Here is a 140,689-nt window from a genome sequence, read left to right as displayed (position 1 = left end):
ACAATAATTTTGTGAAAGAAATCCAGTTGCATTCCCCTCTGCCGCCAGATACATAATGCGGCTGGGCTAATATCCTGAATATCCCCATCTAACACCAATGTGAGAGCAGAAGGGTTTTCAGGAGGAGGCCCACAACCCCCTCCTCAGGATAATGAAAAATGGCTAATAAATATGACCTTGCCAGTGTCGATAACATCCTGAGAAACTAAAACATATTTTTTTAGGTTTTATTGGTTTGTGGGAGGAATATTAGTCAGAGCCAATGGGGAAAAGTGTCTCCCGTTTAAAATTCCCATTGCATTGTTTGATGCACACAGAAGTGTGAAGTTGAGGTTACAATCAGGTCAGCCATGATCTTAGTGAATGGCGGAGCAGGCTCGAGGGGCCGAACGGCCTACTCCCGCTCCTAATTTGTTTGTTTGCACGAACTTCGAATTAATATTTAATCAAAGGACGAGATTCGTTCTCGCTGAATGTGCTATCGCTCAACCTGGTCCAATGCTTCAGGCGATAATTACTGAAGCATTTGAAAAACAAAAGTACCTGTTTTATGCTTCTGATCCACGACATTGAACACCATTGACTCCAGGTTTACAGGAATTGACAGGATTGATCCATTTTTGCATTCCACAATTGCTCTCCTTTGTAAGAATAAGCAATGGATCCTAAGAACCTGCAAGAACAAAGAGATACGAGGATGAATCAGTGTGCTGGGCTGTACAAACACTATTACACAGACTTAGTTTGGCACTGTCGGTCAAAAACGTTCCACTGTGGATACTTAAATTATGACTTTCACTCCGAATATTCTTTCAATGAATTGCATTATTTTTAAAAACACATTTCTGAATAAATTAATTCAATTCAGGTTGGCATGGAGACACTGAATGTTCAGGCTCCTTGCACTAGACCACAGTTTGGTAGGAATAGTGTGTATCATTATAAAGAGCTTTCATCCGGAGGATGTGGATGTCGTACCACGATAAACTGTGGCTCCAGCAAGTTGGAATCCATAGAAACCTGGAATGGTTCTAATTTGAATCTGGGTCAGTAGAGAGGCGACAAAACAAAATGAACCTAGATGCTGAAAATCAGAAGCAGAAAACACTCGGCAAGTTAGGCAGCATCTGTGAACGCGAACAGTCAACATTAGGCTTGTAACTTTCACCATTCATTTACCACAAATACTGCCTGGATATATCCAATGGCAAGTAGTCCAGTGAAATGAAGAGGAGGGTACGTAGGACAATAGAGAATCACAGATCACGGAATTGTTACAGCGTAGGAGGCCATTCAGCCCATCATGTCGTCTCCGTCTCCCCAAATGAGCATTATGACTTAGTGCCATTCTCCTACCTTTACCCCATTGTTTCTATCCAAATTGCCAAATGCCACCTAGCTCCACCACATATCCAGGCAGTTCATATGATTTATTGTCGACGCACAATCAGTCTCTTGCAACACGGTCCAACAAGGGCAGCACGGTAGCATTGTGGATAGCACAATTGCTTCACAGCTCCAGGGTTCCAGGTTCGATTCCGGCTTGGGTCACTGTCTGTGCGGAGTCTGCACATCCTCCCCGTGTGTGCGTGGGGTTTCCTCCGGGTGCTCTGGTTTCCTCCCACAGTCCAAAGATGTGCAGGTTAGATGGACTGGCCATGATAAATTGCCCTTAGTGTCCAAAATTGCCCTTAGTGTTGGGTGGGGTTACTGGGTTATGGGGATAGGGGGGGGAGGTGTTGACCTTAGGTAGGGTGCTCTTTCCAAGAGCCGGTGCAGACTCAATGGGCCGAATGGCCTCCTTCTGCACTGTAAATTCTATGATTAATCTATGATGAACACAAGTGTAATCCCACTCCAAGCTCAGCCAAGTGTGCGCCAGGAGGGAATCTAATGGTGCTTCGACTTCAGTTAATCTTTGTTCCAAAGTTAATCGAATTAAAGTTATTTTAAGCGGGTCACATATTTCAGCCACACTTTGTGCTTCACAGTTTCTGCCGGATGAGATGATTGAGCTGCCAAAGTCCTCGGTTCACACTTTGGCCGAAATTCTCCGGCCGTTTTGATTTTCAGTTCCCGCCGGAATTTCCCACGGGTTTCCTGGCAGCGAGGGGGTGGCTTCAATGGAAAATTCCACTGACAAGCGGCGGGCGTGGAGAATCCCACTGCCAGCGAACGGCGCGCCACCGAGATACACGTGGCTGGGGGACCGGAGAATCCGGCTCCTTGTCAATATAAATCTCCTGTTCCTTCCTACAATCAGCAACCACATATCTTTTGGTGCTGAAATGAACACGCATCGGAGAAGCCGCAGTTGTTATGTCCTATCTGAGTAAGAGAGTGTGGAGTAACAGCAACTTGACTGAGAACACCAAACTGCAGGGCTACCAAGCCTGTGTCCTCTGGTCACTTCTTCATAAGTGGTGGGAGCTGGACAACATATAAGATGGGGAGGAGGAAAATAAACAGAACCTTTGCTGTCTCACACATTTCCATGGCAGGATGAGATCAGCGCTTCAGAGGTGCTGGAGAGTGTTAAAGCATGAATAAGCACTGGCTCGTGCATGTCAGTGGATCTCCGTATACCTAAAGACCTTCTGTACGGTCAGCTGGCCTCTGGGTCACAAACTCCTGGGCATCCACATGGGCGCACTGTGGCACAGTGGTCAGTATTGTATGTATGTGTGTATGAGTGTGTATGCCTGTAGAGAGAGTGTGTATGTCTATAGAGATTGGGAACGATCTAACGGAAACGTTTCCAAGTGTCATTTCAGGTGGGTTTGGCCGGGAATTTCTCCCTGGCTCTGTCAGCGAGTCGCAGCTATCTAACCACACTGAGTCACTTTATCCAGCCCTGGTCTCCCTGGTTAAGCCCACACTTAGAATTATTTTCATCACTGGGGAGCTGAACTTGCTGGCCAGACCGGCTCCTCAAAGATTGGGCCACCATTTTGAAAGGGTGTCCCGATCTCTCAGTGAACTTAAGGCTCCGCCACACCCACGGGAAATGTCACCCCCACACACATGGGCATTACCCACCCCCCCCAAGTGAGGACACCCCGCTATGGGGTCGCTGAGGCCCCCCCTATTCCAAGCCTCCCCAAGCCCACTTTTGGGCCTCCCTCCCCCCTTTCAGGATTCCCACCCTTTACCCCCCCCAACCTTCTGGAGGCATCTTCATACCCGCCGTTTACCCCCTACCCTTCATACATCCACTCATCCCTCCTTTCATAGGCCATACCCCCCCGCCCCTCAGGCCCTGACCCTTGGCAGTGCCACCCTGGCACTGGGCACTGCCATACTGAGTGCTCCTGGTAGTGCCGCCATGGCAGTGCCAGGGCGGCAGTGCCAAAGTGCCAGTCTAGCAGTGCCAAAGTGCCTAGGTGCCAGCGGGAGAGCCAGGGGACCACTCAAAGGCCTCCACTGCCCAAAGAGGCCCCTGGTCCACGTTCAAGAGGACTAGTACTATCGATGCCGGTTAGATCCGGCGTCGGCACAGTGAAGTTGGTGCGAAACTGGGTGCAAGTGTGTAGAGTCTGTTGAGAGTGGGTGTCTGTGTGTGTGTCTGTAGAGAGATAGAGTGTGTGCATGTGTGAGAGAGTGTGTGTCTGTAGAGAGAGTGTATGTGTGAGAGAGAGTGTGTGTGCATCTGTAGAGAGAGAGATAGAGTGGGTGTGTGGGTCTGGGACACAAAGTCAGAGTTCGAGGGATGAATTCCAACTGGTGGAACCCTGTATCCAATCCGCAGCCAGCTTTCACATGTGGAGATGCCGGCGTTGGACTGGGGTGCGCCCAGTAAGAAGTCTTACAACACCAAGTTAAAGTCCAACAGATTTGTTTGGAATCACTAGCTTTCGGAGCACTGCTCCTTCCTCAGGTGAATGAAGAGGTGGGTTCCAGAAACACATATATAGACAAAATCAGTGATGCAAGACGATACTTTGAATGCGAGTCTTTGCAGTAATTAAGTCTTTACAGGTCCAAACGGAGCAACTGGAGAGAGGGATAATCACAGGTTAAAGAGGTGTGAATTGTCTCAAGCCAGGACAGTTGGTAGGATTTCGCAAGCTACACCACGAGTTCGGTGGTGGCGGCAACGCTAAAGATCTGGGGCCAGTGGGGACAGCACAGGGGTGCAATGGGAGACTCCCATTGATTTGTCCCAGGGAGGATAGACGGGGGGGGGGGGGGGGGGGGGGTTTCAAAGCTGGCATCGGGCGGGGATTAGAAGAATGGGGGACCTGTTCATTGATGGGACGTTTGCGAGCCTAGGGGCACTGGAGGAGAAGTTTGGGCTACCCCCGGGAAATGCTTTCAGATACATGCAGGTGAGGGCGTTTGTGAGGCGACAGATGAGGGAATTCCCGTTGCTCCCGGCACAGGAGATTCAAGACAGGGTGATCTCGGGTGTATGGGTCGGAGAGGGCAAGGTGTCGGCAATATACCAGGAGATGAAAGAAGAGGGGGAGGCGTTGGTAGAGGAGCTGAAAGGTAAATGGGAGGAGGAGCTGGGGGAGGAGATTGAGGAGGGGCTGTGGACTGATGCCCTAAGTAGGGTTAATTCCTCTTCTTCGTGTGCCAGGCTTAGCCTGATACAATTTAAGGTGGTTCATAGAGCGCACATGACGGGGGCGAGGCTGAGTAGGTTCTTTGGGGTAGAGGACAGATGTGGGAGGTGCTCAGGAAGTCCGGCAAACCATGTCCATATGTTTTGGTCATGCCCGGCACTGGAGGGGTTCTGGAGGGGAGTGGCGGGAACAGTATCTAAGGTGGTGAAAGTCCGGGTCAAGCCAAGCTGGGGTCTAGCACTATTTGGAGTAGTGGACGAGCCGGGAGAGCAGGAGGCGAAAGAGGCCGGCATTCTGGCCTTTGCGTCCCTAGTAGCCCGGCGAAGGATCGTGCTAATGTGGAAGGAGGCAAAGCCCCCCAGCGTGGAGGCCTGGATAAATGATATGGCAGGGTTTATCAAGTTGGAGAGGATAAAGTTTGCCTTGAGAGGGTCTGCACAGGGGTTCTACAGGCGGTGGCAACCGTTCCTAGACTATCTCGCGGAGCGTTAGATGAAGGTCGGTCAGCAGCAGCAGCAACCCGGGGGTGGAGGGGGGGGGGATGTTTTGCGTGGGGGAGGGGGGGAGGAGGGAGAGGGGGGCTTGTTTGGGGGGTATTTGAGCAAGAAAATACATGAAGGATCGGGAAAACTGACATGCACGAGAGGAATCCAATGTACAAAGCTCTGTATAACATCGACTTACCATGTTGATGTCTTGCTATGTGCGCTTTCTTTATTTTTGTTACGGGGTGGGGGGGGGGGGGGGGGGTGGGGGGGGGGGGCTGTTTGTAAGGGTGAAAAACGGTGTTAAAATTTTGAATAAATATATTTTTTTTAAAAAGGATTTCACAAGCCCAGGCCAGATGGTGGGGGGTGAGTATAATGCGACATGAATCCAAGTTCCCGGTTGAGGCCGTACAGCTTTCACATTGAAGGCTTCCTGGCCTCCGGGCAGCTGATCTGAAACACGCACTGAAAATGCTAATCAGGAGCTGGAAGTGAAGTATGGGCTGGAGTAGGGGAAATGATTAGATACACGCAGGTTCGAGATTTTGCCAGAAAGGAGATTCAGAGCTTCCTGGTGGAGCCGGCCTCCACATTGCTGGAGGAGGTGCTGACGGCAGGGGGACTGGAGAAAGGGGTAGTGTCAGCGGTTTATGGAGTTATTTTGGAAGAGGAGAAGGCACCACTGGAAGGGATCAAAGCAAAGTGGGTGGAAGAGTTGGGAGAGGATATGGAGGAGGGGTTCTGGTGTGAGGTGCTCCGGAGAGTGAATGCCTCCACCTCGTGCGCGAGGTTGGGGCTGATACAGCTGAAGGTGATATACAGAGCACACCTCACAAGGGCGAGGATGAGCCGATTCTTTGAAGGAGTAGAAGATGTGTGTGAATGTTGCGGCGGGGGGGGGGGGGGGGGGGGCGCTAATCACGTTCATATGTTTTGGTCCTGTCCAAAGCTAGAGGATTACTGGAAGGAGGTTTTTAGGGTAATTTCTAAAGTGGTGCATGTGAAACTGGACCCGGGCCTCCGGGAGGCCATATTCGGAGTGTCGGACCAGCCAGGGTTGTAAATGGGTGCGGATGTTGTAGCCTTCGCCTTGTTGATCGCCCGAAGGCGGATCCTGATGGGTTGGAGAGCAGCCTCTCCGCCCTGTGCCCTGGCGTGGCGGGGAGACCTGTTGGAATTCTTGACTCTTGAGAAGGTTAAGTTTGAAGTGAGGGGAAGGATGGAGGGGGTCTACAATTCATGGGCATTATTCATCATGCATTTTCAAGAAATGGATAACATCAAACATTAGTTGGGGCGTGTGGGTGAGAGAGTTGCTGTGTGTGTTAATGGCGACTATGGGTGATCCCTAATTCCTTTTTGTCATTTGTTTTGTGTGAACATTCGGGCTAATGTTTGGGATTTGTTGGGAGGATGGGATCGTTATTGATATGGGGATTGACATATTTGTTACTGATAATTGTTTATTGTTGGTGGGTGTAAATTTGGGAGAAAATGTGAAAAAGGAGAATAAAAAATATTTAAAAAAAAAGAAAATGCTAATCAGGGTTCTTAATGCCATTTTAGGATTCTGCTTTCAAACTCAGCAGGTACTGGTTGGAGATTGCGCTCCGCAGACTGCATATTCAATTTTTCTGGGTCTACTGAAGCCTCGCTAGCAACTTCTAAAGGCACCATAGAAGGCCACTGATGAGAAAGTAAATCATTTTTTTCCCAAGTGATCTTGATGTGGAAGCAGGAGGGAAAAGTTTACAGGTTAGAGCCACTCCACAGGTTGCTTTTCACAACATAATAATAATCTTTTTTATTGTCATAGGTAGACTTACATTAACACTGCAATGAAGTTACTGTGAAAAGCCCCTAGTCACCACATTCCGGCACCTGTTCGGGTACATAGATAGAATTTACAGTGCAGAAGGAGGCCATTCAGCCCATCGGGTCTGCACCGGCTCTTGGAAAGAGCACCCTACCCAAGATCAACACCACCACCCTATCCCCATAACCCAGAGGGAGAATTCAGAATTCTTAGCTGGTACGGGAATTGAACCCGTGCTGCTGGCCTTCTTCTGCATTACAAACCAGCTGTCTAGCCCACTGAGCTAAACCAGCCTTGTATGTTCTGTTGCTTAGCAAAGCTTGGCTTAGATCAAGCCCAAGAACATACAGTGCAGAAGGAGGCCATTCGGCCCATCAAGTCTGCACCGACCCACTTAAGCCCTCACCTCCACCCCATCCCCGTAACCCAATAACCCCCCCTAACCTTTTTGGACACTAAGGGTAACTTAGCATGGCCAATCCACCTAACCCGCACATCTTTGGTCTGTGAGAGGAAACCGGAGCACCCAGAGGAAACCCACGCAGACACGGGGAGGACGTGCAGACTCCGCACAGACAGTGACCCAAGCCGGGAATCGAACCTGGGACCCTGGAGCTGTGAAGCTGCAGTGCTAGCCACTGTGCTACCATGCTGCCTGTTCTTGTTAGCTTGGGTCTAGTATATCTCTTATTGGGGAAAAAAAGCAGAAGTTTTGCTTCAGGTTAATTTATTTGTGCTGTAAAATGGTTAATCATTGATTAGCACAGGATCTTATTAATGGAGATTGGATACATGAACAATGACTCAAAGGCAAAATCAAGGCTTGGTGCATTTGCAAAGCTTCCACTCTTTCAAACAATTCACTGAATATTTAATTGTTGGAAGAGCCCATATCCCAATTGGTATATCCACATAATCAGGTTCACTTGTATATGAATACTAACTGAACAATAAACCTAATTATTTTCTCCTCTTGTGGCCAGGTGAAATTGCCAACCCAGAACACACACCAAAACCTCCCCTGTCACCATGACAATTCAAATGCATTTTGTGCACAACTTGCATTGTGTAAACATTTCTTGATTGTTCTCCACTTTACCTCCTCTTTGGATTTCACAGGCATTCATTAATCAGTCTCATCAGTTTCGTAGCTCCTTGGACTGAAATACATTCACATAATGAATGCTGCAAAACTGGTTTTCTGGTTTCAAAGGCAGGATACAGGCTGTACATTTTGTGTAACTTAAAAAAAAATTTAGAGTGCCCAATTCATTTTTTCCAATTAAGGGGCAATTTAGCGTGGCCAATCCGCCTACCCTGCACATCTTTTTGGGTTGTGGGTCTGAGATCCATGCAGACACGGGGAGAATGTGCAAACTCCACATGGACAGTGACCCGGGGCCAGGATCGAACCCGGGTCCTTGGTGGCCAGAGAGACATTTTACTTTTTAACGATAGAGAAGAACATGACCACCGATATGCAAGCCACATCTTCACTGTCCATTGGTCCAATGGCGATGGAGAAGTTGGACCTGGTCCACTCTTCCATTACACCTCACTCACTTCCCACAGCACCTTCCCATGCAATCGCAGAAGGAGCAATACCTGCCCCTTTACCTCCTCCCTGCTCACCATTCATGGGCCCAAATTCTCTTTTCAGGTGAGGCAGCGCTTCACCTGCACCTCCTTCAATCTGGTCTACTGCATTCGCTGCTCCCTACTCTATTCTATTCTATTCTACTCTATTAAACGCAGACTGGGTGACTGCTTTGCAGAACACTTGGGTCCACAAGCAGGACACAGACCATCCTGTCGTTTGCCATTTCAACACACCATCCTGCTCCCATGTCAACATGACCGTCCTTGGCTTGCTGTAATATTCATAGAATCCCTACAGTGCTGAAGGAGGTGTTTCGGCCCATCGAGTCTCATGAGGAGAAAATGCAAACGCCACACAGTCACCCAAGGTCGGATTTGAACCCGGGTCCCTGCCGCTGAGAAAACTGGAGGAACAGCACCTCATCTTCTGATTAAGCATGTTACAGCTCTCCGACTGTACATGGAGTTCAACAACCTCAGGCTCTGAAGTCTCTCCTCGCCTTCACCTTTTTTATTTACGTTTGTCCAATATTCATTTTTCCATCCTCCCTTTCGTCCCGCTTTCCATCTTTTTCCCCTTACTACTGTCTCCCCTTTCCCCACCCCATCCCACTAGGGCCATCTCTTCCCTATTCCAGATTGTCATTTGACATACCACTCACCTTTGTTCTGCTATTAACACATTCTAACCTCTTAATGTTCCAATCTCATAGAACATACAGTGCAGAAGGAGGCCATTCGGCCCATCGAGTCTGCACCGACCCACTTAAACCCTCACTTCCACCCTATCCCCGTAACCCAATAACCCCTCCTAACTTTTTTGGACACTAAGGGGCAATTTAGCATGGCCAATCCACCTAACCTGCACATCTTTGGACTGTGGGAGGAAACCGGAGCACCCGGAGGAAACCCACGCAGACACGGGGAGAACGTGCAGACTCCGCACAGACAGTGACCCAGCGGGGAATCAAACCTGGGACCCTGGCGCTGTGAAGCCATAGTGCTAATCACTTGTGCTACTGTGCTGCCCTATCAACACCCATTTTAGCCTTAATCTACATTCCCTGTCTTTTTTTCCACAACATCTTTGTCAATCTCTCCCTAGCCTCCACCTAACGCTGGCCCTCTCTCCAGCCCTTACTGCTCCAAACCCTCCCCCACTACAGTATAAATCTCGTCCCATTTCCAGTTCTCTCCAGCTCTGACGAATAGTCATCCAGACTCAAAATGTTAGCTCCCTTCTCTCTCCAGACCTGCTGAGATTTTCCAGCATTTTCTGCTTTTCTTTCACTGCCCATTCCTTTGCACACCACACACCATCCTGCCTTTGGCAAGATTCCTTCACTGTCGCTGGGTCTGTGCATAACCATGGAACCTCTGAACCTAGCAACACTGCGGAATGCCTTCACCCAGATGGACTACAGCAGCGCAAGAATTAAAAACAGAAAATGCTGGATAAACCCAGCATGTCTGGCAGCGTCTGTGGAGAGAGAAACACGGTGAATGTTTCCAGTTCTCATGACCCTTCTACAGAACTGAAAAGGGATTGAAATGTATAAACCTGGAGAGGGTGGGGGGGGGGGGGGGGGGGGGGCGGCGGCGAAGAGAGGATGGAATGTCAGTGATAGATCGGAATTAAGGAGAGATTGGCAAATATGTCATGGGCATGGAATTAACCGCTCACCCACAGGGAGTCTAGGGTCATTATTTACATTCCACAAGAAAATCACGTAAAAGAATCACGTAAACTTTGAATAAACCGACGGAGTTGTCTAAAACCCTCGTTAGGCCACAGCTAGAGTACTGTACCGTTCTGGTCACCACACTATAGGAAGGATGTGAGTGCACTGGAGAGGCTGCAGAGGAGATTCACCAGGATATTGCCTGGGCTGGAGCATTACAGCTATGTAGATTGGCTGGTTAGGCTGGGGTTGTTGTCCTTACAGCAGAGAAGGCTGAAGGGAGGATCTGATCGACGTGTTCAAAATTATGAGGGAGACATAGATAGGGTGGGTAGGAAAAAAGCTTTTCCCCTCAGTAGAGGGGTCAATAACCAGGGGGCATAGATTTAAGGTAAGGGGCAGGAGATTGCGAGGACATTTGAGCTTATCCACCCAGCAGGTGATGGGAATCTGGAATTGGCTGCCTGAGAGGGTGGTGGAGGCGGGAACATAAGAACTAGGAGCAGGAGTAGGCCATCTGACCCTCGAGCCTGCTCCGCCGTTCAATGAGATCATGGTTGATCTTTTGTGGACTCAGATCAGCTCCACTTTCCGGCCCGAACACCATAACCCTGAATCCCTTTATTCTTCAAAAAACTATCTATCTTTATCTTAAAAACATTTAATGAAGGAGCCTCAACTGCTTCACTGGGCAAGGAATTTCATAGATTCACAACCCTTTGGGTGAAGAAGTTCCTCCTAAACTCAGTCCTAAATCTACTTCCCCTAATTTTGAGGCTATGCCCCCTAGTTCCCCCTAGGGGAACCCTCACAACATTGTAGAACCACCAAATGCTGGAAAATGGGATTGGAAAACACCGACACAATGGCCCAAATGGCCTCTTTCTGTGCTGGAAAATTCTACATCAGACTTTTATTTCAAGTATGCAAAAATGAAGTTTTCTAGTGAGTGTAAATGATCAGGGTCGAAATTCTCCGGCCCCCCCGCCAGGTCGGAGAATTGCCGGGGGCTGGCGTGAATCCCGCCCCCGCCGATTGCCGAAGTCTCCGGCACCGGAGATTCGGCGGGGGCGGGAATCAGGCCGTGCCGGTTGGCGGGCCCCCCCGCTCGATTCTCCGGCCCGAATGGGCCGAAGTCCCGCCGCTAAAATGCCTGTCCCGCCGGCGTAAATTAGACCACCTACCTTACCGGCGGGACAAGGTGGCGCGGGCGGGCTCCGGGGTCCTGGGGGGCGTCACGGGGCGATCTGGCCCTGGGGGGTGCCCCCACGGTGGCCTGGCCCGTGATCGGGGCCCACCGATCTGCGGGCGGGCCTGTGCCGTGGGGGCACTCTTTCCCTTCCGCCTCCGCCACGGTCTCCACCACGGCGGAGGCAGAAGAGACTCCCTCCACTGCGCATGCGTGGGAAGCTGTCAGCGGCCGCTGACGCTCCCGCGCATGCGCTGCCCGGAGATGTCATTTCCGCGCCAGCTGGCGGGGCACCAAAGGCCTTTTCCATCAGCTGGAGGGGCGGAAATTCGTCCGGCGCCGACCTAGCCCCTTAATGTTGGGGCTCGGCCCCCAAAGATGCGGAGGGCGCGATGCCCGTCTGATTTGCGCCGTTTTGGGCGCCAGTCAGCGGACATCGCGCCGTTTCCGGAGAATTTCGCCCCAGATTCCCACTTCCAGCAGTAACTTGGAAACATTCCAGAGTTAAATAGCTTTCCAACAAGTTATGGAATGCAATATCCCTTCAGCAACTCTTTCCACCTGAGAGGGAGCCCTGTAGATATGAAAATCAGACTGTATTAAAAGTGCACAGAATTACTGTCCTTCATTTCCACTGCTCGAAACAAAAGAAAGCGCCCGACAGATGACTCAAGATGAGGAAATAATCTGCAGCCCACAGGAATCCTTGTTGGTTCCGAGAACAACACGCACTGAGAAACTCAACTAGGGAGAAATTGTTCCCTAGAATCTGCCAGATCATCGCTTCTCAGCCTTTTGGCTAAGATCAAGTCTCTGTAGATTGAGCCTTTGGTTCAGATCTGGTATGTCTCTCTTGTGGGGACCATGAATTTGATTCAATTTGAATGAGTTTTTTGGAGCAGGCGAGGAGCTGGATTAGGGGTTTGCCCCTGACCCACACTCTGAGCCCTGGCTTGGTAACTCAGAAAAGGAAAAAAGATATTTAAAAAAAATAGAATCTGCCAGATCAATCTGTTCATTTCTGTCGAGTTTCTCTGGGTTGAAAGACTGTGGCAATAAGCTGCTTACTGTGCTGGCACTGAGAGTGTCCACTTCTTGGCGACCCAGGAAGCCCTCGGTGACTTTAACAATTTTAGGCAAAGATGTCGGGAATGTTCTCAGGAACTCCTTCAGACTGTACTCCTCCGCCGTCCACTCGATCCCACTCGACTGCATCTTGGGAGGCAAAGGTTTTTACTCCTGTGCCATAGTCCAGAGAGCACAAGGTTACTGCGTCCTGACTGTATCCAGCACTTGTATCCAGGTGTGAGATTTGAATGTGTGCTCACAATCACTGACACGGAGGACAAAATACTAGAAGCAAGTTAGTTTTATTCATCCTTATACAAGTCTGCAGAGTCGGGTGCCTCCTAGACAGGAGCACACCAAATAGCTTGTTTTGTCTGTTTATATACACTTTATTTGTTTATCATTCTCCTGCCCTCTCCTCCTGATTGGATCAGGTTTCACTGAGCTTCACATTCTTCCTTATACGCCTTCATCATACATTATATGTTCACGTTTACGTACTCCTTCTGTCCAGTGGGTGGTTCCCCATGACATTTGCACAGCCTCAGTGGCTTGATTATGTCTTTAAGACTGTCCACTCATCTATTTTGCCAAGCCCTTCCCATCTATCTTGCTCAATATTCAGACCTATTATTATTTCTTCTATTAATGCTATTCCTACTTCTTCATTTTCTCCACTTCCTCATGTACATCTGTTTCCTTGTCCAAGCAGTACTTTTCCACAAGCCTGTATTAGTCTTTTAGTCTGTTTTTCATTTAATACATTTAATAATCCAAATATTCTCTTTCTCTCACAGGCAAAACAAGGAGGTTCCTCAAGTGGTAGTGACGGCAGCAAATTCTGGACAAATTCAACCTAGCTTCAGGAAACACAGTGGAGCTTGATACATTTCCCTCCAAACATAGCCGAAGGTTAACTCTTCAGTGCCTGGTTCAGTCACATGCTGTTTCTTTTTTCATTCATGGGATGTGGGCATTTATTTCCCATCCCTATTTGCCCCTGAGAAGATGGTGCCTTCTTGAACCACTGCAGTCATATTCATAGAATTTACAGTGCAGAAGGAGGCCATTTGGCCCGTGAATCTGCACTAGCCCTTGGAAAGAGCACCCTACCCAAGCCCACACCTCCACCCTATCCCCGCAACCCAGTAACCCCAGCTAACCGTTTTGGACACTAAAGGGCAATCTTATACAAGTCTGCAGAGTCGGGTGCCTCCTAGACAGGAGCACACCAAATAGCTTGTTTTGTCTGTTTATATACACTTTATTTGTTTATCATTCTCCTGCCCTCTCCTCCTGATTGGATCAGGTTTCACTGAGCTTCACATTCTTCCTTATACGCCTTCATCATACATTATATGTTCACGTTTACGTACTCCTTCTGTCCAGTGGGTGGTTCCCCATGACATTTGCACAGCCTCAGTGGCTTGATTATGTCTTTAAGACTGTCCACTCATCTATTTTGCCAAGCCCTTCCCATCTATCTTGCTCAATATTCAGACCTATTATTATTTCTTCTATTAATGCTATTCCTACTTCTTCATTTTCTCCACTTCCTCATGTACATCTGTTTCCTTGTCCAAGCAGTACTTTTCCACAAGCCTGTATTAGTCTTTTAGTCTGTTTTTCATTTAATACATTTAATAATCCAAATATTCTCTTTCTCTCACAGGCAAAACAAGGAGGTTCCTCAAGTGGTAGTGACGGCAGCAAATTCTGGACAAATTCAACCTAGCTTCAGGAAACACAGTGGAGCTTGATACATTTCCCTCCAAACATAGCCGAAGGTTAACTCTTCAGTGCCTGGTTCAGTCACATGCTGTTTCTTTTTTCAATCATGGGATGTGGGCATTTATTTCCCATCCCTATTTGCCCCTGAGAAGATGGTGCCTTCTTGAACCACTGCAGTCATATTCATAGAATTTACAGTGCAGAAGGAGGCCATTTGGCCCGTGAATCTGCACTAGCCCTTGGAAAGAGCACCCTACCCAAGCCCACACCTCCACCATATCCCCGCAACCCAGTAACCCCAGCTAACCGTTTTGGACACTTAAGGGCAATTTATCATGCCCAATCCACCTAACCCGCACATCTTTGGACTGTGGGAGGAAACCGGAGCACCCGGAGGAAACCCACACAGGGAGAACGTGCAGATTCCACACAGACAATGACCCAAGCCAGGAATCAAACCCGGGACCCTGGAGCTGTGAAGCGACAACGCTAACCACTGTGCTACCGTGCCGCCCTGTGGTCCATGTGGTCTATGTGGTGTGGGTAACATCCACAGTGCATGGCTTGCTAGGGCATTTCAGAGGGCATTCTAGATTCAACATCACTACTGTAGATCTGCAGTCACATGTAGGTCAGACCGGGTAAGGACGGCAGATTTTCCTTCCTGAGAGGTTATTAGTGAACCAGATGTTTTTTTATGATGATCGGTGATGATTTCACGGTCATCATTATGGGAACTTGCTGCGTGTAAATTAGCTACTGTGCTTCCTATGTTTCGGCATATGGCTCCACTCAAAATACTTTAAAAGCTCCTGAGAATGCTGAAAGGCACAATATAAATGCTCTGAAGCGTCGTTAACTCTGTTTCTCTCTCCTGCCTGGCAGCATTTTCTGTTCTTATTTTACACGGTAGCACAGTGGTTAGCACGGTTGCTTCACAGCGCCACGGACCCGGATTCTATTCCTGGCTTAGGTCACTGTTTGTACGGAGTCTGCATGTTCTCCCCGTGTCCCCATGGGTTTCCTCCAGGTGCTCCGGTTTCCTCCCACAAGTCCCGAAAGACGTGCTTGTTAGGTGAATTGGACATTCTGAATTCTCCCTCGGTGTACCCGAACAGGCGCCGGAGTGTGGCGACTAGGGGATTTTCACAGTAACTTCATTGTGGAGTTAATGTAAGCCTACTTGAGACACTAATAAAGATTATTCTTATTGTAAAAGTACAAAGCTTTCTCTTATTCTGGATACACTCGGTGATAGAACTTGCAATTATTTCCCCCCATTTTATGTTGAGCATATGCATGAAGTACTTCATACCTATTAATGCAACTTTAACAAGATGGTCTCTTGTTATGGTTTTAACCCACAGGAGGGAGATAGAGAACTTAGTGGCATGGTGCAATGACAACAATCTCTCCCTCAATGTCAGCAAAACTAAGGAGCTAGTCATCGCCTTCAAGAAGCAAAGTGTCGTCCACGCCCATCTGTATCATTGGTGCAGAGATGGAGAGGTTGACAGTTTCAAATTCCTAGGTGTAAACATCACCAACAAACTGTCCTGGTCCACCCACGTTGAAGATATGACCTAGAAAGCACAACAGCGCCTATACGTCCTCAGGAAATTCACATGTCCACAATGACTCGTATGATTTTTATAGATGTACCATAGAAAGTATCTTATCTGGCTGCATCATAGCCAGGTATGGCAACTGCTCGGTCCAAGACCACAAGAAACTACAGAAAGTCGTGAACACAGCCCGATCTATCACGCTGCCTTGGGAGAGTGGACAGCATAATCAAAGACCCCTCCTACCTGGGTTATTTTCTCTTCCAACCTCTTCCATCAGGCAGAAGATACAAAAGTTTGAGAACACGCACCAACAGATTCAAAAACAGCTTCTTCCCCGCTGTTACCAGACTCCTAAATGACCCTCTTATGGACTGACTGATCTTTCTACACATCTTCTCTAGTTGTAGCACTATATTCCGTATACTTCACCCGATGTCATGTATTTACATTGTGTATTTATTGTAAGTCCTATGTATTTTATGTATGGAACAATCTGCCTGAACTGTATACAGAACAATACTTTTCACTGTACCTCGGTACACGTGACAATAAATCTAAATCTAATCAGTGCCTCTATATTCCTTTAGGCGACCAGAACAGCACACAATATTAAGTATGGTCAACAAGGTTTGATACAGATTCAACATAACTTTGCTACTTTTCAATTCTATTTCTCTAGTGATAAAAGCCTATTATCCTTGGTTTCTTTTATGGCTTTTGCTAGCCTGTGGCACAATTTTTAATGATTGATGTATTTGTTCTCAGACATCCCTTTGTTCCTCTACCCCACCTAGACTCTGAGCAATAAGTGACCTACCCATCCTTCTGACCAAATATATTGCCTCACATTTATCAGTGTTGGAACTTCATTTGTCAATTATTTGCCCATTCTGCTAGCTTCTTGATGTCCTATAATTTGTTACAGTTCTCCTCAGTATTGATTATTCCCCTAATTTGCTGTCAACTGCAAATTTAGAAATTATGTTAATTCCAAATTGTTCATGTAAATTGCAAACAGCAGTGTGTGATTCCAGCACTGATTGTGGAACACCACTTCTCAATTTCTGCCACTCGGAATAACTACCCTTTCTTCAAACTCATTTTTTGGCTTGATACCAATTAAGCAATCTATTCTGCCCTTGTCTCCTACTCCACATTCTCTGACCTTAGTCATTCATCTATTATGGGCCACCTAATTGAAGGCCTGTTGAAAATCCAGCTAAATTACATCTACTACTCTACCATTGTCTACCCTCACGGTTACCTCCTCAAAAAATTCAATAAGGTTGGTCAGACAAGATTTCCCCTTTTGAAATCCATGCTATTATTTTTTTTTCTTTTCTCGATGTACTTTCTTCTCTCCACTAATGGAGATTCCATTATTTTTCCTTCCACTGATGTTAAGTTGATGTAGGAATTACATTCACAATCACCAATCTTTGGAAATGAAAAAAATGATCTACACTTTTCTCTAATAAATTATAAAATATGAGCAGTAATATCTCGATCACTTCCTTGGATTCTTTTAAAATGTGCGAATGCAATCTATCTGGGCTAAGGTTTTTTTTAACCCTCTTTGAGCTTGATTAGTATATTACATCTCCCCTTTTTAAAATATTTAAAATGCTCTTTGGCAACCTTTTGACTTGTGAAACAATGTGCCTTGGTGGTCAACAATGTATTAAACATCAGCTGGTGTGACTCAGGTGTCCCACTCATGTATGATGTTCTCTGCCACATTTGCTATAGAGGAAGACAGAGGGCTGAGAAGGAAAGGGTGCATAGCCAGCCTTGGTTTCCGCTGGCCCCTCTTGGCCAATTGACCTTTCCGCTCCTCGCCTTTTCCAAAGCCCTTCCGAAGTCAGCCTCCCAAGATCACGATCATTAGCGATTGTCTGCTAGTTGTCAATGTCAATATCTGCCACCTTCTTATTTTGTCTGCAGGTGTCCTTGTAACAGAGGTTTAGATCCCCAGGAGGTCATGGCCTTGCGGCCAGTTCTCCGGCAGGTTTTTGACCTACATAGATCTGATACATGTGGCCAAGCCAACGCAGATCTCATTGGCTTGGCAATGCCGGTGTGCTGATGAAATTAGCATGCTCCAGCACCTCGTCTTCCCATGTGATGTCGAGGATATGTTTGAGAGAACAAAGATGGAAACTGTTCAGCATTCTCTCCTGCCTATAAGATGTTGTCATGGTCTCTTAACCAAAGTGTGAAGAGGAAACAGGCTTGGGAGTCTTACAGTTTGGTGTTCTCAATCAGGTTGCATTGTTCCACACACTCTTACTCAGCTTTGACAGAACAGCTGCAGCTTTTGCAATGTCTGGGCTCATTTCGGCATCAAGTGACAGATTGCTGATGATTGTGGAGCCTAGATATGTGAAGCTATCAACAACCTCCGGCATCAGGTTGTCAATGCTCATCGATGGCAGTTTGGCAACATCCTGCACCGTGACATTTGCCTTTCTGCTGCTGATAGTCAAACCATATTATTTACAGGCAGGAGAGTCTGTCCTTTTGCAGATGAAGGTGGTCCTCCGTATGTAACTGAAATGTGGCGGTGTGTTGTTGAGCAACTTTCTGGTGGGGATGCATTTTTCCCTTGGATCTCAGGTGGACAAAACTGAACAGCTTTCACCAGTTCCAGGATGTAATTGGACACCCGCTGTAGATGATCCAAAGACTATGACTGGAAATGAAGAATATGCGAAAGAGTTTTGGTGCCAACTGCAACCCTGTTTGGCCCCACTGCGGATGTTACCCTATCATACAGTGCAGAAGGAGGCCATTCGGCCCACTGAGTCTGCACCGAACCACTTAAACCCTCACTTCCAACCTATCCCCGTAACCCAATAACCCCTCCTAACCTTTTGGACACTAAAGGCAATTTAGCATGGCCAATCCACCTAACCTGCACGTCTTTGGACTGTGGGAGGAAACCGGAGTACCCGGAGGAAACCCACACAGACACGGGGGGAACGTGCAGACTCCGCACAGTGACCCAGCGGTGAATCAAACCTGGGACCCTGGCGTTGTGAAGCCACAGTGCTATCCACTTGTGCTACCGTAGCTGACCTTACCTGTTGTTATCAAGGGACATACAAACATATGAACTAGGATCACAAATAAGCCAGAAAGAGATGACATTGAGCAGTTTTGGCAGGCTAACTTTCTCCCGCAGCTTTAGACAACCTTTGCTCACATGGTCAAAGGCCTTGGTGAGATTGATGAATGCTATAGTGGTCTCCTGAGTTCATGGCATTTGTCTTGTTGCTGCTGGACTGAGAGGTTCACATCAGTTGTCGATCTTCCAGTTAGGAAACCACACTGGGATTTGGGATGGATGTGTTCAGCCAGCATCTACAGTCCAACAAAAACAACTTGAATAGGTTTCCCACAATGCTCACCAGGAAGATGCCTCAATAGTTGTTGCAATCTCTGTGGTAGGCCTTGTTCTTGTACAGGGTCACAATCTTTGCATCATACATATCCTGGGGCACTTCCCTCTCCCTCCACAAGGGGCAGAGAAGTTTGCCCAGGAGTGCCAGCTCCCTGTGCTTAATTGCATCATCATCTGGAGCTTTGCCAATAGCAAGTCAATATCGTTGCTAAGCTTCTAATATCCAGCTCTTTCAGGACTGGGTGTCCATGGTAGCTCGAGCTTCCTTAGTGACCGAGTGCAACTCAAAAGTGTTTCTGCCAACTGTTAACTGCAGTCGGTGATGACCTCTCATGTCTTTGTTTTCAATTAACCTGTTTTCTTTGCTGATAGGCCCGTTGCTTTTCTGATCCTTTCATACGTACCCTTCGCATTCCCGGTCTCAAAGGACATCTAGATATTCTCGCAAAGTTGTGACCAGCAGTCATTGGCGCTGCACTGACTAGTCGTTAGACCTTTCTCTCCCTACAGATGCTGCCAGACCTGCTGAGATTTTCCAGCATTTTCTCTTTGGTTGCTGTTAGACTTTACTATAGGCAACTCCAATCCCATTCAGCCTTCTCAGTTGGGTCTCTCAAAAGTTAAAATGAGAGCTCTTACCTTCAAGTTCCATTAACTAACCTTGAACTAGTCAGCATTTACCCCCTGCCCCCTTGCTTCCCAAATGTTGAGCGCACGTTATTGTAAATGGTGTGTGCTCCGCTTCACTTCTGTACTCTGGTGGGAATGATGCAGAATGTCCATTCAGCTGAGTGGATGAACTGTTGATTTTGATGAGTAGGTAGTGTAGATATTTTATTTGAACCATTTTGTGGGGTGTTCTGATCGACGGCAGTGCATTCCTTACACCCTGGCATCACGTTTCCTCTGCACTTCCCCAGCCAGATTAAAGTCCAATCATTTTTTTCCCACCGACCAACTGAGTGAGCTTGATCGCTTTCAGGGGTTCATGTCAATCAAGCCTGTTGAGGTCCGTGCAGAGCTCAGCCATCATGTGTGCATCATTGAGCAGCTGCATGTCATCCATCAGTCAGATGCACACGGATGTGGTGTTTCAGCTTGCTGATCGGAGTGTTGGCATCTTCTCGTTTGCCGGTTGGATTCGGTCCACTCGTTGAGCAGAGACTCTTAAGCTCCAAGGACTCAGTGAATAAGATGGACCGAGGTGGGTCAGCACTGCCTGACTGGTAAGCAAGGGCTGACTAGTGGGACACAATGAGTGTCCCACTAGTCAGAAGCAGCCCATTGTACCTGTTGTTTAATTGAATTGGGCTTATCAAATGTAGCTGCTGTCTCCCATGTTGTGTTAACTGAGCAGCAAAAACTGGAACGTTCTCCCCAGGGTAGAAGTCAGGGGGAATATTATCAATCTGTCCTAATGTCAGGGTGCCACTCTCAACCTCACTGCTCAGGTCCAAAGCAATGCAGAGCACTTCATTCGGGGAAGCCAGTGCCGTAGTGGTATTGCCGCTGGATGAGTAATCCAGGGATGCAGGGCAATGCCCTGATGACCCAGTTTCGAATCCCACCACGGCAGATGGTGAAATTTGAATTTTCATAGAATTTACAGTGCAGAAGGAGGCCATTCGACCCATCGAGTCTGCACCGGCTCTTGGAAAGAGCACCCTACCCAAGGTCAACACCTCCCCCCTATCCCCATAACTTAGGGCAGCACGGTAGCATTGTGGATAGAACAATTGCTTCACAGCTCCAGGGTCCCAGGTTCGATTCCCGGCTTGGGTCACTGTCTGTGCGGAGTCTGCACATCCTCCCCGTGTGCGTGGGTTTCCTCCGGGTGCTCCGGTTTCCTCCCACAGCCCAAAGATGTGCAGGATAGGATGGAGGTGTGGACCTTGGTAGGGTGCTCTTTCCAAGAGCCAGTGCAGACTCGATGGGCCGAATGGCCTCCTTCTGCACTGTAATTTCTATGATAACCCAGTAACCCCACCCAACGCTAAGGGCAATTTTGGACACGAAGGGCAATTTATCATGGCCAATCCACCTAACCTGCACATCTTTGGACTGTAGGAGGAAACCGGAGCACCCGGAGGAAACCCACGCACACGGGGAGGATGTGCAGACTCCGCACAGAATTCATGGAATTAAAAGTCTAATGGTGACCATGAAACCTGTCGAAAACCCCCCCCGTCTGGTTCACTAATGTCCGACATGTGACTTTAGACCCACAGCAATGGGGGTGACACTTAAAAACACCCTCTGAAATGGCCTAGCAATCCACTTAAAATAAATGGGCATTAGTAACCAGCTACAACCGCCCCCGCCTTAGTTAATAAAGAATGCCATTACTTGGGAATTCATTTGCAAAATAATTTTAAAATACAAAGTTAATACGCAAACTCCAATTGCTAACACATCAAAAATGCTCAGGATCCTGTAACAGAACTTCCATCACTCAACTACAGTGCTGCACCTACCACTAGTCAGACCACACCTGGAGTGCAGCATAGCCAACTGCGACCCATATACCGCCAAAAACATTACCCTCCTTGAGGAAGTTCAATGCTGGGAAGCGTTCTGTTACAATTACTGTTGGGATACCAGCATCGGCCATTGTTGGCCTGGTACAGTCTCCAGAACCAAAGAATGGCCCACAAGTTGACATACTGCTAAACGTTCAAATGGTCAGTTAAATATTTCTAAGTAGTGCATCAAGCTCAAACATTTCTGAGTTTGACGAGTTCAGCTCCAACTGTACAATACCGCAATATGTTTCCGTTGCTAATTCCTTCTGAACCCACCTCAAACTCCAAATTTTTCACAAACGTCAATCACTCTTCCCCCAAAGGATTAACTTAAGGTAAATCTGTTAAACCTTTCAAATGTGTGTCACCATCGATTGTACACTTCCTGCGAAAACTCCTGGTGGGTGACCTTGGAGGGGAACTTTACCAAGTACACTTGTGGATGACAGCCCTCGCTCAATCTGCTCCTCAAACTCGGTTTTGATGATCACCACCGCATACCAAATCAGCCACAAACATGTAGAACTGGGCAGCGTTTCAGAGCGCGGTTCTTAAAAACTTACATGACAAAATATTCCTTGCTATATTTAAGAGCGGTAACTTGCTGCATCGCAGCTTTATTAATACAGCTGGAATGGGTTTATGACAAAACAAAGAGCATTTAAAAAAATCCGATTCAGTCCAGCAGGCTCGAGTAATCAATATTAAATAACTGAAAGCGACTTTTTTTAAAAAAGCTATACAGAACACTTTCTACTAGTCCCACTGGTGTACAGCAGTCAGTTTGTTAGTAAATTAAAAAAGTATTTAAAAGCTTTAAAAATGTCACCTTGAGCCGAAGAAAAGCAAGGTGGGCAAGTATGTGTAAGCAGCGGAAACGTGCCATGGTGATGAATTCAGTCAGGCGGGGGTTAGCCAGCTTTGAGGTAAGGGCCAGCTTGTAACGCAAATATGCTTTCTTAGAGCACAAAGTTGGGATGGAAGCTCGATTCGCTGTCCCATCTTTCAACAACAGAATAGAAGCAATGACATTCAAACCAATTTTCAATGAGTTGGCAAAATGGAAGACGGCATTTTGAAATCAATTTTAATTAAAGGGGGTGGCAGTGAACAGCGAGATCTCATGCCCAATCTTACTAGCAGCTTTCAATTGGAAAAAAAAAAACACAATACTCTTGTCGGTCTGAACAAAAATACTCAATAAATAGAAAAATTGGAATACCATTAAAGACAGCAAAAGATAAGATTTCAACCAAACGTTACGATGGAAAGTTGCAGGACAGTGAAATGACAATTTGCAGCAGTTGTTTACATGGCAGCAATGGATTGATTCTTTATGCTGGAGTTGTTTTTTTGGGCCAGACGGTGACTCAATCTTGATCCCGCACCCTCCGACAGATTTCGGCAGTGAACTCGGAGCATTTAGAATTGCCTCCAAGATCTTTGGTCAGCACCTGTAAAAAAGATCGATAATGGATTAGACTGCACAAGATGAACAGAAAGAATCGTTTGGTGGGGGGGGGGGGGGGGGCCTGATGCTGCCAGCCATGTTATCCCACAGTGGAAGGTACCCACTAAACCTGTGGAATCAACATCAGAATCAACAGTGAAAGAGCGCGAGGAGAGCGGCGGGGACACAGTGAAAGAGTGCGAGGAGAGCGGCGGGGACGCAGTGAAAGAGCGCGAGGAGAGCGGCGGGGACGCAGTGAAAGAGCGCGAGGAGAGCGGCGGGGACACAGCTGCCAGAGAAGGGGCCTTCAGATTTTCAGCAGGAGCAGTGGCCAGGGGTCTGTCGGGAAGGTAAGTTTACCTCTTTAAATCTTAAAAAACTTACCTTGAAGAGTGACATCACAGCAAAGCAGTGACCTGATTGACTGGTAAGGAAAGTGCTCCAATTAGCAGTAGCTGGGAGAGATTTAACTCTTCGTGGGTTGGTAAGTATTGTGATTGGTAAGTAAAATCTTTATTCCTTTCACTTATTCATTATTTGATATTATATTTGTAATCAGTTAAGGTCAAGGGTAAAAATGGCAGGAGATCCCATGACCCGTGTTATGCTCCTCGTGCTCAATGTGGGAGTTCAGGGGCGCGGCCGATGCCTGACTCCTTCATGTGCGGGAAGTGTGTCCAGCTGCAGCTCCTGTTAGACCGCATGACGGCTCTGGAGCTGCGGATGGACTCACTTTGGAGCATCCGCGATGCTGAGGAGGTCGTGGATAGCACGTTCAGTGAGCTGGTTACACCGCAGATTAGGACTGGTGAGGGAGACAAGGAAAGGGTGACCAAAAGGCAGAGAAAGAGCAGGAAGGAAGTGCAGGTGTCCCATGCAGTCATCTCCCTCCAAAACAGGTATACCGCTTTGGATACTGTTGGGGGAGATGACTCACCAGGGGAAGGCAGTAGTAGCCAGGCTCATGGCACCGTGGCTGGCTCTGCTGCTCAGAAGGGTGGGAAAAAGACTGGAGGGGCTATAGTCATAGGGGATTCAATCGTAAGGGGAGTAGACAGGCGTTTCTGTGGTCGAAAACGAGACTCCCAAATGGTATGTTGCCTCCCGGGTGCACGGGTCAGGGATGTCTAAGATCGGCTGCAGGACATACTGAAGGGGGAGGGTGAACAGCCAGTTGTCGTGGTGCATATAGGCACCAACGATATAGGTAAACAACAGGATGAGGTCCTACAATCAGAATTTAGGAAGTTAGGAGATAAGTTAAAAAGTAGGACCTCAAAAGGTAGTAATCTCAGGATTGCTACCAGTGCCACAAGACAGTCAGAGTAGAAATTCAAGAATAGTCAGAATGAATACGTGGCTTGAGAGATGGTGCAGGAGGGAGGGGTTCAGATTTTTGGGACATTGGAACCGGTTCTGGGGGCAGTGGGACCATTAAAAATCGGATGGTCTACACCTGGGCAGGACTGGAACCAATGTCCTAGGGGGTGCTTTTGCTAACACTGTTGGGGAGGTTTTAAACTAATGCGGCAGGGGGATGGGAACATAAGAACTAGGAGCAGGAGTAGGCCATCTGGCCCCTCGAGCCTGCTCCACCATTCAATGAGATCATGGCTGATCTTTTGTGGACTCAGCTCCACTTTCCGGCCCGAACACCATAACCCTTAATCCCTTTATTCTTCAAAAAACTATCGATCTTTATCTTAAAAACATTTAATGAGGGGGCCTCTACTGCTTCACTGGGCAAGGAATTCCATAGATTCACAACCCTTTGGGTGAAGAGGTTCCTCCTAAACTCAGTCCTAAATCTACTTCCCCTTATTTTGAGGCTATGCCCCCTAGTTCTGCTTTCACCCGCCAGTGGAAACAACCTGCCCGCATCTATCCTATCTATTCCCTTCATAATCTTATATGTTTCTATAAGATCCCCCCTCATCCTTCTAAATTCCAACGAGTACAGTCCCAGTCTACTCAACCTCTCCTCGTAATCCAACCCCTTCAGCTCTGGGATTAACCTAGTGAATCTCCTCTGCACACCCTCCAGTGCCAGTACGTCCTTTCTCAAGGAGACCAAAACTGAACACAATACTCCAGGTGTGGCCTCACTAACACCTTATACAATTGCAGCAGAACCTCCCTAGTCTTAAACTCCATCCCTCTAGCAATGAAGGACAAAATTCCATTTGCCTTCTTAATCACCTGTTGCACCTGAAAACCAACTTTTTGCGACTCATGCACTAGCACACCCAGGTCTCTCTGCACAGCAGCAGGTTTTAATATTTTATCATTTAAATAATAATCCCTTTTGCTGTTATTCCTACCAAAATGGATAACCTCACATTTGTCAACATTGTATTCCATCTGCCAGACCCTAGCCCATTCACTTAGCCTATCCAAATCCCTCTGCAGACTTCCAGTATCCTCAGCACTTTTTGCTTTACCACTTATCTTAGTGTCATCTGCAAACTTGGACACATTGCCCTTGGTCCCCAACTCCAAATCATCTTTGTAAATTGTGAACAGTTGTGGGCCCAACACTGATCCCTGAGGGACACCACTAGCTACTGATTGCCAACCAGAGAAACACCCATTAATCCCCACTCTTTGCTTTCTATTAATTAACCAATCCTCTATCCATGCTACTACTTTCCCCTTAATGCCATACATCTTTATCTTATGCAACAACCTTTTGTGTGGCACCTTGTCAAAGGCTTTCTGGAAATCCAGATATACCATATCCATTGGCTCCCCATTATCTACCGCACTGTTAATGTCCTCAAGAAATTCCACTAAATTAGTTAGGCACGACCCGCCCTTTATGAACCCATGCTGCGTCTGTCCAATGGGACAATTTCCATCCAGATGCCTCGCTATTTCTTCCTTGATGATAGATTCCAGCATCTTCCTTACTACCAAAGTTAAGCTCACTGGCCTATAATTACCCGCTTTCTGCCTACCTCCTTTTTTAAACAGTGGTGTCACGTTTGCTAATTTCCAATCCGCCGGGACCACCCCAGAGTCTAGTGAATTTTGGTAAATTATCACTAGTGCATTTGCAATTTCCCTAGCCATCTCTTTTAGCACTCTGGGATGCATTCCATCAGGTCCAGGAGACTTGTCTACCTTTAGCCCCATTAGCTTGCCCATCACTACCTCCTTGGTGATAACAATCCTCTCAAGGTCCTCACCTGTCATAGCCTCATTTCCATCAGTCACTGGCATGTTATTTGTGTCTTCCACTGTGAAGACCGACCCAAAAAACCTGTTCAGTTCCTCAGCCATTTCCTCATCTCCCATTACTAAATCTCCCTTCTCATCCTCTAAAGGACCAATATTTACCTTAGCCACTCTTTTAGATTAGGAAGTTAGAGGTCAGTAAAGAGGCAGCAGCTAAAGCCAGTAAGGTATAGATAATAAACTCAATGTGACTAAGGGGAAGAGTAGACAGGGAAGAGACGATGAACGCAAAGGGACAGGTGGTCTGAGGTGCATTTGTTTTAATGCGTGAAGTGTAGCAGGTAAGGCAGATGAACTTCGGGCTTGGATTAGTACCTGGGAATATGATGTTATTGGTATTACTGAGACTTGGTTGAGGGAAGGGCAAGACTGGCAACTAAATATCCCAGGGTATAGATGCTTCAGGAGGGATAGAGAGGGAGGTAAAAGGGGTGGAGGAGTTGCATTACTGGTCAGAGATGATATCACAGCTGTGATTAAGGAGGGCACGATGGAGGATTCGAGCACTGAGGCAACATGGGTAGAGCTAAGAAATAGGAAGGGTGCAGTAACATTGTTAGCAATTTACTACAGGCCTCCCAAAAGCGAGCGTGAAGTAGAGGTACAAATATGTAGACAGGTTATAGAAAAATGTAGGAGCAATAGGGTGGTCGTGATGGGAGATTTTAACTTCCCCAACATTGAATGGGGCTCATGTAGTGTTGGAGGCGTAGATGGAGCAGAATTTGTAAGGAGTTTTTTTTAGAGCAGTATGTAAATAGTCCAACTCGGGAAGGGGCCATACTGGACCTGGTATTGGGGAATGATCCCGGCCTGGTGGTTGATGTTTCAGTCGGTGATTACTTTGTGAATAGCTTTCACAATTCCTTAAGTTTTAGAATCATGGACAAAGACGAGAGTGGTCCTAAAGGAAGGGTGTTAAATTGGGGAAAGGCCAAGTATAACAAAATTCGGCAGGAGCTAGGGAATATGGATTGGGATCAACTGTTTAAGGGTAAATCCACATTTGAAATGTGGGAGTCTTTTAAGGAAAGGTTGATTCGAGTGCAGGATAGACATGTCCCTGTTAAAATGAGGGATAGAAATGGCAAGATTAGGGAACCATGGGTGGAATTGTGAGACTAGCTAAGATGAAAAAGGAAGCATACACAAGATCTAGGCGACTTAAAACTGATGAAGCTTCGGAGGAATATCGGGAATGTAGGACAAATCTCAAACGCGTAATAAAGAGGGCTAAAAGGGGTCATGAAATATCTTTGGCTAACAGGGTTAAGGAAAATCCCAAAGCCTTTATTTGTATATAAGGAACAAGAGGGTAACTAGAGAAAGGATTGGCCCACTCAAAGACAAAAGAGGGAATTTATGCGTGGAGTCAGAGGAAATGGGTGAGATTCTTAATGAGTACTTTGCATCGGTATTCACCAAGGCGAGGGACATGACGGATGTTGAGGCTAAGGATGGATGTTTAAATACTCTAGGTCAAGTCAGCATTAGGAAGGGGGAAGTTTTGGGTATTCTAAAAGGCATTAAAGTGGACAAGTCCCCAGGTCCGGATGGGGTCTATCCCAGGTTACTGAGGGAAGCGAGGGACAAAATAGCTGGGGCCTTAACAGATATCTTTGCAGCATCCTTGAGCACGGGTGAGGTCCCGGAGGACTGGAGAATTGCTAATGTTGTCCCTTTGTTTAAGAAGGGTAGAAGGGATAATCCAGGGAATTATAGACCTGTGAGCTTGACGTCAGTGGTAGGCAAACTGTTGGAGAAGATACTGAGGGATAGGATCTATTCACATTTGGAAGAAAATAGACTTATCAGTGAAAGGCAGCATGGTTTTGTGCAGGGAAGGTTATGTCTTACAAACCTAATAATACAAACCTCATCAATTAACTTTGTCACTTGAGGAAGTGACAAAGTTAATTGATGAGGGAAGGGCTGTCAATGTCATATACATGGACTTCAGTAAGGCGTTTGATAAAGTTTCCCATGGCAGGTTGATGGAAAAAGTGAAGTCGTATGGGGTTCAGGGTGTACTAGCTAGATGGATAAAGAACTGGCTGGGCAACAGGAGACAGAGAGTAGTGGTGGAAGGGAATGTCTCAAAATGGGGAAAAGTGACTAGTGGTGTTCCACAGGGATCTGTGCTCGGACCACTGTTGTTTGTGATATACATAAATGATCTGGACGAAGGTATAGGTGGTCTGATTAGCAAGTTTGCAGATGATACTAAGATTGGTGGAGTTGCAGATAGCGAGGACTGTCAGAGAATACAGCAAAATATAGATAGATTGGAGAGTTGGGCAAAAAAATGGCAGATGGAGTTCAATCCAGGCAAATGCGAGGTGATGCATTTTGGAAGATCTAATTCAAGAACGGACTATACGGTCAATGGAAGAGTCCTGGGGAAAATTGATGTACAGAGAGATTTGGGAGTTCAGGTCCATTGTACCCTGAAGGGGGCAACGCAGGTCGATAGAGTGGTCAAGAAGGCATACAGCATGCTTGCCTTCATCGGACGGGGTATTGAGTACAAGAGTCGGCAGGTCATGTTACAGTTGTATAGGACTTTGGTTAGGCCACATTTGGAATACTGCGTGCAGTTTTGGTCGCCACATTACCAGAAGGATGTGGATGCTTTAGAGAGGGTGCAGAGGAGGTTCACCAGGATGTTGCCTGGTATGGAGGGTGCTTGCTATGAAGAAAGATTGAGTAGATTAGGATTGTTTTCGTTGGAAAGATGGAGGTTGAGGGGGGACCTGATTGAGGTCTACAAAATTATGAGAGGTATGGACAGGGTGGATAGCAACAAGCTTTTTCCAAGAGTGGGGGTGTCAATTACAAGGGGTCACGATTTCAAGGTGAGAGGGGGAAAGTTTAAGGGAGATGCGCTTGGAAAGTTTTTTTTACGCAGAGGGTGGTGGGTGCCTGGAACGCTTTGCCAGCGGAGGTGGTAGAGGCGGGCACGATAGCATCATTTAAGATGCATCTAGACAGATATATGAACGGGCGGGGAACAGAGGGAAGTAGATCCTTGGAAAATAGGCGACAGGTTTATAAGAACTAGGAACAGGAGTAGACCATCTGGCCCCTCGAGCCTGCTCCGCCATTTAATGAGATCATGGCTGATCTTTGTGGACTCAGCTCCACTCTCCGGCCCGTACACCATATCGCCAAATCCCTTTATTCTTTGGAAAGACATCTATCTTTTTCAATAAAGGATCTGGATCGGCGCAGGCTGGGAGGGCCGAAGGGCCTGTTCCTGTGCTGTAATTTTCTTTGTTCTAGATCAAACTTTCGATCGCCAAATCTAACATCCAATTTGGTAAGGAGGACAGTACATCAGCTGATGCCAGACTAAATGATCGAAAACTGCAGTGGTCACTCTGGTTAACCAGGGAAGAGGGGTTAGTCAACCAAAGCTAAAATTCTGCAGCCTTTCATTTGGAAAACAGCTTGTTATTGGGTTTAGTCTGTAACGTAGTACAACGTCCCCAGGCACTTCATAGAACTCCAGGTCAAATAGGATGTAGAGGTTGCAAACAGCTTGAAACAATGGCCCAAGAATCAGATTGGAATCAGTGGCTGGGAAGCAGGTTGTGGTGGGCACCGATGATTAGGGCTTGGGCCTTCCCAATGGTTAACTGAAGGAAATTTCATCTTATCCGAGACCAGATGTCCCAGTGACCTAAGACAGAGGCAGTGGAGGGGTCGAGAGAGGGGTGGTGGGTTGTCCTCAGCGTACATATGGAGCCAGGAGGTTACGTTTAGGATGATGTTGCTGGGAACAGCAATAACTAGACGAGAATTATGATGTGGCAGGAATAGATCGGGGGGGGGGGCTCCAGGAGCAACGGGCAGGAGCAGAAAGAGACGCTGTTGCAGGAGATTCTTACACCACAACTAGTTATGTAAGAGTAGAATCAGGCAAGGTAGTCACACTCAGCTGGACAGTGGAAGAGTGTTTCTGGAGCTTAAGGAGAGGGCAAGGTGGAGGAGGGATCGTTTTTCCCCCCCAATCGCAGTGAATGCCATTTGTAACATCCATGGGAACATTCCAGCAAGGCAGTAATGGAAATCTGAGCAAGCTTCAATTTGTGATGGTTGATTTCTCATTTGGAAAGTGACAGCAGATTCAAGGGCTCTGGGGAGGCAAGAAAGACAGCAATTCACATTTACAAAAGGGGTCGATGTGTGTTTATTTTTGGGCAGGAACTGAAAGGAATAGGAATCCTTTATTGGACCGGTTTCAAGCCGAATGTTCAACCAGAACAGAACATCGAACCCCGTTAACCTGCTGAAAATCAGCAACATCAGATGGTGCTACCAAGAAGCAACACGGGACATTTTCCAGTTAAAAGGAGACGTCCGTGTGCAAGAGGCTTTGATGAGGTTACACAGAACTCAAGGGTCCTGGTTAATAAACTGCCAGGATATTTGCCAGCTAGAAGGTTGAGATTTGATCTATTCAAACGCTACTGTGGTCTCCAATTATTTTGATTGAATCAAATAAACTGAGGGACAAATTAAAAGGGACAGCCCCTTAAAGGGATACTGCCGTAAACAAAAACAATGACATTAACCAAAAGGATGTTTCAGTGAAATCGTGCAGGCTTTAACTTCAAGTTTTAAACAAAACTACAATCTATCATCTGTTAGCATGATCCAAGGCCATCATCAATAGGTCAGTGTGGCCCTGGTGATGTCACACCCTGGCCGCCAACGAATGGAAAGACATCTAAAAGGCTTTAAAAGTAACTTTCTTACGGTGGGCAACATACCTAAACGATATGGAGCAAGACAGGGACTGAGGGAACCGACCGTCAGGAGAGTGGCAGTCAGAGAGAATTCCATTCATCTTCAGAAGAATATCAGCTCAGCGCTCGGAATTAGATCTTTAAATGGAGCAGACTCTTCGTCAGAAGAATATTTAAGGACATTTGTGACATCTGAAGAAGTGATCTTTATTAAATGGTGCATCGTATAGCAAGAACAGGTTATGCTGGATAAATAATTTCTTTTCCGACTGGTACTTTGAGGGGGAGACAAATTTTGTAGGGATGGAGACTGCCTAAGAAGCTCCCTCCATGGAATTTGAGCCAAATGTTGTGCGATTTGCCTCAGATTGCTCACTGCGACAAAGCAAGATCCCATGACCAAGCCCTTTGAAGCCTTCTACAAACATCATACTTATAGAGCATTTAAGTCTGTAAGCATGACATATCTATTGCGTTGTCCATATATGGAAAGTGGTTATGCTGTAATTATAGCCGCTGCCTGTAGGGGTTGCTGCTGCACTTCTTTGTGCCTTGGTCTATTCTGCAGGGAAATATCGAATGATGTTCCAACTTTGCCGTTCAAACTGCCCTAAGTTTTAGTATTTAACTGTACTCACCAACTTAAACAAAGGACAGGATATGCATTCTTATTATTGCAGCACTGCATCATAGTCCAATTATATCACTTTCACTCAGCAAGTGATTTCATAGAATTTACAGTGCAGGAGGCCATTCGGCCCATCGAGTCTGCACCGGCTGTAGGAAAGAGCACCCTACCACCACCTTATCTAAGCCCACACCTCCACCCTATCCCCATAACCCAGTAACCCCACCTAAACTTTTTGGACACTAAGGGAAATTTAGCATGACCAATCCACCTAACCTGCACACCTTTGGACTGTGGGAGGAAACAAGAGCACCTGGAGGAAACCCACGCAGACACGGGGAGAACGTGCAAACTCCACACAGACAGTGACCCAAGCCGGGAATCGAACCTGGGACCCTGGAGCTGTGAAACAGCTGTGCTAACCACTGTGCTAGTGACCCCCACAACAACCAAACATGGGGTGCCATTTCATTACAGACCCACTTTTATTCCAAACCCAAGTGGGTGTAAAAGTTAAATGCACCGTGGCCTATCTCAGCCATGATGTGAGTGTTGCAGGCGATTCCTGGCTTTAGGTTGCTGGGGAAAACATATTTTAAGCTCAGCGGCGATTCCCCGACATGGACTATCCCAACAACCTTTTCTACTCGAGGTTGACACGCAAAGGAATGGCCAGTTGGTGAGGTCCCAGAAAATGTTTCCAGTCCTTTGGGAAGTGCTCCCCAATATAAAACAGGGAGTGGGAAGAAAGTAATGAGTAGGTTGGGGTGGAGGGAAAAATCCCTCACAATATCGAGGGACACGATATTATCCATCCCAAATGAGCACAAGCAAGCCAACAAGGTTTGAATTTCCAAACTAAAGATATATTTGAGGGAACCAGGTCTCAGTTTGACACCAGTGCAGGTCTGTCTTATTGGGCCTCCAAGCAAGATTGCCCCAAAGTCAGCAGAGACATTCATCCCCATCACGGGGCAAATCTCCTCAGCTGAAAAACCCTACACAGCCAGTTGTCAGGTATCAGTGTGCCCGACAGTGAGGGGTCTGGTAATGCTTCCTGTGGGAGGAGAATCGGTAACCAGAGGCCACAGATACAAGTCGATTAACTAAGGAACCAGTGGTAGTACGAGGAAGAATATTATTACGCAGCCAGTTGCTGAGGGCGCGATGGGAGAAATCCATTTAACTTGCAAAAGGGAATTGGATAAATTCTTGAAGGGCTCTGGGGAAAGAGCAGGGGAGCGGGACTAATTGGGCAGCCCTCTCAAAGAGCTGGCACCATAAGACATAGGAGCAGAATTAGGCCACTCGGCCCATTGAGTCTGCTCCGCCATTCAATCATGGCTGATGTGTTTCTCATCCCCAGCCTTCTCCCCATAACCCCTGATCCCCATATTAATCGAGAACCTATCTATCTGTCTTAAAGACACTCAGTGATTTGGCCTCCACAGCCTTCTGCGGCAAAGAGTTCCACAGATTCACCACTCTCTGGCTGAAGAAATTCCTTCTCATCTGTTCTAAAGGATTGCCCCTTCAGTCTGAGATTGTGTCCTCTGCTGCTAGGTTTTCTTACGTGGAAACATCCTCGCCATGTCCACTCTATCCAGGCCTCGCAGTATCCTGTAAGTTTCAATAATATCTCCCCTCATCCTTCTAAACTCCAATCAGTACACACCCAGAGTCCTCAACCGTTCCTCATACGACAGGCTCTTCATTCCGGGGATCATTCTTGTGAACCTCCTCTGGAGAGATATGCATTTATATAGCACTTTTCACAACCTTAAAACATTCTGAAGTGCTGGACAGCCAATGGAGCAGTTCTGAAGTGCATTCGCCGATGTAACATAGGAAAGTCAGCAGCCAATTTACAGACAGAAGGCTCCCGCAAACCACAATGCGACCATGACCAGATTATCTGTTTTAAGCGATTTTAAACAGGGGATAGATTTTTTGCCAAGAGACCGGACAGAATTGCTGCACTCCTTTGAACTAGCGCCACGGGGTCTTTTACATTCACCTGAAAGAGCTGACGGCATCTCAGACAATGCAGAACTCATTCAGTACTGTACCGACAACAAACACCAAAATGCTGAACTCAAGTGTGGCTTTCCGATTTGGGAATGTGGAGGTGCTATCGAGAAAGGAGCAAGATCGGCCGAAACACTTATCTCTTTCTGAAATATACTCTTACTGTGCCTACCTTTCCATCCTTAATTGTTTCAAAGCAGGCGATTTCTATCTTTTTAGCTGGTTTGTGGAGCTCCATGTGTCGCAGCATCATTACAGCACTTAACAGGAGGGCAGTGGGATTTGCCAAATCCAAGCCAGCAATGTCCGGCGCGGTACCATGAACCTGAGAAAAGGGGCAAGGTGGAAAAGAGCATTGGGCAATGAGCGAGCGACATGCAATTCTGATGCAGACAATTCAAAATGTTTACACCAGCTTCTTGAATTCAATACAAACTGGAGGAAAATTATCTAATCACACGGAATAGATCCAAGCCACACAAATCTGATTTTTCCAGAGGGGCTGTGGGGAGATGGTGGTGTTGGGGTATTGTCATTAGACTAGTAAACAAGAGGCTCAAGTTAACACACTGGGGGCAGGAGACCAAATCCCACCACGGCGAATGGTTAAATTCAACCAATTAATCAAAATGCCACTGAAAGCCAGTCGCAGCATTGGTGACCATGAAACCATTATCGATTGTTGTAAAGATCCATCTGGCTCAATGTCCTTTAGGGAAGGAAATCTGCCGTCCTTACCTGGTCCACATGCGATTGACCCTGAGCTGCCCTCGAGCAAGAAATGCTGACCTTGGTAGTGACACCCACATCTCATGAAAGGATAAAGAGAGCCAAGCACAGTTCTCTTTATGGTTGGGGAGATAAATACCAAGCAGTCGCAGCAGTGCCAGCTAGAAGATCAAAGGTTCCTGGGGCAGCACGGTGTTGCAATGGTTAGCACTGCTGCCTCACGGCGCCGAGGCCCAGGTTCGATCCCAGCCCCTGGTCACTGTCCGTGTGGAGTTTGCACATTCTCCCCGTGTCTGCGTGGGTCTCAGCCCCACAACCCAAAGATGTGCATAGTGGGTGGATTGGCCACGCTAAAGGATTGCCTTCATTTTGACACCCTCTCCTTTCCCACCCCACTGTACCAGGTAGCCAGGGCAGAGGTTTATTTTGACTGTGGTTTATGGCAGTAGCCAGGAGGCCCTGGAATCTCTCTGGCCTGTAGCAGCAATAGGATCCCAATCCAGGTGCCAGTCCCAGTCAAGGGCTGTGTACACTTGGGACTACATTTGCCCAATTAGAAACATTTGCCCAATTAGATGGATCTAAACCTGGAAATTAAGGTGGGTGCAGGTTAAGTCTGAGGGTGGTCCACCCGAACATGACCAAGAGTGGCGGAGAGAAAAATAAAAACAAGCCCTGAAGAGACCTCCAAGTACAGAATCCCCACGGGAGATTCATTGGATCTCAGCTCAATTTTGCGAATTCAAAATGCACACTTGTGCAAAATGAGACTTGATCATTTTAATTTTGCTGTGTGACACTGAAAATCTTACAGACTCAAAGATTGCGACTCCATTCGCGCCAATATTCCCACTTGGTGTAACTCCCAGTCCGCCAATCAGTCCAGCACAAAGATCGCTGAAACACAGCAAAGAAACACAAAGTGATATTTAGCAAAGTCACAGCACCCCCTCCCCCACCCACCACACGCAGCGCCCGACCCCCACAGCCCAGCTATCTAGTCATTATTTCACTGCTGTTTGAGCGATCCTGCAATGCACAAGTTGGCCACTACATGTCCTACTGTATTTGACTAAGTTGCTTTGGGACATTTGAGGCTGTGAAAGATAAATCAGTTATTTGTTTAAGCTGTGATAGTGAACGTATTTTTTCTCCTTTCCCAAAACTTTCAATTGAGATTCAAATGATAAATGGTGCTAAAGATGGTGCTTTAGTAAGCTCAGAGAAGGAGGCAAAAGAGGGGGAGGTGTGGCGCTGCTAGTCTAAAACAGTATTACGGTGGCAGAGAGGATGCTAGATGGGGACTCTTCTTCCGAGGTAGTATGGGCTGAGGTTAGAAACAGGAAAGGAGAGGTCACCCTGTTGGGAGTTTTCTATAGGCCTCCAAATAGTTCTAGGGATGTAGAGGAAAGGATGGCAAAGATGATTCTGGATAAGAGCGAAAGTAACAGGGTAGTTATTATGGGAGACTTTAACTTTCCAAATATTGACTGGAAAAGATATAGTTCGAGTACATTAGATGGGTCGTTTTTTGTACAATGTGTGCAGGAGGGTTTCCTGACACAATATGTTGACAGGCCAACAAGAGGAGAGGCCACATTGGATTTGGTTTTGGGTAATGAACCAGGCCAGGTGTTAGATTTGGAGGTAGGTGAGCACTTTGGGGACAGTGACCACAATTCGGTGACGTTTACGTTAGTGATGGAAAGGGATAAGTATACACCGCAGGGCAAGAGTTATAGCTGGGGGAAAGGCAATTATGATGCCATTAGACATGACTTGGGGGGGGGGGGGGGGGATAGGTTGGAGAAGTAGGCTGCAAGTGTTGGGCACACTGGATATGTGGAGCTTGTTTAAGGAACAGCTACTGCATGTTCTTGATAAGTACGTACCGGTCAGGCAGGGAGGAAGGCGTAGAGCGAGGGAACCGTGGTTTACCAAAGAAGTGGAATCTCTTGTTAAGAGGAAGAAGGATGCCTATGTGAAGATGAGGTGTGAAGTTTCAGTTGGGGCGCTTGATAGTTACAAGGTAGCGAGGAAGGATCTAAAGAGAGAGCTAAGACGAGCAAGGAGGGACATGAGAAGTATTTGGCAGGTAGGATCAAGGAAAACCCAAAAACTTTCTATAGGTATGTCAGGAATAAAAGAATGACTAGGGTAAGAGTAGGGCCAGTCAAGGACAGGAAGTTGTGTGTGGAGTCTAAAGAGATAGGCGAGATACTAAATGAATATTTTTCGTCAGCAGTCACTCAGGAAAAAGAGAATGTTGTGGAGGAGAATGCTGAGACCCAGGCTATTAGAATAGATGGCATTGAGGTACGTAGGGAAGAAGTGTTGGCAATTCTGGACAGGCTGAAAATAGATAAGTCCCCGGGGCCTGATGGAATTTATCCTAGGATTCTCTGGGAAGCCAGGGAAGAGATTGCTGAGCCTTTGGCTTTGATTTTTATGTCATCATTGGCTACAGGAATAGTGCCAGAGGACTGGAGGATAGCAAATGTGGTTCCTTTGTTCAAGAAAGGGAGTAGAGACAACCCCGGCAACTATAGACCGGTGAGCCTCACGTCTGTTGTGGGTAAAGTCTTGGAGGGGATTATAAGAGACAAGATTTATAATCATCTAGATAGTAATAATATGATTAGGGATAGTCAGCATGGCTTTGTGAAGGGTAGGTCATGCCTCACAAACCTTATCGAGTTCTTTGAGAAGGTGACTGAACAAGTAGACGAGGGTAGAGCAGTTGATGTGGTGTATATGGATTTCAGTAAAGCGTTTGATAAGGTTCCCCACACGTAGGTTATTGCAGAAAATACGGAGGCTGGGGATTGAGGGTGATTTAGAGATGTGGATCAGAAATTGGCTAGCTGAAAGAAGACAGAGGGTGGTGGTTGATGGGAAATGTTCAGAATGGAGTTCAGTTACAAGTGGCGTACCACAAGGATCTGTTCTGGGGCCGTTGCTGTTTGTCATTTTTATAAATGACCTAGAGGAGGGCGCAGAAGGGTGGGTGAGTAAATTTGCAGACGACACTAAAGTCGGTGGTGTTGTCGACAGTGCGGAAGGATGTTGCAGGTTACAGAGGGACATAGATAAGCTGCAGAGCTGGGCTGAGAGGTGGCAAATGGAGTTTAATGTAGAGAAGTGTGAGGTGATTCACTTTGGAAGGAATAACAGGAATGTGGAATATTTGGCTAATGGTAAAGTTCTTGGAAGTGTGGATGAGCAGAGGGATCTCGGTGTCCATGTACAGAGATCCCTGAAAGTTGCCACCCAGGTTGATAGGGTTGTGAAGAAGGCCTATGGAGTGTTGGCCTTTATTGGTAGAGGGATTGAGTTCCGGAGTCATGAGGTCATGTTGCAGCTGTACAAAACTCTGGTATGGCCGCATTTGGAGTATTGCGTACAGTTCTGGTCACCTCATTATAGGAAGGACGTGGAAGCTTTGGAGCGGGTGCAGAGGAGATTTACCAGGATGTTGTCTGGTATAGAGGGAAAATCTTATGAGGAAAGGCTGATGGACTTGAGGTTGTTTTCGTTAGAGAGAAGAAGGTTAAGAGGAGACATAATAGAGGCATACAAAATGATCAGGGGGTTAGATAGGGTGGACAGTGAGAGCCTTCTCCCGCGGATGGAAATGGCTAGCACGAGGGGGACATAGCCTTAAACTGAGGGGTAATAGATATAGGACAGAGGTAGGTTCTTTACGCAAAGAGTGGGGAGGCCGTGGAATGCCCTACCTGCAACAGTAGTGAACTCGCCAACATTGAGGGCATTTAAAGTTTATTGGATAAGCATATGGATGATAATGGCATAGTGTAGGTTAGATGGCTTTTGTTTTTTGACTTCCCATGTCGGTGCAACATCGTGGGCCGAAGGGCCTGTACTGCGCTGTATCGTTCTATGTTCTATGTTCTAAACTAGAATTTTCTCGTGACAATGTTCTGGAATGGGAGCCTGGTACAGGCAAAGCTCCAGATAACGATGCGGCAGGGTCCCAGGTTCAATTCCTGGCTTGGGTCACTGTCTGTGCGGAGTCTGTACGCTCTCCCCAGGTCTGCGTGGGTTTCCTCTGGGTGCTCCGGTTTCCTCCCACAGTCCAAAGATGTGCAGGTTAGGTGGATTGGCCATGAGAGTCCAAAAAGGTTAGTTGGGGTTACTGGATTACGGGGATAGATTAGAAGTGTGGGTTTAAATGGGGTGCTCTTTCCAAGAGCCGGTGCAGACTCGATGGGCCTAATGGCCTCCTTCTGCACTGTAAATTCTATGAATCTATGATAAGCATGCCTCAGAATCTCCATAATCCTCTCTGTCTTTGTTGAGAGGGGGCAGTGTCTCAGGCCAAGTGTGGGATAAAGATTGCCACCTTGTACAAGAACAAGGGCAACCACGGTGAATAATAGCAACCTGACTGAGGTCACCAAACTGCGAGTCTGTCACGTTCTCAGTGTACTCCTCTACAGTAGCGGGACAGAGCAACATATGCTCGGCAGGAGAAAAAGCTGAACAGTTTTGTCCTTCATTGTCCCAGAGGTATTCTCTGGGTCACTTGGCAGGACAAGATCACCAACCCAGAGGTCTTGGCGCGTGTTAATTCCACCAGCATATACTCATTGCTAAGCCAATCAAGTTGTGCGTTGGACCAACACCCATTAATATATCCAAAGACCTTCTGTACAGTGAACCTGCCAGTAGGTCACGACCTCCTGGGTATCCATACCGCCACTACAAATACACCAGTAAACAAGACATGAAGATGGCAGATATTGACACTAAATACTGAGAGGCAGTTACTGATGGCCATGGCTTCTTGAGGCTGACTACTAGGAAGGGCATTGGGAGAGGCGGAGGAGGAATGGAAAGCTCAGCTGGTCCAGAGTTCAGCAAAAACTGTTTTTTATTCTGCCAAGCGTATGTTGCTCTTCCCGCCACTGTCGAGGAGTACACGGAGCACGTGGCAGACTCGCAGTTTGGTGTCCTCAGTTAGGTTGCTGTTATTCTCAGCCCCGGTCTTCCTCTACAGAAAATGCAGCACAGATGTCAGACGCTAAACATAGTTAAATTTAGCGTACCCAATTCATTTTTTCCAATTAAGGGGCAATTTAGCGTGGCCAATCCACCTAGCCTGCACATCTTTGGGTTGTGGGGGCGAAACCCACGCAAACACAGGGAGAATGTGCAAACTCCACACAGACAGTGACCCAGAGTTGAGATCAAACCTGGGACCTCGGCGCCGTCAGGCTGCAGGGCTAACCCACTGCGCCACCGTGCTGCCGACGCTAAACATAGTTGACCACCACGGTGCAAATCATCATCTCACGAGATGGAAGGCTGCTACAATGGTGATAATGTGGACATAGCCCAGTGCAACCACAGCTATCTACCTCAGGAAACATCCACAGACATCCACAATCCCAATCTCAGGGACAAAGCATTGAGCCGAGGCCAGGAACTACCAGGTGGGAGGGGGAAGAGCATGCACAAACTTTGCAGGACAACCAGCCTCCATCGGGTATACTAACCTCAGAATATCGCCATAGAGGTTCGGCATCACAAGGACATCAAACTGCGTCGGGTCCTGCACCATCTGACGGAAGGAACAGTTTTGTTAAACAGTTTAAACGACAATATGGTTCCATTTTATGAAAAAGCAAGTCGACAAGCTATAAAATGGATAATTTCATAGTTCTGAGACTTACATTAAGACAGACTGTATCCAAGTACATTTCTGTAAACTTGATATCTTTACAATTTTCTGCTGCCTCTCTACATTTTCTCAGGAAAAGTCCATCTGACATTCGCCTGAAACACACATTCACAAGGTCAGGTGCAGGATCACCTATAGAGCGAATACGTTTGTTGTATCAGAGCCGAATAGAAGAGGCTACGTTGGATAAGTGTTAGCAGTGTCAGAATGCAGCTCCGCACACGATGTCGAGTGACTCTGTCATGCTCACATTCACCTGCTTTTGGCAAGAGATGAAGGTCAAATAGGAGAGTTCACCTAAACTTCAACATATTAATTCGACAAACACCATCCGAATTTTAAAAAAAATTCATATTAATGTCTCTTGATTTACAATACACTAGTGGAAGTGAACTTCCAGGCTGCGAGTGTCGCTAGCAAGGTCAGCTTGTTGCTCATCCTTAATTGCCCTTAATCATAGAATCCCTACAGAATCAGAATCCCTACAGTGCTGGAGGCCATTTGGCCCACCAAGTCTTCACCGAGCCTCTGAAAGAGCACTCTATCTAGCCTGCCACCCCCCCCCCCCCCCCCCCCCCCCTCCCCACATTTCCATACCTAACCTTTTGGACACCATGGGGCAATTTGGTATGGCCAATCCACCTAACCTAAGAAGTAGCGATGAAGGGTCAGCGAGGTTAGGAAGATTTTGACCAAATGGCAATGAAGGAACGGTTGAAATATTCCAATTCAAGATGGTGTGTGGCCTGGAGGGGAACTAGTGGTCAGGTTCCCATGCCCCTGCTACCCTGATCTTTTGCGTGGTCGAGGTTCGAAAGATGCTAGCGAAGAAGCACTAGCAAGTTGCTGCAGCGCATCTTGTATTTGATACACATTGCTGCCACTGTGCACCATGGTGGAGGGTGTGCATGTTTAAGGAGAAAGCTGCATGCTACAGATGCAGGAGGCCCGAAATAAAAACAAAATCCTGGAAAACCTCAGCAGGTCAGACAGCATCTGTGGAGAAAGGAACAGAGTTTATTGTTCGAGTCCAATCTAACTCCACTGTGAAACATGCTTAAAACGCTGAATGGGTACAGATCAAGCAAGTTTCAAGCTTCAAGTGTTGTTGGAGCTGCATTGATCCAGACAGGCAGAGTGGATTCCATCACACTCCTGATTAATGTCTTGTAGATAATGGACAGGCTGTGGGGGAGTCAGGAGGTGAGTTACTCTCTGCAGAATTCCCTGCCTCATGTAGAGCCAGTATTTGTGGGACTGGTTAATTATGGTAACACCCAGGTTGTTAACAGGGAGGGGGACTTGGCACTCCACCCACACAACTGACACTTAATGGTGGGACTTTATGGAACAGAGACCGTGCCTCCCTCACTGTCCTCTTCCACATCACTATCGCCTGTGCTATTGTACAAGACAGTACCAGCTGGAATATCAGACATGGCAGCCATTTTAAGGAAGCTGGATTCACGACTAGTAAAAGTGTGTGTTTCAATCCCACTTACATGATGTTGGCTTTATGCACGGCTGTAACTGTGCTCCTCTGATTGTTCCTCGCATACTCAAACGCAAACTCTGCGATGCGCCTGCTGGCGTTCTCTGTGATCAGCTTTATACTTTGTACCACCCCTTCAACAATCTGCAACACAGTCAGAGTCAGGCAAAGTTTACACAAATCGCCCACATTAACAGGACAACACTGTCACATTGAGCATATCAGAAAAAGATAAAATAGCAGCTGCACCAACAGGAACATCCGAACATCCACATGAAACATCTCCAACTTCCTCCAACCAGGCTTAATAAATATTTATCCAGAAGGTTGTTCGACTCGAGGGGACTCGATGCCTGGAGATTTAATCCTGTATGCCCCTGCTACTCACACACAAACAGGGTACATCGATAGCCTAAAAGGTGCTGAGACCAACGTCAATAGCATCTTTTTTTCCAAGGTTTGCAAACTCAGCATTGTCCAGACGCAGTAGCACAGTGGTTAGCACTGTTGCTTCACAGCGCCAAGGTCCCAGGTTCAATTCCAGTTTTGGTCACTGTCTGTGCAGACTCTGCACGTTCTCCCAGTATCTGCGTGGGTTTCCTCCGGGTGCTCCGGTTTCCTTCCACAGGTCCCAAAAGAAGTGTTGTAATTCTCCCCCAGTGTACCTGAACATGCGCCGGAATGTGGTGACTAGGGGATTTGCACGGTATCTTCATTGCAGTGTTAATGTGAGCCTAATGTGACACTGATAAAAGATAATTATTATTATAAGAAAATTAAATCCTCTTCTCGATGTGGTTTTGGAAGATACCATTATCTTCACATACCCCCAGATACTCCAGGAGCTACGTTCAGTTCAGGAATATAACATTCAATATTCAGTATCTAATATGTCCTTCAGCACCCAGCGAGGATAACCAGCAGTGGGCGCTATTGAGAGCAGAAACTCTGAACAGGTTCCTTGTTGGGAACACGGGAAAGGTGTGCTAGCTTCAGGCTAGGGTTAAACTGACTTTAACATCGGTCTTGTCAACTGGATCTCCTTGCCCCTCCTACCAGCAACCAGAGAGCTGAACACTTTCCCCTGCTTCACCAATGCCATTCTAAGATGGAATGTACTGAGGCAACTCGCCCATTTCCCCTCTGCCTCGCTGGCCAAGCAACTGAGCCCCAACGCCACATTCCCCAGAGACAGCAGTGACGCCGTGCTCCAACAATCTGCCCCGCCATTCACTGGCGAGTATTTGATTAAATATGTAACCCTCCCGCCCGAACAGCACTGTGGGTGTACCTACACAACATGGACTGCAGCGGTTCAAGAAGGCAGCTTCCCACCACCTTCTCAAGGCAATTAGGGATGGGCAATAAATGCTGGCCCAGCCAGAGACGCCCACATCCCTCGAATGAATAAAAATGACCTTACAAGTGGTTTTACACCACACATAAAAAAAGAACATTATACCATATTTGAATCAAGGAATATAGTCCCAGGCTAGTCAAACTATGAGGAAAGGAATAGCAGAGGCTCCTGTAATGTTCTTACCTTGCTGTTGAGCAAAAGGTGGCATGAGTGAGAGCGAAGGAACCATTGTGTCCTGCTTATATCTACTCCTAGCAGGAGATCTGTTGTCATGGTATATCAATGACTTTCCATGATTGATTTGGGCCTCATACTGGGTAAATGAATGGCCAATCCTCTCCCTAAGTGCCATGGCAGTGTCCTGGGTGTGTCACATACCTTGCTGGTCTCTGCTTTCTGAGGCATTGTCCCTTTCTTTTAAAGTAATCTTTATTGTCACAAGTAGGCTTACATTAACACTGCAATGAAGTTACTGTGAAAAGCCCCTAGTCGCCACTTTGGTCTTCTACCATCGAGTCTTCAAGCACATCCCCACAGCGTGTCAGCGGGTTTGAAGGTCCCTCACATAGTTTTGCACGATTGCTGAGCTGTGATCCCGGGGCTACGGCCACTGGTTTGCACAACCAACTACCTGGGAGTGATCACTGAGACTGGAGAGTTGAGGCTCACCGCTCGGTTTGTTCTCACTGGAACGACGGAGGTTGAGGGACGACCTGATAGAGGTCTACAAAATTATGAGGGGCATAGACAGAGTGGATACTCAGAGGCTTTTCCCCAGGGTAGAGAGGTCAACTACTAGGGGGCATAGGTTTAAGGTGCGAGGGGCAAGGTTTAGAGTAGATGTAGGAGGCAAGTTTTTTTTTTTTTTTAATACACAGAGGGTAGTGGGTGCCTGGAACTCGCTGCTGGAGGAGGTGATGGAAGCCAGGACGATAGGGACATTTAAGGGGCATCTTGACAAATACATGAATAGGATGGGAATAGAGGGATACGGACCCAGGAAGTGTAGAAGATTGTAGTTTAGTCGGGCAGCATGGTCGGCATGGGCTTGGAGGGCCGAAGGGCCTGTTCCTGTGCTGTACTTTTCTTTGTTCTTTGCCCTACCCATAGCCCTTTTGACACGCGTGTGCAGTTTGGCAGGGGATTATCGGTTCTAGCCTTCACACACATCTCCAGTGTACCCCAGTGAGAGGGAGCGGAGTAGCGGTGAGACGGAGCCGGATTAGTTCCAAGAGCTCGAGCAGGCATTTATACTTTATGTCTTCCAACTGACATATCCTGTAGCTAGCTCATCCTGTTTACGGAGAGGAATGTGTTGTGGCCTTGCGGTGGCCGAAAGGCCTACCCGGTGACTCACTGAGGAAGGCACGTCCTCACTGCTTGCAGGGATTGTGGTGGCACTGTGCCAGTTTCCATTTTGCTGGACAGCAATAATCAACAGCACATTTAGCAATAATTCTGGGCACTTGCTCACAAATGGGATCAGTGATTAAGGCTTGGACAGAGCTGAAAGGACACCCAGCACAGAGGAAGATGGCTGTTCGAGATCAATTTGATCAGCCCCAGGACATCACTGCAGGAGTTCCTCTGGGATGTTTCCTAGGCCCAACCATCTTCAGCTGCTTCAATGACCCCGCCCCTACCCCCCCACCCCACCATAAGGACAGAAGTGGGGATGGTCGCTGATAACTGCACAAAGTTCAGCACCGTTCTTGACTCCTCAGTCCATGTCCAAATGCAGCAATGCCTGAACAATAGCCAGGCTTGGGCTGATGGCTGGCAGATAACATTCACACCTCAGAAGTGCCAGCCAATGACCAAGAGGGAATTTAACCATCTCCACTTGATATCCGATGGCATTACCATTGCTAAATCCCCCCTCTATAAACAGCCTGGGTGTTACCTTTGACCAGAACAGGAACTGGACCCACCATATAAATCCCGCAGTTCAAGTGCAGGTTAACAGCTAGGAATCCTGCGGCGAGTAACTCACCTGCTGACTCCCCAAAACCTGTCCACCATCTACAAGACACAAGTCAGGAGTGTGATGGAATACTCACCACTTGCCTGGATGAGTGCAGCTCCAGCAACACTCAAGAAGCTCGACACCATCCAGGACAAAGCAGCCCATGTGATCGGCACTCGATTTGCCATCTTAAACAATCACCTTCTCCACCACTGACGCACAGGGACAGCCATATGTATCACCTACAACATGCACTACAACAGCTCAACAAGGCTCCTTCGAAAGTACATTCCAAACCCGTGACCTCTACCCCATCTAGGACAGGGGCAGCAGACACCTGGGAACACCACCATCTACACGTTGTCCTCTAAGCCACTCACTATCGTGACTTGGAAACATAACTCCGTTCCTTTGCTGTCGCTGGGTCAAAATCCTGAAACTACTTGACTGCACTGTGGGTGTACCTACACCACATGTACTGCAGCGGTTCAAAAAGGCAGCTCACCAGCACTTCTCAAAGGAATTAGGGATAGGCAATAAATGCTGGCCAGGCCAGCGATGCCCATATCTCACGATCGAATAAGTGAAAAAAAAGGTCACTGACCACCTCAGACAAAAGAATATACATCTCTCTGTCACATTCAATACCATGAAATGAAATGAAAATCGCTTATTGTCACAAGTAGGCTTTAAATGAAGTTACTGTGAAAAGCCCCTAGTCGCCACATTCCGGCGCCTGTTCGGGGAGGCTGGTACGGGAATTGAACCCTCGCTGCTGGCCTGCCTTGGTCTGCTTTAAAAGCCAGCTATTTAGCTCTGTGCTAAACCAGCCCCTTTATCCCTGACCATTACCGAGTCCTCAACCACCAACATCTTGGTGAGGAAAGGAAAAGTGCAAGGTGTCGAATGTTAACTGGACCAGTCACATCAATACAATTGCAGCAAAAGTAGGATAGAAGCCGGGAGTTCAAAGGCGAGTAGATTAACCTCCTAATCTCTCAAGGCCTCTGCACCTTCCGAAAAGCTCAAGTTCGGAAGGGGTGGGCACGGGAGCAATAGGTCAGAAGGTGAGAGCATTGAGGGAGAACTAGGGAATAGGGACAGTGGGGCTCTGAGGCAGGGCTGACAGGGAGAAGTTGCTGAACACAGCGGGTCTGGTGGCCTGAAGTGCATATGTTTTAATGCAAGAAGTATTACGGGTAGGGCAGATGAACTTAGAGCTTGGATTAGTACTTGGAACTATGATGTTGTTGCCATTACAGAGACCTGGTTGAGGGAAGGGCAGGATTGGCAGCTAAACGTTCCAGGATTTAGATGTTTCAGGCAGGATAGAGGGGGGATGTAAAAGGGGAGGCGGAGTTGCGCTACTGGTTCGGGAGAATATCACAGCTGTACTGCGGGAGGACACCTCAGAGGGCAGTGAGGCTATATGGGTAGAGATCAGGAATAAGAAGGGTGCAGTCACAATGTTGGGGGTTTACTACAGGCCTCCCAACAGCCAGTGGAGATAGAGGAGCAGATAGGTAGACAGATTTTGGAAAAGAGTAAAAACAACAGGGTTGTGGTGATGGGAGACTTCAACTTCCCCAATATTGACTGGGACTCACTTAGTGCCAGGGGCTTAGACGGGGCGGAGTTTGTAAGGAGCATCCAGGAGGGCTTCTTAAAACAATATGTAGACAGTCCAACTAGGGAAGGGGCGGTACTGGACCTGGTATTGGGGAATGAGCCCGGCCAGGTGGGAGATGTTTCAGTAGGGGAGCATTTTGGTAACAGTGACCACAATTCAGTAAGTTTTAAAGTACTGGTGGACAAGGATAAGAGTGGTCCTAGGATGAATGTGCTAAATTGGGGGAAGGCTAATTATAACAATATTAGGCGGGAACTGAAGAACATAGATTGGGGGCGGATGTTTGAGGGCAAATCAACATCTGACATGTGGGAGGCTTTCAAGTGTCAGTTGAAAGGAATTCAGGACCGGCATGTTCCTGTGAGGAAGAAGGATAAATACGGCAATTTTCGGGAACCTTGGCTAACGAGAGATATTGTAGGCCTCATCAAAAAGAAAAAGGAGGCATTTGTCAGGGCTAAAAGGCTGGGAACAGACGAAGCCTGCGTGGAATATAAGGAAAGTAGGAAGGAACTTAAGCAAGGAGTCAGGAGGGCTAGAAGGGGTCACGAAAAGTCATTGGCAAATAGGGTTAAGGAGAATCCCAAGGCTTTTTACACGTACATAAAAAGCAAGAGGGTAGCCAGGGAAAGGGTTGGCCCACTGAAGGATAGGCAAGGGAATCTATGTGTGGAGCCAGAGGAAATGGGCGAGGTACTAAATGAATACTTTGCATCAGTATTCACCAAAGAGAAGAAATTGGTAGATGTTGAGTCTGGAGAAGGGTGTGTAGATAGCCTGGGTCACATTGAGATCCAAAAAGACGAGGTGTTGGGTGTCTTAAAAAATATTAAGGTAGATAAGTCCCCAGGGCCTGATGGGATCTACCCCAGAATACTGAAGGAGGCTGGAGAGGAAATTGCTGAGGCCTTGACAGAAATCTTTGGATCCTCACTGTCTTCAGGGGATGTCACGGAGGACTGGAGAATAGCCAATGTTGTTCCTCTGTTTAAGAAGGGTAGCAAGGATAATCCAGGGAACTACAGGCTGGTGAGCCTTACTTCAGTGGTAGGGAAATTACTGGAGAGAATTCTTCGAGACAGGATCTACTCCCATTTGGAAGCAAATGGACGTATTAGTGAGAGGCAGCATGGTTTTGTGAAGGGGAGGTCGTGTCTCACTAACTTGATAGAGTTTTTCAAGGAGGTCACTAAGATGATTGATGCAGGTAGGGCAGTGGATGTTGTCTATATGGACTTCAGTAAGGCCTTTGACAAGGTCCCTCATGGTAGACTAGTACAAAAGGTGAAGTCACACAGGATCAGGGGTGAGCTGGCAAGGTGGATACAGAACTGGCTAGCTCATAGAAGGCAGAGAGTAGCAATGGAAGGATGCTTTTCTAATTGGAGGGCTGTGACCAGTGGTGTTCCACAGGGATCAGTGCTGGGACCTTTGCTCTTTGTCGTATATATAAATGATTTGGAGGAAAATGTAACTGGTCTGATTAGTAAGTTTGCAGACGACACAAAGGTTGGTGGAATTGCGGATAGCGATGAGGACTGTCAGAGGATACAGCAGGATTTAGATTGTTTGGAGACTTGGGCGGAGAGATGGCAGATGGAGTTTAATCCGGACAACTGTGAGGTAATGCATTTTGGAAGGTCTAATGCAGGTAGGGAATATACAGTGAATGGTAGAACCCTCAAGAGTATTGAAAGTCAAAGAGATCTAGGAGTACAGGTCCACAGGTCACTGAAAGGGGCAACACAGGTGGAGAAGGTAGTCAAGAAGGCATACGGCATGCTTGCCTTCATTGGCCGGGGCATTGAGTATAAGAATTGGCAAGTCATGTTGCAGCTGTATAGAACCTTAGTTAGGCCACACTAGGAGTATAGTGTTCAATTCTGGTCGCCACACTACCAGAAGGATGTGGAGGCTTTAGAGAGGGTGCAGAAGAGGTTTACCAGAATGTTGCCTGGTATGGAGGGCATTAGCTATGAGGAGCGGTTGAATAAACTCGGTTTGTTCTCACTGGAACGAAGGAGGTTGAGGGGAGACCTGATAGAGGTCTACAAAATTATGAGGGGCATAGACAGAGTGGATAGTCAGAGGCTTTTCCCAAGGGTAGAGGGGTCAATTACTAGGGGGCATAGGTTTAAGGTGAGAGGGGCAAGGTTTAGAGTAGATGTACGAGGCAAGTTTTTTACGCAGAGGGTAGTGGGTGCCTGGAACTCGCTACCGGAGGAGGCGGTGGAAGCAGGGACGATAGTGACATTTAAGGGGCATCTTGACAAATACATGAATAGGATGGGAATAGAGGGATACGGACCCAGGTAGTGTAGAAGATTGTAGTTTAGTCGGGCAGCATGGTCGGCACGGGCTTGGAGGGCCGAAGGGCCTGTTCCTGTGCTGTACATTTCTTTGTTCTTTTTTCTTTGTTCGACATAGGAAGGGATTCACACCGTTTGCCTGGACGGAGCAAGCCACACAGTTGAGAAGCTTTTCCCATATCAAAACAGATCGATAGATTGGTTGGTGCCTATCACTAGTTTCAATACCCACTCCCTGCACTAGCAGTCTGCAAGATCCACGCAATAGATTTCATAGAATTTACAGTGCAGAAGGAGGCCATTCGGCCCATCGAGTCTGCACCGGCTCTTGGAAAGAGCACCCTACCCAAGGCCAACACCTCCACCCTATCCCCATAACCCAGTAATCCCACTCAACACTAAGGGCAATTTTGGACACTAAGGGCAATTTAGCACGGCCAATCCACCTAACCTGCACATCTTTGGACTGTGGGAGGAAACCGGAGCACCCGGAGGAAACCCACGCACACACGGGGAGGATGTGCAGACTCCGCACAGACAGTGACCTAATCCGGAATCAAACCTGGGACCCTGGAGCCGTGAAGCAATTGTGCTATCCACAATGCTACCGTGCTGCCCTGAGATGTTCTCCAACTCATTAAAATAACTGACTGCATCGCTCTTTTTATACTTACTATGTTCAAACGTAGCGATGTCATGAGAAAACTATCACCTCCAAGATTCCCTCACCTCCGCATCCTGACTTGGGCCACATATCACCATTCCTGCTGGATCGATAGCGTTGTAATTCTCTCCAGAACGCCACTCTGGGAGCACCAGCAGCAAAAAGGAGAGAGCGGTTGGAGCTGCTGGCTCTCATTTCTCAGGGCAAGCCCAGACGGACAAGGAATCTGACCATGGCAGCACGGACCACGTCCCCCCAAAAAACAAGGAAAAATAAAATCACTCCATCATTCACTACAAATGGAAACTCACCACGTGTTCTATGCCACTGTATTCCCCTTCTGTGTTTTCTCGAATTGTAACAAGGTCCACACCGCTATACGGAGTCTTAAAGCCTTCGATAGATACACAGGGACGCACATTTGCATAAAGGTCAAAGGTCTTGCGAAGTAGCAAGTTCATCGAAGGATGTCCTGCTGCAATAGGAGTTTTTAAGGGCCCTGAAAAATTCAAACATTTGTCAGTGAGTCATCTCTGCAGTGATTAATTAGATACCACGGGGAAGCCACACACTCGACACAGAATTTTAAACAAAGATAAACACACATGTTTATTCAACTGCCTTTTTGATTCAAGTTCAGAGCGAAAGGAAACATGGGGACGGGTTAACTAACAATACATCAGCAGCTCAGGGCATCCTGGTGGAACGTGTTGCCAGGTGGTAAGCAGCCATTTTAAAACAGCACATGGAACCAGTGCTCACAAACCTCACTACAGAGGAAATGAGTACAGACGCAGCCCACGTTGAATCAAGGAAAGTGCTAGTCATTTTCTGACAGAAATGATTCTTTTCTAGTTCCTAAATGATTATGATCTCAATTAAAAGCTTCAACATAATTCAAACAAGTTTAATTGTTTTTCTGAAACCATTTTCAGGACGTGTATTTATTGCCTGCCCGTCCCTAATCGGAGTGGGTTGCTGGGCCATTTCAGAGGGCAGTGGAGAATCAAACATGTTGCCGCTCGGTCTGGGGGTCACACCGAGGACAGAATGGTTAAAGAGAGCGGATTCTATTTCCCGAATACTGAATTTAAATCACCTGGCTGCTGCGATGGGATTTAAACTTATTTGTTCCAGTCTCTGGATTACTCGTCCAGAAACATTAGCACTGCTACATTCCTTAAAAATTCATTTCTGGTATCGCTAGTTGCCCTTCAGAAGGTGGTGGTGAACTGCCTTCTTGAATCTCTGCAGTCCTCGAGGTGTAGGTACATCCAGAGTGGTTAGGGAGGGAGGTCCAGGATGTTGCCCCAGCGACAATGAAGGAAAGGCAATATATTTCCAAGTCAGGGGGGTGGTGAGTGACTGTTATATCAATTGGGTGGTTAAAAAAAAGCCTTTAATTTCAGCAAGTTGTGGTTATGGGCAAACACCTCAGAATTCAACCCTGTCACACATAATTAGAAGCTAATAAAACCTTAACCTGCTTTTCTTGATTTTGAACACTTATATCAGTTCTCCCCTTAGTCATTTCTTAAGACTTAGTTAGATAGATTCTTGATTGGCAAACAATATCGGGAGTAAAGTGGAGTTGAGTCCTCAATCAGATCAGCCATGATCTTATTGAAAGGGCGAGCAGGCTCGAAGGGCCGAATGGCCTACTCCTGCTCCTATTTTATGTTCTCTAATCTATCCACATAACTGGAGTTCCTCACCCTCTGGAACCGTTTGCGTGAATCTTTTCTGCACTCATTCTAATGCTTCCACGTCCTTCCTAAAGCGCGGTGTCGGAACTGGACACACTGCACAAGTTGAGGCCGAGCCAGCGTTTATCATAACCTCGGAACTCCATGCCCTTATTTATAAAGTCCAGGATCCCTTAAGTATTATTAGCCGTGCTCTCATCCTGTCCTGCCACCTTCAATCACTCACCCACATCTACACCCGGGTCCCCTCTGCTCCTGCACCCCCTTTAGAACTGTACCCTTTATTTTATATTGCATCTCTTCATACTTCTTACCAAAATTAATCACTTCACATTCTCTGCATTAAACTTTCATCTGCCAATCGTCCGCCCATTCCATCAACCTGTCCGTGGCCTCTTGAGCCTTATCACCACCCCTCTTGGTTCACATTACTTCGTAGTTTTGTGCAATTGGCAAATTTTGAAATTGTGCCCTGTACACCCGAGTCTCAGTCATTAAATTATATGAAGTAGAGGTTCCAACACTGACCCTTAGCGAATTCAAATTCTTGTGGGTCTGGAGTCATATGTAGGCCAGGCCAGGCAAGGTTGGCCGATTTCTTTCCCTTCAAGGACATTGGATGGGTTTTATGACAATCCAGTAGATTCACCTTCCTGGTATAAATCTGGAATATAAAGATTCTTTCTCAACTGAATTTCAGTTCTCCGGCTGGGATTGGAACTCCGGTGCAGGCCTCTGGGTTACTAGTCCAGAAACAGAATCACTACTCAGTGATATCATACCCCACTCTCTTTTGATTTCATACCCCACTCGTTGGATAAAGTAACGTCTTCTTTGAAGCTGTAATTATGGCAAAGCCCTCGGGACTAAACTAATTTAATTCCCTTTGCACATAATTTGAAGCTGTTAGAATCTTAACTTACGAGACAATGACTCAATAAATCAGACTGAATATTCAAAATACACAATGGCAGCCAGACCGGAACAGAAGCACGTACATTTGTAGGGAGGTTATTTATGGGGTGGATGGTCACAGTACGTGTAGCGATCAATATAATCAAGGACTGCTGGAGAGGTGAGCTGAAGGCCCAAAGCACAGCCCAGATTGATAGAGGTCATGTTACCACCCCCCCAATCCCTCCTGTTCGGCTAAACTAGTGCTCTCCCTGACAATGTGGGTGGGACTGAGAGTGAGAAGTTTCAGCACTGAGAGAGGGGGTTAGGCAGGGAGGGTAAGGAATGGAGAGATGCCTCAGCCTGCCAGCTGCTGGTTCGTGGTGATATAGATACAAGCTTAATGAGGGCATTATTTTCCCAAGAGGGAAATGGGGCTTCCTCCTCCCCCATCCTGCCACCAACCATACCTGTGAAACCAAAGCATTCCAAATGGTTACCCAATCGACACAATCACCGAACATGGTTTAGCTCCAGCACCTTTCAATCCAATCTTGTTCGCGTCCATGGATTCTTTAGCCTCTGGAGGAATGATCCATTTTCCACTGGGGGCTTGGATAGCTGTTACAGTTCTCTCCTCCCAACAAATGGGAACCTTCCAAAAAAGGCAAGGAAATTGTGAGAGCAAGTTGTTTTCATCCCTCAGTCTACTTCTGCAGCTGGAACTTCTTAATAGTTTTTTGTCAGCTCATTCACTTGGGGCAACTTGCCACGAGCTAGCTGCTGCTACAGAAGTTACAACACTGAATATTGCACCACAAGCATTCGCATCGCCCACCACTTTGAAAATGCAATAATGGAGATGCCATAGCAATCAGCAAACGGACACTGTTGTAAAACATCAGAGTGCTATCAATCCCCTTTATCACTGGAGTTCCTATTAAAATTTGCACTAACTTCATTACCAACTTACAGAAAGACTATGAGAAGCAGCTGTGGTCATTATTGATAGCCCAGGGATCTGTTCAATTCCAGGATACAAACTGCTTGTTATAGGAGAATGGTTGAAATTGTAGAATCTGAATGCAGTGCAGGCCAATTAATTGCAAGAGTGCGCTCCCCGCTGGCAACAGGATACTGTGCCGAATCAACGTAAAAAGGCTCAACTTTAGTCACTGGAGGGAAAGTAGATGAAACAATCCCAAACTGGGAGGTCCCTACCGGGGAGAGACCATGCGTTGAGACACAGAAAACGTCCTTGCGCTACGGGGAAAATCACACCTCTGCAAGACGAGAGGGAGAGGACCAGAAATCCGAATTAAAACAGAAAATATCAGGCAGGTCAGTCAGCAAGTGTACAGAGTGCTCATAGAACCATTATCAGCTCTATATACACATTTCCACAAGTTCACTTTGAATTGCTCCGGGATCGGGAGTTTTAGTGACACTGCTAGGTTGTGGGATTTTAGCAACTGGAACGATATGTAGTGAACCGAATTGGTTGGAACAGGTGCTGCGGACCTCAGGAGAAAGCAGAGGTGGACAAACCACTCAGCCTTCTGAAAAGTGCTATAATTAACGCAATTCTTTTTCCCAATTTGAACACAGCAAGCTCCCACAGACAGTAAAGTGGTCAGATATACTGCCTTATTGAGGAATAAACATTGGCCAGGACGCCTGTCCAGCTCTTTTCGAACTGTGCCATGCATTTTTTTTTCTAAATGCATCCACCTAATAGGTTGGGGAGTGGAGCCTTGGTTTAAAGTCTCAATGGGAAGTCTGCAGCGCATCCCAGACAGTGCTGCGTTCCGGCAGCGCCGCATTGGAGGGTAATCCTGGATTATGCACTCAAGACCCTGGAGTGGATCTGGCACGCACAATCTTTTGACTCAGGGGGCAAACGCTTGCACTGAGCCATGATTGATATCTTAATGGCTCCACTGCAGACGTCAACATAAAATTTGAACCTCCCAAGTAAAAACACAAGCCAGGAACATCCCTAAAGCTTTCCCTTCTGTGCCAAGTTCCTCAGTGCATTCCACAGAGGAAAACTATGACTAATACTATAAAGTAAAGTGATGAGAAGGAAGGAAATTAAAAACCCATTGAGATCACGGAGAAAAATATAAAGTTATAACCTTAAACACCTTCATAGAAATTACAGTGCAGAGGAGGTCATTCGGCCCATCGGGTCTGCACCGGCCCTTTGAAGGAGCACCCTACTTGAGCCCACAACCCCGCCTCACCTTTTTGTACACCAAGGACAATTTAGCATGGACAATCCACCTAACCTACACATCTTTGAACTGTGAACCGGAGCACCCGGAGGAAACCCACGCAGACACGGGGAGAATGTGCAAACTCCGCACAGACAGTTACCCAAGCCGGGAATCAAAGCTAGGTCCCTGCCGCTGAGAAGCAACTGGGCTAACCACGGGTGCTACCCTGCCACCCAGACACAAATCATTCAAAATCCACATTATATAATCATCCCATTAGAACTTAAAAGGCATTTACTTCAGCAACTTCAAAGATCTTCACGATAGCTTCAGATATCTCTGGGCCAATACCATCACCTGGGATTAATGTTACTGTCCGAGCCTGAACAGAAATAGAAATATACAGGTCAACAGAAACTCAAAATGTAAAATCTAAAGTTACATTTATTGCACTGCTTTGCGTAATGATTCAGCCGTATCAGCTGATGGTCCAAATGCTATTTATTGTTGGTAGTTTAAACACTCCATTGGAAACAGGAATGTTTCTAACTGCACGGAACGTAAGGATGGTACAGAGAAACAAGTTACAACTAGTCTTGCAAGCAGACTTAGTGTCAATTAATTCTTGGCAATGTTTCAAAGTGCAAGTAGCGTAGATAACTGTTCAAGCCCATGTATAGAAATACATGAAGGACATTACAGGCATCTAGTAACAGCACCACAGCTGTGCTTTTTTTTTGTTAAAATACATCCAACAGTGATCAGGTTTGTTCAGTCCTTCACTATATGAAGGGAGTTTTTAGGCCTGTCCGCATCCATTTTTATAACTATTTAACTTTATTACCCAGTCATTCAGTCACTCGCTGATTCCAAGATACTTGTAACGACCTTGAGATCTGTACAGTCTACCAAACACCAACTGTTTTGTGATTCGCCACGGATCACAGTCATTCAATATTTTTGTGTTCCTTAAAATGATGTGGACAAATCACAATCAAAGATCTAAAACCTACATTATCTGAACACATCAGCCATTGCCAAGTGTCATTTGTCCTTCAAACGTCACCTTCAGACCAGCAAGAGAATCTTATTCCCAGAGCAATTTACAATGCCTGATTAATGTCACTGACAAGTGCCGCCCACAGCCACCAATACACACACGCACACAGCGCTTGTAGCATGGCAGGTCCACAAGCCGAGACTCATCCTCTACAGCAGGTGGCTTGTTTATTCAGGTAGCCAAAGAGCAAAAACGCTAACGCTTCAGACAACAGATTAAGTAGCACAGCAGGATTAGTGATGACACTGCAGTGCAGCAACCATTAGAGGCGAACAGAATCAGTGCTCAATAACATTCAGTCCCATGTTGCACACACCTGACACACTCTTGGTATATAACACCAGTGTTTTCAAACTTTCAAAATACACATGAACGTTTACAATTTTTAAAAAAAGGTTTCCTATTTGCCCCACACATTTATCACCCTGTTGCTAAATATATTTTGGCAGAATCATGAATAAACTCTCAACACAGCAGAGAAGCAGTGACCGATTAATCAAAATGCAGTTTAAAACTGCATCAAATTCCCCATTTGCTCGTCAGTGCTCACACTGAACTTGTACCTGTGCTAATCTTTTTCCATTAACACCATACCCCTGTTGGAGTAAAATGGTGAAAAATAGACTGCCTCCAGCTGTCGTCACACCAAAGCTTGATCTAGTGGTAGCGAGAAAGTCAACAGCCTCACTCATCAAGGAATACTTCAGATCCAAATTCAAATTTAGCTAGCAGCAATCTCACTGCTCAAGTCGCCTCATCTGTCCATTGTTGCAGAGTCAAAACCCTGGAACCACACACAGCAACACTGGGGGAGTTCTTTCACTATATTTCAGCAGAGCATAGTGATTAAGGGCAACTGTGCCTGCCATGCCCACATACCAATAATGAATTAAAAAAGACCCAAAAGTTGCCACAGTGCTCAAGGACATTGGCCGCCCCCTTTTTTTGAGAGCGCGGACTGATTTAACCCAAGGGTCATTACAGCTCAGTAAAAGGAGCAAGGCTGAACAGGAAGGACCTTCATGAATAGCCTCATCTGGTACGGGAATTGAAACAACGCTGTGGGCATCGCTCTCTATCATGGCCAGCCGTCCAGCCAACTGAGCTAACCGACCCCTGTGCAGGCAGAACATGCTGGCACACTGCCTTGAAACACTTGCCAAGATTTTTTCAAATAACATAGTCTGGTCTGTGAGGCAGGAAGCATCTGGACTATATTGGCATGGTAGCTGAGGGTCAGGCGAGTGAAATTTGCTCCTGGATAGATCATCATTTAATTGAGGCATTCACCAGGGCATTAGATAACTATTTGATCATCTGCAGGTGTGCAGGAAAGGTGGGAAATGGTCCCAAATCAATGCTCGTTTGGAGAGCCGGTACAGACACGATGGGCCAAATGGCACAATTCTGTTAGAGAAAATTTCAGAACTTGAGACCACAGAGCAGCCTGAGGAGCAGTGGATCTGTGTGCTTGTGTGTGAGGAGGTTACCCTGAGCTGGGATACTAACATCAGACAGGCGCCTGGAGACAGGGCCGGGACTCTTCGCTGCTCCCAACACACGACAAACCTGAGGGAACAGAAAGGGCGAAAGGTCAGCACATCTTCCCGGGCTCCACCAATGTCCTCCCTCACCCATCAAACAAGCACTACCCCCATCAAACAAACCCCCCCCCCCATCAAACAAACACCCCCCCCCCATCAAACAAACACCCCCCCATCAAACAAACACCCCCCCCATCAAACAAACACCCCCCCCATCAAACAAACACCCCCCCCCCATCAAACAAACACCCCCCCCCCATCAAACAAACACCCCCCCCCCATCAAACAAACACCCCCCCCATCAAACAAACACCCCCCCCATCAAACAAACACCCCCCCCCATCAAACAAACACCCCCCCCGTCAAACAAACACCCCCCCCGTCAAACAAACACCCCCCCCGTCAAACAAACACCCCCCCATCAAACAAACACCCCCCCCATCAAACAAACACCCCCCCCAATCAAACAAACACCCCCCCCAATCAAACAAACACCCCCCCCCATCAAACAAACACCCCCCCCATCAAACAAACACCCCCCCCATCAAACAAACACCCCCCCCATCAAACAAACACCCCCCCCATCAAACAAACACCCCCCCCCAATCAAACAAACACCCCCCCCCCAATCAAACAAACACCCCCCCCCCAATCAAACAAACACCCCCCCCCAATCAAACAAACACCCCCCCACTTTCCTCCGCTCTCACCCATATACCCCCTTTCCCCTCCATGCTCCAAACACCTCCCTCCCTCCTTCCTTCACACTCACACCCGGCCCGGATACTGGGATCTGGGCCCGGGCTCGCTGCCACTCCGCGTCCATCTCCCTCAGCCACCAGCTCCCCTTCCGTCCGCCCGGGTCCATGTGGAGCCGGCCGGCGGCTCCCGGCCTCTCCCGCCCACCGCGGAGCTGAAGCCCGAGGCTCCCCGGGCCCGGCCGCCCCCTCCTCGGGCTCGGGCCACTGCCGGCCTCCCCACTCTCACTGCCCCCGGTCCTCCTCACCGCCCCCGGTCCTCCTCACCGCTCTCCTCCACAAACCCGCTGCCATCTTCCCGCTGCAAGACCTTGGCCCGCAGCTCCACGCCCTCCACCGGTTACCATAGAACCCGCCTTCTCACCAATCAAAACCACCCGTCAGCCCAGGGCCCGCCCACACTGAAACCATTGGTCCCGATCCCTGCCAATCACAGACCCCTCAAGTAAGCCCCGCCCTCTGGATCCCTACAGATCCCGGCGCATGTCAGTCATCCTAACGGACATCAGCAAATACTACCCCAAACCCCGCCCCCTGTCACTCAGACATTGACCCCGCTCCCTTTCACTCGAAACAAACCTGTTGGACTTTAACCTGGTGTAAGACTTCTTACTGTGCTCACCCCGGTCCAACGCCGATCTCCACATCGTGCCTTTCACTCAGGCGTTGACTCCGCCCCTGTCACTCAGAGATGTTGCCCCCACCCCCTGTCACTGAACGGTTGACTCCGCCCCTCTCACTGAGCCATTGACTCCGCCCCCTGTCACTCAGAGACATTGACCCAGCCCTCTGTCACTGAGGCACTGACTCCGCCCCCTGTCACTGAGGCATTCACCCCGCCCCCTGTCACTCAGAGACATTGACCCCGCCCCCTGTCACTCAGAGACATTGACCCAGCCCTCTGTCACTGAGGCGCTGACTCCGCCCCCTGTCACTGAGGCATTCACCCCGCCCCCTGTCACTCAGAGACATTGACCCCGCCCCCTGTCACTCAGAGACATTGACCCAGCCCTCTGTCACTGAGGCACTGACTCCGCCCCCTGTCACTGAGGCATTGACCCCACCCCCTGTCACTGAGGCATTCACCCCGCCCCCTGTCACTCAGAGACATTGACCCCGCCCCCTGTCACTCAGAGACTTTGACCCCGCCCCATCACTGAGGCATTGACCCTGCCCCCTATCACTCAGACGTTGACCCCACCGCCTGTCACTCAGAGAGATTGAGCCCGCCTCCTGTCACTCAAAGCCATTGACCCCGCCCCATCACTCAGTGACATCGAACCCACCCCCTGTCACTCAGAGACATTGAGCCCGCCCCCTGTCACTCAGACACATTGAGCCCGCCCCCTGTCACTCAGAGACATTGAGCCCACCCCCTGTCACTCAGACATTGACCCCGCCCCCTGTCACTCAGAGACATTGACCCAGCCTTCTGTCACTGAGGCACTGACTCCGCCCCCTGTCACTGAGGCATTGACCCCACCCCCTGTCACTGATGCATTCACCCCGCCCCCTGTCACTCAGAGACATTGACCCCGCCCCCTGTCACTCAGAGACTTTGACCCCGCCCCATCACTGAGGCATTGACCCCACCCCCTATCACTCAGACGTTGACCCCACCGCCTGTCACTCAGAGAGATTGAGCCCGCCTCCTGTCACTCAGAGCCATTGACCCCGCCCCATCACTCAGTGACATCAAACCCACCCCTGTCACTCAGAGACATTGAGCCCGCCCCCTGTCACTCAGGCACATTGAGCCCGCCCCCTGTCACTCAGAGACATTGAGCCCACCCCCTGTCACTCAGACATTGACCCCGCCCCCTGTCACTCAGACACATTGAGCCCGCCCCCTGTCACTCAGAGACATTGAGCCCACCCCCTGTCACTGAGACGTTGACCCCACCCCTGTCACTCAAGAGACATTGAGCTCCTGTTTGTGATGCACCCTGGGGAACAGGGCAGGGGAATAGATGATTTGCCGTTGAGGAGAGTAACAAGGGATTTTGGGTACCTAGGGATCCAGATGGCCAGGAACTGGGGAACCTTGCATAAGCTTAATTTAGTAAGATTGGTGGAGCAGATGGAAGAGGATTTTAGGAGATGGGACATGGTGCCCCTGTCACTGGCGGGTAGGGTGCAGGCGGTTAAAATGGTGGTCCTTCCGCGGTTTCTTTTTGTGTTCCAGTGCCTCCCTGTACTGATTACAAAGGCCTTTTTCAAGAAAGTGGATAAGAGCATTATGAGTTTTGTGTGGGCTGGGAAGACCCCAAGAGTGAAGAGGGGGTTCCTGCAGCGTAGTAGGGATAGGGGGGGACTGGCACTGCCGAGTTTAAGTGACTATTATTGGGCCGCCAACATATCAATGGTATGCAAGTGGATGGGGGAAGGGGAGGGAGCGGCGTGGAAAAGACTAGAGATGGCGTCCTGTAGGGGAACCTGCCTGCAAGCATTAGCGACGGCGCCTTTACCGTTCTCCCCGAAGAAATACACCACAAGTCCAGTGGTGGTGGCAACACTGAAAATTTGGGGGCAGTGGAGACGACATAAGGGAGTGACGGGTGCCTCGGTGAGGTCCCCGATAAGGAACAACCACAGGTTCGTCCCGGGGAAGATAGATGGGGGATTTAAAGCTTGGCAGAGAGCAGGGATTGTGAAATTGAAGGATTTGTTCCTAGGCGGGACGTTTGCGAGTCTGGGAGCACTGACAGAAAAATATGGGTTGCCACCGGGGAATGCATTTCGATATATGCAACTGAGGGCTTTTGCGAGGCAACAGGTGAGGGAATTTCCGCGGCTCCCGGCGCAAGAGATTCAGGACAGAGTGATTTCGGGGGCATGGGTGGGGGGTGGTAGGGTGTCAGATATATACAGAGAAATGAGAGATGAGGGGGAGACGACGGTGGAGGAGCTGAAGGGAAAATGGAAAGAGGAGGAGCTGGGGGAAGAGATTGAGGAGGGGATGTGGGCAGATGCCTTAAGTAGGGTAAACTCTTCGTCCTCATGCGGCAGGCTCAGCCTGATACAATTCAAGGTTCTACATAGGGCGCACATGACTGGAGCAAGGTTAAGTAGATTTTTTGGAGTGGAGGATAGGTGCGGGAGATGCGCGGGAAGCCCAGCGAACCACACCCACATGTTTTGGTCATGCCCGGTACTGCATGGGTTCTGGGTGGGGGTGGTGGGGGTCCGGGTCGAGCCAGGCTGGGGGTTGGCGATATTTGGGGTTGCGGACAAGCCGGGAGTGCAGGAGGCGAGAGAGGCCGATGTTTTAGCCTTTGCGTCCCTAGTAGCCCGGCGAAGGATATTACTTATGTGGAAAGAAGCTAAACCCCCAGGCGTGGAGGCCTGGATAAACGACATGGCGGGGTTTATAAAAGTGGAGCAGATAAAATATGCACTAAGAGGTTCGGCTCAAGGGTTCAACAGGCGGTGGCAACCGTTCCTCGACTATCTCGCAGAACGATAAGGGAAATGGGAAAGGTAGCAGCAGCAACCCAGGGGGGGAGGGGGGGAGGGGAGGGCCCATCCGGGCCCTCAGCGGTTTTGTACAGGTGTTTGTATATGAGTTTTTATATTGGTTTTTGTGACTTTATTATTTTGGTATTGGCTAGTTTTTATTTTTGTTGCTGGCAGTTGCCGTCTAGTTAATATATTATTTATTCTTAAAAAAAACGGTCATCATTGTTTTAAAGTTGCAAAAGGGAAAATTTTGTACTGTCTTTGTTTGACCGAAAAATTTGAATGAAAAATATTTTTTAAAAAAAGAGACATTGAGCTCGCCCCGTCATTCAGAGATGTTGAGCCCGCCCCCTGTCACTCAGAGACATTGAACCCGCCCCCTGTCACTCAGTGACATTGACCCCGCCCCCTGTCACTCAATGACATTGAGTCCGCCCCCTGTCATTCAGAGATGTTGAGCCCGCCCCCTGTGACTCAGAGACATTGAACCCGCCCCCTGTCACTTAGTGACATTGAACCCGCCCCCTGTCACTCAGTGACATTGAACCCGCCCCCTGTCACTCAGTGACATTGACCCCACCCCTGTCAGAGACATTGAGTCCGCCCCCTGTCACTCAGAGACATTGAGTCCGCCCCCTGTCACTCAGAGACATTGAACCCGCCCCCTGTCACTCAGTGACATTGACCCCACCCCTGTCACTCAATGACATTGAGTCCGCCCCGTCACTCAGAGACATTGACCCCACCCCTGTCACTCAATGACATTGAGTCCGCCCCCTGTCACTCAGAGACATTGACCCCACCCGCTGTCACTCAGAGACATTGAGCCCACCCCTATCTCTCGAGTCACCTGACCCCATCCCCACTAGGCGGCACGGTAGCACAGTGGTTAGCACAGTGGCTTCACAGCGCCAGGGACCCGGGTTCGATTCCCGGCTTGGGTCACTGTCTGAATGGAGTCTGCACATTCTCCCCGTGTCTGCGTGGGTTTCCTCCGGCTGCTCCGGTTTCCTCCCACAAGTCCCGAAATCCGTGCTTGTTTGGTGAATTGGACATTTTGAATTCTCCCTCTGTGTACCCGAACAGGCGCCGGAGTGTGGCAACTAGGAGATTTTCACAGTAACTTAATTTTCAGTGTTAATTTAAGCCTACTTGTGACAATAAAGATTATCATACTTTATACTGTCACTGACATTGGCCCTGCCCCTGCCACTCAGACATTGACACTGCCCTGTCACTCAGAGACACCTGACCCCACCCCTGTCACTGAGACATTGGCCCCACACCTGTCACTCATGGACATTGACCCGCCCCCTGTCACTCATATACATTGACCCCGCCTCTCTCTGGTGGTGTGGCCTGCACGTAACCTGTTCCCATATATGGTAGCCATGATGTGGAGATGCCGGCGTTGGACTGGGGTGAGCACAGTAAGAAGTCTTACAACACCAGGTTAAAGTCCAACATGTTTGTTTCAAACACTAGCTTTCGGAGCGCTGCTCCTTCCTCAGGTGAATCACCTGAGGAAGGAGCAGCGCTCCGAAAGCTAGTGATTCGAAACAAACCTGTTGGATTTTAACCTGGTGTTGTAAGACTTCCCATATATGGTAACAGCAGAAACTCTGGCTGACAGAAAGTCTGGCCCGATCTGGGCTACTGACAGTAGACCTGTGCATATCGATAGGATTGATTATCTCTTGATGGCCAATTGACCGGACATGTCTTGGCAGCCTGTCTGACCTTTAGTATATTCGAACTTCGCCAGTACGTCTTCCCATGGGGCAGTGTGCTAGAATGACTGTGGCTTGTTTCAAAAGTGCCCAATTCTTTAATTTAGAATGCCCAATTTTAACCGGGACTAAAAGCTAGGTCATCATATGCTGCTCTTGTTCTTCAAGATACTAGTGGTCGTGGGTTTAGAAGGTGCTGTCGAAGGAACCTTGATGATATTCAACAGTGCATCTTATAGATGATGCACATGGCTGCCACTGTGCATGGAGGGATTGAATGTTTGTGGAAGGGGGAGCAATCAAATCGACTGCGTTGACCTGGATGGTGTTGAGCTTCTTGAGGGTTGTTCCTGGAGCTGCACACATCCAGGCAAGTGAAAAGTATTCCATCACACTCCTGGCTTGTGCCTTGTAGACAGGTTTTGGGGAGTCGGAAGGTGAGTTATTCATTGCAGGATTCCTAGCCTTTGACCTGCTCTGGTAGCCACAGTATTAATCTGGCTAGTCTAGTTCAGTTTCTGGTCAATGGTAACCCCCAGGATGTGAAAGTGGGGGATTCAACGATGGTAATGCCATTGAATGTTAAGGGGCAATGGTTAGATCCTCTCTTGTTGGAGATGGTCATTGCCTGGCACTTGCGTGGCGTGCCAAAACCTGCATATTGTCCAGGTCTTGCTGCATTTGGACATGGACTGTTCAGTATCTGAAGAATTTCTGTTTCTATTAATGGCAGCTGAATTAATACATTTAAGTTAACGGCAATACAGGTTGTGCAGATGTGTGTGTGAAGTTAGTCATAGAGTCATACAGTACAAAAGGGACCGTTCGGCCAATCGAATCGGCACCGACAAAATTACATTAAATCTACACTAATCCCACTTTCTAGCACATGGCCCATAAAATTGAATTAATCATAGAATGATCTGTTATGCCATTTCAAGTGCTCACCACATACAGCTTACAAGTTGTGAGGTTTCCCGCTGTTATGGGCCAGGGTTTAGAGAACCCCAAAGTGTATCATGGAGTTCACCTGACCCACAACAGTGAATAGATTGTGGTATGGGGAGCACACGGACCTACCTTGCAGGTGTGATGCACCAGAGATCCACAGTACTTTTAAATTAAAATAATGTTTATTTATGAAACCAGTTAACACTTTATAAGCCCACAGTAAACATCTTAACAACTGTCAACACCAATAAATCCCCAAAGAATACAGTACTCTCGGAGTAACTCTTAATCTTTCCTTGCAACATCCATAAGACAAAAAGAACCCTCTTTACAAAAAGATATCAGGCGGGATTCTCCGACCCCCCGCCGGGCCGGAGAATCGCTGAGGGGCGGCGTCAATCCCACCCCGCCGCCCCGCCGGCGGCTGCTGGATTCTCTGGCGCCGGTTTTTCGGCGGGAATCGCGCCGTTCGCGGGCCGTTGGCAGCAGCCCCGCCCGGCGATTCCCCGGCCCGCGATGGGTCGAGTGGCCGCCCGTTTACGGTGGGTCCCGCCGGCGTAAAATACACCAGGTCCGTACCGGCAGGATCTGGTTCTGCGGGCGGCCTCCAGAGTCGCCAGGGGGGAGGGGGGTATGCGGGGGGGGATCTGGCCCCGGGGGGGGGGGGGTGCACGGTGGCCTGGCCCGCGATCGGGGCCCACCGATCCGCGGGCGGGCCTGTGCCGTGGGGCCACTCTTTCCATACACTCCAGCCGGTGTAACGGTCCGCCATGGCCGGCGTGGAGAAGAACACCCCTGTGCATGCGCCAACTCGCGCCGCCCGCCGGCGCCGGCCTAGCCCCTGAAGGTGCGGAGGATTCCGCACCTTCCGGGCAGCCCGAGGCCGGAGTGGTTGACGCCCCGCCCGCTGGGTAGGGGAGAATCCCACCCCGCAGGTTTAACTTCACTACTGAGAACAGTAACCACTTTGAAATCACCAAAAGAACATTCTTTAGCTTGCAGAGACTCATACACATCCTGCTGTGATTGCAGCTTCTCCAAATCTAAAACAAAACTAAAACACACCCTGTAGCTGCAAGCCCAAAGTGAAAGTAAAAGCACACAGACAGCCCAGCTCCACCCACACTCTGACATCACTGATAAACACCCATTTCTTAAAGGTACATCCACTACAGCTATTTAATAAACCGCCATTTCTTAAAGGTACTCTCACATGACACCTGCCTCTGCAACCGTCAGGCAGTGCATTCTTGATTCCCACCACCCTTTGGGTGAAAAAGGTTTTCCTTCTCTAAACCTTCTTTGATTTGATTTATTATTGTCACATACATTAGTATACAGTGAAAAGCATTGTTTCTTGCATGCTGTACAAACAATGTATATCGTACATAGGGAAGGAGAGACTACAGAATATAATGTTACAGTTATAGCAAGGTGTAGAGAAAAGATCAACTTAATACGAGGTAGGTCCATTCAAAAGTCTGATGGCAGTAGGGAAGAAGCTGTTCTTGAGTCGGTTGGTACGTGACCTCAAACTTTGGTATCTTTTTCCTGATGGAAGGAGGTGGAAGAGAGTATGTCTGGGGTGCTTGGGGTCCTTAATTATGCTGCCTGCCTTTCTGATGCACCGGGAATTATAGATAGAGTCAACGGATGGGAGGCTGGTTTGCGTGATGGACTGAGCTACATTCACAACCTTTTGTAGTTTCCTGCGGTCTTGGGCAGAGCAGGCTCCATACCAAGCTGTGATACAACCAGAAATAATGCTTTCTATGCTGCATCTGTAGAAGTTGGTGAGGGTCATAGCTGACATGCCAAATTTCCTTAGTCTTCTGAGAAAGTAGTCGTTGGTGGGCTTTCTTAACTATAGTGTCGGCATGGGGTGGGGATGGGGGGACCAGGACAGGCTGTTGGTGATCTGTACACCTAAAAACTTGAAGCTCTCGACCCTTTCTACTTCGTTCCCATTGATGTAGACAGGGGCGTGTTCTCCATTACGCTTCCTGAAGTCGATGACAATCTCCTTCGTTTTGTTGACATTGAGGGAGAGATTATTGTCGTCGCACCAGTTCACCAGATTCTCTATTTCATTCCTGTACTCTGCCTTTCATCTTAAATTATGCCCCTCATTAAACTAAGGGGTACAGCTGCTTCCTATCCACCCTGTCCATACCCCTCATAATCTTATACACCTTAATCAGGTCCCCTCTAAACCGTCTCTGCTCCAAAGAAAACAACCCAAGCTTATCCAGCCTCTCTTTATAGCTAAAATAATATAATAATCTTTAATAGTGTCGCAAGTAGGCTTACATTAACACTGCAATGAAGTTACTGTGAAAATCCCTAGTCACCACAACTTTGGCGCCTATTTGGGTACACTGAGGGAGATATCAGAATGTCCAATTCACCGAACAAGCACGTCTTTGGGTACTTTGTGGGAGGAAACCGGAGTATTCAGAGGAAACCCACGCAAACACGGGGAGAACGTGAAGACTCCGCTATCATTGTCCCAATCCAGGAATCGAACCCGGATCCCACGCTGTGAAGCAACAGTGCTAACGGCTGTGCTAGAGTGCCATCCAAATGCTCTATCCTAGGCAACATCCTGGTGAATCTCCTCTGCATCCTCTCCAGTGAAATCTCATCCTTCCTATAGTGAGGTGACCAGAACTGCACACTACCCTGTTAACCTGACTTGCCACCTTCAAGGATCCGGGGATGAGCACCCAAGATCCAAGATCCCTCTGAGCTTCCTCGTGTCCTGCCATTCATCGAGTACTCCCTTGTCATGTTACTCCTTCCAAAGTGAATCATTTGCACTTTTCAGGGTTAAATTCCCCGCGGGGTCGCTGTCTGTGCGGAGTCTGCACGTTCTCCCCGCGTCTGCGTGGGTTTCCTCCGGGTGCTCCGGTTTCCTCCCACAGTCCAAAGATGTGCAGGTTAGGTGGATTGGCCACGCTAAATTGCCCTTAGTGTCCAAAAAAGGTTAGGAGGGGTTATTGGGTTACGGGGTTAGGGTGGAAGTGAGGGCTTCAGTGGGTCGGTGCAGACTCGATGGGCTGAATGGTCTCCTTCTGCACTGCAGGTTCTATGTTGTAAATTCCAAAGGCCATGATCTGCCCATCTGTCCAGCCCATCTGTAGCTTCCTGCTTCCCAAGACCTTCGTCCTCAGTATTAACCATCTGCCAATCTTCGTGTCATCCGTAAACTTACTTATCACTCTCCCCCCCACATATTCTAATCTATATACAAAGGGACGGAAAAGGTTTAATGAGTGGGTTAAACTGTGACGGGTGGAGCTCGATGTGGGGAAAGTGTGAAGTCATCCATTTTGTCTTCAAGACAACAAAACCAGAATATTTTCAGAATGAGAGGAGAAAATGGGACTTGGCTGTTCAAGCAGACAGGTTACTTAAAAGTAATAGACAAAGAGTAATCAGGAAGGTTAATGAAATGTCTGCCTTTAACTCAAGCAAGCCAGATACAAAGGAGAGGAAGTGGCGTGTCAGTTTGTACAGAACCTTTGTTTAAAATGATAAGATTCGGGTTGAGAAGCCAGTTTGTAAAGAATCAATGCTTTGAAAGGTCTGTAATGTTCTTTTGACTGTATCGAAACACCTCAAAGTGCAAAATGATCAATGTAGAAAACCTGAATATTATTGCACTTTGTGTGACGGCCATTTTGAAATGTTTGTAATGTTCTTTCAGATATTTTATGAATTAAGTATATTTTTGCAAAGCAAAAAATGCTTTGAAACATTATGAACTTCAGGAAACAATCTAACCACACTCTGACGGTGGTTAAAAACAGGGTTGATGAAGCATTTCACAAGTTTTAGATAAAGCGCTCTACCCAAATCGAAGGGTTAGGTTGTGTACTCTCTCTTATGAGCTGTGCCCTTGTTCGCCTTTTGTTAAATACTCACAGAAGCATCTTAAACCTCAAACACACCCAGACATGAAGCTCCACTGCTCTCAAAGACTGTATTTTGCAAGGGTGCACTTTAAATAGTTAAAAGCAGTTTGTCATTTACTTCACACACCGTCTCCCCCCTACCCCACAGAACAGAATGTGTGTGTGGACCAGTGTGCACGTGCAGACGGATACCGGCGGCCATCTTGTGCGGCCATTTTGCGATGGCAGGAAACACAGTGTAGTTCAAAATGGATCTTGTATTTCAAAATATATCACAAGAGGCTGACATGCTACAAATCATTGTTTATTTAATCACAACAGGTATAAACGTGAATGATTCATTCCAGCTAAATTAATTGCCAAACCTCAAAATATCGAGAGAGAGAAAACATTCTTTGGACTAAATGGCTTGGAATAAATAGTGAAGTTACAGTGAGAGGGTCTAGATAGTGTGAAACTCAAACAGACAATCCCGTCTGCAGCAAGTGAGGTAGACAAACAGATTTCATTCCGTGCAGGTTGGACGTATTTCCTGGTTCACATGGTTCTGCTACTTTGATGTCTTTTTTACAAGCAAATATCCCGCCCATTGGTAATCAACCATAGTCCACAAAGGACCATAGGCAGCCCTCTGCATTAGAGAGAGACCACTCCACAAGTGTGGGGCATGGTGAGGAGACAGGCGTCCGTGAACTACCACACCTAAAGATTTGTACAGAAAACGACCCACATCCCCTTCTTCGGTTTCGATAGGGATTCCTGAATTTTAAAAAGAAAATCCGGTTTTGTTGAGAAGACGACAGTATTATCAGTTAGAACCATAGAATTTTGTTTCAGTATTCCTTGAGTTTCTGTAAGTAACTGTGCCTATTGTCCGTGGTTACCCAGTTACTTTATACTGCTGATGGTCCTTTCTGTTTTTGCTATGATATCAGCAGCCTTATTGTTGAGCTCCCTGCATTCTTTCAAAATATCTGTGTGACAAAAATAAGGAAAGGTTCAGTCAGAATCAGTCCACAAAATAATTGAACTTTTAAGAAGGATACTGTGCTGAACGACATTTAAAATGGAGTCAGGTGCTCCAACACCAAATTGCACAGCAGCAAAAACAGTAACTCTTACTATAAAACCGCTCCACAGCTTTGCCGGACTGAGTTTTCCACGTTGGTTTGAGGTTCCAGTAACTGTCCTCAACCCACTTCTCAGGGCCGGGTCGTTCACCAACAGGGCCCCTGCTGCACATGTCTGAAAATAAAAAACAAACCTTAATTTAAATAGCGCCCTTCACAAACTCCTCGGCCGGGATTCTCCCGCAATTGGCGGGGCGGCCTGACGCCGGCGCCAAGAGCGGCGCGAACCACTCCGGCGTCGGGCCGCCCGGAAGTTGAGGAATCCTCCTCACTTCCAGGGGCTAGGCCGGCGGCGTGCCAACTGGCGCCAAAGGGCCGCCATGCGCCGGCATGAGTTGGCGCATGCGCAGAACCGTCGGTGTGTTCTGGCGCATGCACAGAACCCCCGCCGTGCTTCCTGCGCTTGCGCAGGGGGTTTCCTCTCCACGCCGGCCATGGCGGAGCCTCACAGAGGCCGGTACGGAGCGAAAGAGTGCCCCCACAGCACCCTGACAGGCGTGCCGTGATTCCCGCCCCTGCCCGAAAACCGGCGCCGGAGAATTCGGCAGCCGGTGTCGGAGCGGGATTCACGCCGCCGCCCCCCAGTGATTCTCCGACCCGGCGGGGGGTCGGTGAATCCCGCCCCTCATGTCCTAAACTAGTTCACACCGTGTGCGGTCCAGAGGAAGTTCACAAGAATGATCCCTGGAATGAAGAGTTTGTCACATGAGGAACGGTTGAGGACTCTGGGTCTGCACTTGTTGGAGTTTAGAAGGATGAGGGGATTTTATTGAAACTTACAGGATACTGCGAGGCCTGGATAGAGTGGACATGGAGAGGATGTCTCCACTTGTATGATAAACTAGAACCAGAGGGCACCATCTCAGACTGAAGGGACGATCCTTTAAAACAGAGATGAGGAGGACTCTCTTCAGCCAGAGGGGGGTGAATCTGTGGAACTCTTTGCCACAGAAGGCTGTGGAGGCCAAATCACTGAGTGTCTTTAAGACAGAGATAGATAGGTTCTTGATTAATAAGGGGATCAGGGGTTATGGGGAAAAGGCAGGAGAATGGGGATGGGGGAAAAGGCAGGAGAATGGGGATGAGAAAAATATCAGCCATGGTTGAATGGCGGAGCAGATTCGATGGGCCGAATGGCCTAATTCTGCTCCTGTGTCTTGTGTGTGATAGAACATAGAATTTACAGTGCAGAAGGAGGCCATTTGACCCTTCGAGCCTGCACCGGCCCTTGGAAAGAGCACCCTACTTAAGCCCACACCTCAACCCTATCCCTGTAACCCAGTAAACCCACCTAACCTTTTGGACACTAAGGGGCAATTTAGCACAGCCACTCCACCTAACCTGCACATCTTTAGATGTGAGGAAACTGGAGCACCCGGAGGAAACCCACGCAGACATGGGGAGAACGTGCAAATTCCACACAGACAGTAACCCGAGGCCGGAATTGAACCCGGGTCCCTGGAGATGTGAGGTAGCAGTGCTAACCACTGTGCCACCCCACGGAAACACAGCAGCCAATTTGCGCACAGCAAACCCCCACAAACATCCAGTTCCGATAATGACCAGTTTTAGCAATGTTGGTTGAGGGATTAATATTGGCCCTGGGACCAGGTAAACCTATCCTGCTCTTCCTGGGATGGCGACGTGAGAATTTTAACACCGCTTGCGAGGGCAGATGGGGCTCGATGGCACCCAACACTGCGCTGAAGCGTCAGCCTGGATCTGGTGATTGAAACTCTTGCCATTTGTGATTCAGAAATGAGAGAGCTGCCACTCACTGAGCCACAGCAGATAATGCAAATTATTTTGGTGTATTATACCATTTTATTTGGTTAATCCTATGGAATTGCTCAAACATTCACTCCCCCCACCACCGGCACACAGTAGCAGCAGAGGGTACCATCTACAAGATGCACTGCAGCAACTCTCCAAAAGAACCTTCAAAACCGTCCAAACCTGCAACCTCTACCTAGAGGGACAAGTGCAACACCACCACTTGCAAGTTCCGTCCAAGTGACGCACCAACATGTATTAGGCCTATATCGCCGTTCCTTCGCTGTAGCTGGGTCAAAATCCTGGAACTCCCTTCCTAACCGTACTGTGGGTGTTCCTGCACCACATGGGCTGCAGCTGTTCAGGAAGGGTAGCACAGTGGTAAGCACTGGTACCTTACAGCACAAGGGACCCAGGTTCGATTCCGGCCTTGGGTAACTGTATGGAGTTTGCACATTCTCCCCGTGTCCGCGTGGGATTTCTCTGGGTGCTCCGGCTTCCTCCCACGGCCTAAAGGTGTGCAGGTTAGGTGGGTTGGCCATGATCAATGCGTGGGGTTGCGGAGACAATCGTGCTCGGCGCGGGGGAGGAGAATGGGTCGGCGGACCCCCGATCGGGTCCGACGCAGGGACACGATTCTCTGGCGACTGAGAATCGCCCGCCAGCCATGCGTGGTCGACGCAGCGCCGGTCGGGGGCCGTTGAAAGAGGCCCCCGCGGTGATTCTCCGCGGTCGACCGGCTGAGTTCCCGCCGAGTTCCGCCGGCATGGTTCCCGTATGGTTTCACCCGGCGGAAGCTCGGCGGTCCGGCTGCAGTGGCTGTCCTGGTGGTGGGGCGGGGGGAATCAGACTCCAGGGCGGGGGGGGCCTCCACGATGGCAAGGCCCGCGGTTGGGGGCTACCGATCAGCAGGCGCACATAATCCGGGGGAGGCCTATCTTCTTCTGCGCCGGCCCGCTGTGTGGCTCCGCCATGTTGCGCAGGGGCCTGCGCGGAAATGACCGCCGCACGGACCCGCGGCCAGAAGTGCAGGGAGAATCACTCCGGACTTTTTGAAAAAAGTCTGGAGTGATTTGCGGCCATTTTCCGGCGGGCGTGGGGGACATAGCCCCATTTTCGGAGAATCCCGGCCAGGGTGGGGGAGTGGGCCTAAGTGGAGTGCTTTTTCGGCGGGTCGGTGAGGGCTTGATGGACAGTTTGGCCTCCTTCTGCACTGATTCTATGGAAGGCAGCTCACCACCACCTTAGGGCAATTAGAGTTGGGCAATAAATGCTGACACAAACGAATAAAGAAACAGTCACAACCCAGATATAGTATTCAGGTGAAACAGGGTTACAAGTTGGAGGGCAAGTGAACCAGAATGTGTAGACATAATTCAGTCATCATTTCTATCAGTTATATATTTCCATTATAAATTCCTATATTGTAATCACACCACTTGCTGTTTCATCAAGAAATTACACTGTGGGAATTTAAGAGTAGATTGAAGAGTTTTCACTCTTACAGAGAGAACTACAGTTCGCACATCTACCCGTTTGTATCGTGCCTCCTTCAAAACTAGTTCCATCCGTTCTCCCAAAATCCTGTGCGATTAACTTTGGTTATTGTAGAATTCCTAAACGTAGGGTTTCGGCATCACTCTGTAAACCCTAATCACCAAAACCTGGGGTCTCTGACCACAGGAAAGGTGTTCTACTGTAATCCAAATTCAACCGAACTTTCAGTTCATCAGAGATGCGTGCGGTTTGTGGAAACGATAATTAATTTGATGAAAAGTGTTGCATGGCGGGGAGGCTCAAACTGAAATCAGTATTGGAAGCAGAAGGGGCAAATATCACTTGCAGACCAAACGGAAGAATTAACAAGGAGTTCAACATGAAAATAAATAAGAGGCATGAGGCAGGTTGCTGGACTTGTGCTGGCAGTGTTGGTGTTGTAACTGTCTCGATGTGTTTTGGTGCAGTATTGGAGGAGAGTAAGTGTCTCGGTGTGTTTTGGTGCAGTGTTGGAGGGCTGTAAATGTCTCGGTGTGTTTTGGTGCAGTGTTGGAGGGGTGTAAGTGTCTCGGTGTGTTTTGGTGCAGTGTTGGAGGGGTGCAAATGTCTCGGTATGTTTTGGTGCAGTATTGGAGGGGTCTAAGTGTCTCGGTGTGTTTTGGTGCAGTGTTGGAGGGGTGTAAGTGTCTCGGTGACCTACCCAAGGTCAACACCTCCACCCTATCCCCATAACCCAGTAACCCCACCCAACACTAAGGGCAATTTTGGACATGAAGGGCAATTTAGCACGGCCAATCCACCTAACCTGCACATCTTTGGACTGTGGGAGGAAACCGGAGCACCCGGAGGAAACCCAAGCACACACTGGGAAGATGTGTAGACTCCGCACAGACAGTGACCCAAGCCGGAATCGAACCTGGGACCCTGGAGCTGTGAAGCAATTGTGCTATCCACAATGCTACCGTGCTGCCCTAATACTACTAATTGGAGGGGTGTAAGTGTCTGGTGTATTTTGATGTAGTATTGGAGGGGTGTAAATGTCTCGGTGTGTTTTGGTGTAGTATTGGAGGGGTGTAAGTGTCTCAGTGTGTATTGGTGCAGTATTGGAGGGGTGCAAGTGTCTCGGTGTGTATTGGTGCAGTATTGGAGGGGTGTAAGTGACTCGGTGTGTTTTGGTGTAGTATTGGAGGGGTGTAAATGTCTCGGTGTGTTTTGGTGTAGTATTGAAGGGGTGTAAATGTCTCGGTGTGTTTTGGTGCAGTATTGGAGGGGTGTAAATGTCTCGGTGTGTATTGGTGCAGTAGTGGAGGGGTGTAAATGTCTCGGTGTGTATTGGTGCAGTACTGGAGGGGTGTAAGTGTCTCGGTGTGTTTTGGTGTAGTATTGGAGGGGTGTAAATGTCTCGGTGTGTATTGGTGTAGTATTGGAGGGGTGTAAATGTCTCGGTGTGTATTGGTGTAGTATTGGAGGGGTGTAAGTGTCTCGGTGTGTTTTGGTGTAGTATTGGAGGGGTGTAAGTGTCTCGGTGTGTTTTGGTGTAGTATTTGAGGGGTGTAAATGTCTCGGTGTGTATTGGTGCAGTATTGGAGGGGTGTAAGTGTCTCGGTGTGTTTTGGTGCAGTGTTGGAGGGGTATAAATGTCTCGGTGTGTTTTGGTGCAGTATTAGAACATAGAACATAGAACAATACAGCGCAGTACAGGCCCTTCGGCCCACGATGTTGCACCGAAACAAAAGCCATCCAACCTACACTATGCCATTATCATCCATATGTTTATCCAATAAACTTTTAAATGCCCTCAATGTTGGCGAGTTCACTACTGTAGCAGGTAGGGCATTCCACGGCCTCATTACTCTTTGCATAAAGAACCTACCTCTGACCTCTGTCCTATATCTATTACCCCTCAGTTTAAAGTTATGTCCCCTCGTGCCAGCCATATCCATCCGCGGGAGAAGGCTCTCACTGTCCACCCTATCCAACCCCCTGATCATTTTGTATGCCTCTATTAAGTCTCCTCTTAACCTTCTTCTCTCCAACGAAAACAACCTCAAGTCCATCAGCCTTTCCTCGTAAGATTTTCCCTCCATACCAGGCAACATCCTGGTAAATCTCCTCTGCACCCGCTCCAAAGCCTCCACGTCCTTCCTATAATGCGGTGACCAGAACTGTACGCAATACTCTAAATGCGGCCGTACCAGAGTTCTGTACAGCTGCAACATGACCTCATGACTCCGGAACTCAATCCCTCTACCAATAAAGGCCAACACTCCATAGGCCTTCTTCACAACCCTATCAACCTGGGTGGCAACTTTCAGGGATCTATGTACATGGACACCTAGATCCCTCTGCTCATCCACACTTTCAAGAACTTTACCATTAGCCAAATATTCCGCATTCCTGTTATTCCTTCCAAAGTGAATCACCTCACACTTCTCTACATTAAACTCCATTTGCCACCTCTCGGCCCAGCTCTGCAGCTTATCTATATCCCTCTGTAATCTGCTACATCCTTCCACACTATCGACAACACCACCGACTTTAGTATCGTCTGCAAATTTACTCACCCACCCTTCTGCGCCTTCCTCTAGGTCATTGATAAAAATGACAAACAGCAACAGCCCCAGAACAGATCCTTGTGGTACTCCACTTGTGACTGTACTCCATTCTGAACATTTCCCATCAACCACCACCCTCTGTCTTCTTTCAGCTAGCCAATTTCTGATCCACATCTCTAAATCACCCTCAATCCCCAGCCTCCGTATTTTTTGCAATAGCCTACCGTGGGGAACCTTATCAAACGCTTTGCTGAAATCCATATACACCACATCAACTGCTCTACCCTCGTCTACCTGTTCAGTCACCTTCTCAAAGAACTCAATAAGGTTTGTGAGGCATGACCTACCCTTCACAAAGCCATGCTGACTATCCCTGATCATATTATTCCTATCTAGATGATTATAAATCTTGTCTCTTATAATCCCCTCCAAGACTTTACCCACTACAGACGTGAGGCTCACCGGCCTATAGTTGCCGGGGTTGTCTCTGCTCCCCTTTTTGAACAAAGGGACCACATTTGCTGTCCTCCAGTCCTCTGGCACTATTCCTGTAGCCAATGATGACATAAAAATCAAAGCCAAAGGTCCAGCAATCTCTTCCCTGGCCTCCCATATAATCCTAGGATAAATCCCATCAGGTCCCGGGGACTTATCTATTTTCAGCCTGTCCAGAATTGCCAACACCTCTTCCCTACGTACCTCAATGCCATCTATTCTATTAGCCTGGGGCTCAGCATTCTCATCCACAACATTATCTTTTTCCTGAGTGAATACTGACGAAAAATATTCATTTAGTATCTCGCCTATCTCTTCAGACTCCACACACAATTTCCCATCCCTGTCCTTGACTGGTCCTACTCTTTCCCTAGTCATTCGCTTATTCCTGACATACCTATAGAAAGCTTTTGGGTTTTCCTTGATCCTTCCTGCCAAATACTTCTCATGTCCCCTCCTTGCTCGTCTTAGCTCTCTCTTTAGATCCTTCCTCGCTACCTTGTAACTATCCATCGCCCCAACCGAAACTTCACACTTCATCTTCACATAGGCCTCCTTCTTCCTCTTAACAAGAGATTCCACTTCCTTGGTAAACCACGGTTCCCTCGCTCGACGCCTTCCTCCCTGTCTGACCGGTACATACTTATCAAGAACACGCAGTAGCTGATCCTTGAACAAGCCCCACTTATCCAGTGTGCCCAACACTTGCAGCCTACTTCTCCACCTTATCCCCCCCAAGTCACGTCTAATGGCATCATAATTGCCCTTCCCCCAGCTATAACTCTTGCCCTGCGGTGTATACTTATCCCTTTCCATCATTAACGTAAACGTCACCGAATTGTGGTCACTGTCCCCAAAGTGCTCTCCTACCTCCAAATCCAACACCTGGCCTGGTTCATTACCCAAAACCAAATCCAACGTGGCCTCGCCTCTTGTTGGCCTGTCAACATATTGTTTCAGGAAACCCTCCTGCACACACTGTACAAAAAACGACCCATCTATTGTACTCGAACTATATCTTTTCCAGTCAATATTTGGAAAGTTAAAGTCTCCCATAATAACTACCCTGTTACTTTCGCTCATATCCAGAATCATCTTCGCCATCCTTTCCTCTACATCCCTAGAACTATTAGGAGGCCTATAAAAAACTCCCAACAGGGTGACCTCTCCTTTCCTGTTTCTAACTTCAGCCCATACTACCTCGGAAGAAGAGTCCCCATCTAGCATCCTCTCCGCCACCGTAATACTGCTCTTGACTAGCAGCGCCACACCTCCCCCTCTTTTGCCTCCTTCTCTGAGCTTACTAAAACACCTAAACCCGGGAACCTGCAACATCCATTCCTGTCCCTGCTCTATCCATGTCTCCGAAATGGCCACAACATCGAAGTCCCAGGTACCAACCCACGCTGCCAGTTCCCCTACCTTGTTTCGTATACTCCTGGCATTGAAGTAGACACACTTCAAACCACCTACCTGAACACTGGCCCCCTCCTGCGATGTCAAATCTGTGCTCCTGACCACTATACTCTCATTCTCCCTTACCCTAAAACTACAATCCAGGTTCCCATGCCCCTGCTGCATTAGTTTAAACCCCCCCAAAGAGCACTAACAAATCTCCCCCCCAGGATATTTGTGCCCCTCAGGTTCAGATGTAGACCATCCTGTCTGTAGAGGTCCCACCTTCCCCAGAAAGAGCCCCAGTTATCCAAAAATCTGAATCCCTCCCGCCTGCACCATCCCTGTAGCCACGTGTTTAAATGCTCTCTCTCCTTATTCCTCATCTCACTATCACGTGGCACGGGCAACAACCCAGAGATAACAACTCTGTTTGTTCTAGTTCTGAGCTTCCATCCTAGCTCCCTGAAAGCCTGCCTGACATCCTTGTCCCCTTTCCTACCTATGTCGTTGGTGCCAATGTGGACCACGACTTGGGGCTGCTCCCCCTCCCCCCTAAGGACCCGGAAAACACGATCCGAGACATCACGTACCCTTGCACCTGGGAGGCAACATACCAAACGTGAGTCTCTCATGCTCCCACAAAATCTCCTATCTGTGCCCCTGACTATAGAGTCCCCAATTACTAATGCTCTGCTCCTCTCCCCCCTTCCCTTCTGAGCAACAGGGACAGACTCCGTGCCAGAGGCCCGTACCCCATGGCTTACCCCTGGTAAGTCCCCCCCCCCACAAGTATCCAAAGCGGTATACTTGTTTCTCAGGGGTACGACCGCAGGGGATCCCTGCACTGACTGTTTTTTCCCAGTCCCTCTTACAGTTACCCACCTATCTCCAATCTTTGGTGTAACTAATTCCCTGAAGCTGCTATCTATGACCCCTTCTGCCTCCCGAATGATCCGAAGTTCTTCCAACTCCAGCTCCAGTTCCCTAACTCGGTCTTGGAGGAGCTGGAGATGGCAGCACTTCCTGCAGGTAAAATCAGCAGGGACACTAACTGCATCCCTCACCTCAAACATCCTGCAGGAGGAACATTGCACTCCCTTCCCTGCCATTCCTCTAACTTTCTACCAAGATCTGGCTAAAAAATAATAATAATATAATAAAATATGGTACTTACCTCAGACCAATGGGTTTTATTATTAGGTTAGAGGAGGAGGGCGGGTGGGAGACACTACACGTGTAGTGTCTCGGGTTTCCTCTCCACCAGAATTTATTGGGGAGGGTCTTCCCAGACGTCCGCGGGTCGACTTCCTGTTCCCGCCTAAAAAATTAATTTAAAATAAAATAAAAAAAAAAATAAAAATTCTCAGCTCCTGCTGAAATTGACTAACCAGCCAGCTGTTCTCACGCCGCCGAAATCGACTGGCCTGCCCCTGCAAAGACAAGTGCTTTTAAAGGTTGACTTACCTCCCAGCAACCTCCTTCCGCAATGCTCCCGCTGAAACTGACTCACCACTCACCAGCTGTTCTCACGCCGCCGAAATCGACTGGCCTGCCCCTGCAAAGACAAGTGCTTTTAAAGGTTGACTTACCCCCAGCAACCTCCTTCCGCAATGCTCCCGCTGAAACTGACTCACCACTTACCAGCTGTTCTCACGCCGCCGAAATCGACTGGCCTGCCCCTGCAGAGACAAGTGCTTTTAAAGGTTGACTTACCTCCCAGCAACCTCCTTCCGCAATGCTCCCGCTGAAACTGACTCACCACTCACCAGCTGTTCTCACGCCTCCGAAATCGACTGGCCTGCCCCTGCAAAGACAAGTGCTTTTAAAGGTTGACTTACCTCCCAGCAGCCTCCTTCCGCAATGCTCCCGCTGAAACTGACTCACCACTCACCAGCTGTTCTCACGCCGCCGAAATCGACTGGCCTGCCCCTGCAAAGACAAGTGCTTTTAAAGGTTGACTTACCTCCCAGCAGCCTCCTTCCGCAATGCTCCCGCTGAAACTGACTCACCACTCACCAGCTGTTCTCACGCCGCCGAAATCGACTGGCCTGCCCCTGCAAAGACAAGTGCTTTTAAAGGTTGACTTACCTCCCAGCAACCTCCTTCCGCAATGCTCCCGCTGAAACTGACTCACCACTCACCAGCTGTTCTCACGCCGCCGAAATCGACTGGCCTGCCCCTGCAAAGACAAGTGCTTTTAAAGGTTGACTTACCTCCCAGCAACCTCCTTCCGCAATGCTCCCGCTGAAACTGACTCACCACTCACCAGCTGTTCTCACGCCGCCGAAATAGACTGGCCTGCCCCTGCAAAGACAAGTGCTTTTAAAGGTTGACTTACCTCCCAGCAACCTCCTTCCGCAATGCTCCCGCTGAAACTGACTCACCACTCACCAGCTGTTCTCACGCCGCCGAAATCGACTTGGAGGGGTGTAAATGTCTCGGTGTGTTTTGGTGCAGTATTGGAGGGGTGTAAGCGTCTCGGTGTGTTTTGGTGCAGTATTGGAGGGGTGTAAATGTCTCGGTGTGTTTTGGTGCAGTATTGGAGGGGTGTAAGTGTCTCGGTGTGTTTTGGTGCAGTATTGGAGGGGTGTAAGTGTCTCGGTGACCTACCCAAGGTCAACGCCTCCACCCTATCGCCATAACCCAGTAACCCCACCCAACACTAAGGGCAATTTTGGACACACTAAGGGCAATTTATCATGGCCAATCCACCTAACCTGCACATCTTTGAACTGTGGGAGGAAACCGGAGCACCCGGAGGAAACCCACGCACACACGGGGAGGATGTGCAGACTCCGCACAGACAGTGACCCAAGCCGGAATCGAACCTGGGACCCTGGAGCTGTGAAGCAATTGTGCTATCCACAATGCTACCGTGCTGCCCAAATACTACTAATTGGAGGGGTGTAAGTGTCTGGTGTATTTTGGTGTAGTATTGGAGGCGTGTAAATGTCTCGGTGTGTTTTGGTGTAGTATTGGAGGGGTGTAAATGTCTCGGTGTGTATTGGTGCAGTATTGGAGGGGTGTAAATGTCTCGGTGTGTTTTGGTGTAGTATTGGAGGGGTGTAAATGTCTCGGTGTGTATTGGTGTAGTATTGGAGGGGTGTAAATGTCTCTGTGTGTTTTGGTGCAGTATTGGAGGGGTGTAAATGTCTCGGTGTGTATTGGTGCAGTATTGGAGGGGTGTAAGTGTCTCGGTGTGTTTTGGTGTCGTATTGGAGGGGTGTAAATGTCTCGGTGTGTATTGGTGCAGCATTGGAGGGGTGTAAGTGTCTCGGTGTGTTTTGGTGTCGTATTGGCGGGGTGTAAATGTCTCGGTGTGTATTGGTGCAGTATTGGAGGGGTGTAAGTGTCTGGTGTATTTTGGTGTAGTATTGGAGGCGTGTAAATGTCTCGGTGTGTTTTGGTGTAGTATTGGAGGGGTGTAAATGTCTCGGTGTGTATTGGTGCAGTATTGGAGGGGTGTAAGTGTCTCGGTGTGTTTTGGTGTAGTATTGGAGGGGTGTAAATGTCTCGGTGTGTATTGGTGTAGTATTGGAGGGGTGTAAATGTCTCGGTGTGTTTTGGTGCAGTATTGGAGGGGTGTAAATGTCTCGGTGTGTATTGGTGCAGTATTGGAGGGGTGTAAGTGTCTCGGTGTGTTTTGGTGCAGTATTGGAGGGGTGTAAATGTCTCGGTGTGTATTGGTGCAGCATTGGAGGGGTGTAAGTGTCTCGGTGTGTTTTGGTGTAGTATTGGAGCGGTGTAAATGTCTCGGTGTGTTTTGGTGCAGTACAGGATGGGTGTAAATGTCTCGGTGTGTTTTGGTGCAGTATTGGAGGGTTGTAAATGTCTCGGTGTGTTTTGGTGCAGTTTTGGAGGGGTGTCAGTGTCTCGGTGTGTTTTAGTGTAGTATTGGAGGGGTGTAAATGTCTCGGTGAGTTTTGGTGCAGTCTTCGAGGGGTGTAAGTGTCTCGGTGTGTTTTGGTGCAGTGTTGGAGGGGTGTAAGTGTCTCGGTGTGTTTTGGTGGAGTATTGGAGGGTGTAAGTGTCTCGGTGTGTTTTGGTGCAGTATTGGAGGGGTGTAACTGTCTCGGTGTGTATTGGTGCAGTATTGGAAGGGTGTAACTGTCTCAGTGTGTATTGGTGCAGTATTGGAGGGGTGTAACTGTCTCGGTGTGTTTTGGTGCAGTATTGGAGGGTGTAAGTGTCTCGGTGTGTTTTGGTGCAGTATTGGAGGGGTGTAAATGTCTCGGTGTGTTTTGGTGTAGTATTGGAGGGGTGTAAGTGCCTCGGTGTGTTTTGGTGCAGTGTTGGAGGGTGTAAATGTCTCGGTGTGTTTTGGTGCAGTATTGGAGGGGTGTAAGCGTCTCGGTGTGTTTTGGTGCAGTATTGGAGGGGTGTAAGTGTCTCGGTGTGTTTTGGTGCAGTATTGGGGGGTGTAAGTGTCTCGGTGTGTTTTGGTGCACTGTTGGAGGGGTGTAAGTGTCTTGGTGTGTTTTGGTGCAGTATGGGAGGTGTGTAAATGTCTCGGTGATGTTTTGGTGCAGTATTGGAGGGGTGTAAGTGTCTCGGTGTGTTTTGGTGCAGTGTTGGAGGGGTGTAAGTGTCTCGGTGACCTACCCAAGGTCAACACCTCCACCCTATCCCCATAACCCAGTAACCCCACCCAACACTAAGGGCAATTTTGGACACACTAAGGGCAATTTATCATGGACAATCCACCTAACCTGCACATCTTTGAACTGTGGGAGGAAACCGGAGCACCCGGAGGAAACCCACGCACACACGGGGAGGATGTGCAGACTCCGCACAGACAGTGACCCAAGCCGGAATCGAACCTGGGACCCTGGAGCTGTGAAGCAATTGTGCTATCCACAATGCTACCGTGCTGCCCTAATACTACTAATTGGAGGGGTGTAAGTGTCTGGTGTATTTTGGTGTAGTATTGGAGGGGTGTAAATGTCTCGGTGTGTATTGGTGCAGTATTGGAGGGGTGTAAATGTCTCGGTGTGTTTTGGTGCAGTATTGGAGGGGTGTAAATGTCTCGGTGTGTTTTGGTGCAGTATTGGAGGGGTGTAAGTGTCTCGGTGTGTATTGGTGCAGTATTGGAGGGGTGTAAATGTCTTGGTGTGTTTCGGTGCAGTGTTGGATGGGTGTAAGTGTCTCAGTGTGTTTTGGTGCAGTGTTGGAGGGGTGTAAGTGTGTTGGTGTGTTTTGGTGCAGTATTGGAGGGGTGTAAGTGTCTCGGTGTGTTTTGGTGCAGTATTGGAGGGGTGTAAGTGTTTCGGTGAGTTTTGGTGCAGTGTTGGAGGGGTGTAAGTGTCTCGGTGTGTTTTGGTGCAGTGTTGGAGGGGTGTACGTGTCTCGGTGTGTTTTGGTGCAGTGTTGGAGGGGTGTAAATGTCTCGGTGTGTTTTTGTGCAGTTTTGGAGGGGTGCAAATGTCTTGGTGTGTTTTGGTGCAGTGTTGGAGGGGTGTAAATGTCTTGGTGTGTTTTGGTGCAGTTTTGGAGGGGTGTAAATGTCTCGGTGTGTTTTGGTGCAGTGTTGGAGGGGTCTAAGTGTCTCGGTGTGTTTTGGTGCAGTATTGGAGGGGTGTAAATGTCTCGGTGTGTTTTGGTGCAGTGTTGGAGGGGTGTAAATGTCTTGGTGTGTTTTGGTGCAGTGTTGGAGGGGTGTAAGTGTCTTGGTGTGTTTTGGTGCAGTGTTGGAGGGGTGTAAGTGTCTCGGTGTGTTTTGGTGCAGTATTGGAGGGGTGTAAGTGTCGCGATGTGTTTTGGTGTAGTATTGGAGGGGTGTAACTGTCTCGGTGTGTTTTGGTGCAGTATTGGAGGGGTGTAAATGTCTCGGTGTGTTTTGGTGCAGTATTGGAGGGGTGTAAGTGTTTCGGTGTGTATTGGTGCAGTGTTGGAGGGGTATAAATGTCTCGGTGTGTTTTGGTGCAGTATTGGAGGGGTGTAAATGTCTCGGTGTGTATTGGTGCAGTATTGGAGGGGTGTAAGTGTCTCGGTGTGTATTGGTGCAGTGTTGGAGGGGTGTAAATGTCTCGGTGTGTTTTGGTGCAGTGTTGGAGGGGTGTAAGTGTCTCGGTGTGTTTTGGTGCAGTATTGGAGTGGTGTAAATGTCTCGGTGTCTATTGGTGCAGCATTGGAGGGGTGTAAGTGTCTCGGTGTGTTTTGGTGTAGTATTGGAGCGGTGTAAATGTCTCGGTGTGTTTGGTGCAGTAATGGAGGGGTGTAAATGTCTCGGTGTGTTTTGGTGTAGTATTGGAGGGGTGTAAGTGTCTCGGTGTGTTTTGGTGCAGTATTGGAGGGGTGTAAGTGTCTCGGTGAGTTTTGGTGCAGTATTCGAGGGGTGTAAGTGTCTCGGTGTGTTTTGGTGCAGTGTTGGAGGGGTGTAAGTGTCTCGGTGTGTTTTGGAGTAGTGTTGGAGGGTGTAAGTGTCTCGGTGTGTTTTGGTGCAGTATTGGAGGGGTGTAACTGTCTCGGTGTGTTTTGGTGCAGTATTGGAGGGTGTAAGTGTCTCGGTGTGTTTTGATGCAGTATTGGAGGGGTGTAAATGTCTCGGTGTGTTTTGGTGTAGTATTGGAGGGGTGTAAGTGTCTCGGTGTGTTTTGGTGTAGTATTGGAGGGGTGTAAATGTCTCGGTGTGTTTTGGTGCAGTATTGGAGGGGTGCAAGCGTCTCGGTGTGTTTTGGTACAGTATTGGAGGGGTGTAAATGTCTTGGTGTGTTTTGGTGCAGTGTTGGAGGGGTGTAAGTGTCTCGGTGTGTTTTGGTGCAGTGTTGGAGGGGTGTAAATGTCTCGGTGTGTTTTGGTGCAGTGTTGGAGGGGTGTAAATGTCTCGGTGTGTTTTGGTGTAGTATTGGAGGGGTGTAAGTGTCTCGGTGCGTTTTGGTGCAGAGTTGGAGGGGTGTAAGTGTCTCGGTGAGTTTTGGTGCAGTATTCGAGGGGTGTAAGTGTCTCGGTGTGTTTTGGTGCAGTGTTGGAGGGGTGTAAGTGTCTCGGTGTGTTTTGGTGTAGTATTGGAGGGTGTAAGTGTCTCGGTGTGTTTTGGTGCAGTATTGGAGGGGTGTAACTGTCTCGGTGTGTATTGGTGCAGTATTGGAGGGGTGTAACTGTCTCGGTGTGTATTGGTGCAGTATTGGAGGGTGTAAGTTTCTCGGTGTGTTTTGGTGCAGTATTGGAGGGGTGTAAATGTCTCGGTGTGTTTTGGTGTAGTATTGGAGGGGTGTAAGTGTCTCGGTGTGTTTTGGTGCAGTGTTGGAGGGTGTAAATGTCTCGGTGTGTTTTGGTGCAGTATTGGAGGGGTGTAAGCGTCTCGGTGAGTTTTGGTGCAGTATTGGGGGGGTGTAAGTGTCTCGGTGTGTTTTGGTGCAGTGTTGGAGGGGTGTAAGTGTCTTGGTGTGTTTTGGTGCAGTATTGGAGGGGTGTAAATGTCTCGGTGTGTTTTGGTGCAGTATTGGAGGGGTTTAAATGTCTCGGTGTGTTTTGGTGCAGTGTTGGAGGGGTGTAAGTGTCTCGGTGTGTATTGGTGCAGTATTGGAGGGGTGTAAATGTCTCGGTGTGTTATGGTGCAGTATTCGAGGGGTGTAACTGTCACGGTGTGTTTTGGTGCAGTATTGGAGGGGTGTGAATGTCTCTGTGTGTTTTGGTGCAGTATTGGAGGGCTGAAAATGTCTCGGTGTGTTTTGGTGCAGTATTGGAGGGGTGTAAGTGCCTCGGTGTGTATTGGTGCAGTATTGCAGGGGTGTAAATGTCTTGGTGTGTTTTGGTGCAGTGTTGGAGGGGTGTAAGTGTGTTGGTGTGTTTTGGTGCAGTGTTGGAGGGGTGTAAGTGTGTTGGTGTGTTTTGGTGCAGTATTGGAGGGGTGTAAGTCTCTCGGTGTGTTTTGGTGCAGTATTGGAGGGGTGTAAGTGTCTCGGTGTGTTTTGGTGCAGTGTTGGAGGGGTGTAAGTGTCTCGGTGTGTTTTGGTGCAGTGTTGGAGGGGTGTACGTGTCTCGGTATGTTTTGGTGTAGTGTTGGAGGGGTGTAAATGTCTCGGTGTGTTTTTGTGCAGTTTTGGAGGGGTGCAAATGTCTTGGTGTGTTTTGGTGCAGTGTTGGAGGGGTGTAAATGTCTCGGTGTGTTTTGGTGCAGTGTTGGAGGGGTGTAAGTGTCTCGGTGTGTTTTGGTGTAGTATTGGCGGGTTGTAAGTGTCTCGGTGTGTTTTGGTGCAGTATTGGAGGGGTGTAAATGTCGCGGTGTGTTTTGGTGCAGTGTTGGAGGGGTGTAAATGTCTCGGTGTGTTTTGGTGTAGTATTGGAGGGGTGTAAGTGTCTCAGTGTGTTTTGGTGCAGTGTTGGAGGGGTGTAAGTGTCTCGGTGTGTTTTGGTGCAGTGTTGGAGGGGTGTAAGTGTCTCGGTGTGTTTTGGTGCAGTGTTGGAGGGGTGTAAGTGTCTCGGTGTGTTTTGGTGCAGTATTGGAGGGGTGTAACTGTCTCGGTGTGTTTTGGTGCAGTGTTGGAGGGGTGTAAATGTCTCGGCGTGTTTTGGTGCAGTGTTGGAGGGGTGTAAATGTCTCGGTGTGTTTTGGTCAGTATTGGTGGATTATCAATGTCCTGGTGTCTTTTGGTGCAGTATTGAAATATTGTAAGTGTCTCAGTGTGTTTTGGTGCAGTATTGGAGGGGTGTAAGTGTCTCGGTGTGTATTGGTGCAGTATTGGAGGGGTGTAACTGTCTCGGTGTGTATTGGTGCAGTATTGGAGGGTGTAAGTTTCTCGGTGTGTTTTGGTGCAGTATTGGAGGGGTGTAAATGTCTCGGTGTGTTTTGGTGTAGTATTGGAGGGGTGTAAGTGTCTCGGTGTGTTTTGGTGCAGTGTTGGAGGGTGTAAATGTCTCGGTGTGTTTTGGTGCAGTATTGGAGGGGTGTAAGCGTCTCGGTGAGTTTTGGTGCAGTATTGGGGGGGTGTAAGTGTCTCGGTGTGTTTTGGTGCAGTGTTGGAGGGGTGTAAGTGTCTTGGTGTGTTTTGGTGCAGTATTGGAGGGGTGTAAATGTCTCGGTGTGTTTTGGTGCAGTATTGGAGGGGTTTAAATGTCTCGGTGTGTTTTGGTGCAGTGTTGGAGGGGTGTAAGTGTCTCGGTGTGTATTGGTGCAGTATTGGAGGGGTGTAAATGTCTCGGTGTGTTATGGTGCAGTATTCGAGGGGTGTAACTGTCACGGTGTGTTTTGGTGCAGTATTGGAGGGGTGTGAATGTCTCTGTGTGTTTTGGTGCAGTATTGGAGGGCTGAAAATGTCTCGGTGTGTTTTGGTGCAGTATTGGAGGGGTGTAAGTGCCTCGGTGTGTATTGGTGCAGTATTGCAGGGGTGTAAATGTCTTGGTGTGTTTTGGTGCAGTGTTGGAGGGGTGTAAGTGTGTTGGTGTGTTTTGGTGCAGTGTTGGAGGGGTGTAAGTGTGTTGGTGTGTTTTGGTGCAGTATTGGAGGGGTGTAAGTCTCTCGGTGTGTTTTGGTGCAGTATTGGAGGGGTGTAAGTGTCTCGGTGTGTTTTGGTGCAGTGTTGGAGGGGTGTAAGTGTCTCGGTGTGTTTTGGTGCAGTGTTGGAGGGGTGTACGTGTCTCGGTATGTTTTGGTGTAGTGTTGGAGGGGTGTAAATGTCTCGGTGTGTTTTTGTGCAGTTTTGGAGGGGTGCAAATGTCTTGGTGTGTTTTGGTGCAGTGTTGGAGGGGTGTAAATGTCTCGGTGTGTTTTGGTGCAGTGTTGGAGGGGTGTAAGTGTCTCGGTGTGTTTTGGTGTAGTATTGGCGGGTTGTAAGTGTCTCGGTGTGTTTTGGTGCAGTATTGGAGGGGTGTAAATGTCGCGGTGTGTTTTGGTGCAGTGTTGGAGGGGTGTAAATGTCTCGGTGTGTTTTGGTGTAGTATTGGAGGGGTGTAAGTGTCTCAGTGTGTTTTGGTGCAGTGTTGGAGGGGTGTAAGTGTCTCGGTGTGTTTTGGTGCAGTGTTGGAGGGGTGTAAGTGTCTCGGTGTGTTTTGGTGCAGTGTTGGAGGGGTGTAAGTGTCTCGGTGTGTTTTGGTGCAGTATTGGAGGGGTGTAACTGTCTCGGTGTGTTTTGGTGCAGTGTTGGAGGGGTGTAAATGTCTCGGCGTGTTTTGGTGCAGTGTTGGAGGGGTGTAAATGTCTCGGTGTGTTTTGGTCAGTATTGGTGGATTATCAATGTCCTGGTGTCTTTTGGTGCAGTATTGAAATATTGTAAGTGTCTCAGTGTGTTTTGGTGCAGTATTGGAGGGGTGTAAGTGTCTCGATGTGTTTTGGTGCAGTATTGGAGGGGTGTAAGTGTCTCGGTGTGTTTTGGTGCAGTATTGGAGGGGTGTAAATGGCTCGGTGTGTTTTGGTGCAGTATTGGAGGGGTGTAAGTGTCTTGGTGTGTATTGGTGCAGTATTGGAGGGGTGTAAGTGTCTCGGTGTGTATTGGTGCCGTGTTGGAGGGGTGTAAATGTCTCGGTGTGTTATGGTGCAGTGTTGGAGGGGTGTAAGTGTCTCGGTGTGTTTTGGTGCAGTATTGGAGGGGTGTAAGTGTCTCGGTGTGTATTGGTGCAGTGTTGGAGGGGTGTAAGAGTCTCGGTGTGTATTGGTGCAGTGTTGGAGGGGTGTAAATGTCTCGGTGTGTTTTGGTGCAGTGTTGGAGGGGTGTAAGTGTCTCGGTGTGTTTTGGTGCATTATTAGAGGGGTGTAAATGTCTCGGTGTGGTTTGGTGCAGTGTTGGAGGGGTGTAAGTGTTTTGGTGTAGTATTAGAGGGGTGTAAATGTCTCGGTGTGTTTTGGTGCAGTATTGGAGGGGTGTAAATGTCTCGATGTGTTTTGGTGCAGTATTGGAGGAGTGTAAATGTCTCGATGTGTTTTGGTGCAGTATTGGAGGGGTGTAAATGTCTCGGTGTGTTTTGGTGCAGTGTTGGAGGAGTGTAAATGTCTCGGTGTGTTTTGGTGCAGTATTGGAGGGGTGTAAATGTCTCGATGTGAATTGGTGCAGTATTGGAGGAGTGTAAATGTCTCGATGTGTTTTGGTGTCGTATTGGAGGGGTGTAAATGTCTCGGTGTGTATTGGTGCAGCATTGGAGGGGTGTAAGTGTCTCGGTGTGTTTTGGTGTCGTATTGGCGGGGTGTAAATGTCTCGGTGTGTATTGGTGCAGTATTGGAGGGGTGTAAGTGTCTGGTGTATTTTGGTGTAGTATTGGAGGCGTGTAAATGTCTCGGTGTGTTTTGGTGTAGTATTGGAGGGGTGTAAATGTCTCGGTGTGTATTGGTGCAGTATTGGAGGGGTGTAAGTGTCTCGGTGTGTTTTGGTGCAGTGTTGGAGGGGTGTAAGTGTCTCGGTGTGTTTTGGTGGAGTATTGGAGGGTGTAAGTGTCTCGGTGTGTTTTGGTGCAGTTTTGGAGGGGTGTCAGTGTCTCGGTGTGTTTTAGTGTAGTATTGGAGGGGTGTAAATGTCTCGGTGAGTTTTGGTGCAGTCTTCGAGGGGTGTAAGTGTCTCGGTGTGTTTTGGTGCAGTGTTGGAGGGGTGTAAGTGTCTCGGTGTGTTTTGGTGGAGTATTGGAGGGTGTAAGTGTCTCGGTGTGTTTTGGTGCAGTATTGGAGGGGTGTAACTGTCTCGGTGTGTATTGGTGCAGTATTGGAGGGGTGTAAGTGTCTCGGTGTGTTTTGGTGCAGTATTGGAGGGGTGTAAATGTCTCGGTGTGTATTGGTGCAGCATTGGAGGGGTGTAAGTGTCTCGGTGTGTTTTGGTGTAGTATTGGAGCGGTGTAAATGTCTCGGTGTGTTTTGGTGCAGTACAGGATGGGTGTAAATGTCTCGGTGTGTTTTGGTGCAGTATTGGAGGGTTGTAAATGTCTCGGTGTGTTTTGGTGCAGTTTTGGAGGGGTGTCAGTGTCTCGGTGTGTTTTAGTGTAGTATTGGAGGGGTGTAAATGTCTCGGTGAGTTTTGGTGCAGTCTTCGAGGGGTGTAAGTGTCTCGGTGTGTTTTGGTGCAGTGTTGGAGGGGTGTAAGTGTCTCGGTGTGTTTTGGTGGAGTATTGGAGGGTGTAAGTGTCTCGGTGTGTTTTGGTGCAGTATTGGAGGGGTGTAACTGTCTCGGTGTGTATTGGTGCAGTATTGGAAGGGTGTAACTGTCTCAGTGTGTATTGGTGCAGTATTGGAGGGGTGTAACTGTCTCGGTGTGTTTTGGTGCAGTATTGGAGGGTGTAAGTGTCTCGGTGTGTTTTGGTGCAGTATTGGAGGGGTGTAAATGTCTCGGTGTGTTTTGGTGTAGTATTGGAGGGGTGTAAGTGCCTCGGTGTGTTTTGGTGCAGTGTTGGAGGGTGTAAATGTCTCGGTGTGTTTTGGTGCAGTATTGGAGGGGTGTAAGCGTCTCGGTGTGTTTTGGTGCAGTATTGGAGGGGTGTAAGTGTCTCGGTGTGTTTTGGTGCAGTATTGGGGGGTGTAAGTGTCTCGGTGTGTTTTGGTGCACTGTTGGAGGGGTGTAAGTGTCTTGGTGTGTTTTGGTGCAGTATGGGAGGTGTGTAAATGTCTCGGTGTGTTTTGGTGCAGTATTGGAGGGGTGTAAGTGTCTCGGTGTGTTTTGGTGCAGTGTTGGAGGGGTGTAAGTGTCTCGGTGACCTACCCAAGGTCAACACCTCCACCCTATCCCCATAAACCAGTAACCCCACCCAACACTAAGGGCAATTTATCATGGACAATCCACCTAACCTGCACATCTTTGAACTGTGGGAGGAAACCGGAGCACCCGGAGGAAACCCACGCACACACGGGGAGGATGTGCAGACTCCGCACAGACAGTGACCCAAGCCGGAATCGAACCTGGGACCCTGGAGCTGTGAAGCAATTGTGCTATCCACAATGCTACCGTGCTGCCCTAATACTACTAATTGGAGGGGTGTAAGTGTCTGGTGTATTTTGGTGTAGTATTGGAGGGGTGTAAATGTCTCGGTGTGTATTGGTGCAGTATTGGAGGGGTGTAAATGTCTCGGTGTGTTTTGGTGCAGTATTGGAGGGGTGTAAATGTCTCGGTGTGTTTTGGTGCAGTATTGGAGGGGTGTAAGTGTCTCGGTGTGTATTGGTGCAGTATTGGAGGGGTGGAAATGTCTTGGTGTGTTTTGGTGCAGTGTTGGATGGGTGTAAGTGTCTCAGTGTGTTTTGGTGCAGTGTTGGAGGGGTGTAAGTGTGTTGGTGTGTTTTGGTGCAGTATTGGAGGGGTGTAAGTGTCTCGGTGTGTTTTGGTGCAGTATTGGAGGGGTGTAAGTGTTTCGGTGAGTTTTGGTGCAGTGTTGGAGGGGTGTAAGTGTCTCGGTGTGTTTTGGTGCAGTGTTGGAGGGGTGTACGTGTCTCGGTGTGTTTTGGTGCAGTGTTGGAGGGGTGTAAATGTCTCGGTGTGTTTTTGTGCAGTTTTGGAGGGGTGCAAATGTCTTGGTGTGTTTTGGTGCAGTGTTGGAGGGGTGTAAATGTCTTGGTGTGTTTTGGTGCAGTTTTGGAGGGGTGTAAATGTCCCGGTGTGTTTTGGTGCAGTGTTGGAGGGGTCTAAGTGTCTCGGTGTGTTTTGGTGCAGTATTGGAGGGGTGTAAATGTCTCGGTGTGTTTTGGTGCAGTGTTGGAGGGGTGTAAATGTCTTGGTGTGTTTTGGTGCAGTGTTGGAGGGGTGTAAGTGTCTTGGTGTGTTTTGGTGCAGTGTTGGAGGGGTGTAAGTGTCTCGGTGTGTTTTGGTGCAGTATTGGAGGGGTGTAAGTGTCGCGATGTGTTTTGGTGTAGTATTGGAGGGGTGTAACTGTCTCGGTGTGTTTTGGTGCAGTATTGGAGGGGTGTAAATGTCTCGGTGTGTTTTGGTGCAGTATTGGAGGGGTGTAAGTGTTTCGGTGTGTATTGGTGCAGTGTTGGAGGGGTGTAAATGTCTCGGTGTGTTTTGGTGCAGTATTGGAGGGGTGTAAATGTCTCGGTGTGTATTGGTGCAGTATTGGAGGGGTGTAAGTGTCTCGGTGTGTATTGGTGCAGTGTTGGAGGGGTGTAAATGTCTCGGTGTGTTTTGGTGCAGTATTGGAGGGGTGTAAGTGTCTCGGTGTGTATTGGTGCAGTATTGGAGGGGTGTAAATGTCTTGGTGTGTTTTGGTGCAGTGTTGGATGGGTGTAAGTGTCTCAGTGTGTTTTGGTGCAGTGTTGGAGGGGTGTAAGTGTGTTGGTGTGTTTTGGTGCAGTATTGGAGGGGTGTAAGTGTCTCGGTGTGTTTTGGTGCAGTATTGGAGGGGTGTAAGTGTTTCGGTGAGTTTTGGTGCAGTGTTGGAGGGGTGTAAGTGTCTCGGTGTGTTTTGGTGCAGTTTTGGAGGGGTGCAAATGTCTTGGTGTGTTTTGGTGCAGTGTTGGAGGGGTGTAAATGTCTTGGTGTGTTTTGGTGCAGTTTTGGAGGGGTGTAAATGTCTCGGTGTGTTTTGGTGCAGTGTTGGAGGGGTCTAAGTGTCTCGGTGTGTTTTGGTGCAGTATTGGAGGGGTGTAAATGTCTCGGTGTGTTTTGGTGCAGTGTTGGAGGGGTGTAATTGTCTTGGTGTGTTTTGGTGCAGTGTTGGAGGGGTGTAAGTGTCTTGGTGTGTTTTGGTGCAGTGTTGGAGGGGTGTAAGTGTCTCGGTGTGTTTTGGTGCAGTATTGGAGGGGTGTAAGTGTCGCGATGTGTTTTGGTGTAGTATTGGAGGGGTGTAACTGTCTCGGTGTGTTTTGGTGCAGTATTGGAGGGGTGTAAATGTCTCGGTGTGTTTTGGTGCAGTATTGGAGGGGTGTAAGTGTTTCGGTGTGTATTGGTGCAGTGTTGGAGGGGTGTAAATGTCTCGGTGTGTTTTGGTGCAGTATTGGAGGGGTGTAAATGTCTCGGTGTGTATTGGTGCAGTATTGGAGGGGTGTAAGTGTCTCGGTGTGTATTGGTGCAGTGTTGGAGGGGTGTAAATGTCTCGGTGTGTTTTGGTGCAGTGTTGGAGGGGTGTAAGTGTCTCGGTGTGTTTTGGTGCAGTATTGGAGTGGTGTAAATGTCTCGGTGTGTATTGGTGCAGCATTGGAGGGGTGTAAGTGTCTCGGTGTGTTTTGGTGTAGTATTGGAGCGGTGTAAATGTCTCGGTGTGTTTGGTGCAGTAATGGAGGGGTGTAAATGTCTCGGTGTGTATTGGTGCAGTATTGGAGGGGTGTAAGTGTCTCGGTGTGTTTTGGTGTGGTATTGGAGGGGTGTAAGTGTCTCGGTGTGTTTTGGTGCAGTATTGGAGGGGTGTAAGTGTCTCGGTGAGTTTTGGTGCAGTATTCGAGGGGTGTAAGTGTCTCGGTGTGTTTTGGTGCAGTGTTGGAGGGGTGTAAGTGTCTCGGTGTGTTTTGGAGTAGTGTTGGAGGGTGTAAGTGTCTCGGTGTGTTTTGGTGTAGTATTGGAGGGTGTAAGTGTCTCGGTGTGTTTTGGTGCAGTATTGGAGGGGTGTAACTGTCTCGGTGTGTATTGGTGCAGTATTGGAGGGGTGTAACTGTCTCGGTGTGTATTGGTGCAGTATTGGAGGGGTGTAACTGTCTTGGTGTGTTTTGGTGCAGTATTGGAGGGTGTAAGTTTCTCGGTGTGTTTTGGTGCAGTATTGGAGGGGTGTAAATGTCTCGGTGTGTTTTGGTGTAGTATTGGAGGGGTGTTAGTGTCTCGGTGTGTTTTGGTGCAGTGTTGGAGGGTGTAAATGTCTCGGTGTGTTTTGGTGCAGTATTGGAGGGGTGTAAGCGTCTCGTTGAGTTTTGGTGCAGTATTGGAGGGGTGTAAGTGTCTCGGTGTGTTTTGGTGCAGTGTTGGAGGGGTGTAAGTGTATTGGTGTGTTTTGGTGCAGTATTGGAGGGGTGTAAATGTCTCGGTGTGTTTTGGTGCAGTATTGGAGGGGTTTAAATGTCTCGGTGTGTTTTGGTGCAGTGTTGGAGGGGTGTAAGTGTCTCGGTGTGTATTGGTGCAGTATTGGAGGGGTGTAAATGTCTCGGTGTGTTATGGTGCAGTATTCGAGGGGTGTAACTGTCACGGTGTGTTTTGGTGCAGTATTGGAGGGGTGTGAATGTCTCGGTGTGTTTTGGTGCAGTATTGGAGGGCTGAAAATGTCTCGGTGTGTTTTGGTGCAGTATTGGAGGGGTGTAAGTGCCTCGGTGTGTATTGGTGCAGTATTGGAGGGGTGTAAATGTCTTGGTGTGTTTTGGTGCAGTGTTGGAGGGGTGTAAGTGTGTTGGTGTGTTTTGGTGCAGTGTTGGAGGGGTGTAAGTGTGTTGGTGTGTTTTGGTGCAGTATTGGAGGGGTGTAAGTGTCTCGGTGTGTTTTGGTGCAGTATTGGAGGGGTGTAAGTGTCTCGGTGTGTTTTGGTGCAGTGTTGGAGGGGTGTAAGTGTCTTGGTGTGTTTTGGTGCAGTGTTGGAGGGGTGTACGTGTCTCGGTATGTTTTGGTGTAGTGTTGGAGGGGTGTAAATGTCTCGGTGTGTTTTTGTGCAGTTTTGGAGGGGTGCAAATGTCTTGGTGTGTTTTGGTGCAGTGTTGGAGGGGTGTAAATATCTCGGTGTGTTTTGGTGCAGTGTTGGAGGGGTGTAAGTGTCTCGGTGTGTTTTGGTGTAGTATTGGCGGGGTGTAAGTGTCTCGGTGTGTTTTGGTGCAGTATTGGAGGGGTGTAAATGTCGCGGTGTGTTTTGGTGCAGTGTTGGAGGGGTGTAAATGTCTCGGTGTGTTTTGGTGTAGTATTGGAGGGGTGTAAGTGTCTCAGTGTGTTTTGGTGCAGTGTTGGAGGGGTGTAAGTGTCTCGGTGTGTTTTGGTGCAGTGTTGGAGGGGTGTAAGTGTCTCGGTGTGTTTTGGTGCAGTGTTGGAGGGGTGTAAGTGTCTCGGTGTGTTTTGGTGCAGTATTGGAGGGGTGTAACTGTCTCGGTGTGTTTTGGTGCAGTGTTGGAGGGGTGTAAATGTCTCGGCGTGTTTTGGTGCAGTGTTGGAGGGGTGTAAATGTCTCGGTGTGTTTTGGTCAGTATTGGTGGATTATCAATGTCCTGGTGTCTTTTGGTGCAGTATTGAAATATTGTAAGTGTCTCAGTGTGTTTTGGTGCAGTATTGGAGGGGTGTAAGTGTCTCGATGTGTTTTGGTGCAGTATTGGAGGGGTGTAAGTGTCTCGGTGTGTTTTGGTGCAGTATTGGAGGGGTGTAAATGGCTCGGTGTGTTTTGGTGCAGTATTGGAGGGGTGTAAGTGTCTTGGTGTGTATTGGTGCAGTATTGGAGGGGTGTAAGTGTCTCGGTGTGTATTGGTGCCGTGTTGGAGGGGTGTAAATGTCTCGGTGTGTTATAGTGCAGTGTTGGAGGGGTGTAAGTGTCTCGGTGTGTTTTGGTGCAGTATTGGAGGGGTGTAAGTGTCTCGGTGTGTATTGGTGCAGTGTTGGAGGGGTGTAAGTGTCTCGGTGTGTATTGGTGCAGTGTTGGAGGGGTGTAAATGTCTCGGTGTGTTTTGGTGCAGTGTTGGAGGGGTGTAAGTGTCTCAGTGTGTTTTGGTGCAGTGTTGGAGGGGTGTAAGTGTCTCGGTGTGTTTTGGTGCAGTGTTGGAGGGGTGTAAGTGTCTCGGTGTGTTTTGGTGCAGTGTTGGAGGGGTGTAAGTGTCTCGGTGTGTTTTGGTGCAGTATTGGAGGGGTGTAACTGTCTCGGTGTGTTTTGGTGCAGTGTTGGAGGGGTGTAAATGTCTCGGCGTGTTTTGGTGCAGTGTTGGAGGGGTGTAAATGTCTCGGTGTGTTTTGGTCAGTATTGGTGGATTATCAATGTCCTGGTGTCTTTTGGTGCAGTATTGAAATATTGTAAGTGTCTCAGTGTGTTTTGGTGCAGTATTGGAGGGGTGTAAGTGTCTCGATGTGTTTTGGTGCAGTATTGGAGGGGTGTAAGTGTCTCGGTGTGTTTTGGTGCAGTATTGGAGGGGTGTAAATGGCTCGGTGTGTTTTGGTGCAGTATTGGAGGGGTGTAAGTGTCTTGGTGTGTATTGGTGCAGTATTGGAGGGGTGTAAGTGTCTCGGTGTGTATTGGTGCCGTGTTGGAGGGGTGTAAATGTCTCGGTGTGTTATAGTGCAGTGTTGGAGGGGTGTAAGTGTCTCGGTGTGTTTTGGTGCAGTATTGGAGGGGTGTAAGTGTCTCGGTGTGTATTGGTGCAGTGTTGGAGGGGTGTAAGTGTCTCGGTGTGTATTGGTGCAGTGTTGGAGGGGTGTAAATGTCTCGGTGTGTTTTGGTGCAGTGTTGGAGGGGTGTAAGTGTCTCGGTGTGTTTTGGTGCATTATTAGAGGGGTGTAAATGTCTCGGTGTGGTTTGGTGCAGTGTTGGAGGGGTGTAAGTGTTTTGGTGTAGTATTAGAGGGGTGTAAATGTCTCGGTGTGTTTTGGTGCAGTATTGGAGGGGTGTAAATGTCTCGATGTGTTTTGGTGCAGTATTGGAGGAGTGTAAATGTCTTGATGTGTTTTGGTGCAGTATTGGAGGGGTGTAAATGTCTCGGTGTGTTTTGGTGCAGTGTTGGAGGAGTGTAAATGTCTCGGTGTGTTTTCGTGCAGTATTGGAGGGGTGTAAATGTCTAGATGTGAATTGGTGCACTATTGGAGGGGTGTAAATGTCTCGGTGTGTTTTGGTGCAGTATTGGAGGGGTGTAACTGTCACGGTGTGTATTGGTGCAGTATTGGAGGGGTGTAAATGTCTCGGTGTGTTTTGGTGCAGTATTGGAGGGGTGTAAATGTCTCGGTGTGTTTTGGTGCAGTATTGGAGGGGTGTAAATGTCTCGGTGTGTTTTGGTGCAGTATTGGAGGGGTGTAAATGTCTCGGTGTGTTTTGGTGCAGTGTTGGAGGGGTGTAAATGTCTCGGTCTGTTTTGGTGTAGTATAGGAGGGGTGTAAGTGTCTCGGTGTGTTTTGGTGCAGTATTGGAGGGATGTAAGCGTCTTGGTGAGTTTTGGTGCAGTATTGGAGGGGTGTAAGTGTCTCGGTGTGTTTTGGTGCAGTGTTGGAGGGGTGTAAGTGTCTTGGTGTGTTTTGGTGCAGTATTGGAGGGGTGTAAATGTCTCGGTGTGTTTTGGTGCAGTATTGGAGGGGTTTAAATGTCTCGGTGTGTTTTGGTGCAGTGTTGGAGGGGTGTAAGTGTCTCGGTGTGTATTGGTGCAGTATTGGAGGGGTGTAAATGTCTCGGTGTGTTATGGTGCAGTATTCGAGGGGTGTAACTGTCACGGTGTGTTTTGGTGCAGTATTGGAGGGGTGTAAATGTCTCGGTGTGTTTTGGTGCAGTATTGGAGGGCTGAAAATGTCTCGGTGTGTTTTGGTGCAGTATTGGAGGGGTGTAAGTGCCTCGGTGTGTATTGGTGCAGTATTGGAGGGGTGTAAATGTCTTTGTGTGTTTTGGTGCAGTGTTGGAGGGGTGTAAGTGTGTTGGTGGGTTTTGGTGCAGTATTGGAGGGGTGTAAGTGTCTCGGTGTGTTTTGGTGCAGTATTGGAGGGGTGTAAGTGTCTCGGTCTGTTTTGGTGCAGTGTTGGAGGGGTGTAAGTGTCTCGGTGTGTTTTGGTGCAGTGTTGGAGGGGTGTACGTGTCTCGGTGTGTTTTGGTGCAGTGTTGGAGGGGTGTAAATGTCCCGGTGTGTTTTGGTGCAGTGTTGGAGGGGTGTAAGTGTCTCGGTGTGTTTTGGTGTAGTATTGGCGGGGTGTAAGTGTCTCGGTGTGTTTTGGTGCAGTATTGGAGGGGTGTAAATGTCGCGGTGTGTTTTGGTGCAGTGTTGGAGGGGTGTAAATGTCTCAGTGTGTTTTGGTGCAGTGTTGGAGGGGTGTAAGTGTCTCGGTGTGTTTTGGTGCAGTGTTGGAGGGGTGTAAGTGTCTCGGTGTGTTTTGGTGCAGTGTTGGAGGGGTGTAAGTGTCTCGGTGTGTTTTGGTGCAGTATTGGAGGGGTGTAACTGTCTCGGTGTGTTTTGGTGCAGTGTTGGAGGGGTGTAAATGTCTCGGCGTGTTTTGGTGCAGTGTTGGAGGGGTGTAAATGTCTCGGTGTGTTTTGGTCAGTATTGGTGGATTATCAATGTCCTGGTGTCTTTTGGTGCAGTATTGAAATATTGTAAGTGTCTCAGTGTGTTTTGGTGCAGTATTGGAGGGGTGTAAGTGCCTCGATGTGTTTTGGTGCAGTATTGGAGGGGTGTAAGTGTCTCGGTGTGTTTTGGTGCAGCATTGGAGGGGTGTAAATGGCTCGGTGTGTTTTGGTGCAGTATTGGAGGGGTGTAAGTGTCTTGGTGTGTATTGGTGCAGTATTGGAGGGGTGTAAGTGTCTCGGTGTGTATTGGTGCCGTGTTGGAGGGGTGTAAATGTCTCGGTGTGTTTTGGTGCAGTGTTGGAGGGGTGTAAGTGTCTCGGTGTGTTTTGGTGCAGTATTGGAGGGGTGTAAGTGTCTCAGTGTGTATTGGTGCAGTGTTGGAGGCGTGTAAGTGTCTCGGTGTGTATTGGTGCAGTGTTGGAGGTGTGTAAATGTCTCGGTGTGTTTTGGTGCAGTGTTGGAGGGGTGTACGTGTCTCGGTGTGTTTTGGTGCAGTGTTGGAGGGGTGTAAATGTCTTGGTGTGTTTTGGTGCAGTTTTGGAGGGGTGTAAATGTCCCGGTGTGTTTTGGTGCAGTGTTGGAGGGGTCTAAGTGTCTCGGTGTGTTTTGGTGCAGTATTGGAGGGGTGTAAATGTCTCGGTGTGTTTTGGTGCAGTGTTGGAGGGGTGTAAATGTCTTGGTGTGTTTTGGTGCAGTGTTGGAGGGGTGTAAGTGTCTTGGTGTGTTTTGGTGCAGTGTTGGAGGGGTGTAAGTGTCTCGGTGTGTTTTGGTGCAGTATTGGAGGGGTGTAAGTGTCGCGATGTGTTTTGGTGTAGTATTGGAGGGGTGTAACTGTCTCGGTGTGTTTTGGTGCAGTATTGGAGGGGTGTAAATGTCTCGGTGTGTTTTGGTGCAGTATTGGAGGGGTGTAAGTGTTTCGGTGTGTATTGGTGCAGTGTTGGAGGGGTGTAAATGTCTCGGTGTGTTTTGGTGCAGTATTGGAGGGGTGTAAATGTCTCGGTGTGTATTGGTGCAGTATTGGAGGGGTGTAAGTGTCTCGGTGTGTATTGGTGCAGTGTTGGAGGGGTGTAAATGTCTCGGTGTGTTTTGGTGCAGTATTGGAGGGGTGTAAGTGTCTCGGTGTGTATTGGTGCAGTATTGGAGGGGTGTAAATGTCTTGGTGTGTTTTGGTGCAGTGTTGGATGGGTGTAAGTGTCTCAGTGTGTTTTGGTGCAGTGTTGGAGGGGTGTAAGTGTGTTGGTGTGTTTTGGTGCAGTATTGGAGGGGTGTAAGTGTCTCGGTGTGTTTTGGTGCAGTATTGGAGGGGTGTAAGTGTTTCGGTGAGTTTTGGTGCAGTGTTGGAGGGGTGTAAGTGTCTCGGTGTGTTTTGGTGCAGTGTTGGAGGGGTGTACGTGTCTCGGTGTGTTTTGGTGCAGTGTTGGAGGGGTGTAAATGTCTCGGTGTGTTTTTGTGCAGTTTTGGAGGGGTGTACGTGTCTCGGTGTGTATTGGTGCAGTATTGGAGGGGTGCAAATGTCTTGGTGTGTTTTGGTGCAGTGTTGGAGGGGTGTAAATGTCTTGGTGTGTTTTGGTGCAGTATTGGAGGGGTGTAAGTGTCGCGATGTGTTTTGGTGTAGTATTGGAGGGGTGTAACTGTCTCGGTGTGTTTTTGTGCAGTTGTGGAGGGGTGTAAGTGTTTCGGTGAGTTTTGGTGCAGTTTTGGAGGGGTGTAAATGTCTCGGTGTGTTTTGGTGCAGTGTTGGAGGGGTGTAAGTGTGTTGGTGTGTTTTGGTGCACTGTTGGAGGGGTGTAAGTGTCTTGGTGTGTTTTGGTGCAGTATTGGAGGAGTGTAAATGTCTTGATGTGTTTTGGTGCAGTATTGGAGGGGTGTAAATGTCTCGGTGTGTTTTGGTGCAGTGTTGGAGGAGTGTAAATGTCTCGGTGTGTTTTCGTGCAGTATTGGAGGGGTGTAAATGTCTAGATGTGAATTGGTGCACTATTGGAGGGGTGTAAATGTCTCGGTGTGTTTTGGTGCAGTATTGGAGGGGTGTAACTGTCACGGTGTGTATTGGTGCAGTATTGGAGGGGTGTAAATGTCTCGGTGTGTTTTGGTGCAGTATTGGAGGGGTGTAAATGTCTCGGTGTGTTTTGGTGCAGTATTGGAGGGGTGTAAATGTCTCGGTGTGTTTTGGTGCAGTATTGGAGGGGTGTAAATGTCTCGGTGTGTTTTGGTGCAGTGTTGGAGGGGTGTAAATGTCTCGGTCTGTTTTGGTGTAGTATAGGAGGGGTGTAAGTGTCTCGGTGTGTTTTGGTGCAGTATTGGAGGGATGTAAGCGTCTTGGTGAGTTTTGGTGCAGTATTGGAGGGGTGTAAGTGTCTCGGTGTGTTTTGGTGCAGTGTTGGAGGGGTGTAAGTGTCTTGGTGTGTTTTGGTGCAGTATTGGAGGGGTGTAAATGTCTCGGTGTGTTTTGGTGCAGTATTGGAGGGGTTTAAATGTCTCGGTGTGTTTTGGTGCAGTGTTGGAGGGGTGTAAGTGTCTCGGTGTGTATTAGTGCAGTATTGGAGGGGTGTAAATGTCTCGGTGTGTTATGGTGCAGTATTCGAGGGGTGTAACTGTCACGGTGTGTTTTGGTGCAGTATTGGAGGGGTGTAAATGTCTCGGTGTGTTTTGGTGCAGTATTGGAGGGCTGAAAATGTCTCGGTGTGTTTTGGTGCAGTATTGGAGGGGTGTAAGTGCCTCGGTGTGTATTGGTGCAGTATTGGAGGGGTGTAAATGTCTTTGTGTGTTTTGGTGCAGTGTTGGAGGGGTGTAAGTGTGTTGGTGGGTTTTGGTGCAGTATTGGAGGGGTGTAAGTGTCTCGGTGTGTTTTGGTGCAGTATTGGAGGGGTGTAAGTGTCTCGGTCTGTTTTGGTGCAGTGTTGGAGGGGTGTAAGTGTCTCGGTGTGTTTTGGTGCAGTGTTGGAGGGGTGTACGTGTCTCGGTGTGTTTTGGTGCAGTGTTGGAGGGGTGTAAATGTCCCGGTGTGTTTTGGTGCAGTGTTGGAGGGGTGTAAGTGTCTCGGTGTGTTTTGGTGTAGTATTGGCGGGGTGTAAGTGTCTCGGTGTGTTTTGGTGCAGTATTGGAGGGGTGTAAATGTCGCGGTGTGTTTTGGTGCAGTGTTGGAGGGGTGTAAATGTCTCAGTGTGTTTTGGTGCAGTGTTGGAGGGGTGTAAGTGTCTCGGTGTGTTTTGGTGCAGTGTTGGAGGGGTGTAAGTGTCTCGGTGTGTTTTGGTGCAGTGTTGGAGGGGTGTAAGTGTCTCGGTGTGTTTTGGTGCAGTATTGGAGGGGTGTAACTGTCTCGGTGTGTTTTGGTGCAGTGTTGGAGGGGTGTAAATGTCTCGGCGTGTTTTGGTGCAGTGTTGGAGGGGTGTAAATGTCTCGGTGTGTTTTGGTCAGTATTGGTGGATTATCAATGTCCTGGTGTCTTTTGGTGCAGCATTGAAATATTGTAAGTGTCTCAGTGTGTTTTGGTGCAGTATTGGAGGGGTGTAAGTGCCTCGATGTGTTTTGGTGCAGTATTGGAGGGGTGTAAGTGTCTCGGTGTGTTTTGGTGCAGCATTGGAGGGGTGTAAATGGCTCGGTGTGTTTTGGTGCAGTATTGGAGGGGTGTAAGTGTCTTGGTGTGTATTGGTGCAGTATTGGAGGGGTGTAAGTGTCTCGGTGTGTATTGGTGCCGTGTTGGAGGGGTGTAAATGTCTCGGTGTGTTTTGGTGCAGTGTTGGAGGGGTGTAAGTGTCTCGGTGTGTTTTGGTGCAGTATTGGAGGGGTGTAAGTGTCTCAGTGTGTATTGGTGCAGTGTTGGAGGCGTGTAAGTGTCTCGGTGTGTATTGGTGCAGTGTTGGAGGTGTGTAAATGTCTCGGTGTGTTTTGGTGCAGTGTTGGAGGGGTGTACGTGTCTCGGTGTGTTTTGGTGCAGTGTTGGAGGGGTGTAAATGTCTTGGTGTGTTTTGGTGCAGTTTTGGAGGGGTGTAAATGTCCCGGTGTGTTTTGGTGCAGTGTTGGAGGGGTCTAAGTGTCTCGGTGTGTTTTGGTGCAGTATTGGAGGGGTGTAAATGTCTCAGTGTGTTTTGGTGCAGTGTTGGAGGGGTGTAAATGTCTTGGTGTGTTTTGGTGCAGTGTTGGAGGGGTGTAAGTGTCTTGGTGTGTTTTGGTGCAGTGTTGGAGGGGTGTAAGTGTCTCGGTGTGTTTTGGAGCAGTATTGGAGGGGTGTAAGTGTCGCGATGTGTTTTGGTGTAGTATTGGAGGGGTGTAACTGTCTCGGTGTGTTTTGGTGCAGTATTGGAGGGGTGTAAATGTCTCGGTGTGTTTTGGTGCAGTATTGGAGGGGTGTAAGTGTTTCGGTGTGTATTGGTGCAGTGTTGGAGGGGTGTAAATGTCTCGGTGTGTTTTGGTGCAGTATTGGAGGGGTGTAAATGTCTCGGTGTGTATTGGTGCAGTATTGGAGGGGTGTAAGTGTCTCGGTGTGTATTGGTGCAGTGTTGGAGGGGTGTAAATGTCTCGGTGTGTTTTGGTGCAGTATTGGAGGGGTGTAAGTGTCTCGGTGTGTATTGGTGCAGTATTGGAGGGGTGTAAATGTCTTGGTGTGTTTTGGTGCAGTGTTGGATGGGTGTAAGTGTCTCAGTGTGTTTTGGTGCAGTGTTGGAGGGGTGTAAGTGTGTTGGTGTGTTTTGGTGCAGTATTGGAGGGGTGTAAGTGTCTCGGTGTGTTTTGGTGCAGTATTGGAGGGGTGTAAGTGTTTCGGTGAGTTTTGGTGCAGTGTTGGAGGGGTGTAAGTGTCTCGGTGTGTTTTGGTGCAGTGTTGGAGGGGTGTACGTGTCTCGGTGTGTTTTGGTGCAGTGTTGGAGGGGTGTAAATGTCTCGGTGTGTTTTTGTGCAGTTTTGGAGGGGTGTACGTGTCTCGGTGTGTATTGGTGCAGTATTGGAGGGGTGCAAATGTCTTGGTGTGTTTTGGTGCAGTGTTGGAGGGGTGTAAATGTCTTGGTGTGTTTTGGTGCAGTATTGGAGGGGTGTAAGTGTCGCGATGTGTTTTGGTGTAGTATTGGAGGGGTGTAACTGTCTCGGTGTGTTTTTGTGCAGTTTTGGAGGGGTGTAAGTGTTTCGGTGAGTTTTGGTGCAGTTTTGGAGGGGTGTAAATGTCTCGGTGTGTTTTGGTGCAGTGTTGGAGGGGTGTAAGTGTGTTGGTGTGTTTTGGTGCAGTATTGGAGGGGTGTAAGTGTCTCGGTGTGTTTTGGTGCAGTATTGGAGGGGTGTAAGTGTTTCGGTGAGTTTTGGTGCAGTTTTGGAGGGGTGTAAATGTCTCGGTGTGTTTTGGTGCAGTGTTGGAGGGGTCTAAGTGTCTCGGTGTGTTTTGGTGCAGTATTGGAGGGGTGTAAATGTCTCGGTGTGTTTTGGTGCAGTGTTGGAGGGGTGTAATTGTCTTGGTGTGTTTTGGTGCAGTGTTGGAGGGGTGTAAGTGTCTTGGTGTGTTTTGGTGCAGTGTTGGAGGGGTGTAAGTGTCTCGGTGTGTTTTGGTGCAGTATTGGAGGGGTGTAAGTGTCGCGATGTGTTTTGGTGTAGTATTGGAGGGGTGTAACTGTCTCGGTGTGTTTTGGTGCAGTATTGGAGGGGTGTAAATGTCTCGGTGTGTTTTGGTGCAGTATTGGAGGGGTGTAAGTGTTTCGGTGTGTATTGGTGCAGTGTTGGAGGGGTGTAAATGTCTCGGTGTGTTTTGGTGCAGTATTGGAGGGGTGTAAATGTCTCGGTGTGTATTGGTGCAGTATTGGAGGGGTGTAAGTGTCTCGGTGTGTATTGGTGCAGTGTTGGAGGGGTGTAAATGTCTCGGTGTGTTTTGGTGCAGTGTTGGAGGGGTGTAAGTGTCTCGGTGTGTTTTGGTGCAGTATTGGAGTGGTGTAAATGTCTCGGTGTGTATTGGTGCAGCATTGGAGGGGTGTAAGTGTCTCGGTGTTTTTTGGTGTAGTATTGGAGCGGTGTAAATGTCTCGGTGTGTTTGGTGCAGTAATGGAGGGGTGTAAATGTCTCGGTGTGTATTGGTGCAGTATTGGAGGGGTGTAAGTGTCTCGGTGTGTTTTGGTGTAGTATTGGAGGGGTGTAAGTGTCTCGGTGTGTTTTGGTGCAGTATTGGAGGGGTGTAAGTGTCTCGGTGAGTTTTGGTGCAGTATTCGAGGGGTGTAAGTGTCTCGGTGTGTTTTGGTGCAGTGTTGGAGGGGTGTAAGTGTCTCAGTGTGTTTTGGAGTAGTGTTGGAGGGTGTAAGTGTCTCGGTGTGTTTTGGTGTAGTATTGGAGGGGTGTAAGTGTCTCGGTGTGTTTTGATGCAGTATTGGAGGGGTGTAAATGTCTCGGTGTGTTTTGGTGTAGTATTGGAGGGGTGTAAGTGTCTCGGTGAGTTTTGGTGCAGTGTTGGAGGGTGTAAATGTCTCGGTGTGTTTTGGTGCAGTATTGGAGGGGTGCAAGCGTCTCGGTGTGTTTTGGTACAGTATTGGAGGGGTGTAAATGTCTTGGTGTGTTTTGGTGCAGTGTTGGAGGGGTGTAAGTGTCTCGGTGTGTTTTGGTGCAGTGTTGGAGGGGTGTAAATGTCTCGGTGTGTTTTGGTGCAGTGTTGGAGGGGTGTAAATGTCTCGGTGTGTTTTGGTGTAGTATTGGAGGGGTGTAAGTGTCTCGGTGTGTTTTGGTGCAGAGTTGGAGGGGTGTAAGTGTCTCGGTGAGTTTTGGTGCAGTATTCGAGGGGTGTAAGTGTCTCGGTGTGTTTTGGTGCAGTGTTGGAGGGGTGTAAGTGTCTCGGTGTGTTTTGGTGTAGTATTGGAGGGTGTAAGTGTCTCGGTGTGTTTTGGTGCAGTATTGGAGGGGTGTAACTGTCTCGGTGTGTATTGGTGCAGTATTGGAGGGGTGTAACTGTCTCGGTGTGTTTTGGTGTAGTATTGGAGGGGTGTTAGTGTCTCGGTGTGTTTTGGTGCAGTATTGGAGGGGTGTAACTGTCTTGGTGTGTTTTGGTGCAGTATTGGAGGGTGTAAGTTTCTCGGTGTGTTTTAGTGCAGTATTGGAGGGGTGTAAATGTCTCGGTGTGTTTTGGTGTAGTATTGGAGGGGTGTTAGTGTCTCGGTGTGTTTTGGTGCAGTGTTGGAGGGTGTAAATGTCTCGGTGTGTTTTGGTGCAGTATTGGAGGGGTGTAAGTGTCTCGGTGTGTATTGGTGCAGTATTGGAGGGGTGTAACTGTCTTGGTGTGTTTTGGTGCAGTATTGGAGGGTGTAAGTTTCTCGGTGTGTTTTGGTGCAGTATTGGAGGGGTGTAAATGTCTCGGTGTGTTTTGGTGTAGTATTGGAGGGGTGTTAGTGTCTCGGTGTGTTTTGGTGCAGTGTTGGAGGGTGTAAATGTCTCGGTGTGTTTTGGTGCAGTATTGGAGGGGTGTAAGCGTCTCGGTGAGTTTTGGTGCAGTATTGGAGGGGTGTAAGTGTCTCGGTGTGTTTTGGTGCAGTGTTGGAGGGGTGTAAGTGTCTTGGTGTGTTTTGGTGCAGTATTGGAGGGGTGTAAATGTCTCGGTGTGTTTTGGTGCAGTATTGGAGGGGTTTAAATGTCTCGGTGTGTTTTGGTGCAGTGTTGGAGGGGTGTAAGTGTCTCGGTGTGTATTGGTGCAGTATTGGAGGGGTGTAAATGTCTCGGTGTGTTATGGTGCAGTATTCGAGGGGTGTAACTGTCACGGTGTGTTTTGGTGCAGTATTGGAGGGGTGTGAATGTCTCGGTGTGTTTTGGTGCAGTATTGGAGGGCTGAAAATGTCTCGGTGTGTTTTGGTGCAGTATTGGAGGGGTGTAAGTGCCTTGGTGTGTATTGGTGCAGTATTGGAGGGGTGTAAATGTCTTGGTGTGTTTTGGTGCAGTGTTGGAGGGGTGTAAGTGTGTTGGTGTGTTTTGGTGCAGTGTTGGAGGGGTGTAAGTGTGTTGGTGTGTTTTGGTGCAGTATTGGAGGGGTGTAAGTGTCTCGGTGTGTTTTGGTGCAGTATTGGAGGGGTGTAAGTGTCTCGGTGTGTTTTGGTGCAGTGTTGGAGGGGTGTAAGTGTCTCGGTGTGTTTTGGTGCAGTGTTGGAGGGGTGTACGTGTCTCGGTATGTTTTGGTGTAGTGTTGGAGGGGTGTAAATGTGTCGGTGTGTTTTTGTGCAGTTTTGGAGGGGTGCAAATGTCTTGGTGTGTTTTGGTGCAGTGTTGGAGGGGTGTAAATGTCTCGGTGTGTTTTGGTGCAGTGTTGGAGGGGTGTAAGTGTCTCGGTGTGTTTTGGTGTAGTATTGGCGGGGTGTAAGTGTCTCGGTGTGTTTTGGTGCAGTATTGGAGGGGTGTAAATGTCGCGGTGTGTTTTGGTGCAGTGTTGGAGGGGTGTAAATGTCTCGGTGTGTTTTGGTGTAGTATTGGAGGGGTGTAAGTGTCTCAGTGTGTTTTGGTGCAGTGTTGGAGGGGTGTAAGTGTCTCGGTGTGTTTTGGTGCAGTGTTGGAGGGGTGTAAGTGTCTCGGTGTGTTTTGGTGCAGTGTTGGAGGGGTGTAAGTGTCTCGGTGTGTTTTGGTGCAGTATTGGAGGGGTGTAACTGTCTCGGTGTGTTTTGGTGCAGTGTTGGAGGGGTGTAAATGTCTCGGCGTGTTTTGGTGCAGTGTTGGAGGGGTGTAAATGTCTCGGTGTGTTTTGGTCAGTATTGGTGGATTATCAATGTCCTGGTGTCTTTTGGTGCAGTATTGAAATATTGTAAGTGTCTCAGTGTGTTTTGGTGCAGTATTGGAGGGGTGTAAGTGTCTCGATGTGTTTTGGTGCAGTATTGGAGGGGTGTAAGTGTCTCGGTGTGTTTTGGTGCAGTATTGGAGGGGTGTAAATGGCTCGGTGTGTTTTGGTGCAGTATTGGAGGGGTGTAAGTGTCTTGGTGTGTATTGGTGCAGTATTGGAGGGGTGTAAGTGTCTCGGTGTGTATTGGTGCCGTGTTGGAGGGGTGTAAATGTCTCGGTGTGTTATAGTGCAGTGTTGGAGGGGTGTAAGTGTCTCGGTGTGTTTTGGTGCAGTATTGGAGGGGTGTAAGTGTCTCGGTGTGTATTGGTGCAGTGTTGGAGGGGTGTAAGTGTCTCGGTGTGTATTGGTGCAGTGTTGGAGGGGTGTAAATGTCTCGGTGTGTTTTGGTGCAGTGTTGGAGGGGTGTAAGTGTCTCGGTGTGTTTTGGTGCATTATTAGAGGGGTGTAAATGTCTCGGTGTGGTTTGGTGCAGTGTTGGAGGGGTGTAAGTGTTTTGGTGTAGTATTAGAGGGGTGTAAATGTCTCGGTGTGTTTTGGTGCAGTATTGGAGGGGTGTAAATGTCTCGATGTGTTTTGGTGCAGTATTGGAGGAGTGTAAATGTCTTGATGTGTTTTGGTGCAGTATTGGAGGGGTGTAAATGTATCGGTGTGTTTTGGTGCAGTGTTGGAGGAGTGTAAATGTCTCGGTGTGTTTTGGTGCAGTATTGGAGGGGTGTAAATGTCTCGATGTGAATTGGTGCAGTATTGGAGGGGTGTAAATGTCTCGGTGTGTTTTGGTGCAGTATTGGAGGGGTGTAACTGTCACGGTGTGTATTGGTGCAGTATTGGAGGGGTGTAAATGTCTCGGTGTGTTTTGTTGCAGTATTGGAGGGGTGTAAATGTCTCGGTGTGTTTTGGTGCAGTATTGGAGGGGTGTAAGTGTCTCGATGTGTTTTGGTGCAGTATTGGAGGGGTGTAAATGTCTCGGTGTGTTTTGGTGCAGTGTTGGAGGGGTGTAAATGTCTCGGTCTGTTTTGGTGTAGTATAGGAGGGGTGTAAGTGTCTCGGTGTGTTTTGGTGCAGTATTGGAGGGATGTAAGCGTCTCGGTGAGTTTTGGTGCAGTATTGGAGGGGTGTAAGTGTCTCGGTGTGTTTTGGTGCAGTGTTGGAGGGGTGTAAGTGTCTTGGTGTGTTTTGGTGCAGTATTGGAGGGGTGTAAATGTCTCGGTGTGTTTTGGTGCAGTATTGGAGGGGTTTAAATGTCTCGGTGTGTTTTGGTGCAGTGTTGGAGGGGTGTAAGTGTCTCGGTGTGTATTGGTGCAGTATTGGAGGGGTGTAAATGTCTCGGTGTGTTATGGTGCAGTATTCGAGGGGTGTAACTGTCACGGTGTGTTTTGGTGCAGTATTGGAGGGGTGTAAATGTCTCGGTGTGTTTTGGTGCAGTATTGGAGGGCTGAAAATGTCTCGGTGTGTTTTGGTGCAGTATTGGAGGGGTGTAAGTGCCTCGGTGTGTATTGGTGCAGTATTGGAGGGGTGTAAATGTCTTGGTGTGTTTTGGTGCAGTGTTGGAGGGGTGTAAGTGTGTTGGTGTGTTTTGGTGCAGTGTTGGAGGGGTGTAAGTGTGTTGGTGTGTTTTGGTGCAGTATTGGAGGGGTGTAAGTGTCTCGGTGTGTTTTGGTGCAGTATTGGAGGGGTGTAAGTGTCTCGGTCTGTTTTGGTGCAGTGTTGGAGGGGTGTAAGTGTCTCGGTGTGTTTTGGTGCAGTGTTGGAGGGGTGTACGTGTCTCGGTGTGTTTTGGTGCAGTGTTGGAGGGGTGTAAATGTCCCGGTGTGTTTTGGTGCAGTGTTGGAGGGGTGTAAGTGTCTCGGTGTGTTTTGGTGTAGTATTGGCGGGGTGTAAGTGTCTCGGTGTGTTTTGGTGCAGTATTGGAGGGGTGTAAATGTCGCGGTGTGTTTTGGTGCAGTGTTGGAGGGGTGTAAATGTCTCAGTGTGTTTTGGTGCAGTGTTGGAGGGGTTTAAGTGTCTCGGTGTGTTTTGGTGCAGTGTTGGAGGGGTGTAAGTGTCTCGGTGTGTTTTGGTGCAGTGTTGGAGGGGTGTAAGTGTCTCGGTGTGTTTTGGTGCAGTATTGGAGGGGTGTAACTGTCTCGGTGTGTTTTGGTGCAGTGTTGGAGGGGTGTAAATGTCTCGGCGTGTTTTGGTGCAGTGTTGGAGGGGTGTAAATGTCTCGGTGTGTTTTGGTCAGTATTGGTGGATTATCAATGTCCTGGTGTCTTTTGGTGCAGTATTGAAATATTGTAAGTGTCTCAGTGTGTTTTGGTGCAGTATTGGAGGGGTGTAAGTGCCTCGATGTGTTTTGGTGCAGTATTGGAGGGGTGTAAGTGTCTCGGTGTGTTTTGGTGCAGCATTGGAGGGGTGTAAATGGCTCGGTGTGTTTTGGTGCAGTATTGGAGGGGTGTAAGTGTCTTGGTGTGTATTGGTGCAGTATTGGAGGGGTGTAAGTGTCTCGGTGTGTATTGGTGCCGTGTTGGAGGGGTGTAAATGTCTCGGTGTGTTTTGGTGCAGTGTTGGAGGGGTGTAAGTGTCTCGGTGTGTTTTGGTGCAGTATTGGAGGGGTGTAAGTGTCTCAGTGTGTATTGGTGCAGTGTTGGAGGCGTGTAAGTGTCTCGGTGTGTATTGGTGCAGTGTTGGAGGTGTGTAAATGTCTCGGTGTGTTTTGGTGCAGTGTTGGAGGGGTGTAAGTGTCTCGGTGTGTTTTGGTGCATTATTAGAGGGGTGTAAATGTCTCGGTGTGGTTTGGTGCAGTGTTGGAGGGGTGTAAGTGTTTTGGTGTAGTATTAGAGGGGTGTAAATGTCTCGGTGTGTTTTGGTGCAGTATTGGAGGGGTGTAAATGTCTCGATGTGTTTTGGTGCAGTATTGGAGGAGTGTAAATGTCTCGATGTGTTTTGGTGCAGTATTGGAGGGGTGTAAATGTCTCGGTGTGTTTTGGTGCAGTGTTGGAGGAGTGTAAATGTCTCGGTGTGTTTTGGTGTAGTATTGGAGGGGTGTAAATGTCTCGATGTGAATTGGTGCAGTATTGGAGGGGTGTAAATGTCTCGGTGTGTTTTGGTGCAGTATTGGAGGGGTGTAACTGTCACGGTGTGTATTGGTGCAGTATTGGAGGGGTGTAAATGTCTCGGTGTGTTTTGGTGCAGTATTGGAGGGGTGTAAATGTCTCGGTGTGTTTTGGTGCAGTATTGGAGGGGTGTAAGTGTCTCGATGTGTTTTGGTGCAGTATTGGAGGGGTGTAAATGTCTCGGTGTGTTTTGGTGCAGTATTGGAGGGGTGTAAATGTCTCGGTCTGTTTTGGTGTAGTATAGGAGGGGTGTAAGTGTCTCGGTGTGTTTTGGTGTAGTATTGGAGGGGTGTAAAAGTCTCGGTGTGTTTTGGTGCAGTATTGGAGGGGTGTAAGTGTCTCGGTGTGTATTGGTGCAGTATTGGAGGGGTGTAAATGTCTCGGTGTGTTTTGGTGCAGTATTCGAGGGGTGTAACTGTCACGGTGTGTATTGGTGCAGTATTGGAGGGGTGTAAATGTCTCGGTGTGTTTTGGTGCAGTATTGGAGGGGTGTAAATGTCTTGGTGTGTTTTGGTGCAGTGTTGGAGGGGTGTAAGTGTCTCGGTGTGTTTTGGTGCAGTGTTGGAGGGGTGTAAGTGTGTTGGTGTGTTTTGGTGCAGTATTGGAGGGGTGTAAATGTCTTGGTGTGTTTTGGTGCAGTGTTGGAGGGGTGTAAGTGTCTCGGTGTGTTTTGGTGCAGTGTTGGAGGGGTGTAAGTGTGTTGGTGTGTTTTGGTGCAGTATTGGAGGGGTGTAAGTGTCTCGGTGTGTTTTGGTGCAGTATTGGAGGGGTGTAAGTGTCTCGGTGTGTTTTGGTGCAGTGTTGGAGGGGTGTACGTGTCTCGGTGTGTTTTTGTGCAGTTTTGGAGGGGTGCAAATGTCTTGGTGTGTTTTGGTGCAGTGTTGGAGGGGTGTAAATGTCTTGGTGTGTTTTGGTGCAGTTTTGGAGGGGTGTAAATGTCTCGGTGTGTTTTGGTGCAGTTTTGGAGGGGTGTAAGTGTCTCAGTGTGTTTTGGTGCAGTATTGGAGGGGTGTAAATGTCTCGGTGTGTTTTGGTGCAGTGTTGGAGGCGTGTAAGTGTCTCGGTGTGTTTTGGTGTAGTATTGGCGGGGTGTAAGTGTCTCGGTGTGTTTTGGTGCAGTATTGGAGGGGTGTAAATGTCTCGGTGTGTTTTGGTGCAGTGTTGGAGGGGTGTAAATGTCTCGGTGTGTTGTGGTGTAGTATTGGAGGGGTGTAAGTGTCTCGGTGTGTTTTGGTGCAGTGTTGGAGGGGTGTAAGTGTCTCGGTGTGTTTTGGTGCAGTGTTGGAGGGGTGTAAGTGTCTCGGTGTGTTTTGGTGCAGTGTTGGAGGGGTGTAAGTGTCTCGGTGTGTTTTAATGCAGTATTGGAGGGGTGTAACTGTCTCGGTGTGTTTTGGTGCAGTGTTGGAGGGGTGTAAATGTCTCGGCGTGTTTTGGTGCAGTGTTGGAGGGGTGTAAATGTCTCGGTGTGTTTTGGTCAGTATTGGTGGATTATCAATGTCCTGGTGTCTTTTGGTGCAGTATTGAAATATTGTAAGTTTCTCAGTGTGTTTTGGTGTAGTATTGGAGGGGTGTAAGTGTCTCGGTGTGTTTTGGTGCAGTATTGGAGGGGTGTAAATGGCTCGGTGTGTTTTGGTGCAGTATTGGAGGGGTGTAAGTGTCTCGGTGTGTTGGTGCCGTCTTGGAGGGGTGTAAATGTCTCGGTGTGTTTTGGTGCAGTGTTGGAGGGGTGTAAGTGTCTCGGTGTGTTTTGGTGCAGTATTGGAGGGGTGTAAGTGTCTCGGTGTGTATTGGTGCAGTGTTGGAGGGGTGTAAGTGTCTCGGTGTGTTTTGGTGCATTATTAGAGGGGTGTAAATGTCTCGGTGTGGTTTGGTGCAGTGTTGGAGGGGTGTAAGTGTTTCGGTGTGTTTTGGTGTAGTATTAGAGGGGTGTAAATGTCTCGGTGTGTTTTGGTGCAGTATTGGAGGGGTGTAAATGTCTCGATGTGTTTTGGTGCAGTATTGGAGGAGTGTAAATGTCTCGATGTGTTTTGGTGCCGTATTGGAGGGGTGTAAATGTCTCGGTGTGTTTTGGTGCAGTGTTGGAGGGGTGTAAATGTCTCGGTGTGTTTTGGTGTAGTATTGGAGGGGTGTAAGTGTCTCGGTGTGTTTTGGTGTAGTATTGGAGGGGTGTAAATGTCTCGGTGTGAATTGGTGCAGTATTGGAGGGGTGTAAATGTCTCGGTGTGTTTTGGTGCAGTATTGGAGGAGTGTAACTGTCACGGTGTGTATTGGTGCAGTATTCGAGGGGTGTAAATGTCTCGGTGTGTTTTGGTGCAGTATTGGAGGGGTGTAAATGTCTTGGTGTGTTTTGGTGCAGTATTGGAGGGGTGTAAGTGTCTCGGTGTGTATTGGTGCAGTATTGGAGGGGTGTAAATGTCTTGGTGTGTTTTGGTGCAGTGTTGGGTGGGTGTAAGTGTCTCAGTGTGTTTTGGTGCAGTGTTGGAGGGGTGTAAGTGTGTTGGTGTGTTTTGGTGCAGTATTGGAGGGGTGTAAGTGTCTCGGTGTGTTTTGGTGCAGTATTGGAGGGGTGTAAGTGTTTCGGTGAGTTTTGGTGCAGTGTTGGAGGGGTGTAAGTCTCTCCGTGTGTTTTGGTGCAGTGTTGGAGGGTATGTACGTGTCTCGGTGTGTTTTGGTGCAGTGTTGGAGGGGTGTAAATGTCTCGGTGTGTTTTTGTGCAGTTTTGGAGGGGTGCAAATGTCTTGGTGTGTTTTGGTGCAGTATTGGAGGGGTGTAAATGTCTCGGTGTGAATTGGTGCAGTATTGGAGGGGTGTAAATGTCTCGGTGTGTTTTGGTGCAGTATTGGAGGAGTGTAACTGTCACGGTGTGTATTGGTGCAGTATTGGAGGGGTGTAAATGTCTCGGTGTGTTTTGGTGCAGTATTGGAGGGGTGTAAATGTCTCGGTGTGTTTTGGTGCAGTATTGGAGGGGTGTAAGTGTCTCGGTGTGTATTGGTGCAGTATTGGAGGGGTGTAAATGTCTTGGTGTGTTTTGGTGCAGTGTTGGATGGGTGTAAGTGTCTCAGTGTGTTTTGGTGCAGTGTTGGAGGGGTGTAAGTGTGCTGGTGTGTTTTGGTGCAGTATTGGAGGGGTGTAAGTGTCTCGGTGTGTTTTGGTGCAGTATTGGAGGGGTGTCAGTGTTTCGGTGAGTTTTGGTGCAGTGTTGGAGGGGTGTAAGTCTCTCGGTGTGTTTTGGTGCAGTGTTGGAGGGTATGTACGTGTCTCGGTGTGTTTTGGTGCAGTGTTTGAGGGGTGTAAATGTCTCGGTGTGTTTTTGTGCAGTTTTGGAGGGGTGCAAATGTCTTGGTGTGTTTTGGTGCAGTGTTGGAGGGGTGTAAATGTCTCGGTGTGTTTTGGTGCAGTTTTGGAGGGGTGTAAATGTCTCGGTGTGTTTTGGTGCAGTGTTGGAGGGGTCTAAGTGTCTCGGTGTGTTTTGGTGCATTATTAGAGGGGTGTAAATGTCTCGGTGTGTTTTGCTGCAGTGTTGGAGGGGTGTAAGTGTTTCGGTGTGTTTTGGTGTAGTATTAGAGGGGTGTAAATGTCTCGGTGTGTTTTGGTGCAGTATTGGAGGGGTGTAAATGTCTCGATGTGTTTTGGTGCAGTATTGGAGGAGTGTAAATGTCTCGATGTGTTTTGGTGCAGTATTGGAGGGGTGTAAATGTCTCGGTGTGTTTTGGTGCAGTGTTGGAGGGGTGTAAATGTCTCGGTGTGTTTTGATGTAGTATTGGAGGGGTGTAAGTGTCTCGGTGTGTTTTGGTGTAGTATTGGAGGGGTGTAAATGTCTCGGTGTGTATTGGTGCAGTATTGGAGGGGTGTAAATGTCTCGGTGTGTTTTGGTGCAGTATTGGACGGGTGTAAATGTCTCGGTGTGTTTTGGTGCAGTATTGGAGGGGTGTAAGTGTCTCGGTGTGTTTTGGTGCAGTGTTGGAGGGGTGTAAGTGTCTCGGTGTGTTTTGGTGCAGTGTTGGAGGGGTGTAAGTGTCTCGGTGTGTTTTGGTGCAGTGTTGGAGGGGTGTACGTGTCTCGGTGTGTTTTGGTGCAGTGTTGGAGGGGTGTAAATGTCTCGGTGTGTTTCTGTGCAGTTTTGGAGGGGTGCAAATGTCTTGGTGTGTTTTGGTGCAGTGTTGGAGGGGTGTAAATGTCTCGGTGTGTTTTGGTGCAGTATTGGAGGAGTGTAACTGTCACGGTGTGTATTGGTGCAGTATTCGAGGGGTGTAAATGTCTCGGTGTGTTTTGGTGCAGTATTGGAGGGGTGTAAATGTCTTGGTGTGTTTTGGTGCAGTATTGGAGGGGTGTAAGTGTCTCGGTGTGTATTGGTGCAGTATTGGAGGGGTGTAAATGTCTTGGTGTGTTTTGGTGCAGTGTTGGGTGGGTGTAAGTGTCTCAGTGTGTTTTGGTGCAGTGTTGGAGGGGTGTAAGTGTGTTGGTGTGTTTTGGTGCAGTATTGGAGGGGTGTAAGTGTCTCGGTGTGTTTTGGTGCAGTATTGGAGGGGTGTAAGTGTTTCGGTGAGTTTTGGTGCAGTGTTGGAGGGGTGTAAGTCTCTCCGTGTGTTTTGGTGCAGTGTTGGAGGGTATGTACGTGTCTCGGTGTGTTTTGGTGCAGTGTTGGAGGGGTGTAAATGTCTCGGTGTGTTTTTGTGCAGTTTTGGAGGGGTGCAAATGTCTTGGTGTGTTTTGGTGCAGTATTGGAGGGGTGTAAATGTCTCGGTGTGAATTGGTGCAGTATTGGAGGGGTGTAAATGTCTCGGTGTGTTTTGGTGCAGTATTGGAGGAGTGTAACTGTCACGGTGTGTATTGGTGCAGTATTGGAGGGGTGTAAATGTCTCGGTGTGTTTTGGTGCAGTATTGGAGGGGTGTAAATGTCTCGGTGTGTTTTGGTGCAGTATTGGAGGGGTGTAAGTGTCTCGGTGTGTATTGGTGCAGTATTGGAGGGGTGTAAATGTCTTGGTGTGTTTTGGTGCAGTGTTGGATGGGTGTAAGTGTCTCAGTGTGTTTTGGTGCAGTGTTGGAGGGGTGTAAGTGTGCTGGTGTGTTTTGGTGCAGTATTGGAGGGGTGTAAGTGTCTCGGTGTGTTTTGGTGCAGTATTGGAGGGGTGTCAGTGTTTCGGTGAGTTTTGGTGCAGTGTTGGAGGGGTGTAAGTCTCTCGGTGTGTTTTGGTGCAGTGTTGGAGGGTATGTACGTGTCTCGGTGTGTTTTGGTGCAGTGTTTGAGGGGTGTAAATGTCTCGGTGTGTTTTTGTGCAGTTTTGGAGGGGTGCAAATGTCTTGGTGTGTTTTGGTGCAGTGTTGGAGGGGTGTAAATGTCTCGGTGTGTTTTGGTGCAGTTTTGGAGGGGTGTAAATGTCTCGGTGTGTTTTGGTGCAGTGTTGGAGGGGTCTAAGTGTCTCGGTGTGTTTTGGTGCATTATTAGAGGGGTGTAAATGTCTCGGTGTGTTTTGCTGCAGTGTTGGAGGGGTGTAAGTGTTTCGGTGTGTTTTGGTGTAGTATTAGAGGGGTGTAAATGTCTCGGTGTGTTTTGGTGCAGTATTGGAGGGGTGTAAATGTCTCGATGTGTTTTGGTGCAGTATTGGAGGAGTGTAAATGTCTCGATGTGTTTTGGTGCAGTATTGGAGGGGTGTAAATGTCTCGGTGTGTTTTGGTGCAGTGTTGGAGGGGTGTAAATGTCTCGGTGTGTTTTGATGTAGTATTGGAGGGGTGTAAGTGTCTCGGTGTGTTTTGGTGTAGTATTGGAGGGGTGTAAATGTCTCGGTGTGTATTGGTGCAGTATTGGAGGGGTGTAAATGTCTCGGTGTGTTTTGGTGCAGTATTGGACGGGTGTAAATGTCTCGGTGTGTTTTGGTGCAGTATTGGAGGGGTGTAAGTGTCTCGGTGTGTTTTGGTGCAGTGTTGGAGGGGTGTAAGTGTCTCGGTGTGTTTTGGTGCAGTGTTGGAGGGGTGTAAGTGTCTCGGTGTGTTTTGGTGCAGTGTTGGAGGGGTGTACGTGTCTCGGTGTGTTTTGGTGCAGTGTTGGAGGGGTGTAAATGTCTCGGTGTGTTTCTGTGCAGTTTTGGAGGGGTGCAAATGTCTTGGTGTGTTTTGGTGCAGTGTTGGAGGGGTGTAAATGTCTCGGTGTGTTTTGGTGCAGTTTTGGAGGGGTGTAAATGTCTCGGTGTGTTTTGGTGCAGTTTTGGAGGGGTGTAAGTGTCTCGGTGTGTTTTGGTGCAGTATTGGAGGGGTGTAAATGTCTCGGTGTGTTTTGGTGCAGTGTTGGAGGGGTGTAAGTGTCTCGGTGTGTTTTGGTGTAGTATTGGCGGGGTGTAAGTGTCTCGGTGTGTTTTAGTGCAGTATTGGAGGGGTGTAAATGTCTCGGTGTGTTTTGGTGTAGTATTGGAGGTGTGTAAGTGTCTCGGTGTGTTTTGGTGCAGTATTGGAGGGGTGTAAGTGTCTCGGTGTGTTTTGGTGCAGTGTTGGAGGGGTGTAAGTGTCTCGGTGTGTTTTGGTGCAGTATTGGAGGGGTGTAACTGTCTCGGTGTGTTTTGGTGTAGTGTTGGAGGGGTGTAAATGTCTCGGCGTGTTTTGGTGCAGTGTTGGAGGGGTGTAAATGTCTCGGTGTGTTTTGGTGCAGTGTTGGAGGGGTGTAAATGTCTCGGTGTGTTTTGGTGCAGTGTTGGAGGGGTGTAAATGTCTCGGTGTGTTTTGGTCAGTATTGGTGGATTATCAATGTCCTGGTGTGTTTTGGTGCAGTATTGGAGGGGTGTAACTGTCTCGGTGTGTTTTGGTGCAGTGTTGGAGGGGTGTAAATGTCTCGGCGTGTTTTGGTGCAGTGTTGGAGGGGTGTAAATGTCTCGGTGTGTTTTGGTGCAGTGTTGGAGGGGTGTAAATGTCTCGGTGTGTTTTGGTGCAGTGTTGGAGGGGTGTAAATGTCTCGGTGTGTTTTGGTCAGTATTGGTGGATTATCAATGTCCTGGTGTCTTTTGGTGCAGTATTGGAATATTGTAAGTGTCTCAGTGTGATTTGGTGCAGTGCTGCTTCTGCAGTGTTGTCAAAACACTGAAAGTGTTGTCAGTGCAGGCGAAGGAGCAGAATCAATAACACTGGAGAAAACCTGCCCAAAAACATGAACAACAGAGGATTGCGAGGAAGATAGCAATCCCGGGAAATTTGCCCTCAATTTCAAAAGCACCAGAACAAACAATTAAATCTAACAAAAAACATCCGATGCTCAGTTAGATTTGGAGCGATAGACAACAGCACCACAAAAACACCTGGGAACAGAGTCCAGTGTGGTGAAGAGACTTTAATACTCGGACGATACAAAGTTACAAGCAAAGCCTATGAGCTGAATGGCCACAATCGGTGCTGTATCACTCTGAATGAAGGTTTTCCTCGATCAAGTTGATTAATTAGACAGCCTCACATGGTGCAAGGGCTCTTTGTCCGTTTGTTGACTTGCTGGGAACGCCATAGAACCTGGAAATTTGGAATTGTGGAAGATGAGAGAGAAAAAAAAAAATCTAAATATTGGTTGGAACGATATGAGAGAGGACGGCGCGGTGGTTAGCACTGCTGCCTCATGGCGCGGAGGACCCGGGTTTGATCCCGGCTCCGGGTCACTGTCCGCGTGGAGTTTGCACATTCTCCCCGTGTCTGCGTGGGTCTCACCCCCACAACCCAAAGATGTGCAGGGTTGGTGGACTGGCCACGCTAAATTGTCCCTTAATTGGGAAAACTCAAAAAAAAAAGGGGGAAAAATTCAGAAACAGTAGTTTATCCTGCGAAGGATTAAAATAAAACGTTTCTTCAGTGGGCGATGATGCTGTTTTAATCACGAAACAAAAATCACGGGTGGAATTCTCTGGTCAGAGGTCGGTTCTTTACACAGAGAGTGGTGGGTGTGTGGAATGCACTGCCAGTGGAGGTGGTGGAGTCAGAGTCATTAGGGACATTTAAGCGACTCTTAGACAGGCACATGGACAGCAGTAAATTGAAGGGGTGTAGGTTAGGTTGATCTTAGGTTAGGATAAATGGTTGGCACAACATCGTGGGCTGAAGGGCCTGTACTTTGCTGTAATGTTCTATGTTCTATAATGGGGCTATGTCCCCACGCTCACGAGAAAACGGGCACGATTCACTCTGGACTTACCTGGAGAAAATCCAGAGTGATTCTCCTACCTGAAGGGGCTAGCGGGGCCCCCGCGTAGTCCTCGCAGCTCCGGCTGTCGATACAGGGCCCTGCATTTCCGGCCGGAGGTCCGCGCATGCGCACAGCGGCCCCGCGCAACATGGCGGACCCACGCAGCGGACCGGCCCCGAGAATATAGGCTGAGATCGCGCGCGCCCGCCGATCGGTGTCCCCGATCGCGTGTCTGGCCGTCCTGGAGCCCCCCCCCCACCCTCCCCACTGATGGATTCCCCCCGCCCCCCCACTCAGTCCGCAGCCGCCACTCCGAGTGCCCGCTGGGTGGAACCATGAGTGAACCACGCCGGTGGGAACTTAGCCGGTTGCCGGTGGAGAATCGCCGCGTGGGCCTCTTTCACTGGCCCCCGATCGGCGCCATGTCGACTGCGCACGATTGCCGCCGATTCTCCAGTCCCCGGAGAATCACGGGAGCGGCGTCGGACCCGATTGCGCGTCAGACGCCCATTCTCTGCCCCCACGCCGAGCGCGATTTCGGCATGGAGGCTCGGAGAATCCCGGCCCACATTTCTGAAAATGTAGAATAAGTGTGACAGCAGGGCCACTGGAGATATAAACTTGATTGGGATGACGGGAAACCCACTCAGCACACCAGCGTCAAAAGACACTTCAGAGTTCGGTCATGTCTCTGCGAGCACCTACAGGGAAACGGCTGTTCATTTACACATCGCAACAATATTATAACGAAAAGGCTCCAAACCTCTCAGAGAAGAATCCATATCTTTGCAGAGCTGGTACAAATCTCTGCCACTGCCTGACATCCTCTCCCCTGCGGACAAAACAGAAGAGAAGCTGCACTTTCCAAGCCACAGTTGCCGAGTATCCCGATATTTTAATTTTTAATTAAATGGGAAGAAACAAAATAATTCAATACACAGCTTGAATTATTTTAGATCAAGAATAGAAAGACGTAGCTCTGAACAGCACCGTAACAACTGATGACTGTGACGGCACAGAGAGGAATGAGGAGTTTGATCACAAATGGCTCTCTGATTTAAGATGGAACTTCTCGGTTTCATTTGCTTTCTGTGCGATTACTTTTGAGAAAAATAATCACTCCCTGACTTTAGGTAAAATGTAAAGTCGCCATAATCCCAGATGCTCTCTCTTTTGCGAGGGAGAGCTGACTGGTGGTGATATAACTGAGGATTAGCACACGTCTGGCGAGGGGCAAAGTTGAGAAGGTTAATAACCTCAGCCGATACGGGAATTGAACCCGCGCTGCTGGCCTCGCTCTGCATCATGAAACCAGCTGCCCAGACAACTGAGCTAAACCAGCCCCCTAACTTTACAGATTCAATCAAAGGTAAAGGTAGGTTCACACTGTTCGCCTTCTGCAGAGACCTGGGCATCACAGATGTCAGCATTGTATTGTGTAAGCATCCGAGAAACGATGGCATTTGCAGAGCAGTCACTGTTTTGATTGTCCATCAACGTGCACACGTTCCACAAACAGAAATTCACGTGTTTTATCGCCTGTGTGTGTTTTTTCGACCACACGGGTGAGGATCCCACTGGGTGTAGTTTTATTGGTCAGAGCAGTTTGGGATCGCCCATGTTTGGGACACCCTTTCCTCGAGCGAGGGGAGCAGAGGGGGCCCTAGAAAGGTCTGTTCGGTGGGCCCTGGTGCCAGGGAGTCACTTCTGTCTGAAAGCAAGGGCTCAGCGACCATCAGGAATTCACCGTCTACACACGTGTGCTGAGGGACCTCCAGGTTCACAGCCTGAGGCCATTCGTCCATCGCCTCAGGGCGTTTCGGTGTCTCAAATAGAGGCCCGTCAGTGTCATCTTTCAACGCGAGGAAGCCATGTGCAACCGACAACCACACAATCCTGACGGGTTGGCAATCTTGACAAAGGGCATGGCAAGTCAGGGTGGTTCAGAGAGTCGCAATCCCACTGTGGCCTTTATTGTCTTCTCTTCCGTTGATGTGCACCTGACTGTTTCATCCTCTGTTGAGGGCTTGAAAACACAGGTTATTTTTTTATTTTAAAAAAAATTGGTGGGGGGGAGAGAGAGAGAGAGACAGAGAGAGAGACAGACAGAGAGAGAGAGAGACAGACAGACAGACAGACAGAGAGAGAGACAGACAGACAGACAGAGAGAGAGACAGACAGACAGAGAGAGAGAGAGAGAGAGACAGAGAGGGAGAGAATCTACAGCTGTACCCCTGGGAGCAATCTGGAAACAAATGCTCTTAACGGATCAGGGAATGACGGAGGGCACCGACAACTTGAAAACAACCACCCTAAAGAAAGGAATCTTTGAAACATTCTCCTTTTGCCCTGGAATGTGGCCGATTCCCTTCAGGGGGCAGCAAGAGTCACTCACATAGTCACGGACAGGCTGATGTGGGGAGAAAAGGGTTGGGCTCTGGACATTTCACGAGTTGTGTCCTTAACAATTTAATCTGTCTTTCTGAATTTAAGTTCAGCAGCAATGACCTCCAGCATCATAGCCACGGCAGTACCACTGCCCTATATCTGTGCGTGCAAAATAACGGGAGGCCCAATCCCTGTGAAGATCGATAAAGCTGTTTCATTGCAAGTCCAAAATGAATACCCTCAGATAAAGCAAAAACATTTAGCTGGTAATCCAGTGGCTTAATTACTCACCATCTAATACGTTGATTTTTGGAAAGATTTCCAGCATGGCACTCCGATATGACGTATTCATACAAACTGAAAACAAAAGACTTCACTCAGTTACATCTTTCCATAAAAAACAGCATCTAAGACATTCGCATTTCATTCGAGCACGCAGAGCTTTACAGCGGAACATGGGAGCAGCAATTATTTTATCCTTTAAAAGCTATTTAATATCTCACATAAAGTATGTGCCGCATCACATTGCTACAGGCACCATTACATGGTGACTAACTAGCTTCAAATGAGTCACCCTTTCTTTAACCTTGCTTCATTACTTGCAGTCAAGGTACCATAAATAACGGAAGGCCGAGGATTTATCTCCTGCTGCAATCCTGCCACTTACACAGGCGAGAAAACATAACAGGAAAGGAATCAACCGGATTCTTGTCCAATTATTTTATTGCTTTCAAAGATAAGACATTTATCTGGAGCCTTTCATGGCTTCAGGGAAGGGTTTTTATCGCCAATGAAGCACTTTCTGTCAGTGTCGGCACTGTTGGAATGGCTGAAAACGCGGCAGGCAATTTACGCAGAGCAAGCTCCCACAGACAGAAATCTGTTTGAGTGGTTTTAGTTCAGGGGTAAGTCAGGACACTGGGGAAAACTCCCTAGTGCTGGCCCAGATTTTCTGCTCAGGAAGCGCAACTCGAGCCCACAGTCTTCTGACTCAAAGGCCGGAGTGCTACACACTGAACCATGACCCGAAGGTGTAAATCGATTACCTGGATTGGTGAAGTTGCAAACGGTGTCTTTCAGTCGAATTGTCTCCAGGTTCTTCAGCTCAGAGAGGGAACGAAGCGCAGCAACACTAGAGTACAGTGCAGGTAGTTAAAAGCAATACTCTGCCTAAATTTGCAACACCTGGTTTAGCACAGGGCTAAATCGCTGGCTTTGAAAGCAGACCAAGGCAGGCCAGCAGCACGGTTCAATTCCCATACCAGCCTCTCCAAACAGGCGCCGGAATGTGGCGACTAGGGGCTTTTCACAGTAACTTCATTTGAAGCCTACTTGTGACAATAAGTTATTTTTTTCACCTAAACGGAGCAACATTGACTAAATACGCGTAGAACACAATACAAACTATACAAAGGAAATAACTTCTGATTTACCTGCTGATTAGGTTTCCTGACAAATTTAGGTTCTGCAGGTTTTCACAGGAGTAGAGGGGACCTACGATTTAAAAAAACCACATTTGTCTTTTTAAATATCATCTCCCGTAAGTAGAGGCTAAAAGAATTCAGGTTCGCCACCGTGACTTCTATATCACTGACCTTAAAGTTCTCGGAGGCAGGGGATTTCAATCATCAGCTGCTCTTTCCAAGCTGGAGGTGGCACTGCTGTTACATCCCCAGGAGCTCAGACTGCCCGGCAGGAAGGATGGTGGGTGAGAGGCTGGCAAAGGTCGCCCGGAAGATGCTGCCATGGTCTGCCCGAGATCGGACATTTGTGGTCACCCACCTTACCCTAATCCTTGAGAGTGGCAAAGCAGAACCCACAGGCATGCACTGTTTTCTTTCATTTAAACAAAACAAAAAGGCCGAGCTCCCTCACAAACCAACGTGCCTCACTGGCCTGCCGCACTTCCCACTTTTTGTCCATTTTGTTTCTAAATTTTGAGTTCCCAATTAATTGTTTCTAATTAAGGGGCTATTTAGCGTGGCCAATCCACCTAACCTGCACATCTTTGGGTTGTGGGGGAACGAGACCCACGCAAGCCCGGGGGGGGGGGGGGGGGGGGGGGGGGGGGGGGGGGGGGGGGGGGGGGGGGGGGTGCAAACTCCACACGGACAGTGACCCAGAGCCGGGATCGAACCTGGGACCTCGGCGCCTTGAGGCAGCAATGCCAAACACCGTGCTGCCCACCTGTCCATGTTTCTGAAAATCTAAAAAATATACTTAAAATTTTTTTTTTAACAATAAACGCAACAAAGTAACAAAAAGAAATCAACAAGACGCAAAACAGAAGAAGAGTTGTAGAAAACACAGGAGAAAGACAGGATAAACTCAGAACAGTGTACTTAAGAAACCGGAGCCTCTAGTTTATATATCGGCTCACTTCAGCAATGGATCAGCAAATTGAGTGGGGGAAGGAAGAACAGGATGCATGCCTTTACGTATTGCGATATCAGACTAACAAAACAAAATAGTCCATGGGGATCCCAACAGGAGTAAGTCAGCCAAAGTGGAGCCTATGAATTTAAGGTAGGGGGTCAGGGAAAAGTCAGGAATTCCATTGGGATGCATTCCATGATTAGCCTATGCCAGTTGTGAATTGAAGGATATTTGTCAATAATCCAGGAGGATAAGATATTCTTACGAATTGCAATGGTCAGGATATTATACAGCCTTTTTTCGTTAGAATCAGTCATTCTCTCATCTTGTAGACTCAGAATCAGTAACACAGGATTAGACTCCAAGGCTCTATCAAAAATCCTTCCCAGCTCTCTGACTACACCCTACCAATGGGATTGAATCTTAACACGGGTCCATTAACAATGTATATACTACCAGGCACTTTAGGCACATCAGGGTTACCGCAAAATCAAACCTGTGTCTAAGACCAGGCGTTACGTGCAAACCGTGCAGTCGCTTAAACTGGGTCTTCTTCATTTTATTGCAAACCAAAATTTTACCAGAACAATATTACCCATGTCTCCTCGCCAATATTGATTGCCAAGTTCTAGAATTTAAAGTATCATAGAACTTGCTGATTAATTGGTTAGGCTCCGCAGAATCTAGGATTTTTTTCCACCGGGGAAATTGTGGAGTCTAGATGCAAAGTTGTCTTGTTAAGGATAAAGTCTATCAGTTGTAAATACTTAAAAAGAGTGACGCGACACGACAAATTGTTGACATAGCTGCTCAAAGGATCACAAGGAAGCATCTCTGAACAAGTCTCCCAGCCTACAAATGCTTCTATCTCTCAGAGTGTTCAATCCTTGGCCGATTAGACTGGGTGGAAACTCTGGACTGCCCTCGATAGGAGAGAGAACGGAAGTCAGTTTAGATCTCCCTTCTAGTCGATGGACCAATCTTCACACTTTAAGAGTGTTAATAATTATAGGATTATCACACAGAGAGGAGGAGAAATTTCTTCACACTGACAGTGGTGAGCCAGCGGAATTCATTACCACATGAAGTAGTTGAGGCCAAAACATGAGGGTCTGGATCCATTCCTGACGCTAAGTGCCGATGCCATCGGAGGATTCGTGGTGTTTCTCGACGGGGAAATCGGCACAAAACCTGCACCGATTCTGCTACCAGTGAGGGGCTAGCACTGGCGCTGCGCGAAACACCCATGGAGCGCGTGGTAAACGGTTGGAGAATGGCCGGGTCCGTGCTGCACATGCGCAGGGCCGACAAGCTGCAATCGCGGCAACGCCTACGCCCCCCAAACATGCACCAATCGCGTTGGAAAAGATGGCGCTGGCTGTGCTGGACCGCGTACTCGCCCACCTTAACTCCACAGCCCACCTCCTGGCCAGCCCCCACCACAACCCCCAGCCCTGGCAGAAGACCCTCCCCCCGCCCTGGGCAGCAGTACAGATCTCGGCCAAGTGTGGCGGTGCTAGACACTGTCCGCACACCCACTCTCTCTCCACAGCCACATTGCCAGGCTCACGACCGCTGAGCCCACACGTGGCTCGTGCCGCTGGGAACTCGGCTCATCGGAGGCAGAGCATCGTGGGAGGGCCCGCTAATAACATTCCAACGGGGTTGCGACTGCATCTCGATGTCGCCGATTTGGAGGGGGGGGGGTGACCCGGTGTCAAACAGCACCTGCCGCAATTTCAGCGTCAGGAGCCATTCTCCGCCCGATCGGCGCTCCCGATTTCAGCGTCGGGCAACGGAGAATCCCACCTTGTATGTTTTCAAGAAGCAGTTAGACATAGCACTTAGGGCAAAGGGGATCAAAGGCTATGGGGGAAAAGCGGGATTGGGCTATTGAGTTGGATGATCAGCCATGATCATAATGAATGGTGGAGTAGGTTCAAAGGGCCAAATGGCCGCTTCCTGCTCTTACTTTCTATGTTTCTATGTTTTTTCAAAATAAACTTAGAGAACCCAATTCATTTTTTCCAATTAAGAGGCAATTTAACATGGCCAATCCACCTTCCCTGCACATCTTTGGGTTATGGGGGGCGAAACCCACGCAAACACGGGGAGAATGCGCAAACTCCACACGGACAGTGACCCAGAGCCGGGATCGAACCTGGGATATGTTTTTATGTTAACAGAACCTGCCTTGAAGTCATCATAAAACAACCAGACCTGCAGAGGAAAAACTAACTGTTCTGCTTCAATATCGAGCCAAATAGTGAAGGGTCCTTCCTAACCCAATCCCTTATAAACCTTAAAAAGGTCAGCTGACATTGCTTAATATTCAGGACATCCAAACCTCCCTTAGCCTCCGGGAGTTGGAGCTTAACAAACTTAAGGTGAGGTTTCTTCTTGTTCCAGATAAATTAACTCATCATTCTGTTGATTTCCTTAACAACCCTAGCCGACAGTAGTATGGGCAGCATCTGCCGAGGATACAACAATCTAGGCAACACATTCATTTCTGTCAAGGTTATCCTTCCCATCCACGAATCTGGCAGGGCTGACCAACGAGCTAAGTCCACTTAATAGACGCAATCAACCGAGGGAAATTGGCCCCATATAACTGCCTGAAGGAAGGGGTAATGGAAACACCCAGATACTTAAATCCCAAGGGGGACCAGTGAAAGGGGAAATTAACAAGAGGAGGAGGTTTATCTCTGAATTCATCCACCGGCATGGCCTCAAACTCAGCAAAATGGATCTTATAACCGGAGAAACACTAAATCTATTCATGACACCAATAATGGCGGGAACCTTTACAGGAAGTTATAGATGGTATGGTCAAATGGGCAGATAGTGGCATATGGAATTTATCCCTGAAAAGTGTGAGGTGGTACACTTTGGAAGAGGTAATTTGGCAAGGAAATATTCAATGAGTGGCCTGACACTGGGAAGTTCTGAGGAACAAAGGGACCTTGGCATGTTTGTCCATAGACCACTGAAGGCAGAAGGGCAGGTTAATAGGGTGGTGAAAGAGGCATATGGGATACTTGCCTTTTTCAATCGAGATATAGATTACAAAAGTAGGACTGTCATGTTGGAGTGGTATAGAATTTGATGGGGCCACAGCTGGAGCAGTTCCGGTCGCCAAGGATGTGATTGCATTGGAGGGGGTACAGAGGAGATTCACCAGGATGTCTGGGATGGGACATTTAAGTTATGAAGAGAGGTTGGATAGGCTTGGATTGTTTTTGTTGGAGCAAAGAAGACGGAGGGGCAACCTGATCGAGGTGTACAAGATTATGAGGGACAAGGTGGATAGTGAGCTGCATTTCCCTTGGTTGAAGGGTCGGTTACAAGAGGACACAAGTGAAAGGTGAGGGGCAGGAGGTTTAGGGGGGATTTGAGGAAAAACGTTTTTACCCAGAGGGTGGTGACGGTCTGGGACGCACTGCCTGGGAGGGTGGCAGAGGCGGGTTGCCTCACATCCTTTAAAAAGGTACCTGGATGAGCACTTGGCAGGTCATAACATTCAAGGCTATGGGCCAAGTGGGATTAGGTAGGTAGGTCAGGTGTTTTTCACATGTCGGTGCAGACTCGATGGGCTGAAGGGCCTCTTCTGCACTGTGTACTTTTGTGATTCTATGAACCGAGACACCCAGGTTCGACACAAACCGCCGCACATTATCCGCATAAGGCGTGATCTTGTGCTGCCTCTGCCCCACATTCTATTCCTGATATTAAGGGATGTTTTTCTAATGGCCTCTGCCAGTGGCTCAATAGCTAGTGCAAACAACAAGGGGGACAGAGGTCACCCCGTCTAGTCCCTCTCTGGAGCCCACAATTCTTCGACCATAAACAGTTTGTGAGCACAGCTGCCTAGGCCTATGATCCAACACGTGAATCCACTTAACGTAATCCTCCCCCAAACCGAATCTCGTAACGTCTACATCAAATAATTCCATTCAACCCGATCAAAAGCTTTTTCCACGACCGGGAGATGCCCATCCAATGCCTGCTTCTGAAGAGCTTGAATAACATTCAGTAATTTTCTAACATTATTATTGGAGAAACTACCCTGAATAAACCCAGTTTGGTTTCTCCCGAACAACCGTCGGAAGGATATCCTTCAGCCTTCTTGCCAGAACCTTCGACAACAGTCTCAGGTCAACATTCAGGTGGGAAATTGGCCTGGAAGAGGCACATTCCTCCGGACTTGGAAATATGTCGGCCGTTCCTTCGCTGTCGCTGCGTCCAAATCTTGGAGCTCCCTCCCTAACAGCACTGTGGGTGCACCTACACAACAGGGACTGCAGCGGTTTGAGAAGGCAGCTCACCACCACCTCCTCAAGGACAATTCGGGATGAGCAACAAATGCTGGCCTCGCCAGTGGCGTCCACACCAGATGTAAGAATTTTTTAAAACTCTGACTCAGTTGAAACATATGAAGTGACAGGAAAAGGCAAGTAGAGTTCAGTTGGTACAGTTCAGCCTGCTGCAGAGAGCTAGATTCTGAGGAGGACAGGGATGAAGTTAAAAATTTCACTGGCAGCACGGTGGCGCAGTGGTTAGCACTGTAGTCTCGCGGTGCCGAGGTCCCAGGTTCGAGCCCGGCTCTGGGTCACTGACCGTGTGGAGTTTGCACATTCGCCCCGTGTTCGCGTGGGTTTCGCCCCCACAACCTAAAGATGTGCAGGGTAGATGGATTGGCCGCGCTAAATTGCCCCTTAATTGGAAAAAATGAATCGGGTACTCTAAATTTTTTTTTAAATTTCGGGAACATACTGAAGGGGTTAATGAAGTTGGAATTCAAAACTAACCTGTAGAAATATTATTTCAGCAAGTGTGTTTTCAATCTAGAAACATGCTCCCAAGAGAGACAATGGAAGAGAGAGGGCTGATTAATTTGAAACATGCCATGTGGATTTGCATTTGCAAGTATCACACGGCTTGAGAGGAACAGATTACTTATGGTTCCCAGAGTTCTCGACCACTGGGACTTTTTCCTCACCTCATGTCTGTTTCTGTGGTAGAGTAATTGTGATTGATCGCTTGGATTTGGCAACAAATCCGATTTTGTTGCATCATGTCACTACCAGGAGGGCGGAAGGAAAACTGGACGGATTTTGCTCTTTTTCGATATTTCTAACCCGATGGTCTAATCACTGCTCTGTTAAATGCTGTGGCAGCAGCCAATGTCAATTACTGCAAGCTTCTCCCAATCGGGTTAATATGTGTTTGAGGTTACATCAGGTTTGCCATCTGTTACTGTCACTGGCATGCCCAAACCTTCATTAAGGACATGTCACAATGCCTTAATGAACAGATGTCTCAATATTTAATCTCTGCTAGGTTTTTCAATGCTCAAAACAGCTGCACTTAAAAAAAAGACAATCAGAGATGCACACCGCAAGGGTCTTCATTAAGATTCAGATCGCTCGGCGATACTCTACTCTGCCATGGTGACTCCGCTTCCTAAGGAACCCTGATTGGCTGTGAAGGGCTTTGAAACATCAAGGATGTATCATTTCAATGCTCACTGTCCTTCTAACCGCGCTCCCTCCCAACCCTGCAAACTGCTGATGCCTTGTCTGCCCGTTTAGCCGTTCGTTTGTGCGACACAGACTCCTTCCCGTTTTTCTCCTGCTCGTAAAGCACGGGTGGAAAAGTGTACTTTAAACGCGATCAAAGCAAATTACTGTGGATGCTGGAATCTGAAACAAAAGCAGAAAATACTGGGCAATCTCAGCAGGCCTGACAGCAGCTGTGGAGAGAGAACGGAGCTAATGTCTCTAGTCCAGATGACTCTTTGTCAGAGTCGATTCGCCAGTTGAATAATTAATTACTGCACATGATTCAAGGTTAAAACAAAAACATCGCAAAACATGTGGGACGGGCAGAGTGCACTGATGAGTTTAAAAGGATATAACCTGCAAACGGCAGGCGGGCTGGTTCCGTGGGGGCCTACTTTACTCCATGTCGGGCCCCTGTAGGGCTCCTCCATATTGCCCGGGGTCCGGCACGGAGAAGGGCCGTTCCGCGCATGCGTGGATACACGCCGGCTGTTCCGCGCGTGCGTGGATACACGCCGGCCGTTCCGCGCGTGCGTGGATACACGCTGGCCGTTCCGCGCCGGCTGGAGCTGCGGGAACCACTCCGGCAGCAACCTAGCGCCCGCGAAAGAGGAGAATTCCTCACTTTCGGGGGCCGTTGACGCCGGAGTGGTTGCCGCCGGTTTTCACGCCGGCGAGGGGACATAGCCCCATTTTTGGAGGATCCCATCCAAGGAGTCACCAAATAATATTTTTTTTTCTACAGCTCATTTGGATATCACAGAGGAACTCAACTCCCCTAACCCGTGATTCATTTACCTGATTTCTACACTGACCTTTTGATGGCCTTAATTTCCTGTTAAGCTGAGGTTTCCATTCATCACACTGCGGCAGAGCTTGGTGCTGGGCAGGTCAACACGAAAGGTATTCCTGGTCTCCAGCAGAAAAATCAAGGGATATGGAGATCAGGGGGAATTCAGGTCAAAGATCACCCGGGGTCATGGGCCACCCCTGTTTGCCTCATGTACAAAAGGCCTCGACCAACATTCCAGTGCAGTACAGAGGGAGAGCTGCACTGTCGGATGTGCCATCTTTTGGAAGGGACATTAAAACGTGGCTCAATCTGCCTGTTCAGGTGGATGTAAAAGATCCCATGGCACGGTTTGAAGAATAATTATCCCTGGTGTCCTGGCCAATATTTATCTCTCTATCAACACAAAAATAAACATATAATCTGGTCATTATCACTGTGCTGTCTGTGGGAGTTTACAAATTGGTTGCGGTGTTTCTTAGTGCTTAACACTTCAAAAAGTACTTCATTGGCTGTAAGTGCTGAGACATCAGGGGCGTCATTCTCCGACCCCCCGCCGGGTGGGAGATTCGCCGGGGGCTGCCGTGAATCCCACCCCCGCCGAAGTCTCCGGCACCGGAGATTCGGCGGGGGCGGGAATCGTGGCGCGCCAGTTGGCGGGCCCCCCCGCTCGATTCTCCGGCCCGGATGGGCCGAAGTCCCGCAGATAAATTGCCTGTCCCGCCGGCGTAAATTAAAGCACCTATTTACTGGCGGGACAAGGCGGCGCGGGCGGGCTCCGGGGTCCTGGGGGGGGGGGGCGCGTGGCGATCTGACCCCGGGGGGTGCCCCCACGGTGGCCTGGCTCGCGATCGGGGCCCACCGATCCGCGGGCGGGCCTGTGCCATGGGGGCACTCTTTCCCTTCCGCCTCCGCCACGGTCTCCACCATGGCGGAGGCGGAAGGAGACCCTTCACTGCGCATGCGCGGGAAACTGTCAGCGGCCGCTGACGCTCCCGCGCATGCGCCGCCCCGACATGTCATTTCCGGGCCAGCTGGCGGGGCAACAAAGGCCGTTTCCGCCAGCTGGCGGGGAGGAAATTCCTCCGGCGTCGGCCTAGCACCTCAATGTTGGGGCTCGGCCCCCAAAGATGCGGAGCATTCCGCACCTTTGGGGCGGCGCGATGCCCGTCTGATTGGCGCCGTTTTGGGCGCCAGTCGGCGGGCATCGCGCCGTTTCGGGAGAATTTCGCCCCAGATATAAATGCAAGTCTTTCTATTTTTATGCCAGGCCTCTCTGCTGCTCAGGGTGTTATGGGTGGCCAATTTGGCTAAAGATTCCAGTAACAATACAGCTGTGCCAGTTATTAGGACACGCAGGGCCCTGCCAAAGTGAAGTTTGCATTAAGTTTGTCATGCAGTTGTTCTATTGTACAATTGGCAGCCCAGAAAGCTCAGGTGAAGTGCTGACAAGGGAAAGGAATGGGCAGCACGGTGGTCAGCATTGCTGCCTCACAGCGCCAGGGATCCGGGTTCAAATTCTGGCCTCGCCTGTTTGGAGTTTGCACGCTCTCCCCGTGTCTGCGTGGGGTTCCTCCGGGTGCTCCGGTTTCCTCCCGCAGTCCAAAGGTGTGCAGGTTAGGTGAACTGGCCATGATAAATTGCCCCTTGTGTCCAAAGGTGTGCAGACTCGGTGGGGTTACAGGGTTAGGGTGGGGAAGAGGGCCCTAGGTAGGGTGCTCTTCCAGAGGGCCGGTGCAGACTCGATGGGCAAAATGACCTCTTTCTGCACTGTAGGAATTATATGCCTATGTCTAGTCCTGAGCAGCTTATCTCGTATAATCGTAGAAACACAGAAGGAGGCCATTCTGCACATCATGCCCATGCTGGCTCTCTGCTAGACCAATTCACCTGTTGCCCTCCCCCCTTTCGCATTGGCCCTACAAATGTTGCTTTTCTAGATAATTATGGAATTCCCCTTTTTGTAAAATAAATTTAGAGTACCCAATTCATTTTTTTTTCCAATTAAGGGACAATTTAGCGTGGCCAATCCACCTACCCTGCACATCTTTGGGTTGTGGGGGTGAGACCCAAGCAAACACGGGGAGAATGTGCAGACTCCACACGGACAGTGTCCTGGAGCCAGGATCGAACCCGGGTCCTCAGTGGCGAGAGGCAGCAGTGCTATGAATTCTCCATTTAAAAGAGGGGGCCACAATCAGGGCGTGTTACAGTGCATGCGGAAACACGGCACATTCTGTAGATGAGCTTCCCTCAGCCCAAACCGTTACTAAACAATTGCAGGTTGGGGTAAAAATAATTGGCAGAGAGATTTAACATCCTAGTTCTTATTAAGCTTATCAGACTTTGTGTTCCCAATCCAGGAAAGCCAGCTTACCAAGATTGGAGATCCGGTTGGCTGACAAGTTGAGCACTGTGAGAAGCTTGAGTGAGGCGAGGGGAGTGAGGTTTGAGATGTTGTTTCCTGATAGATTCAGTCGCTCCAGGTTTACACAGTCTCCAATGCACCCAAGATTGCAAATCCCTGCGGCGAGCAACACCATAAATATTAAGATCAAAGTAAATTACTGCGGATACAGGAATCCAAAACAAAAACAGAAAATACGGGACAATCTCAGCCCGTCTGACAGCATCTGTGGAGAGAGAACGGAGCTAATGTTTCGAGTTGGCATGACAAGTTGAGCAGAGCTTTGACAAAGAGTCATCCAGACTCGCGACGTTAGCCCCCTTCTCTCTCCACATATACTGCAAGGCCTGCTGAGATCGCCCAGTATTTACTGTTTTTGTTACCACAAATATTAATTCTTTTTGCACTCATTCTTGGCAAACCCTCAAACTGAAACGTTCTTCTGTCTTGGCTATTTTTAAATTTTGGTTTTGCTTTTCAAATATTTGATTAATAATTATTTGATATTGCAGAGTGAAGAATAGTCTTATTTTCCCAAAGATACTTGACCACCAGATCCAGCTGTGTACTGTTGAAAGCTGAGACAAGAACTTAGTATTGATCATCTTTTCAAAATAAAATGGCTGCAAGATGGGGGGCACAGGGCACATGTGGCATTCGGCAGTGGTGGGACTGTGTCGTGCCTGTTGGATAACACAAGCTCCTCGTTTGCACCTTTCCATCCTGACACGCTTAGTGACGTGACTAGTGACTGCATAGAGGGCTGAATGGTCTCCTTCTGTGCTGAATTTACTGCCTTCCTGCCCCCTCTCCTCCCAGAGGAGCACAGAAGACAAGCGGATTATGCACAGGAAGGGATGCCAAGAAAAACAAGGGGAGTGAGCAAAAGAGAAACAAGCCAAAGAGAGAGAGGGAAAGAGTGCGCTTCCTAAAAATGTAATCATAAGCTTCTTGTTCCCACACTGATGTGCTGGAAAGGAGAAGCGAGCAATTCATTACTATAATTTTAGCACAATACAGACTATGTTGCTGGTTATGGGGTTACACCAATTTAAAAACTCAGCATGTTACCACAGATAAAATTGGTTTATCTGCAGATTTATTCAGTCACATATTTAAAACGGCAGTGAGGGGGTATAATGTCTATTTAAATATTAAACACAGATATAGTGCACGCATCCATGATTAACAACCTGATAATTACAGTACTAATTAGACTTTTGGCTGAAAAAAACAGAAGCCACATCTGCCAGCTCACAGGGACATAAAAGATCATGTGGCATTATTCACACAAAGGGAAGAAGGCTTCTCGTTGTTATGGACAACATTTAACCCTCAACCACCATCTCAAAACACACATTATCTGCCTGGTTTTAACTCTGGAGTGGGTGTAAATCTAGTTACCGTTTTTGCCTGCGCACGCCACTCAATTTCAAACACTAATTTATTGATTGTAGAGTTCTCTGGGAAGCGATGGGGGGTACAAGACACTAGAGTACATACTGGCAACTGCATTATTTGAATAAGCAGCATATTAATGCGAAACTAAAACAAATTATGCTCAGAGGATTAACCCAGTGCCTTGTTCATAAGGAATTGGAGCAGTCGCAAATATTCAGCAGTTTAATAGGATTTGAGAGAGTTGCCCCAATTACCCTTCTGCTCACCAAAATTCTGCAGCTTCAGAAACATAATTGACTCCAGGTCAAATTGTCCGGTTTTTGACTTGAGCATCTGCACCGTGATTTTTACATTTTCATCTACGGAAAGAAAACAGAAAGAGAAAAGAAATGTGAGGCGAGTGCAGGCCCGGTGTGAGTAAGGAGGGCATTGGTCAGAGATGCTAAGACGTTGGGGATGGCGGGAAGAGTCCAGGTCAGGTGGTCAATAATAATAATCTTTATTAGTGTCACAAGTAAGCTTACATTAACACTACAATGAAGTTACTGGAAAAGCCCCTTGTCGCCACATTCCGGCGCCAGTTCGGGTACACTGAGGGAGAATTCAGAATGTCAAATTCACCTAACAAACCCGTCTTTCGGGACTTGTGGGAGGAAACCAGAGCAAACCCACGCAGACACGGGGAGAACGTGCAGACTCCGCACAGACAGGGACCCAAGTCGGGAATCACGCAATGTCGTAATCAAACCCGGGTCCCTGCCGCTATGAAGCAGCAGTGCTAACCACTGGGCTGCCCAAAGAGGGGGCCAGGGTGAGAGGGACTGTGTGGGGTCAGGTGGCCAGAGTGGTTTGTCAGGTCGAGGTGGCCGGAGGAGAGGGGGGGGGTGTTTCGTGGTCAGGGGGCAGGTTGGGTGAGGTGTTTGGGGACATGAGGAGGCGGCGTCATGGTTAGGTAGCTGGGGAGAGCGGGGTGAGGTGACAGTGGCTGGGGTCAAGGGTCAGTGAGTGTGCAGTCAAGGGTTAGGTGGTCAGAGAGGTTCTGGGGTCAGTGACTGGGGCCGTTCAAGGGTCATGTGTTTAGAGCGGGTTCCAGGGTCAGAGGATAAGCAAGGGTCAGGTGTTGAGATAGGGTCAAGTGGCGAGGGCAAGGGGAGAGAGGGGGGGGGGGGGGGCGAGCAAGGGGGAGGGAGAGGGGGGGCGAGGGGGAGAGGGGGGGGCGAGGGGGAGAGGGGTGGGGCAAGGCTCAGGGGGGGAGTTGGGCGGGGGGGTTTAATGATGAAACATTCCCTCGGCACCGCCGGCCCCCGGCGGGAAACTCACTCCCCTCCCGGCCCGCGGCCTCCATCGCCGGCCCTGGGCACGTCGCCGGGGTAACCGCTGCCGGCCGAGTGGCCGGCGACACTGTCGCAAAGTGAAAATTCGCGACCGTAAAGCCCGGCGGCTGCCGCTGGGGTTGCCAACCCTCCCGGACTGGCCCCATTGTTCAAGGCGGGAGAGTCCGCCAGGAGCCAATCTCCAGGAAGACAGCCAGTTGGCAACTTGACAATGTGATATTTGCTTCCATAAGGAGTAGGATTCCCAAATTTTGAATTTTATAAATCAAAATCTCAACACAAACAATTAGCAAAAGGAACAAGTACAGGAGTTGACCAGACTTTGTGTCGCGCTCCACCATGGCCCATCTTCCACTTCAAACATCTTCCATTCATCTTTCAGAATCCGTCCACTTCAAACTCTCGACTTCGGACCTATTCAATGATTCAGCATCCACTGCCCGCTGGTGTAGAAATTCCAAGGATTCGCAACCCTTCAAGTGAAGAAATTCCTCTTCCCCTCAGCCCTTATCCCAAGACTGTGCTCCCCTCTTGTTGAATGTCCTCTCCGAGCGTACTGCCGCAGAGCTGGATATAAGGCCACAAGGCATTGGAGCAGAATTAGGCCACTCGGCCCATCAGGACTGCTCCGCCATTCAATCATGGGTGGCACAGTGGTTAGCACTGCTGCCTCACTGCACCAGGGACCCAGGTTTGATTCCGGCCTCAGGTGACTGTGTGGAGTTTGCATGTTCTCCCCGTGTCCATGTGGATTTCTTCTGGGTGCTCCGCTTTCCTCCCAGTCCAAAGATGTGCAGGTTAGGTGGATTGGCCATGATAAATTGCTCCTTAGTGTCCAAAAGGTGGGGTTACTGGGTTATGGGGATTGGGTGGAGGCATGGGCTTAAGTAGGATGTTCTTTCCAAGGGCTGCTGCAAACTCGATGGGCCGAATGGCCTCCTGCAATGTAAGGATTCTATGATATGTTTCTCATCTCCATTCTCCTGCCTTATCCCCATAACCCTTGATCCCCTAATTAATCAATAACCTATCTATCTCTGTCTTAAAGACACAGTGATTTGGCCTCCACAGCCTTCTGTGGCAAAGAGCTCCACAGATTCACCACCCTCTGGCTGAAGAGATTCCTCCTCATCTCGGCTTTAAATAAAAATGTGTAAAATCTCCAGATACTAATGTTTAGGTGCCTGGCTCCCAGACAACAGGGCTCCTGCAAGACAGTACTAAGCGATTGACATCCAACTTGTCTGCTTTGTGATTCCAAAGTAAGTTGAAATAAGTAAAAGAAAAAAAATGTAGCTGTCTCGAGCCTTTTCGGCAAGGCACAGCGCCGGAAACCATTCAATGAAGTACTCTTGAAGCGAGGTCACTGCCAATCTAAGCTCAGCATGCCCCCACAATCTGATAATGGACCGGTTGAGGAATAAATGTTGGCCAGGACCCGAGGTGAACGCCATTGAGTCTGAACCAATCCTCTGAAAGAGCACCGTACCTAGGCCTTATCCCTATCGCATTGATCATGGCCAGTCCACCTAATATGTACATCTCAGGACTGTGGGAGGGAACTCCCAGAGCACCTGGAGGAAACCACTCAGATACGGGAAGAACGTGCAAAACTTTCACGAAACCAGTTAGCCCAAGAGTGGCAAACAATTTATTGACTTTCTGCTTGTGCCTGAATCTTGGCGGGCTGGAATTATATCAGCAATCCAGGAGCGCTCCATATCGTCCATCCATTTGATTGAACATTTGGAGGACTTGCAACAAATTTCCAATGTTTACTTCGACTGGACAAATCTCTTGAACAGGAACACAGGTATTTTCTACAATTACCTGCACTGCATCATTGCTGAGGTTAGTAAAGGTAATTCTGTTTCCGTGGTAGGAAAGTGAGAGAGGGTAAAGGTGTCTTTTCATGCCTGAGAACAGAGTCGGTGGCCATTCAACCCGTCGAGCTTGTTCCACCATTCACCCAGATCAGTGACGGGCAACCTGGGCTAGTGAATGGGCTGCGTGAGTGACCCTCCTTCAGCTCAATGGGCCACAAGATTGAAATCGGGGCTTGTTCACTAACCGTGACCCCATGAATAAGATTTAATACATTTAATAGATGCCGAATATTTTATAATGAGTTCTAGAAAATGCTTAATGATTAATATATTGATAGAACTATCATCAATTTAAAGTGGTAAAGACAAAATAATTATTTGCACTTTGGAGGCAGAGGGAGCGCAAGCTCTCAAAGTCAATGTTGTGAGCAATCAGCACGCACCTTGATGCACTATCAATTACCACAAAGAAGAGAGTAGTGGAATAATAAAGGCTTTATTGAGCAAAGATGTTGTGCCTCCTGTAGCTGGAACCAGAATGGCTGCAGCACCGGCGAGCACACACATTTATACCCCGCCTACTGGGCGGAGCCAGCAGGCAGGGATTTACCCATGTACCTCTACTATACGGGCAGTGCCGTAATACATGTAGTATACGACTAGTGGTGACTACCACATTCACCCCCTGTTAAAAAAAGTCTGGCGGGGGTGGTGGAAAACTTTACAAGTTAAGTCTGTCGGGGGCCTTGACCCTCCTCTGCGATCGCCTCAGTCCTGGTGGTGATGTGGGCGCCGGCTTGGTCACCTGCGACTCAGGGAGCGTGTTGTCCTTGTCTTCGTCACCCCTGAGTGGAGCCAGTGGGAGGACTGATCCTACTGGGGCAGGGGCTGCGGTGAGGTTCGCTGGAGGGAGGGTGAGTGGCACAGTGGTGAATGAGGCAACCGGGGGGGGGGGGGGGGGGGGTCAGGTCGGGGTCGTGGGTGGGGATCCATCGGGTGCCAGGACCCGGAGGGAGACTGTGTCCTGGCGCCCGTTGGGGTGTGCCACATAGGCGTACTGCGGGTTCGCATGTAGGAGGTGGACTTTTTTGACCAAGGGGTCCGATTTATGACTCCGCACATGCTTCCGGAGGAGGACGGGTCCAGGAACTGTCAACCATGTTGGGAGCGAGACCCCGGAGGTGGACTTCCTGGGGAAGGCAAACACATTTGTGAGGGGTCTCGTTAGTCGCGGTGCAGAGGAGCGATCGGATAGAGTGGAGCACATCGGGGAGGACCTCCGGCCAGCGGGAGACCAGGAGATTTTTAGACCGCAGGGCTAGCAGGACGGCCTTCCAGACCGTCCCGTTCTCCCTCTCCACCTGCCCGTTTCCCCGGGGGTTGTAGCTGGTCATCCTGCTCGAGGCGATGCCCTTGCTGAGCAGGAGCTGACACAGCTCATCACTCATGAAAGAGGATCCCCGATCGCTGTGGATGGAGGTGGGGAAACCGAATAGAGTGAAGATGCTGTGCAGGGCTTTAATTACCGTGGCTGAAGTCATATCGGGGCATGGGATGGCGAAAGGGAACCGGGAGTACTCATCAATCACGTTCAGAAAGTACGTGTTGCAGTCGGTGGAGGGGAGGGGCCCTTTGAAGTCCATGCTGAGGCGCTCAAAGGGGCGGGAGGCCTTCACCAGATGCGCTCTATCTGGCCGGTAGAAGTGCGGCTTGCACTCTGCGCAGACATGGCAGTCTCTGGTGACGGTCCTGACCTCCTCAATGGAGTAGGGCAGGTTGCAGGCCTTGATGAAATGGAAGAACCGGGTGACCCCCGGGTGGCAGAGGTCATAGTGGAGAGCCCGGAGTCGGTCCACTTGTGCGCTGGCACATGTATCGCGGGATAGGGCATCAGGGGACTCATTGAGCTTCTCCGGGCGATACAAGATCTTATAGTTATAGGTGGAGAGCTCGATCCTCCACATCAAGATCTTGTCGTTTTTGATCTTGCCCCGCTGTGTATTATTAAAGATGAAGGCAACCGACCATTGGTCAGTGAGGAGAGTGAATCTCCTGCTGACCAGGTAATGCCTCCAATGCCGCACAGCTTCCACAATGGCTTGGGCCTCTTTTTCGACAGAGGAGTGCCGAATTTCGGAGGCATGGAGGGTGCGGGAAAAGAAGGCCACGGGCCTGCCCGCCTGGTTGAGGGTGGCGGTCTGAGTTACGTCCGATGCATCGCTCTCCACCTGGAAGGGGAGGGACTCGTCGACTGCGTGCATCGTGGCCTTGGCGATGTCGCCTTGATGCGGTTGAAAGCCTGGTGGGCCTCAGCCGTCAGGGGAAAAACTGTGGACTGAATGAGTGGGCGGGCCTTGTCCGCATAATTAGGGACCCACTGGGCATAGTAGGAGAAAAACCCCAGGCATCGTTTCAGGGCCTTGGGGCAGTGGGGGAGTGGGAGTTCCATGAGGGGGCGCATGCAGTTGGGGTCGGGCCCTAGGACTCCATTTTCCACGACATAGCCAAGGATGGCTAAGCGGTTGGTGCGGAACAGGCATTTCTCCTTATTGTATGTGAGGTTAAGGAGTTTGGCGGTCTGGAGGAATTTTTGGAGGTTTGCGTCGTGGTCCTGCTGATCGTGGCCGCAGATGGTGACGTTATCTAGATACGGGAAGGTGGCTCGCAGTCCGTACCGGTCAACCATTCAGTCCATCTCTCGCTGGAAGACCGAGACCCCATTAGTGACGCCGAAGGGAACCCTAAGGAAGTGATAGAGGCGGCCATCTGCTTCGAACGCAGTGTATTGGCGGTCCTCCGGGCGGATGGGGAGCTGGTGGTAGGCGGACTTCAGGTACACTGTGGAGAAGACTCGATACTGCGCAATCTGATTGACCATGTCAGATATGCGTGGGAGGGGGTACGCGTCGAGCTGCATGTACCGATTGATGGTCTGACTGTAGTCAATGACCATCCTGTGCTTCTCCCCAGTCTTTACTACTACCACTTGAGCTCTCCTGGGGCTGTTGCTGGCCTCAATGACCCCTTCCCGCAGAAGCCGTTGGACCTCTGACCTGATGAAGGTTCTGTCCTGGGCACTGTACCGTTTGCTCCTATTGGCGATGGGTTTGCAGTCCGAGGTGAGGTTCGCAAACAGGGAAGGTGGATCGACCTTAAGGGTCGTGAGGCCGCAGACGGTGAGAAGGGGTAGGGGTCCGCCAAATTTTAAGGTAAGGCTTTGGAGATGGCACTGAAAGTCCAGACTGAGTCACAGGGCAGCGCAGAGGTGGGGGGGACGTAGAGCCGGAAGTTGCTGAACTCTACGCCTTGGACGGTGAGGGTCGCGATGCAGTACCCCCGGATTTCCACAGAATGGGAACCGAAGGCCAGGGAGATTTTCTGGGTGACGGGGTGTAGCGAGAGGGAGCAGCGCCTTACCGTAGTGGGGTGGATGAAGCTCTCTGTGCTCCCAGAGTCAAAAAGGCAGGTCGTCTCGTGCCCGTCGATCTTCACTGTCGCGGTCGCGAGGTTGCGGGGCCGGAACTGATCCAGGGTGATAGAGGCGAGCTGCGGCAGATGCTGGGAGGTCCCGGGCTGGTCAGCAGTGGTGGACGTAGTGGCAGGCGATGAACGGCCAGACGAGCAGGGGTCCTGAGGCGCCGTCCAAAATGGCGCCAAAGATGTCAGCACCCACGGGGCGCACATGGCGGGCGGCATCAAGGATGGTGGCACCCACGGGCCACACGTGGAGGATGTTGGAACGCCGGGCCTGGAAACAGCGGCGACCGACCGGGCCTGGCAAACAGCAGCAAAGTGTCCCTTCTTCCCACACCCGTTGCAGGTCGCGCTCCGCGCCGGGCAGCGCTGCCTAGGGTGTTTGTTTTGCCCACATAAATAACACTTGGACCCCCCCAGAGTTGGCTGGCTGCCACGCGACGCAGGCTTGCGGTGAGCTGGAGTCGGCAGCTGGTGAGCCCCACGATGCCCACAAGGGTGCCCCGCGGTCGGGGGCGTAGGACTGGACGTTACGGGAGGCCACTCCTAACAAATTAGCGAGCTGCCTAGCTCCCGCAAGATCAAGCGTACCCCCTTCCAGTAGCCGCTGCCGGACGTACGCAGACTTCATGCCCGTAACGTAAGCGTCTCAAATTAAAAGTTCGGTGTGCTGGACTCCCGAAACAGCCTGGCAGTCGCAGTTCCTACCTAGGATGTGCAGGCCACGCCAGAAATCATCCAGAGACTCCCCGGGGAGTTGCTGTCTCGTGGCCAGGAGGTACCTGGCGTATACTTGATTGACTGGTCGAACGTAATGTCCTTTCAGAAGCTCCATCGCTTCGGAGTAGGTGGGCGCATCCTGGATGAGAGGAAAAATGTCAGGGCTCACCCGTGAATTGAGGACTTGGAGCTTCTGTGAGTCCGAGGGTTCCTCAGCGGCTGTTCAGAGGCAGCTTTCGAAGCAGGCTAGCCAGTGGTCAAAGGCGGACGTAGCGTTGGTTGCTTGAGGGCTCAGCTGCAGGCGATCAGGCTTGATGCGGAGATCCATCGTTTAAAAAATATTGCTCAATAAATTGATGCAGGGCTAAATCGCTGGCTTTGAAAGCAGAGCAAGGCAGGCCAGCAGCACGGTTCAATTCCCGTAACAGCCTCCCCGAACAGGCGCCGGAATGTGGCGACTAGGGGCTTTTCACAGTAACTTCATTTGAAGCCTACTTGTGACAATAAGCGATTTTCATTTCATTTCATAGAATTTACATCATAGAATTTACAGTGCAGAAGGAGGCCATTCGGCCCATCGAGTCTGCACCAGCTCTTGGAAAGAGCACCCCACCCAAGGTCAACACCTCCACCCTATCCCCATAACCCAGTAACCCCACCCAACACTAAGGGCAATTTTGGACACTATGGGCAATTTAGCATGGCCAATCCACCTAACCCGCACATCTTTGGACTGTGGGAGGAAACCGGAGCACCCGGAGGAAACCTACGCACACATGGGGAGGATGTGCAGACTCCGCACAGACAGTGACCCAAGCCGGAATCGAACCTGGGACTCTGGAGCTGTGAAGCATTTGTGCTATCCACAATGCTACCGTTCATTTCATTTCACTTCATTTCATTTCACTATCAATTACCACAAAGACAAGAGTAGTGGAATAATCGAGGCTTTATTGAGCAAAGATGTTGTGCCTCCTGTAGCTGGAACCAGAATGGCTGCAGCACCGGCAAGCACACACATTTATACCCCGCCTACTGGGCGGAGCCAGCAGGCAGGGATTTACCCATGTACCTCTACTATACGGGCAGTGGCGTAATACATGTAATATACTACTAGTGGTGACTACCACAATCACTTCACTTGTCCTCGCTTTAGTGAGGGGGCGGTCAAGAGCTGTTCCCAGGGATCAACAGAGATTAACGCCAAAACCTGACAGGGGTCCATCAACTTGGCCAAAGATGCCCTTCACACTGCCTGAAATAGATTAGTCTTCCAGTGCGGAAAGCTGTCAAAGAGCGAGGGTGGGATTCCCGGCAGCACAGGAATCAGGACAGGTGAGGGCACAAAATCGGACTTCCGGCAAAGGTCAGCTTGCCACCAGCCAGAAAGTGGAATTTTCCTCTCCCAACTTTCACGGGGGGGGGTCGAATTTCCCACTGCCCCATTTTGGGGACAGCATTTGCATCATGTGAATGCTCACCGGAATCATGCTCACACTCCAAATCTAATGGCCTCGCCATTCACGATCGCTTCTAAGTGGCGTATATCTGGTGAAGTGCACTTCAGTCACGACTTTGGGGTTTGTATGTGCAGAATTCACCTACCTTTCACTGCACTGCTCTGATGGCTGCTCCAACTCTGCCAAGGAAAGACCAGTGGGGGAGGGGAATGGCTGACTGGACAAAG

At 48.7% G+C, this 140,689-nt stretch overlaps 3 protein-coding genes and 1 long non-coding RNA gene across 9 annotated transcripts in view; 1 reads left to right on the top strand and 3 right to left on the bottom strand.

The window, feature by feature from the left end:
• Nucleotides 1–13,111, bottom strand: part of LOC140404436 (uncharacterized) — a 25,695-nt gene extending 12,584 nt beyond the window's left edge. The window contains exons 1-2 of the mRNA XM_072492974.1: nucleotides 12,411–13,111; nucleotides 544–673 (exon numbers count right to left, since the gene is read on the bottom strand). Coding sequence (XP_072349075.1) covers nucleotides 544–673; nucleotides 12,411–12,557 — 277 coding nt within the window. The 5' untranslated portion in view covers nucleotides 12,558–13,111. The remainder of the gene's footprint in view (nucleotides 1–543; nucleotides 674–12,410) is intronic.
• LOC140404437 (uncharacterized) lies at nucleotides 6,627–16,301 on the top strand. The gene is made up of 4 exons (XR_011938507.1): nucleotides 6,627–6,811; nucleotides 13,208–13,322; nucleotides 14,083–14,197; nucleotides 15,509–16,301. It is a non-coding gene; the product is annotated as an uncharacterized lncRNA (long non-coding RNA).
• A 5,919-nt stretch (nucleotides 16,302–22,220) lies between these two features.
• Nucleotides 22,221–58,133, bottom strand: idh3a (isocitrate dehydrogenase (NAD(+)) 3 catalytic subunit alpha). 2 transcript variants are annotated; one of them, XM_072492973.1, is made up of 11 exons: nucleotides 58,031–58,133; nucleotides 56,971–57,030; nucleotides 54,700–54,783; nucleotides 52,723–52,837; nucleotides 49,894–50,081; nucleotides 41,664–41,797; nucleotides 40,154–40,256; nucleotides 39,977–40,041; nucleotides 35,270–35,354; nucleotides 33,901–34,053; nucleotides 22,221–23,088 (listed from the first exon to the last, which is right to left on the bottom strand). In XM_072492973.1, exons 1-11 carry the CDS (start codon nucleotides 58,055–58,057, stop codon nucleotides 23,005–23,007), a joined length of 1,098 nt encoding a protein of 365 aa, XP_072349074.1. In that variant the 5' UTR covers nucleotides 58,058–58,133; the 3' UTR covers nucleotides 22,221–23,004. The 2 variants fall into 2 exon arrangements, with proteins under 2 accessions (XP_072349074.1, XP_072349073.1); XM_072492972.1 differs by lacking the exon at nucleotides 58,031–58,133 and adding an exon at nucleotides 57,778–57,846.
• Nucleotides 58,134–68,108: 9,975 nt separating this feature from the next.
• Nucleotides 68,109–133,445, bottom strand: lrrc61 (leucine rich repeat containing 61). Of its 5 annotated transcripts, none has more exons than XM_072492966.1 (9): nucleotides 133,304–133,431; nucleotides 131,915–132,007; nucleotides 130,218–130,364; nucleotides 120,544–120,604; nucleotides 120,157–120,242; nucleotides 119,402–119,467; nucleotides 117,486–117,554; nucleotides 68,943–69,065; nucleotides 68,109–68,794 (listed from the first exon to the last, which is right to left on the bottom strand). In XM_072492966.1, exons 1-9 carry the CDS (start codon nucleotides 133,344–133,346, stop codon nucleotides 68,709–68,711), a joined length of 774 nt encoding a protein of 257 aa, XP_072349067.1. In that variant the 5' UTR covers nucleotides 133,347–133,431; the 3' UTR covers nucleotides 68,109–68,708. The 5 variants fall into 5 exon arrangements, with proteins under 5 accessions (XP_072349067.1, XP_072349068.1, XP_072349070.1 ...); XM_072492967.1 differs by lacking the exon at nucleotides 133,304–133,431 and adding an exon at nucleotides 132,969–133,042; XM_072492969.1 differs by lacking the exon at nucleotides 133,304–133,431 and adding an exon at nucleotides 132,270–132,752.
• Nucleotides 133,446–140,689: the final 7,244 nt, after the last annotated feature.

Source organism: Scyliorhinus torazame, chromosome 30 (assembly GCF_047496885.1).
Source record: "Scyliorhinus torazame isolate Kashiwa2021f chromosome 30, sScyTor2.1, whole genome shotgun sequence".
In the NCBI taxonomy this organism is placed as follows: domain Eukaryota; kingdom Metazoa; phylum Chordata; class Chondrichthyes; order Carcharhiniformes; family Scyliorhinidae; genus Scyliorhinus; species Scyliorhinus torazame.
The sequence above is the reverse complement of the archived record's forward strand: the minus strand, read 5'-3'. Positions and strand labels throughout refer to the sequence as shown.

What these genes read in the sequence shown, in the direction of transcription:
- idh3a (XM_072492972.1), bottom strand. Translation starts at nt 57,831, where the DNA reads ATGGACGCGGAGTGGCAGCGAGCCCGGGCCCAGATCCCAGTATCCGGG. An exon ending in GAACAAGATTGGATTGAAAG is followed by an intron (nt 50,082 to 52,722) that starts GTGCTGGAGCTA and finishes TGAATTTTTCAG; the next exon opens with GGCCCTTAAAAACTCCTATT. An exon ending in ACAGTGGCATAGAACACGTG is followed by an intron (nt 41,798 to 49,893) that starts GTGAGTTTCCAT and finishes ACTGTGTTGCAG; the next exon opens with ATTGTTGAAGGGGTGGTACA.
- lrrc61 (XM_072492966.1), bottom strand. Translation starts at nt 133,346, where the DNA reads ATGTTTGAAGTGGAAGATGGGCCATGGTGGAGCGCGACACAAA. An exon ending in CAACCGGATCTCCAATCTTG is followed by an intron (nt 120,605 to 130,217) that starts GTAAGCTGGCTT and finishes TTTAAATCGTAG; the next exon opens with GTCCCCTCTACTCCTGTGAA. An exon ending in TATGGATTCTTCTCTGAGAG is followed by an intron (nt 69,066 to 117,485) that starts GTTTGGAGCCTT and finishes TTTTATTTTCAG; the next exon opens with ACATGTGCAGCAGGGGCCCT.